This window comes from Corvus cornix, chromosome 1, assembly GCF_000738735.6.
Source record: "Corvus cornix cornix isolate S_Up_H32 chromosome 1, ASM73873v5, whole genome shotgun sequence".
Taxonomy (NCBI): Eukaryota; Metazoa; Chordata; class Aves; order Passeriformes; family Corvidae; genus Corvus; species Corvus cornix.
Window position 1 is genome coordinate 109,760,807 of NC_046332.1, and position 142,074 is coordinate 109,902,880.

The 142,074-nt window shown below is 40.6% G+C and overlaps 2 protein-coding genes and 1 long non-coding RNA gene across 10 annotated transcripts; 1 reads left to right on the forward strand and 2 right to left on the reverse strand.

Moving 5' to 3' along the window:
• Window positions 1-246: 246 nt before the first annotated feature.
• Window positions 247-11,677, reverse strand: LOC120410021. Its single transcript, XR_005601947.1, has 2 exons — window positions 11,497-11,677; window positions 247-3,712 (listed from the first exon to the last, which is right to left on the reverse strand). It is a non-coding gene; the product is annotated as an uncharacterized LOC120410021 (long non-coding RNA).
• A 10-nt stretch (window positions 11,678-11,687) lies between these two features.
• On the forward strand, window positions 11,688-95,651 carry SYTL5 (synaptotagmin like 5). Of its 6 annotated transcripts, XM_010394545.4 has the most exons (20): window positions 11,726-12,057; window positions 12,327-12,448; window positions 14,861-14,976; window positions 37,964-38,462; window positions 47,613-47,828; window positions 57,458-57,570; window positions 58,836-58,968; window positions 60,802-60,927; window positions 63,349-63,505; window positions 64,818-64,947; window positions 66,753-66,859; window positions 70,690-70,782; window positions 74,607-74,672; window positions 75,624-75,802; window positions 76,698-76,800; window positions 78,948-79,109; window positions 82,249-82,357; window positions 83,960-84,095; window positions 84,986-85,194; window positions 85,807-95,651. In XM_010394545.4, the coding sequence occupies exons 4-20, from the start codon at window positions 38,344-38,346 to the stop codon at window positions 85,947-85,949; spliced, it is 2,301 nt and encodes a 766-aa protein (XP_010392847.1). In that variant the 5' UTR covers window positions 11,726-12,057; window positions 12,327-12,448; window positions 14,861-14,976; window positions 37,964-38,343; the 3' UTR covers window positions 85,950-95,651. The 6 variants fall into 6 exon arrangements, with proteins under 6 accessions (XP_039408058.1, XP_010392847.1, XP_010392849.1 ...); XM_010394547.4 differs by lacking the exon at window positions 74,607-74,672; XM_010394549.4 differs by lacking the exons at window positions 70,690-70,782; window positions 74,607-74,672.
• Window positions 95,652-96,233: 582 nt separating this feature from the next.
• SRPX (sushi repeat containing protein X-linked) lies at window positions 96,234-117,625 on the reverse strand. Of its 3 annotated transcripts, XM_010394553.4 has the most exons (10): window positions 117,447-117,625; window positions 114,047-114,106; window positions 108,152-108,343; window positions 107,366-107,542; window positions 104,191-104,317; window positions 102,236-102,357; window positions 101,400-101,579; window positions 100,841-100,974; window positions 99,409-99,530; window positions 96,234-97,276 (listed from the first exon to the last, which is right to left on the reverse strand). In XM_010394553.4, exons 1-10 carry the CDS (start codon window positions 117,514-117,516, stop codon window positions 97,096-97,098), a joined length of 1,365 nt encoding a protein of 454 aa, XP_010392855.2. In that variant the 5' UTR covers window positions 117,517-117,625; the 3' UTR covers window positions 96,234-97,095. The 3 variants fall into 3 exon arrangements, with proteins under 3 accessions (XP_010392855.2, XP_010392853.2, XP_010392854.2); XM_010394551.4 differs by lacking the exon at window positions 114,047-114,106; XM_010394552.4 differs by lacking the exons at window positions 114,047-114,106; window positions 117,447-117,625 and adding an exon at window positions 113,844-114,011.
• Between the last annotated feature and the right edge of the window lie 24,449 nt (window positions 117,626-142,074).

Genomic DNA, 142,074 nt, shown 5'->3' on the forward strand with positions numbered 1-142,074 from the left:
GGGGGGGGGTCTTGAAATATTGTGTAGGTTTCTCTCCTGTGATCCGTCCTGCATTTTCTCCTGATTTCTCCTTTATTTCCAAACCAGATTAAACAAGAAACTAGAAACCAAGGCTTCTAGTTTCAGTATCAGTGGAATATGTTTGGACATACAGACACCTATTTTAGAAAAGAGTCTCTTGTTCAGTCTTAATTGGACATTCTTTGGAAAGAATGTGTTTGAAAAACATGAAAGTACAGGGGGAAGTAAAACTAAGCATTTTTTATTGTCCTGTTCTCAACATAGCTTTCATGTCCAGTATTTGCTAATGGCCATGGAAGGAGAAAACTGAAGACTAAACCTCTTCAAAAGCATATCTTTATGAACAAGTGCAGATGGATGTGGTCATAGGAAAACACATGAAAGAAAGTCTCCTGCAGTATAAAAGGTTTGGGGGTTTTTTTCTGTGATCTCTGCAGTATTTTTGTGAGCTAAGCTAGGGATGAAACTGCATGCTGGTTTTTAAAGAAATAAAAGCTAGTGGAAACATTTGTTGTATATGCATTGGCATCCTATAGACAAAGCTAACAGTGCTTAAATAACTTATCCTTGCATCCTGTGGCTTTTTTTGTCCTTTATATCTTTCAGAGATCTCACATCTTTACATTTGTATCTTTAGATGCAGTACAGTATCAAATGAAAATAGTTCCTAGGCTGTTTTTCTGTTCTGTTTAGAAATATTCAAAGAAAAATAAATTTTTGAAATATTGTCAATAATTTCATCACTGAATTACATGGAAAAGAAAGAGGCTTCCTGAATGACTGATGAATGTGTGTGTGTAGGTTCTAATGCAAAAAAATTGCTTATCCTTCCTCTCCAGCTACCCTTGGTAGATAAGAGAATAGCAGGAGGTCCAAGGAAATGCTGAGTCCATGAGGCTCAGCTCAGCATCCAGAGAGCCACTAGAAAAATAACAAAATGACAAAACTAAATTAACCCAGGAAGTTTTACAAATAAACACTCAGCATACCCATGAGCATCCAACACAGATGTGTCAAGAGTATATGTCAAATAACCTGATTTTATTCTTTGGTAGGACAGGTGGTTTAAAGGATGAAGAGGAAATGCAGAATAGGTGTGTTATTTTGTAGTAAATTTGTCTTTTTATGCCCCCCCCACATAAGAATGTATAATCTGGGGAAAAACTAAACAATCATTGCTAATAAAGATTTATGAAAGTAGAAGGAATAAATGCAAGAAGATGAGTGGGTTTTTGCTCTAAGGACTAATTAGTATTAGTCACAATAAGTTGAATAATGGAATAAAAAGAGTGCCTATAAAAGCTTGTTATTGACAGCATGTTGAAAGAAGTTGCAAGCACGCTGAATGACAGGATCAAAACTAAAAATACTGAATAGCTTGGAGAAAACAACAACAAGAGATTCCATAAAAATTATAAAGTACTGTCTGTAAAACCTGGACGTCAAATGCACAAGTACAAAATGGGGTCTAATTGTCTAGGCAGCAGTGCTGCAGAGAAAAATATGTAATTACAACAAATAGGAACCCAAGTATGACGTTATAAATAACTAATTAAATTGAAGGGTACCCTGAAAGGCACAGAAAGCAGTCATTTTGTTCTGCTTGGTGTTGATCAGGAATTGAATGTAACTCTGAGCCCAGTGTGATGGTGGGACAGAGAGAAGAGTAATTCTTCCTGAAGGCAGCACCAAAAGGAAGCTTAGAAAATGTGATTAGTGGAGGAACTGCATTTATTTTATCACCCTTGTCCAGACTTCTTTATAGACGTCTCTGACTGCACAGTGATTTACTGGAAAATGTAATTAATGAGCCAATGCATGATGAAAGGTAGGACCAGAAATAATGCCTTTAATTAGAATTCAAGGAGATTTATGTAAAATATTAAGAAAAAAAAATCAAAGGATAAGAATAAGCACTGAAGCACACCTGCTTTTGAAATCACCTTCTCTGGATCAATAACACATTGTTAACATCTGCCAAGCATCTAGGTAACCTTTAGAGAGGAGGAAGTATTAAATAATTCTTGAGCTAATTTTAGACAGATTTATTCAACTTTCACAACTATTGAGTGGTTACTTTCCTTTCTTTCCTAATAAAGTCACTATTTTTATCTAATATCAATAACATAAATCACCATTATTTTCCTTTTTTTTTTCTGAGGATGACTAATTCTATGACTGATTTCACAAGAGCAATACTAAATTGTAATAAGAAGCCAGCACACTTCTTTTCAGGAGGCGTTACCTGATAACATTGCTTAATTCTTTATTACACTACTGCAAATTGCAGACTGGAAAACGTAAATGGGTTGGCAGTATAATCAGTTCTGAGAATTGTGATAGGAGATGTGGAAAGTGCTGAAAGTGATGGCTCAGAAATACAACCCTAAATGTGAAAAAACTGAAGGCTTTCATCTTTCAAATGCAGAACAGGAGCTTTTAACAAGAAAGAGAACAAACAGTGAGGTTGAAATTACTTGTTGATTAAAAAGCAAATATTTGAAGAGGATTTGGTGCTCTGGAGAGGTGGCAGGCTGTGCAGATCCTACACTGCCTGAGCACAGCCAGGAAAAACTGTGAATACTAAAGCAGCTAAAATAGTCTACCTCCTGTCTTGATTTATCCTTTACATTGCTGTAAACATTTTAAACCTCCACATCCACATTAAACTGTGGAATACAGAATCAGTAGAATTCTGTTTAATTTTTCTGACTTAGTTCCTAAGCTACACGTGGCTGGGTGCTGGAGGAAGGATCACAGTGTGCTGCTCTTGTTCTTGCTCTCTTCCCACACACTCACTGCTCAGTACCACAGGGATTGAAACGGGATCAGATGGACTCTTGGGATAATCACTATGGCACCTCTTTTGCTGGCCAGATCAGGGATGCTTGACCCCAGCAGAAATTTTAATTATTTGATTATCTGAGATTTGGGGTTTTTTTTCTGAGAGTTGTTTTAATATTACTGCAGTGACTTGCTAGAAGTTCTTTGAAGAGCTGAATGGCCACTAAACAACTGTTTAAAAAAATTCTTTCTTCTAACACTGCAAGTCAGAAGCATTATTGATCCATAACATGGCTACTCAAACAGGAACCACTGAGCTGGAGGGGGAGCAGAGCACTGCCTCCTTCACTTCCTAAGCTTTGAAACCTGCTTTAGCAAGAAATGGACAGAGCAGTGTCTTGCCTTTGTGTCCAGGAAACTGTACAAACATACAGGGATGTAAAATATGTACAAATTCTTGGGAAAAAAAAACTGATTAACATTTTAAATTTCTACTTCATGGGAAATGCTGACATTTCAGAGCTTAGAGTTTCAGCAGAAATTTGAATGAAATGACGTTTGTGGGAACTGCTCACCTGCTCACCGAAGGCAAGATGTTTGTTGTGGCTTTCATGACAGGACAAAACAAACCATGATAAAAACAACTTGCACACTTTCACACTGCATGCACACATTCGAGTTAGAGCCACCTGCCAGCAGCAAGCAAATATTGCAATGAAGAACAAAAAGTTTTTGGTGAAGGTAGGACAAGATGTAGAAAGAAATTGTCTAAAGAACTGATTGCTACTGTACATGGCAGTGATTAATCAGTGCAATGAACTACCTCAGGAGAGGTTGTTACTTTTCCTTAAGGATGTTCTCAGGATTTTCATGTTCATATAAGCTTCCACCATCTCCAAAATTAAAGCTGGGGAGAAAAAAAAAGGGAAAGGATATGAAGAAGAGCTGTCCTGGGAACCAGCTCTTCATTATTTACCTTGGCACCAAACAGAAGAAAAGTTAGTGAAGTATCTAATTAATCTTTCCAGTTTTTAAATGTAGATGTTAGCCTCAAATAAAGAGATAGAGGGTCTTAGGCTTGTTGATACAATCAGTGGTGGTCCTTGAGGACAGTTCCCTCTGTTGCTTTTATGAAATAGGCGAACTCTTGCCTATGGAGAGAACAAGATACTTACGGCTTAACACAGGGATCTGATTTCCCACTTTGTTTCCTTCTGTGCTGACAGTGAGGTCCCAAATAATGGTACAAACCTTCTGTACTGAGTTTACATGGTGATGTGTTGGCTGTGGCTGGGGGGCTGCAGGGGTGATCTCTGTGACAAGACACCAGGAGCTGTCTCCATGTCAGGCACAGCTGGTTCCAGCTTCCTTAAAAATGGATCCAGCACTGCTCAAGGCTGGGCCCATGAGCCAAGCTCTGCCTCAGCCCAGCACACAGACAGACCACAGCCCCCTCTGCACATCACAGCTGAAAGCAGCACTTTTCTCCAAGCTGCTGGCTGTCAGCATCACTTTATTCAGCAATACTCAGCAATTAGAGACACAAAAAGGCAGCAGGATGGCAGGTATTACTTGAAGGCCTTTGAATATCAACTTTCTTAGAGCAGGAGAGGAAGATGCATTGTTTATTATTTGCTCCACTTCAGTCGTTTTCCTCATTATGTGATAAATACAGAACAGCAGGAACAGCTCAGGAGCAGAATGCTGAAGGAAAAGCCTAACACATGTAACAGGACTAGGTATTCTCCATCCTATAGTTTGGGGTTTTTTCAGAAAGACATGTCTTTATTCCGGGAAGATAAAACCAGTCAAAAGCAAGGGACATTGTATTTTGGATATATCACTAGCTTTTTACATCTGTGACAAAGGCATTATAGTGTACAACATTTTTTGGACCAATTATAGCTGTTACTTGGAATTCAAAAATTCAATGTATAATTGCATGTGTGAGTGGAAAATACATAATTTCCCAAGTAGATAAAATGAGCACTATAGAATATATTTTACTTTTCCAAAGCCACTAGCAAAGCAATGTGCAAAGTAATTTAGTGGTAATTTCTAGTGATCCAAATTTAAAAATAAATGCCTTAAAGCAAATAAATTCCATGAATTTATACACTTTTTTTTTTTTTTTAAAACAGAAATTGGCTGATTTCAACTGAGAATGGCTCCAGATCTATTTGTTCAAAATGTATTGAATTACTTCCTCCTACAAAACAAAATTTACCACAGATGGTTCAGGAACAATGTGTGATCTCTCTATTGCAATATCAATTTATTTGGTTTACTTAAATACAAGGGTAACCTCCCAAGTCAGAGAACCAGAAGTAAGTTAAGTCTTAGATAAGGCTATTTATATGACTATGAAGGCTCAGAAATTTGAGTGATTTCTGAGACAACTGTTTTATTTGTCAAGATTTCTGTAAATAGTCATGTGTGGTAAAGAAAATGACCTTCAATGACCTTATTGCACAAACATCAAAATGTACCAAGGCTGCCTATTCACATATTTGTAACTCTTCATTTGCTTCTGGAAAATAAGATTAGATAATATGTTAAAATACATGGAAATGGTGTTATTTTAAATGTTATTCAAGCAGACATCATAATGCTGTTGTAAGATTATAAATTTTAAGAGCTTGTGCCCAAATACTCCCCCAACATGTGTGTTTGAAGACGACAGATTTCATGATGTATAAACATTTAAGTGAAAATAAGAACTGTTTTTAAAAGGTTTTGTTTAAAAACACCCAGCCTGTGAATGTTGTTATAGTGTGCTGTGCATAAAAACATCTTAATTTCAGTCTTAACCTCAGTCTTTTATAATTTACAAATGCTTCAGTGTCAGCATTAAAAGCAGGCACACTGTTGTCCCTTTCTGGAATGCAAGACCTTAATTGCATGAAAGTTAAATAAAACTTGTGGCTCTTTACTATGACCAGTGCACTTATCTTTCACAGTATTATTTGCTTTACTGAGGTGAAAATAAGTGTTACAGGACTGGGATACATTCCTGATGTTTTCTTGCTGTGACCGATACAAATGCCACACCATTAGATGTTGAATTCTCTTTTTTTTTATTTTTTTTATTTTGTGGTTTGGAAAAACCCCCAAACACTTTTTTAAGGTGGAGCAAACACCACAAGACAGCTGAGCTGATGGGAAAGCTCAGTGCCAACAGACAGAGTGGTCCAGCCCCCATTCCCTGCCCTGTGCTGCTGGGGAGGGGAGGAGGTAGAGAAATTAGGAGTGAATTTAAGCCTGGCTAAAAGAGATCAAAGGGAGGAAGATGTCTTTAAGATCTGATTTTAGTTCTCATTATCCAACTCTGATTTGGTTGGAAATAAATTCATTTCCCCAGTTAGAGCTTGTTTTGCTTTTGACAGCAACGGATGAGTGATCTCCCTCTGTCCTCATCTTGACTCACAAGTCTTTCGTTATATTTACTCTCCCTGTCCAGCTGAGGAGGGGAGTGACAGAGAGATTTTCATGGGTACCTGGCATCCCCTACAAGTGTTCAAGGCAACACACTTGGACTGTAGTTATAAGTCACTTAAACCATGTTGGAGAAGCACTTGATTCAAGATCATAGAATCAAAGAATTTTAGAATGGTTTTGGTTGGGACGGGACCTTGGAGACCATTCAGTTCCAACCCCCTGTTGGGGACAGAGACACCTTCAGCTAGACCAGGTTGCTCAGAGCCCCTTGTGAGTTTACGGCTTTTCTCTTAGCAATAATCACCTCATAAGAGTGCAACTGTGAACAAGCGCATTTAGCAAAACATCATGCAAATGAAAGAAAAACAAATTAGAGACTTTTTCCATCTCATTGAGCTTTCTAAAGGGTGAAGAATTAGTTTATAAAAGAAATGGAAGTACTTTTTGCTGTGCAGATATAAGTTTGTCACCCTAGTTATTTTTCCAAACCCTGTTTTAAATGCAGAACGCAGCTTCTCAGTTCCCAAGCAGTGTTCCTTGTCAAGGACAAGTTGAACCAATTTGTTTGAGCTAATATATCCTTCCAGTTTCTGACCAGAATGAGAAGCATGAAGAATAAAGCCTGCCTTAAATGTTTCTTGCTGGTGTTAACAAGCACCTTTGCTTGCAGCAGGATAATTCCATAGAAAGACAAATTTGAGGATCAACAAGTTGGTACACCATGTTAATCCAGTAAAACCCTGCAGTTTTATAGACTCATTTTCTGGTTGGCTTATACAAAAGTATTGCAGTGAGTCAGGATGATGCAGTGAATATCTTGGTGAAATATCTTGGCTTTAGAGTAGTTCAGTGACAGCAGAGGAAAAAGAAGAGTTTTGCCTGAAAACCCAGAAATGTTTGCAATCCACGTATTATTGACAGGCTCTAAGGGTCTGTGTCTGCGTTTTCAGCAATGTAACTCTTGTAGAATTTTAGGGAGGTTTTATTAGAAGAAATACCATAACTCTTCACAGGTCCAGCAAAAATGTTGAGTTTAAGTGTAAAAAAGTAATTAAGGAGATAGGAGAAGACTGTTTCTCTTCCTTCTCTATTGTGTGGAATTTTAAGGGTGTTCTGGGGTTCTTTACTCTGCACCTTCTAAAAAGTCCTAAATCTTGTCAACTGACACAAGATAACTAACATTTAGGTGCCTTGAACTATATTCTTGATGAACCTTACAAATTTTATATATAGGAAATCAACTGGTTTCATCAAACATTTCTGAAGTTTGTAGAGGCCATTAAAATTATTTCAATAAAACATTTGTGAAAAATACAATTATTTTACTGATTAATTTGCTAATTAGTAAAATTGTAGCTAGCTATTTTGAAGTAAAATTGTAATTCTAAAAAAGTACTTAGGGTGAAATTATATGTTTGAGTGCCAGTCTGTGCTTTGCAGGAACATCATAAATGTTCAAGTTCATTCAATGGTTCCTTCTGTGTTGCCTGGAGAAATATTTTTCAACATGAAACACCAGGTACCTGGATATTAACTGAGCCCTTCTTTATGCAGCATTTCATTCTACAGCTCTGGCTCACTTTGCATAGTTCTTTCTTGTGCAGATAATGGCATAGCTGACACCAAAATAATTGTCTAAATAAATAGTACCCAGAGTAATGGGGTCTGTAAGAGCGTTCCCTTAGCTTGTATGAGTCCATTCTAGGCAGTAGTACAAATATTGGCTTCATACAGCACAGTGAGGCACCAATTAATGCCTTCTCTTTTTTTTTCTTTTAAGTGTACTAAAGAAAAGCAGGAGAAAGCAAATGGATTCCTCATTTTGTGATGTGAGAAAGGGAAGAACAAATATGTTGCTGCATTTGATATTTCTCTGAGTCTGCTTTTAACTTCTTTAAAAGGAACAGGAGATGCTGTAATTACTCTGAAGAGCTTTTTGTAAATACCTGCTTTTCTAAATCTTTTCAGTGTCTGTAACAGAAATGGCCTTGTTTCAGAATAGCTAATGTCATCAGTTCTCTGTTTTTCTTGTCTAAGTCTGTGACGTGATTTTTCTGTTGGTATAGTTACTAACATTAAGAAAAACCTCTTCAAAGTGTTATCCTCTTGTACAAGAGGCTTCATTCTTCTTCTATAACATTTCCTGCATCTTGGTTTTGACAATGCTTATTTAGTATGGAGAGGAAGAGAAGGCTGAGGTGACAGTGACTAACTGGGATGAAGCTTGAAAAATATCACTTTCCTCTCAGAGGGAAGCCTGGCTTTGTAATAAGAAAACCTCTTCTTGTCATGTAAGTAAAAACAGTGGATCAAGTAAGCTCAGGGACAAGAACCTCTGACTTTCAGCCCAATGCCATTGTTACAAAGTCCAGGTCCTAAGAAAAGCAGGTGGGTCTGGATTCCATGGCTACTTGGTTGCACTGATCTCATGAAAATTTATGATGTACACTGAAAAAAAGATTGTTGGGGCTATGTCAAATTCCAACAAACCCTGTATGTCACACACTCACCAAGCAGGAATTGTGAAGGAAGAGTCTCAAATGAAATTAAATGCATTTTAAATAAAATTAAAACAGCAGGCATAATAACATGGATTAAATTAAATTGGCTTTTTTCAAGAAGGAACTCTGAGTGAACTGATGAATGGTTTGAAGAAACACGGTGCTATTCCTCCTAAAGCAGTTAGTGTATTTTTCTTGAAATGTTATCTTGCCTTTTTATTCATTTGTGCATCGAACCTGGTATTTTTTCCAAACATAAATTTGATTTTTCCCCTTTTAGCTGGAAGTGGAAAGAAGCACATCAGTATCACAAGCCACATTAAAATTTTAACAGAGAGCCTTTTTACAGAAATGCCAAAAAGTCCTTAATTTAAAATGCAGAATATGCAAGATCTCAAATAGCTTAAAAAAAAAAAAAAAAAAAAAACCACAGAAAGAGGACACTTTCATTGAAATATCTTCCTTTTTGACTACTGAAAGGTACTTCTGAGGTCTCTATTTTTTATGAATACCTCCAGAAAACAATAGTTCAAAACCTTGAGCACAGAGTTGGCAAAATGTGCACTCCTCTCTCCATGACGACTGCAATTACACTTCTGGAAAATAGCCCAGGGAGTGCTCAACTGGACGATGAGAACTTGCATATCTCAGCTTCCTCAACAAAGGCTTTTTTTTTTTTTTAATTTTGTTTTCAAATTCTGCTCCTAGCACATGGAGAGAAATGTAAATAGCTATGCCAGAGAGCTCTTGCTGTTAACAGCTGCGGGTGTTTATTGAAAATCTCTTTTCTATTTCATGGCATATGATCTCTAACTCAAAACCTTGAAGTTTAGAAAATTGCATTGATAGCCTATTTTTCTGATATTTACTGGTAGATTAGATAAAGGTGAAGAGAAATAAAAGCTTGCAGAGCACTCAATGATACCTGAAATGGAAGCAAACTAGGTTATGTTCATTAATGTTATTGAACTGTCCTCTGTAATTTGCACAAGTTCTTCACATTTGGGAGAATTTGTTGCTGTGTGAACCAGGATACCAATAAATGGTGAAGTTCCTTGATTTCTGGTGCATGGAATTATAGCAGTTCTGTATCCAGAGAAGAAAACTGACTGCAAAACTGGTGTCCCAGAGGACAAGAGTGTTGTCGCAGCACTCTGGAAAAGGGCCAGGAGCACTGCAATTCATCCCTAATAAAGCAGCAGTCTGGGACCATAGCTGGCTACTTCTTTACAGCAGTGCAAGTGTTACTGATCTCATTGGAGCCACCAAAGAAATAACAACAGGAACACTCTACCTTTGTTCTAAATAGGCCACAGATTTCTGTAATCCTGATTTACAAATCCCTTGGTTCATGTGGTCTGTTATGGACCACAAAGGGTGATTAATAAGTATGGGCTGGTGTGGGCAGTACTACCTAATTTATATGGGGCCTCCAGCCTCTGTGAGTGGCTGCTTTCCAGTGCCTGTGGTTCCAGGAGAAACACAAAAGGTCTGTGATGTTTCTCAGAAATTCTCCTTGTACTCGGATATCTGGTTGGTAATGCTGTACCTGAGCTCTTGATGTGCAAATAAGTGTCAGCCCTTCCTTTCGCCAGCCCCCCAAACAACATTTATAAGATGAAACTGTAAAAAACCCCATGTAAATCTGGAGCTGTAGTTTTAATACTTTAAATTAAATCATGCATTACAGAATATATTCACTTGGGTATCTTTTTTGATAATGATTCACACTGTTCTAGAGAGCAGTGTGTTATTCTGGTAATTGCAGGCAGAGGATGTACCTGAGCATTTCATTTAGAGCAATAAATTCAATAGCTTTGCCTGAACAAGTCAAAAAACAATTTTGTAAGCATAGCATGTAGCAAACTCAAATTATCCTCCAAAGGTGTTGTATTTATATACTAGCCAAGTAAATATTGTACCTCCCAATAATAAAATTTTTCCAACACATCCATTATTTGGAATAACACAAACTCATCAATTTTTAAAAAATTGTTTGTGGGTAACGAGTAACGTTCCATTGCTATTGTGCATAAACAGCAAATTTTATGCTAAAATTTTTATGTGAAAGCTGAGCAGGAGATTTTGGTTGTGTGCATCAGACTTTTTTGGAAGTGATAAAATTTCACAGCTGTGAAAAAGAAAGGCTCAAGTATTTTCATGTGGCCTACCTCTGTTTATTGCTCCAATTTCAAAATGGTATTTTAACAAGTAAGGAAGTGCATGTAAGTGCTAAATGAGTTTCCTTATCTTTCTTAGGTGCCTGCTGTGTGAGCTCTTCAGGTACCTGAGGGTGAATGAATCAATCAATTCATCTGCATGGATTGAGATGCTGTTTTCGCTGTGTTATTTTTGGATTTTGGAATATTTTGTAATAGTTGTACGTGTTTGATAAATCCAGCTCACTTGAACCTTTGGAAGTGATGATCATAAACCTTAAGAAGCGTTGCCTATAGGTGTAAGGAGGGCAGCTATGACAAGTGCCTTTTATTACACTCTTAAATACAGTTTTACCTTTTGGACTCTACCCTAACCCGGTGCAGATACAGCTATTATTTATTAAAGGTTGAAAAACCATAAAACTGTAAAGTAAATACCGTGTTTTTTCCCTTTCCAAACCCTTTCTGAGAAATCACCGAATCGCCCCCTGAGCTGCCAGTTCCACACCACTAAAACCCCGCTGAAAACTAGGAGATGATACCAACGGGACGCGCACCCTTCCCAACCCCGTCGGAAGGATGGGGTGACTTACCCTGGCGAGTGGGTCCCCACCGGTCCCCCCTGCATGGGACGGCGGTGGCACCCCGGGGCGGGCAGCGAAAGGGGAGCGGGGAGAGAGAGGAGAGCAGGAGGAGAAGGGAGGAGAGGTGCCGCTGCGGGAGCGCTCCCGGCAGGTCGGGACGGCGGCCCCGGCTCCCGGCCCGGCTCCCGGCCGGCGAGAGGCGCTGCGGGAGCGCGGCCGCGGGGCCGGATCGGCAGCGGGAGAGGTGCGGGGGGCCGCGGTGGAGGCGGCTCCGCTCCCGGAAGGGACGGCTGGGCTGGAGCCACCGGCGGCAGCGGTGCCAGCTCGGCTGTCGGGGGCTGCACCTGCGGAGTCGCTGCGAGCCTGCCCGTGCCCCGTCCGAGCGCGGGGCTGTCCGTGCTCGGTGCGGGCTGTGCGCTCCGTGCCCGAGCCGGCAGCCGAGCCCGCGGGAGCGGGACCTCACCTCCCAGCCCCACCGGGCTGCGGAGTTCGCAGCAGCAGCAGCAGCCCTCGGCGGCGGCAGCGGTGCTGCTGCTGGTACGTGATTTCCCTCTCCTGCCGAGGTTCCTGGTGAGTCCGTCATTCTTAATAGCGACTTGTCTGGGGGATTGTTTTGGTTTTGTTCTCTTTTTTTCCCCTTTTCTTTACCCCCAGAGAAGGACCCGAGGAGGGAGCCTGCGGCATGGTCCCAGTGGAGACCCGCCCGCCGGAGCCCTGCCCGGAGCGGGGGCTGCGCTGGCCCGGCTCCCCCCACGGAGACCGGGTGCTTTTGGTGTTAATAACCTGATAGGGGATGCCTGCATATTTGGTTCGGTTTTATTTTTTAATGCCTTCTGCAGCGTGTTGCTGTGAAAATTCAGGGTGGTGGATCTCGCCGGTCACTGATGCCGTCTGGGGTTGTTGTGCCGTGAGAGGGATGGTAAAGAACGGGCTCTCAGTTGTTCTCCTCGCCACTGAACAGGTGAGCGGCTCTGTGGCGCCCAGGTGAAGATCGGCTCTTGCCGTGCGATGCCTGGATTTTTCTTCCATGTTTTTGCTCTAAAAATTATAGTTACTTATTCTTAAATACAGTAATGTATAGCTTTAATTTTATTTTATGACTGTACAAAGAAAAGAATAAATGATGGAGGCTGAGAACCCCTCACATAGTAGTTTCTGATGCTTGATAGCTACTGAATGCAGCTAACCACCACTCATTTCAGTATTCCAAGTGTGGAATGGGAACAGTCAGGGATTCTGCACCCCAGAGTTAGTGATTCTTGGAAAGCCTTAGCAGAAAAGATTTAATGTGACTGCCAGGGAAAAAGCCCTTTAAGTGAATTTGAGAGGATAGAGGAGCAGGTGGGACAATTACCTGTGAAATGCACGGGTGTTACTGTTTTGCTGTATGCACTTCAGCTGAGAGAGCTGCTCAAGGTGCAGCTCGTTAAGCATTTTAAAGCCCCTTGCAGTAAAGACGTCTGGAGCATACATTGTTTTCTGTGGATCCAAAAGAAAGAAGGAATTGGATCCTTGCCTAAAAAATTTGAGGTGAGGAATGGCCTCTTTACTCAAGAAAGGAAGAGTTTAAGGGCAGCCAGTGCTGGAAATTTGAAGTTGGATATCCTGAGGCTGGACAGAGGGTGCAGTTTTATAAATAAAAGCACTCATTAGATTAATAAGGTCTTAGTTTTTCGTCACTGAAAAAACTTTAAACCAGGGACTTTTTTTCTAAAGGCAGGTTTCTTTATAGCAGGACTTAGTATGGGGAAATCTTATGGGCTATATATAGGGGAGGCCAGAACAAGTGATCATAATGAACCCTTATTGCCTCAATTAGGTGCATAATCAGGAAAGCTGCATCATCTCTGAGAGCACATGTCATGCATTCTCTCTTTCCTTTGCTCCCCCAACCTCCTGGATGTAAAAGGGCTCAATAATATTGAGAGCAGCCCGGAGGAGAAGAACTTGGGGGTGTTGGTTGATGAGAAGCTCAGCATGACCTGGCCACGTGCCCTTGCATCCCACCAAGCCAAATGTGTCCTGGACTCCATCAACAGCAAAGTGGGCAGCAGGTCCAGGAAGGGGATTCTTCTCTGCTCTGGTGAGACCCCACCTGCAGTGCTGCATCCAGGTCTGGGGCCCCCAGCATGGGAAGGATGTGGACCTGCTGGAGTGAGTTCAGAGGACACCACAAAGATAATCAGTGGGCTGGATCACCTCTGATACAAGGACAGGCCGAGAGGATTGGAGTTGTTCAGACTGGAGAAGAGAAGGCTCTGGGCAGACTTTGTAGCATCTTCCAGTACTTAAAGGGGGCTAGAAGAAAGCTGGAGAGGGTCTTTTGACAAGGGTGTGCAGTGATAGGACAAGGGGTAATGGCTTTAAGCTGAAAGAGGGTAGATTTAGATTGAATATTAGGAAGAAATTCTTCACCATAAGGTTGGTGAGGTACTGGAACAGGTTGCCAGACAAACTGAATGACCCATTCCTGGAAGTGTTGAAGGCCAGGTTGGGTGGGGCTTTGAGCGACCTGATCCAGTGGAAGCTGTCTCTGCCCATGGCAGGAGGGGTGGAAGAAGGGGAAATTTAAGGTTCAACCCAAGCCATTCTGTGTTTCTGTGATACCAATGGTTAGACTTTCACTGTATATTTTTCTGTGTATCTTTAATATAAATTATTTCCCAAGTGCAATTAGATCCACGTGTCTCCCTATTTCTGTTTTCTATCTAAGCAATTACAGGGAAGTTCTGGAAGATGAGAGTTGCTATTCATAAATCTGAGTAAGGTTTGAGGAATGTGGTTTGTAAGGTTCAGGTGTGGGTACAATTCCCAGGCAATATCAAAGTGTTTAAACATTTGAAGTTATTTAACATGCTAACATTTCTAAGCAGCCTTCAGCACTATGTTTACCCTTAAGAAATACTTACTACCCTGTTTGACTTTTATACATTTCATGGTAGTTGAAGTGTTAAGTTCTTTAGGGATGGAAAAATGTTTATTGGACCAAAATTCTATGTGAATTTTGGGCTATAGCTGTTGTTCTTACAGTGGAAAGACAATAAGCATGAAGGATCTTATTAAACAATTTTCAATGTGACAGTGCAGTCACCCAGGTTTTTGCCTGCCTGCAAAACATATTCTTATTACATAATGTTCTAAATCTCTTTATCAAGACAGATAAATTTCATATCTGATGACTAACTACCATCTCTTAATAGGACATTTGGTCTTGTGGGGTGGAGGGAGGAAGGGAATGTGTTTGCTAGAAGAATGGCTGAGGACATCTGCAGTGCAGGACTGTGTTGTGACTGAGCACTGCTTCCCAGTGTTTTATTGCCTTTTGCCTTGCCTACATTTACTCTGCCTTCTAATCAAACTTCATTCATACCAGGGATGAGCACACTCGTGTTTGTTGTCCCAGAGCCTGGAAACACAGGAAAGCAGAATAGGCAAGCAGAGTGGGAAGAGTAGACCTTGAAGACCAGCATGGATTTGGTTCCAAGAGCGGTAGGTAGGGGGTAATTTGTGGTAGGAGCAGGAAGCTCTTATGTGTGTATTTCTTTGGATTTTGGAGCAAGTTTTCTCAATCCTTTATACTGAAGGAACATATAGACATGTACATACAATGTATAAAAATGAGGCTTTCTGCATTCTTTCTGTTCCAAACACCTTGGTTCTGCTGTGGGAAAAAAAAAAAAAAAACCAACAAAAAACCCCAAACCAAAACTGATATAAGCTCATCTCTTAGTCTGTCCAAGGTGTGACTGAGTGGCCCCATTTTGTGGGGCTTTCCATATGCTGGGGCACAGCTTCAGAACAGAATCAATTGCTTGAGAACTGAATTTGTCTGTTTTGGTTTTTTTTTTAATCTTTCTCTGCCTGAACTGATATTTCTTCATTATTCAATTACTCTAATCTATACCTTTTTATTTTCTTCGTAACTTCTCCCTGGGTATGCTTTTTGTATTGCTTAGAAACAGAAATGGAACCAGAAATGAAAGAAAATTCCATTGTGGTTTGAACTATATTCCACAAATGAGTGTTAACGGGAAGCTCCTTAAATGAGCATTTTATTTATTTTGAAGAGAGTTTCCCTGCATCTTCACTTAAAAGCATCTCTGGAATACTTAAATTATCTGTGGCATCCCTCATTGTTGGCATATAGCTTTTTTTCATGTGAGAGATTACCTTTCACCACAGCCTGTGCTTTTTAGGAGTGGTTGCATTATGTATGGGGATGACTTGTGATCTGCATGCAGCTGGACATAATCTTGTCTGCCCTGGGGGTCCAGTGACTTCTGGATCACTCTGCCACCTTTCACCTGTACCAGCTGTCCCTGGCAAGCTGAATAAGCAGCAGTGCATCCACAGATGAGAGGAAAACATGTTCACAGCATAAAGGTCTCCAAATTTTTATATAATTTATATAATACCTACAGAGATGGAGACAATGTAGGAATTGTATACAGCACCACTGTGCTTCCAGAGCTTGAACAGGAGAGTGGCACTTGAAGGAGATGTCTGGGTTTGGGGTTTTTTATGTGCATGATTCAAAAGTTACAGGTGCTATCTGAATAATGTGGAAGCAAATGTCCACAACCACTGGAACTTTGTTTCCAAAGATTCTGCTATTGAGTATCTGGGGAAAAGTGGTGTTTGAAAGCAAGCCATTTGTCACTTGGAGATTATATTTTTCATTTGCAGTTACTGCATGACAGAGCTGATGGCTTTTCGAGCAGTTGTATGTGCTTTGAATCTGAACTTGCCTTCTTGCTTCTGCAGCCATTGCAGAGCTCTAGAGAAGGTCAGTGTTGGGAAAAGTTCTACTTATTATTGGTTCTAAAACCTCATTCATTTTCCTGAATCTTTGCACAAAATCCCTGCTGCCTTGTGAATCAGGGAACAGAAAAATGGAGGAAATAAGGATCCAAATTCCCATTCTCACAATATTAAGAAAATAAATAGGTTAATAATGCCAAGATTAACAGGTGCTTAAACACACATGCAAATTTGGAAGGCTTCAGTTAAATAAATATCCAATTAAATAAAGATATGGTCTAGGAATTAGCATCCATTCACTGTAGGCATTAGTGCAGCAGTGGCACCAACTGCATCATGGAGTGTGTTAACATCCACAGCCAAGGACATGAGATTTGTGTGGGGAATGGAGAGTCTTAACCCTGTTTAAAGTAATTCAGAAGACTGAAATATGGGGACAGTCCTTGAAGCCTGTAGGTTTGAAACATATTTGAATTTTGCATTGAAGATTCATAGTAAAAAACAAAAACCCAACACAGCTGCCTGCAGGGAAATGTTGCCTTGCAGAAGCCACTTTTTCTAAGTGTTTTCTAAACTAGCTGTTGTTTCTGAAATGTTTTTTCACAGTTGCCAACCATAAAACAGCTTCCTTGACTCTAGTCATGCTCTGGAGTAGAAGTGCAAGTATATTTGTCTCTCAAGGAGCATTTCTAGCCCTTTTTCCTACAGATGCATTTTAAACCTTTTAAATATTTTAAAATTCAGGTGCTACAGTAGTGAAAGTGTCTTTTAACTGTTGGCATCTTTATCCACATTAGAGCTCTCTTTATTGTTACTACCAATATGAAGGTTTAGAGGGGAAAAAGTAGTGGGAATGTAGTTCTTAACTCTGTCTAGCTTTGAAACCCTCACTGTCAGAACAATATGGATGAGTAGGAAGCAGTTAGGAGGAGAATAGCGATTAATGCACTGAAGAACAACGATTTATTAGGTAAGACTGAAAATGAAGAAAGGAGAAGGCTGTACCTCCTTAGTATTTTGTCTTTACTGGGGAATTATGGCAGCAAAGAAAGGTGGAGAAATGTGAGCAACCTGTGCAAACACAAGCGTCGCCTGGTTGGTGCTGGGGCAAGTGAGGAGTGCCCTGGAAAGGGGTGGGAATTTTGTGTGTCATGGTGTGTTTGTAAACCCTGTGCTTCCATTAGGGAATGTTTGTCTGGCTTTGGCCTTCCTAGATGCAGATGCAGAACCCAAATGGAGTTTATTCATGCAAATTTAACTGTACATTCTCCCAGTATCTGGGTTGTCAGCATTGGGCACTAGAAATAATACTCCTTTGGATTTCCTGTTTTTCCTGAATGTCTTCAGGCAGTGGTTTGTTTTGGTTATGATTGTGAGACCTTTTAATGGAATTATTTAGATGGTATCATCCATGATAAGGTAGAAGTTCCTCTTGATCAAGTTTTTTTCTTACAAATTTTTTTTGAGACAACCTCTGATTTGATAGGAATTTGCTGTTTGCCATGAAATCATTTTAAACCATAACCTTGCCAATGACCTTTCACTTCTGCTGTGGAAGAAAGCAGAAACATGTCAAAATGATTTGTGGTGCAATAGTTTTGAAAGTGCAGTTTCTCAGTGAAGTGTCTAAATAATTAACATCATAGTCTTTATATCTGAATTGAAATTATGAGCTCACTTCTGATTAATTTTGTGAAAACATGTTAATGTTAGTTTGCCACTCCATGTTTCCAAACATGAAAAGGCTGTGTTTGGAAGTAAAAGCAATTAAGAATTCAGCTTCAGGCTTGATTCAGTCTTGGACCATTGATACCTGTAAAAGTCCTCTCTCTGAACAATTGCAGTCTGTCTTCTGTCCCATTCCTGTGCCCTCTGAGATCACGAAGGTTCTGGTTTCAGTCAATTGAACCTCTGCACTCTCATCTGCACTCATTCACATCTTGGTTTCTGATGGGGTTGATCTGAGCCAGTTCTTTTACTAAAGTCAGATTAATTTCATTAACTTCATTTTAAACCTACTGCAGATAGAGTCAGAGGCTCACTACATCTCTAATGGGCCACCTTGAAATGCATAGCAATATAACAAATAAAGCTTTTTTCTTCTGACCTTTCTTCCTTTAATTGAAAAAATAATGTTTAAACAGTAGTAACTGTTTCTGAACTTTAAATCTGGGCAATACCATAATTGATTTGATACCAAAACCAGCCATCAGACCATATAGCATGGATGATCGCAAGTTTGTTTGGGGTGTGTGCTAATGTGTATCACTAGCACACAAACAGCTGATCTTAACTATGAAAACCCCATGACTTAATGAAAAGTGAGGGCACTTTTGTTGCACAAGTGGGTTATGGTGGAACAGTTTATTGTACATGCTGTGTGTAGAACATGGTTTTTTGTTTGTCCAGGGCTCAAAAATTTAAAAGCAATCCCAGTGTTGTTTGACAGTCTTCTGACTTGATACAATTCTACTGATTCTGCCTGGCATTAGACCACAGCTCATGTACAAACCTACACTTTTTTCAAACTAAGTTTATTTTTGGCATTATCAAAAATGCCCTTTTTTTACTTCTGGCTTTTATTAATGGGGAGGGAATGAGACCAGGTTGAAGGTTTTCACTGTGACATTCAAGGAACAGAGTAATGGCAAGAGAGACAGGATAATGTATCACCATGTGGCAGCCTCACACAGATAGGAATGTAAGACTTTTGTTTTGGGATTTGTTGTTGTTGTTGTTTAATAGGTAATTGTAATGACAAAATAACCAGTAACAAGACAAGGAATAAGCAGGGGGCCAGGGACAATTAGCAAGCTGTGTTTGTGGTTTAGAAAGTTTCTTTGCTCCCAGTGGGTTTCTGTTTAATTGTGAAGGACCTCGTATACCTGAGTAGTTTGTGAGGTTTTTTTTAAAAGCGTAGCCAGAAACCTTCTCTTTTGGAAGAGATCTTAGTATAGCAGTGGAAAATACCTCTAATACTGAAGTGTGTTCCTTGTTGTTTGATGCTTTTTTGTTTACCAGAGACTATGGATAGTGCAGAAGGGAAACAGTTCAACTGCACAGCGCCCTAAAAATGAGAATCTTTCAATTGGTCAGTCTCAAGTCAAGCAAATGTTTTTGAATTAGCCAAATGTAATTTCTTTTTGTACTATAAAATGTTTGTGTGCTTGAATAAAGGGACTATGACTATATTCTTTGACTATTAATACAACTTTTCTGTTGTTATTTAAGGAATTCTACAACAGTGATGCACCCAACTTATTACTGCAGCATCTGCAGTTAATACCTGATGGGATCTGAGAATGTTGATTTGATAAATACACAGTATGGTACAGACTTCCCCCATTATCTTTTGAAACTCTGATGTAAAATGAAATGTAAATAGGAGGTCAGCCTAATCATGATGGTGTCATAATGAAACGTTGTGTGGTACTTGAGTTGTTTGGATTCTCTAGAAATAAGCAGAAATTCTACAAATTATGCTTTTTGGATGAAAAGGTGTCCAGTGATTCTACGAGAGGGAAGAGTATGCTTTAATGTGCTCAGGGGCTGTGCTGGTTTATTGCAGTTCCCTGGCTACCTGAGACCTTTTGATTTTTCTCTAACAGCTCTAACACAACATTGTATTAAAAGTATTGAGTTTGAGGGAAATGAAAAATGGAGCTGAACCCAACTGAACAATATAATGACAATCCACTTTCTTCAGCAGAGCTGTATCAGTTTGTATTACCAGAGGAGCTGGATCCCTGTATTTAAAGCAGTTCAAACTGGCCTCTTTGATCTCATGGAGAATTCTGTCTGGCATAATGGATGGGGAGAGCCCTTTTAGTGTCCTTCCAGACACAAACTGAAATGGTTCATTCCCTCACTCGTGGACACTCAGTTGTACGTGGGCAGCCCTGCACATCTGGAAATCTGCTGGAGGCTGGGAGCAGAACTGGAGGCTGGTGGTTCTCAATCTTTAATGTAAACTCAAAACTGAGATATGCATATTCATGGGGGTAGATTTTAATGTCAATCTTGAAAATCAAATTAGGCTTTCCAAGGTTTGTGGCAGTTCTGCATTGGAAAAACATCAAACTGGATTGGTTTGAGTAGGTTTTAGTCTAGAGTGAGTTTGAACAGAAGGATTCCTGCAGTCAAAATGGCTGAAACATGAAGGAAATAATAGCTTTGAGCTCTAGCGAAACCAGATAGTTTTCCACAGGTCTAATTATTTCACCCTTGGAGTCCCTTTTCCAGCCCCTGGTACAATTGCTCTTCAGTCTTTTATTCCTGTAGAGCACTAAGGACAGAGTGACTACTTTGCCAGAATACTGGTAAACCTTCCCCACGTTAAATAACTTTAATTATTTATGTGTCTAGAGACCTCAAGTAGGGTGGGAATGAGAGAAACTGTGACAAAATGGAAAAAAAAAAAAAGAAAAAAAGGAAGAGCAGTCAGCCAAGTGGAAAACAGCAAAATAGTATTTAAGGCTCACAACTATTAACTGTGATACATTGCAGTGATGTTTCATGACCTGTGCTAGTGCAGTTTTTCTTGCTCTCTGAGGCCAAAGCATGAGAGCATTCACATTATGCCAGAAAGTACAAAAGGAATGGAGAAAATACCAAGGAATACTCTCATTTTCTTCCCCACAATTCTCCATAAATCAAAAATTAAATGGAACTGGTGCCCTTGTGATTCCTTTGTTAAATTTGTGTCTGTTGCAATTAATAGACTTGAGAGTCTAAAACTGAAAGCCAGCTTTCCAAATTCTGTGAAACCTCCCCCATGGAGTTGCTTCTATACTGATGCCCCAGGGTGTTGGTCTTAGCTTTCAGTGCCTTGTTCTCTCAATCTATAGTTTAATTAACTTTTGCACCATTTATAGTATTAGTTTAGATGAGAAAGTCATCAAATGAATTATTTGTTTTGGTGTGTAGTGTTCCTTCTTTAAATTAAGCAAATAATTTCAGCTGTTCCAGAAGTTTCAATTTCTTTGTTTAAGGGATGACAAAGATGGTTACAGAAGTCTTGAAAGAACCTCCCTTCTGTTGAGAACAGAAGAACAGATGGAATTAGCTGCTTTGGATGCACTACAAGTGGCATAACCAGCAATTCTTATAGCAACTCTGGGCATAGGGCATCGACATGGGATACACATCATAAAGTCACCCCAAGACAATTATATTGCCCAACACATCTTGCACATCGTATATTTTTCATTTTGTATTTATTTTATTTTGTGGTTGTGGTTCATTTTTGTTTATTTGCTGGGGTTTTTTCCTTCACATTCTTCCAAAATTTCCCAAATTTGACCATTAGGAAATTTCTGTCTTCATGTACTTGGTAGCTTTTGCAAGTATTTATTGAACTTGTATGAGCTATACTTTCCTCCACAAGCTTAAAATATGGTTTTAACCAGACAAATTTTAACAGCATCTGCAAGAAAATATTCCCTGACAGAAAATGTTTCCTATCCTTTTAAGTCTGAAGTCTCTCTCCTACAACTTGTATATGAATTTGTGAAAATGGAATTGGTGTGCACCTAAGACAAAGTAAAGCCATGTGGTGGGGTTCACTTCCATGCTCTTTTCAGAATGTTCATCTAGAATATGTCCTAAACATCAGTGTGAATATTGCAAAAAAACTCAGTTTTGATAGGTAACATGGCAAAGTTATTAGGAAATTGGCCTTTTATAATGGAAAAAAAACCTGTTAGTTTTTAATGGAGAGGCTTCCTGGCCCACCTGCTGTTATATGCAAAGCCAGAAAGGAGGGATCCTATTTGCCACAGAAAATAAAAGGAGAATTTTAGCAATTTGATATAACGTGTGCATTTTAGTGAAATGTCTGGAATACCCATAATGTCAGTGAGCCTCGTGGCCCCTGATGTGTTTTTCCTTGGCATATCCTCTTGCAGCAAGAGATGAGGTTCTCTCTTTGCTGGCTGCAAGCAGAAGCACAGAGAAGCTGAGAGGTTTGCTGTGGTTTCCATGTGTTGGGTGGCAATGGTTTCTTCTTTGTACCAGCCTGCTGCTCCTGTTGGAGGGTTATCCCTTTCCATATTTTTGCATGGTTTTAGGAGTTCTCATGAGCAGTGGTGAACTGATAATTTGCATGACAATATATCACAGAACAAAAGCATTCAAGAGACTTTCCAAGAATCTGGAGATTTTATAATAACTTACATGAAAATTACTTATATAGATGGAACTTTTACTTTAGAAATCTCTGTAATAAATTACTGAGGAGACACAATCCAACTGAAGAGTTGGAGAGAGCCAAGTAATACTAAATCTGTCTTTAAATGCCTTTAAATGAATTGTAGTGAGCTTTGCCTGCTACTACAGCAGAAGTGAATACTTGAAAAGCAGATGAAAATTTCAGAGCTCAATACAAGTAAGATGTCAGAGCAGGTAAATTGGTGCATGGATTTTGAGAATAGTTTAATGTGCTATTATATACAAAAGAACATATAAGATGAAATATCATGTATTCCCCAGAATTCTGCTGAATCTGACAGTCTAAATCCTTCTTACCCAATTCTGTGGCAGCAGGAAAATGAGTAGTCTGAGTAATCTGTGTCAAAGTGGTCAGCTAATCTTCCTTCTCCAGGCTGGAGGGAACGTTCCAGTATCTAAAAGCATTCATATACTTCATGTTCAATCATATGTTCCCTTTGTCTCCACAGCAGGTCATGAGTAATCTTCTTGTCAACTGGTTTGTGACAGCAAAAAGGCTTGCACTTAGTACATCTAGGAGCAATGAATTTGTTCATTAAACCAATTTTAGTCCACACCTAGAGACCTGGAAATCTAATTGTGCCTCTCCTTTTGCCTTCATGGATAGGACTTCCCTGTTCCCAAACATTTGGGCTGTGTATAAATAATTAAGCTTTTTATAACTTTTTTTATTTAAACAGAATAATTTTGACTATCCTGGCTTACTCACTTCACAAACAATTGACAAGAACATCCCACATGTGAGATCATTTTGCATACAGCTCCTCAGTGATTAGACAGAGACAGCCTCTCTTTATCTGCCAAGAATACCAGGGAGATTCTAGTCTGGCCTGGTGAAACAAATCAGATTTTGTTCACGTGTGGGCAAGGTATCCTTGACCCACACCATCTCCAAACCTCTTGTTTCTCTTCCTCTGATGTACAGGCTTGTACCCCTTGCTGTGTTGTGGGAACCCTTCTGCCCTGAGCTGTGGGATGGGTGCTTCCTGTGCACTTCAGGTTGTTTGGAAGGGTTGGATCTGCACTGGGAAACTGCACCTGGGCATTGGGCTCCCTGGTGGGCTATGATCAGGGGAGATGTTAAGGTGTGGTGCCACAAAGCAGATTTTATCCTCCTCTCTTATCTCATCTGCAGATATGTGGTGAGCTGACCAGATGTGTTTGTTCACAAGTGGGCAAAGGCACTTGGGTTGCTGTGAGGGAGACTGAACAATAAAGGAGCTTAAGGTGGGAGTTGAGTGAACCTTATAGATGAGATTTGACAGCTCTGCATCTCTGATGGTAAAATTCTCCTTGAAAAAGGGAAAATTGAATGTTGAGAAATGAAGCAATTTCTATAAAGTGTCTGTTTATTAGTTTGCCAAATTCTATTGAGTAACTTAGCCAAAATATATCAAAGTTAATCTTGTCTTGGTTGGAAAACTCCATGTTCTAAAGATTGATCTTTTCCATAGAAAAGCACACTTCAACCTGAAACCCTTTCCCCCTGTTATGCACCAAAAAAAACCTGCTCAAGCTCTAATTTAATTCAAGGAAAGCTTAAAATTTTGTTGCTGTTGTTAATGGAGTGGTGCTCCCTGCTTGAACACCATGTTTCCTTATGGCAGGCACCTTAATGAGGATGCTGTGTGCAAACAACTCAGCATCCTGTGGTCTCTCTGTGGATGTCTGAGTTCATACTGTGTTTGACCTATGGGCTGGCACAGCTGCACTGCAGAATTGTGTCATCAAACAGGCTGCTAAACAATGCTGGGTTCAACCAGAAAGTTCTTCCATCTGCCATTCTGAATTGTTTTGTAATGTGCTGTGCTTCTCTTTTTAAGAGACTATGCAGTAATGCTACAGGTAGTTTATTTATAAATGTAAGAGATGAAGGAGTGGAGGGAGAGGCTGAGAATCTGAATCCATTTGCTAAAACGTGGCTTGGTGTTTCTAGGACTCATTATTTAAGAGATTTCTAAGGGTGATCTAACCTATTATTTCAGAAATATCTTGCCGTTTTCTCAGTAATGGATTAAAGTACTGAAAACAATGTTGTCTTCAGATATTATTTTGAACAAGTATTTAACCCTGAGTTACCCCTACATAGAGATTTTAGGTTGATAAAGGGATCAGGTTAGCCTCTGTTGTTTTGGGGTTGGTCTGTAGGCTTTTGAGTTAAGTTTGAAGCAGTAGAGAAACTTCAATGATTTGTTTCCCAGTACAGTCGTCTCACACTGGAGGAGGACATTTCATTCTTTTGATGTGCTTTTAATAGCCTGAGGTGTGTTCTTTACAAGGCTGTGCTTCTCATTCAATAAATCACGTGTGGCAAAGACAAAGCTATGTTGGTTATGTTTAGCTGGTTATACTTTCAACTTTCAAACAGCAGTTTCAAATTGTACTGTAGGCTTTACCTGGGTTTTACTGCTTCTTCTTGTGCATTATACAGTCTTGATAACATTCTCTCTAACTTAACTTCAACTTTTTTGATTGTTTTTTGCTTCTTTTTAAAATTTTACGTATTTCTATAAGCTTTTCTTATGTATCCCATAATGCCTTCTAAGAAGATGCTGTCTCACAGCTGGAAAGGACATTTAGCTTCTGTGACAGACTTCAGTGTCCCTTGCTATCCTTCTGTATCAAAATTATTAGCTTTGGAATAGTGCTGATGCTTTTAAAATAATGTTGCACAGAAGAGTTTTGGATTTTCTCTTGATTTCAGATGCTCTGTTGAATAGGAATTTAGAAACATAATCTTGTTACTTGTAGCTGGTTTTCCAGTTTAAAAGCTTTCCTTTGTCACTATCACTTTTTGTTAAACACAGTCATTGCTCTACAGTTCTGCACTGGTGTGTGTATGTGTGCATATATAAAAAATATGTAATGGATAAATATGGTGGTTTCCCCCATTAAAAAATCAAGTTTTGTGACTTTTTGGCAGGAGAAGCCTTTAAAAGGAAAAAAGAGGATGAGTGAAGGATTTCTGTTCCCTATAACAAGGTTGAAGAATTTTGTACTTCAGGGCCTGACACTCAAAGTTGCTGGGTGTCCATGAGTTTCTTAAAAATAATATGGGATTATGGATACTCACTAAAGTTGAAAAATCAGGCTGTCTGTAACTGAAGTGTCCAGCCATCAAGATATTTTGATTATCAAAGTGTTTCCCTTCCTGTCCTGTCATTAACTTATGGGATTTTGGTTTTCTAACTAAGAATTAATATATCAAAAATGCCATATATAGAGATCAGTGTAAGGTACTTAGATACATGCGTACAAGTATGATATAAAAGCTCAAGTTTTCTATTAATTCTGAATTCAGGAGTGAGAAAATGTGCCACTAATAAGACATGGGCTATATGCTGAATGGTGGAACTTGGAAGAAATTTTGGGCAGCTGCCTTGCCATTAGCTTTCCTGATTGTTGAATGGAACAGAAATCCTGTGGAAAACAAGATCTGTGGCTGTGTATTTTTAAAACCTTTTCATATTGCCAAGTGATCAGAATAAAAATTGACACATTTTTAAGGTGTTGAACAGTTGAAAGTCTGATGTAGTACAAAAAGCTGTGCCTAAGACTTCGTGATTTACAGGTTTTGTTTTGTTTCCTGAAGGATTTCAGAAACATCATTCACAATAAAGCAATAGTTGCTTAGCAGGATTGTGCACACACACACAAGATTAATTGCTGAGGGTTGGAATATTACTGATATTCACAGGTGGTAAAGGCAGGAGTTATTATAAAATATTAACTTGGGATGATCAGAAAGTGTTTTTGTTAAGACTTCTTTTTTAGTTGTGGTTATTTACTCTGGTTTCTTGATACATTCCTTTGGGGGCTTTAAATTAAAGACAAAAAGTGTGTTTGAGCTTGCTGGTTTGCAGTAATCACAAAGGAAAGAGTAAAGACGTAGATAGAGTCAAAACCATGGGCTTTTTTAAGACTGGGGAGGCTTATTCTTCTGTCATAAAGTAACAGATTTCTAGTCCTGACAGGTTTTTCCCCTGCAGTCTCTGAGGGCACCCAAATGATTGTCTGTCCCCAAAAGGCTGCATGTAGGAACACAGGGCAGTATCCACTGGGGAGTGGTGTTCCAAAACCAACAGACTGGAAACATCACTTGATCTGTTATTGGAATAAATCACCAAAAAATCAGTCTTTTTCTCTTCCTTAGCCATCTCAATTCATCATGTAAGGATGCAGTTTTTCCAGAGTATCTTGTGATATAAGGTAATCTGCTCCCAACAAGGTGCATTTATGAATCCTTTTGAGAGCGCCTGCTAGGCTGAGAGCATGAGCTGTGTGCAACAGCAAGCTGATTTACTGACTGGTGTGGGGAAAACATCAAAACCTACCTAAATCTCTGTGCTCTGAGTGAGTCAGTGATTGAATAGATAAATCTTATTAACCTTTCAATAGTCCCAAGCTAGAACTTGTGTCCTTATTGCTCCTGTGTACTCCCTGAAGGCATTTATTAAACTATAGCTGCTGCACATGATGTGTAAGGAGAAATGCTCAGCTGTGGAACATGGGCATCTAGCATTTGATCACTGGAAAAAATGTAGCTCTATTCACACCGAAAATTATTAACCAGATTTCCATAAATATATCCTTAGCTCTTAAAACCTGTACTGGTAAATGAGGAAGTTGGCTTTATAGTCAGGTTGTGATGGGATGACTGCTGTGGGGTAGCAAGAGGCACCAGCGGCAAGAGACACCACTGTTAGCAGCTCCTGACTGTGTCCCTGCCATCTTGGAGGTGTTCTTTCCAGGTGAGAACATGGGGCCAGCCTTTCGTCTGTGCTGGCAGACTTTGGCTGCCTTCTCTGTGTACACTGACCATCTCAGAGATGACTTGTTCTGTTCTGCAAGATTTTTCATAGATTCCCTACTGGAAGTGTGCATCCACTGTGCTTTCTATCTCATACTCTGACCGCTGAGTAGTTTGACCCCCCCCCATAATGATAAATTTTGGTATAATTTCAAGTGGCATAAGCTGTTTGTATTGCAAATGCAATGAAAAGGCTGGCACACTTACTATGCAGATAGCTGCAGTAAATCTTGGCCAAAAGGAGGCAGAAAGATGCTGCAGAAAGGTCAAGTTGTGATTAATATCCTTTGAATGCAGCTCTGTGCAGTCTTTCTCGTGAGTAATTTCTCTTTTGCTATTTCTACTAAAAGCTGGTGTCCCAGTAGAATGCTGCCTTTGTCCAGCAAATTGGAAGCCCAAAGATTTGGAAGAGTAGCCCTAGGATGGCAAACAGTATGGAATTTCACTTCCAGGTTCTTGAACTCTTTTGCTTCTGGTGCCACCAGAATTACACATCTAACTGCAAAGAGGGAGAAGTGTATGGGATGTATGGTATGGTAACAAAGGGAACCTGCAGTGAAGAGACATGATTAAGGGTGCATCTGTGCTGGAGTAGGAGCTGCTTCTTGAGAGCTTCTGTACCTTCCTGCTGTTTGTGCAGCACCCACTACTATTATATTATGGAATTACCTTGGCAGATCATGGCCTGAAGGGTAGATGAGAAAGCTTGTGATCCTTTTCTCATAGTTTTCAAAAACTATCATAGCATATTAGATGTCATTTATGTTTGCAAAATTCAGATTGCTGACAAGGATAGGTCGAGGCCTAAGGTCTCATAAGATATTTCTGCAATGGACATCTGGTATCTTCTGTCATGTTCTATAAAGTAATCTTTAGCAGTTGCATCCAGTTCCTTCTAGTGTGGAGCACTGCCCACACAGTGACCCCTTGTGCAGCTTTGAACTTCACTGCTCCAGCCCTGTCCCCGGCTGCTGCTCTCTGACCGCTGTTGGAGATTGGGCTGCCAAAGAGCTGCGATAGTAGACAGAAGCCAGACAGTCTGTGCAGCACTGGCAGCTTCAGCTGCATGCCCTTCCCTCAGGAAACATCCCTCTGAGGCACTGGATGGGCAATGCTGCAAGGGCAGAGTTTTAAAATGGCCATGAAAACCATCCCGGATGTTCCTCTGGTTTGATTAACAGTATTTTCAGAGGAATCTGCCACTTCTCTTTGTCACACAGTGTGTAAAAAAGGATGCTGATCTTGTGCATGCTGCTGGCAGACAGTCCATACAGGCTTTTACTGAAAGGGCTCATTGCATTCGTTGGGGTCCTAAGGAGATCCAACAGCAGAGCCCAGCTCTTTTCTCACTGATCGAACTCTACTCCTCAGTCATAAAAATGCATGACTGCTCCCCACAGACCATCTCCCATTACTTTGAGCTGTTCTGCATAGACATTATGTTATAAATCTCACCTTGGGAAGCAGAGAGAAGACTCCACATATTCCACTACTTCCTCTGCCCCACTGAAGGGGATCCTTAGGGCTCTGATAGCTGATGCACAACCCAGACTTCAGAAAGACAGCTCTGTGACCTGTGAGATTACATTTTCTAACTGGATTTTTGTGGGTTTTTTCCTGCCTGCCACAAGAATTTTGGAAACCGATATTCTTACATATGCAGACTTTCAAACCATGTTCATTTTGAGGCAGATACTCTGGAGCAACACACTGATGCATTTAATGGAAGATTTAACAGACCTGTTAGCTTTATTTGCTGCTTGTAGCAAAAAACATTTTACCATTGTATTTAATGGAAAACAAAACAAGGCAACACTCCAAGCTCATCCCACTCTCTGATTAAGCTGTTTATATCCTCTGGTAGCTTTCTTGTCCTTGTTCACAAGTGTCCTTGTGAACAGCCCATTTTATGCTGGAAATGAGAAGCAGGACACATTTGCTCACATATTTTGCGTGCCTGCCTTTGAGGTAGTCATGCTTCATCCCCTTCACAGTCAGTGGAGAGAAATGGATGCTACCAGACAAGGGCTCCTCTGACCTTTTAAAAATGTTCCTGTGAAGATGAGGTGAGTCATGCCCTGGAAATGCCTGTTTCTCTCTGTTGCTTATAGAGAGGGAATGGAATAGTTAGGGCAGAAGAGAAAAGAGAGGTCATAGAACAGAGCCATGGTTTGAATTAGAAGAGATCTTTAAAGATTACCTAGTCCAAAATCCACAAACCCTCCTGACCTCCACCCCTACCTTGTACAGGTCAATCTCTTAAAGACTTCTCACATCTCCATAAAGAGAAGTCATATAATGTATGATTAGATACCTTTGGTATGCATGGAGACCAAACTTAGCTCTTTTCATTATAATGAAAATCCAGTTGCTTTGTTAAATCAAATAGAAAGTCATTATCAAGAACAGTGGAAAATGAGTGTTGCTGCACCACACTGTTGTGGCAGAAAAGCAAACTTGGCATCAAACAAGCTGAAATAATGGAGGACTGGATTTCTCATCTCCTACAGACACCACATGCACCTTTCCTCATTCAGAGCACTCACACACCAGGTCTGTGTTCCCTTCTCCCCAAGCCCAGAGTGGGTTTCACTGGCTTGGTGGATGCCTTCCCAAATGGCTCCTTTTCTAGGTGCTACTTCCCTCTTCTCTGACTGCAGCAGTTCCTCAGCAGTCTTCCTGCAGCCCTCTTGCAGAGCTCAGAGAGAATTTCATTTTGGTTTGTTCATGAAGAAAGCAAAGTCAATGGCAGAATTTTTTCAAGTGGACTAAACCTCAGATGAGTCACGAGTTTTCCTGCAAAATGAAATGTTTGATGAAGTGAAGGCACTTCCTTTGGAGTACTCTTAGTTCAGCAAATTAGTGAAAACATTTGAATTTGAAGATACACATAGATTTCCATTGTGTGTTTGAAGAACCCTCATCCATTTCTGTGCAACGTATCTGCTGCTGGTTTTTTGGTGAGAAAATTCTGCTGGGAAAAAAAATCAAATAAACCTGCTGATATTTCAGTCAATCACTTGCTGGAGTTAAAAGAAACAGATACTTTTTTCCATGAGGGAGTTCTGTTAAGTAATGAAAATAGTCCAGTTGTTCTACCATGCATTTTCTACTTCATGTCAGATGAAGCTTCCTGTAACAGTGCTGCAGTACAGGCCACTGCCCCATGGATCTCGTAACACATGATGGTGGCTGCAGCCTCAAGTCCCAGGGAAGAGGAGACAGGGAACTTAAGGAGCATGAATAAAGGCCGTGACCATATCTGATGAGCCATGGACATCAGAGGGGCTTTTGGGTGTCCTGTGTGAGCTATTTCATTCCTGTGTATCCTGGTGTCAAATGCGATCATGTCATAGCACAATATGTGTCAATTTAAATTCTCCTAAACTGTAAATTTGATATTGTAAAGAAATGCTAATGGTTAGAAAGAAGAATTAGGAATCTTGCTGGTATTGTACTTGATTTCAATTTCTAAAAGAATTCAGTGCCAAGAGCTGAATTCTTGCTCCCAAAATGCCATGTCTATTTTAATGTGGGGACACGGTGCTACAAATTTTTAGAAGTAAAGAATTGATAAACTTTCTTCAATTTGTCTTAGTTAAATTTCATAACAGTGACTCATAGTTTATTCATAATTTATGCAGGCATTAAGCAAAACATGTTAGGTGGATACTAAAACTTGTTTTACAACTGTGTATAAATCCATTCTATTCAAGACCTCAGTTCACTGTTTCTCTTTCCATTTCATCACAGAAAGTATAGAGACACAGGGATGAACTTAAAATATATTAAGGTAAAGTTCAGTGCTGAATGAATTGCTGCCTTCATACACACTGTGACTAAGCAATAAGACTGAGATGACTCAAGCCCTAACTCATATTTTCATGGCTGATTTAACATTGCACAGATGCTATTTGCTTAAAAATAGCAGAAATATTTTTCCTTCAGTCATTCTTTGGTTCAGATCTGTTTGGTTTCTTTGATTTGGCAAACTGATGCATTAAATTTTCTTTCCATTCTTGCCCTGGGAAGTGTCTTCTTTTCTGGCTAAATGCTCAGCCAGGAAGGTAAACCATGTTTAGCCAGTGATGAGCAAAACAAAAGAAAAAAGGTTGCCACCCTATTGTGTCATTCTTCCCACTCCTTGCCTCCTGTTTGTAAATAAATTAGCTTAAGCATGACAGATTCCCCTGAATCTTCTCTTAGTATAGAAAAGATTGTAGATAATTGTTTATTCTCAAGTATCTCTGACAGAGTTAAATTCTTTCATTGTTTTGTAGGATCTCTAGGAAGCATGGGACGGTGTTCACAAGTGAACTGCCTGGTGTTCTCTCCACCTCTGGTCTGTTCTGCACCTAATGCCCTGCCTGAATGGCCGCTGCCTTTTTCCCAGTGTAGTGCACTTGAAAAATAAGCCAAGCTTGTTGGGGTGGCAGCCAGCAGTGTCTCTGTAGGGAGCTTTCTCTGGACAGTGCTGTTCCCTGTTCTTGAGGACTGTAACCTGACTGCACAGCTGCCTGAGCCTAAATTTCTACAGCAAGGAAGCAGAAAATGTAATTTATTTTTTTTAAAGTGCTTTTTTTGGTGTTACTTAATCCTTTTTATCAGGGCTGAAGAGCAAGAGGAGGGAGACCTGTAGAAGGAGCAATGTTTATTGAATGCTCAGGTTGTCACTGCTGAGCTTTGTCCTAGCTTTCTTATTTGTACAATTAGGCAAGTTAATTTACTGCTTTCTTACACAGCAAGGTCTGTTTCATAGACTTAATGAGCTCTAACATAATTGCTTTAGTCTTTAAACACTCATGATTTTGGGTTTGAAATATTATTATAGTAATTGTAGAAATTAGATATAGCTCACAGGCATTGACTGTGGTTGGAGAGAGATCTGCAGCCCTGTAGGTAGGTACACGACAGCTCTGCCAAGACTTTTCCAGACAGATGGAATTGTGCCCAGCCTGAAAAATGAACTGCTTCTGAATCCATTGGGTTTGTTTGATTAACAAATCGGAGTTTTTCTAATTACTCTGAAGTCAAACACACTCATGCTACACTAATTAGAAAGAAGTAGACTTAAGGAATCATATTTTCAGCTTTTCTCAGCCTCTATTCACTCCAGTGCACTGATACCAATTTGTATGTGCTTTAAACAACTCTTCAGTGTTGCTGTCACTCATATGTGATCCTTTCTTTGATGCAATACATAACTTCCCAGTCCATAAATCTTCTAGCTCTTACATCTAAAGGTCTTTGAAGGTTGTTCTTAACCAAAGAATCTGCTTATTATTTGCATTGTAATACTGATCAGAGCTCTCACTCAGTCTAATTCATGTGCAGTTAACTGAGATCACATTCAACAAGTGTGGTTTGGTTTTCCTTTTCTGCCACCTGACTTCAGGGTCTTGACTTGTTCCTTCTCACCTTACAAATTTGTTGATTTTGGCAAAAAGCATTTCCTGGTGCTTCAGTGCCTGCTGACACTTGGTTTGCTCACTTGGGCGTGTGCCCTCTGCAAACACATTGCTGGGAAGTGAAGCTGGTTTTTCTTGCTCCTGTTCATGGCATTCTGCAAGCAACATGCTTAAGTGAGAGCAGGAGGAGAAACCAAGCTGGCTCCTACAGTCTCAGCATGGTAAGCTTTACATTTGTACAGTTTTATGTCTTTCTGCCATTTTATTAAAATTGATGTGGGCAGCCCTTCCCCTCCTTCCTTCATCACTGGCTTGCATACTGAGCTGAGCTGTGGGCCTCAGTAAAGAGAAAAATGGCTGTGGATATGAACCATATTTTGGTGGCTATCTGCTGATGCCACCTTAGTTTTCAATTTTACCAAACCCTATGTGAATGAACTCCGCATACATAGGACTTGTGTGCTTTAAACAGCACATATGTGAAATGTGCCTCTTTTCATTTGAATGTCAAAGCTGTGTGCACTGGATTTAGATTCACCATGCTGTGATCTACACTGAGCTGGGAGGTGAAAACTGCAGCTTCCTGAAGCATGGGGAAGAGTCAGTAATGCCATTAATCCTGTTCCTGCAGATTTTCCAACTAGGCTGTTGTGCCTCATGCAGCTTTGGTTCAAGCAGTGGTTGGTGCCTTTTCAGGACATGATGTATCTCAGCTTCTCAAGTGGCAAAATTAATTACAGCCACCACACCATGCTGCATTTGGCTACTCCTATTAGGAATTTCCTTACCAGTATGAAAATACAGTTTATTCCTATCCTAAATACACCCACACTAGTAAATATGTGTAGTGCAAACAACATTCTCTGCTGGCAGAGAAGTAGGTGGAGGCTCTATCACTCAAGCAGTGTGAGGCAATGCTGTGGTTCCTGTACCAGTGCTGTCAGTGCACGTGGAAAATGTTGCCTCTGTTGCTGAGTCACTAAATTGTTCCATGTCCTGCTTCCAGCTAAGTAAACATAATGGTTCAGCTGTGAGAGAAATTTCTTGCATCAGGCAATTTGATGACACAGCCATTGAAGAAAAGAAGATAATTCCTCTCCCTTCATCTTGCTTCCTTTCAGCTTTGTCTCTACAGAGCAGGATGCTTCTCTTCCTACCCAGGAAGATGGGGGAGAGATGAAGCAAAAGTGTCTTGGAGTGCAGATGACTGTGGTCTTGCTGGGCTCAGGAGGATGCCCATGGGGGTCACTGTGCCTGTGACAACTGCAAACGTCACTGATTGCAGAGGATTCACCATAATTCCTGTGGCTCTGAACTAATGTCCCTCAGGGAGGTTCAGTTTTGGGGGTGCTGTAATTGTCACAAGAAGCTGTAGGGCTAGAATTAGCAAAAATAAATGGCATGTTCTTCCATACCGTAATGCTTTTGGGTTTTGCTGCTTTTTTGTTTTGTTGATGTTGTTTGTTTTTTAGACAATCCTTAATTAATTCTTTTGTCTTGGGAAGGTGAGCAAATGCTCTCTGGGTAGACATGGTACCTGTGTGCAGTAGATGCAGTTATATGCAGGATAAACTGCACCTTTTTATTAGTTTTTGTCTAATTTTGCTGTCCTGTGGTGATAAGTGCCTGTTATTTCTAATGTACCTTCCCTCAATAATAGCTTGAGAGAGGAAAACTCCACTCCAGAAATACATTTCTATGGGGGGTAAGAGAAGTGGGAAAAGCAGGGGGGATAGTCCCACTGAGCATTTTTTCTACCCTTCCCATGAGGCAAGGGAAAATAACCACCTACTTGAGAAGCTCACTTACATACAGCCTTGGGATAGTGTCACAGTGGAACAGGAATGAATGAAATGTCTCCTTCCTCCAGAAGGAGTATGATATCAGATCATACTTTACTCTGGCTTAAGAAATTAATGTTCTGTCTATATACTTAAAGTAGATTAGAACAAAGCCCATCCTTTTAGGGGAGGCTTGCATTTTTCCCAGTTTCCTAATTCACATTTTAGTGCTCCTCAAATGCTCTGTTTTGTGAAATCTTCACCCACTTTAGGATGAAAACAACTACATTTCCTAATCAGCCCCAGAGCTGCTTAATAAAACATCAAAAGTCTGTTAAAAGAAGCATTGTCATTTTCTAAAAGCTGGCTGGCTGGTTTTGTTTTTAAACCCTAGATTGATTAATGATTCAGGTCTTGTCAGCTAATTTATAATGGACCATTTAGAGACACAGCAAAAGTACCACAGGAAAGGACAAGAGCAAATTTTCCTATTAAGTCTTAATTTAAAATACAGGTCTCTAATAATGCGTTGTCTAAAGCAGGGAAGTCTTAAGTGGTAGATTATTAAAAACAGTATCTCTTTACTTATTAGTCTCCCTTCCTATGGAGCAACTGTCCCTGCAGGTTGTGCTGTCATTGTTCTCTTGTTTAACAACTACCTGTACCACAGAAGTGCCCAGCACTTACCACAAAGGGCAGGGGGCCAAACAAGGTGGGGTCCTGCTGTGAGGTGGGGGACGTTTTGGCACATCTTGTACCAGCACAAGGCAGAATGACAGCAGTGTCTTTAAAGTCTCAACACAGACTCTGTCTAATTGGAGTGATGTAGGATGCAGGACAAAGGATTTTTTTCTAGATCTGCATCCTGTGGGGTAATGATATCTGCAGAATCTTCAGTCCTAAAAGTTAGCCTGGCAAGGGTAACATTGTCTAAGAGCTATAAAAGAATTGGGAAAACCTGTTTTATGCAAAGTTAACTGCTGCCACTACTTCAGCTAGCCTGAGAATATCACCTAGGCAGAAATCATGAGTGTAACATGTTTAGAAGGAAGCCCATCTGAGCAAAGAGCAGCTTCTATTTGCTGAAGCTTCAGCAGGGAGGGAATATCTGGTTAGGAAATCTTATTTTTGAGTAGCAACTTTGGTAGTGCAGAAGAAAGTCTGGAAGGTGAGATGAGTCTGAATCTTAGTCAATTAGCTGGTAGGTGCACGCGTGCTGGACAGGGGGCAGACAGGAAAACTGGGCTGTTTCAGCATCAGGTCTGTTCCTGCAGCCTGGACACAAAGCCTGTACTGCTGCTGTGCTCAGTGTGCTGGAGCTGTTCCCCCACCAAAGCAATAAGATAATTGGAGAATGCTGCTTTTTAGACTCATGTTGGTGGGGTTTACGTCTTGCTAATATTGAGTATGAGATCATTAAACAGGCTGCCATCCTGGTTCTTTAGGAGAATACTGCTGCTAATTTACAATGTATTTTAATCTACATAGAGCTGGTTGAACATATAAGCAGGTGAAATTGTATTTCCTGACAGTTGCCAGATCCCTCTGTTAAGTGATAAGGACAGTTAAAATCCACAAGATTTTTGTAATTGATGGGACTGAAGGATAAATTTCGAGGAACGTTCAGTAGAAAATAGAAAGAGCCACACAAACCATTGTGAATAGAATTCAACTTCAGGTAATTATAGTAATTCTACAAGAATAGATTCTACTACAAGTATACTTCTGTTAATGTGGGTAACATGAATGTAAGTTACGTCTATCTGTCCATCTGGTGAACTTCATAATGCTCTGCAGTATTCTCTATATTGCAGACTCTGACATAGTTTCTGTTGTCTTTACAAACAAGACTGTAAGAATTTCTAGTCTAGATTCACATAGTTCCCCATAATTCAGTTGTCAGCATGAGATACCAGAATGTTTTTGAATAGACCACTGTGGTTTAGGATTTCTTGCCTGTAAGAAACTAAATGGAACAATTTTTCATCTGATTTATGTCTGCACAGGAGTGTGTAGCACTCTCTGAAATTTTGTCTGACTTATCTGACAGTTTGTGGTCTCATCACTCTTACTGGTGTTTAGTTCTGCTCTGGGGTCTGTGTATTTGACCCTCCAGGTGGCAAATGAAATAACCAGATTCCCAACTGTGGCTTTAGAAATTTTGGATGTCATATGTGCCTCCCTGCATTGAGAGAAAAATCTCCTAGGACATTCAAGGACCAGCAACACACCTAGTCAAAGGGAAAATTTGAGGATTTTGTATGTTCTGGTACGAGTACTAATCCCTTTAGAGTTAAAAGAAAAGCTGAGAAGAAATGGCCAGATGTCAAGTTAACCTTAGGAAGCAGTTTTTATCTTCCCTGAAATCCCAGTATCAGGATGTCTCACAAGGTAGAGTATTCTTGACATCCTGCTTGTCATACCACTGCACTGTGGTTCTGCAAGAGCCCTGCTTACCTGTACCACATCATCAAGACAATAATGGTGCTGTCAGAGACCATTTTAAACACTTTTGTTTTTCTAAATGTCTAGTTTTTTCATTCAATCTTTCCCCTTTGCCTCTTGGCTTTGCATTTCCAATAAAACCTGGTGGTTTTTTCCCGCTAAAAATACGAAATGCATGGGAGAATAATGTTTTGTGTCACCTGTGCTACCCTGGCAAGGCAATCTGCAAACAGAAATTTGGAGCACCTTGACCAGAAAAGCAATGACTCTGTGAGATCTGTGCTGATGCCCCATGCTCCCCAGTCTGCTGATGTTAGGATCTGCTTGGGTTGAAAGTACTGTTTTCACCAGGCATTTTTCTAGGCAGTTCAAGGAAGAACTTGACCTTCTTGATAGTAACAAAGAACAGTTCCCGTGTTGGATTTCTTCCTTTTGCTTACAAGTAACTCGATCTTATGGTATGAATAGAAACACCTTCCTCAAGAACTTAAGAACAAACTTAATGGTCCAGCATTGGGAGGTTTGTTGGGTTTGTTTTTTTTGGGGGAGGGGGGTGGTGTTTTGGTTTTTTTTCTATTAAAATAAATGCAGACAATAAAAATATATTTTTTTCCATGTGTGTTTTTATTACTTTGCTGTTGCATGTCTAAGGTAGCAATCTAACCAAAACCATAGTTATCTATGGTTTGCTTGTTTCCCAATTTTCAGTGATAAGAAGTTCATAGTTGGCAATCCTGACTTGTATTTCTGCCTTGAATTAACTTGTGTGCTTCAGTTTGTGTATCACCTTCCTGTCCCATTTCCTGATAAAAGTGACACTGAGAATTGGATCTGTATTGCAGAAACAATGAGATTTTTTACTCTTCTACTAGAAAAAACCACCAAACTTTATGCCAGTTGTGTATAAGCTGCCCCTGAGGTAACCTGGTAAGCCTGCAGGCCATTCTTCAGTGGCTTCCAAACCTTTACTAGATTTAGCCTTTGTCAAAGCAGACTCTGATGGTAATTTCAAAATCACCCAGACTTTTTTTTTTGACTTTCAGGGAGTTTGATATAAATATACCCAGAGATTTTGTGGCTCCAAACTACAATTATTCAGGAAGCTGATTCTGCAGCTGTGATGGATGCCATCTGAAGGCCTGCAGTGAGCATCAGCCAGGACCCAAGGGCATTCAATAACCAGGAAAATGACTGCCTTTCTCGAGGAAGAAACAAAGGACAAATGTTTATTTCTTGTGTAGCTGGAAGGAAAAGCAATACAATCTTGACACACAGTTAATTTAAAGAAGCATTTTTCAAAATACCTCTTGACTGCTTGGATCCTGTAACTCTGACACAAACGTGTCTTTGGACTTGTGCAAATAAATCATTGGAAGAATTGATTGGGTAAAGTGATCACTGGCAGAGTGACTGTTGAAGGATCATGACAAAGCACTTGGAGATCATCAATTTGTCATTTTTGTTGGAACATGAGAGGGAAACAATATTGGGAGTATTGAAGAGAGATGAGTACTTGAAAAAAGTTGAAGATAAAAGAATAAGGTAACTCTTTTTGTTATTGCTTTTAAAAATACAGCTGGTACATATATTTGTGGTACCCAGTGAGGGTTTTCTATATGCCTCACACGAGGATGAGTGTTGGGAGATAACACAGTTAATCATAAATTCAAGTGAAGTGTATTAAAAAGAAAATTGTTTGCTAGCGTGGTTCTCTGTAAACAAAAATCATGTCCATTGCTTCAAGACAAAAGCGTAAGGAAGATAACAAATGCAAAAATATGCAGCAGTCACTTTTAAATTTCAGATTCTGTAGATTTAGTCCAGTTTGGCTGAATCTCCCCCTGTGGATGGAAAGCTTTAGTAGGGCTCTTGAACTCTCTTCCTCTGGGAGGAGCTGCACACAGGGTCTGCCTTCAGAGCTGACTACAGGGGAGAAGTTTGGAAGGTGTCAGAGGGAAGGAGATTTGGTATCTGACTCTGTTCAGGACTCCCTACAGCATGGGACAAATGCAAGGTGGTGTCCTTCTTCTTTCTGTTGTGGTGCTTACAGATTAGGGAGGAGGGACTCTTCATTTTTCAAATGACTTAGATTTACTAATAAATAAAATTTAAAATCTCAGGTATTTTTCTCAAAAGTCGCTGTTTGGAGAAGTAGAGTCTCAGGGTATTAATAGAGTCCATGTGTTCTTTTTCTATTCAGAAAAGTAAAAACCAAAGTTCAATGTGTGGAGGCAGGCTGAGTCAGCAGTTTTAGAAGGCTCAGTTTGAGTTAGTTCAGCTAAGTATCAGCTCTGCAAAGGTTCCTGTGCTTTTCCAGGATGGTTTTGCTGTTTCCTTTCACTTCCCCCCACTGCCCTTTTAAACTGTCATACAGTTCTGGTTCTGAGAAAGAAGCTTGGTGTGGATGGATGCAGCACTCGGTGTTGGCGAGGCTGCTGAGTATAATGGATGATAGAGGGAAAATTTCCTGTCCTTGCTGGTTTCTGTCCATGAATTCCAATGCCAGACTGCATTGTTCTTCCCTTGGATTTTCTAAAAACATTTTAGACATTGCTCAAAGACATTGTAGACATTGCAAAGATGTATGTTCAGCACCTGCTGAGGCTTCTACTGTGCAAAACTATTATTTGGAAATCTATGCAGAATTAGCCACAGGTTTTGGAAGCTTTTTGCCTTCAACTGAAGCAAGTCTAAGTGCAATGTTGGTGTGCAGCCCATTTACCTGAGGGAACACAGTGGCTCATCTGAAAGGAGGAGGTGAAAACTGGCTGCTTCTGCTGCTGCCAGACTGGAAGGAAAGGAGTTTCTTTAAGGTGGTGTGGGCAAATGAATCATTTTGCCTTCTTAGTGGTTTGTGAGATGAAGAAGAAAACAGATGGAGCACTGTTTGTTCCAGGCACTCGGCTCTATTTAGTAATAAGATTAAAATTTTTAATTAAGTATTTTGATTTTCTGAGGTGGTGGCCTTGGAAATGTGTGATGTGCCAATAGTCACCTGTCAAAGTCATCAGTATGGAGCGTATCAGATCACTGGCTTCCTAAAGCCCCAGAAGGCTTTCCTTTCTACTATTGTCATTTCTCAGTCTCAAATGCAAAGTTGAAACTCCTGAGGTTTTGTGGGGTTTTGTTTGTTTGTTTGTGGGTTTTTTTGTTGTTGTTTTTTTGGTTTTTTGGTTTTTGTTTGGTTAGTTTGGGGGTTTTTTTGTTGCTGTTTTTTATTAACATGATGTCTTAACCCCCAAAATTTTCTGCTTTTTATGGCATTGCTGGAATTCACTCTGCCAAACCTGCTGAGTCTGGGAACTTGAGGCACTTCTGGAGGGTACAGTTCAGTGAAGTCACAGGTGGTATTGGCTTATCAGTATTTTGGTAAAAATGTAAGAAGCACCCTAAGAAGATGCTCAAAATCAAGTTAATCTGAAATACAATGCTGACTAGAATAACTAATTATGAACTATGGCGCTTATGCATACTTCTAGCACCGTGTATGAACCAATTGGCTTCAAATTTATTGTCACTAGACCATACTTTGCCTGATAGCAGTGGAATGAAAGATTTCCAGGATATAAAAAATATAAAGAATTGGATGGTTAACTGCTTCCTAGGAGACTTTTAAATTTTTCTTTCTCAGTACAACTTGTCAAGGATCTGCAATCATGGCTTATAAGCATACTCCAGAGGAACATGTGTTGTCTTCAAAATTCCTTTTGGTACAATCTGTTATGTACTTTATTGAAGCACTTTGCAAAAGAGCAAGTCCTTTTGTATTTATTTTCAAGGCATTTTCCACTCTGGGAAGATGTTTACTTGTACATTCTACTGAAGAATTTTTATTATCCTGTTCTACTCTTTCTGAATCTATCTTCGTAATTGTTTTTTTTTTCTCTTCCTATTAGTTTTCAAAAGCCATTTTAACTTAAAGAGGCCTTTCTATTCATTGTGAAGGTAATGGTAAATCTAGGAGGATGTTCTAATAACGAAATTGTTAAGGTTGTTTTTAATATCACTGCTCATACTCGTGTTCTGGAGTGCAGGTGGCTCTTCTTGTATTTTTGTTTAATGCACAATTATTTCACCCACATGAGAGAGAAACAGAGGGCAGCAAGTTCTTTTTCTGGAGTCTGGTTTTGGTAATGCAAACAATCAACCTCCTTCGTAAAGATTGTTGTTTATGTTCTTAACTCTAAGTGTGCATCTAGCATGACTGGAAGTTTCAATTGAATATTGATTTGAAGTTGTTAATAGATTACTTGTGCAAATAACCTACAGGGTTCTAAACATTGCTTTATGATGCTTTTGATGTCAGTTGAATTACCATCAGGATTTATTCAATTTCTAAGAATATTTGAGTAAAATCATTAATTCTTACCTTAACTATTTTCTTAAGTTTAAAAATACAAAGTTCCTTTCCATTCTTTATGGAGCAAAGCTATGAATGCCATGCTTTTAGAGGAGACATCAGAGTAATAATTGCTGTACTGAGAAAGCACAGAATGAACTTGCCAGTTTTGTCCAAGGAAAAGGCTTTAATGGGTTGCTTGAACCTCTCCCTCAGCATTTAGGTTGCCAGAAGTTGTGTAAGAATTTCACCAGCCCCAGATCTGTATTGATGAGGAAAGTTAGGATTCCTGTCTTTTCATCTGACTAAAATGGCATCTCCTTACCAGTCCAAAGAGATCCATGGAAGCAATTCAGGGTATTAATACAGGAGAAATTGTTTGCGTGGATACCACCATGTGGTAGCTACAGGCAAGTGCTTTAGAAAAAAAGACGGACTTTGAGGACTGGGAATGGGAACTGACTCCTCTGCTGAATATACATTTGGCCAAATTTATAAGCACAATGGTTGTAGGATAACATACATAGTTTGGTGCATGGTCTGTGTTTTTGCAAAACTGCCTATAAATATTTGAAGGAGAGAGCCCTCGTGTTAAAGCGCATTGGCCATCTGTACCTGTATGGGAAGTTGCCAAGTTCCTGTCTGGCAGCTCAGCCATTTGTGAGGCGTATTTAACACAGTTTAACACCTTGTTATTCTTTGAATCGGAGACTATTCCACCAAGAGTAGTTACTGTTGCCAGCACTCTAAGGGTAGAGGTGCCTGTTTTGTTGTCTTGTGTTCTTTGAGAGCCATGATCCTCCGGTGGTGAAAGAACTTCTGATGGTGACTAATTCTCATATGCTGAGTGCAGTCTATTTTATTGAAGACTAGTAAGAAACCAACAGGGGATTTGTTTCGGATTTTTTTTGGTCCCTTTTTTTGTTTGTTTTTTTTTAAATCTTAGTAACCATTTTTGAGAGGATGAGTGAATGAGTTACCCAGAAAAAGTTTCATCTATGGAAGTTCATCATCATTATGATATCCAGTATAATTTCAGTTCCCATGCCTCCTTTCCTTTTTTTCACTGGGCTCTATTCTGCTATTCCTTATGCCAGATCTCTTTTTCTTTGCAACTGCATTCTTTGCTTGTTTCCTTGCATTGTCACCAATGTAACTCCATACCTGGCTGTTCTTAACACAGTTTTTATCAGGTTGATCTGTTACATTAACAAAATATGAAAACCCGTGCTTATTAAAAATACTTCAGGTACTTAGATTTTACAATGCAAGGAGATCTCAATGGAAGCTGGTAATTTCACAATTCTTTTTGTGAATTCTCAACAATATTTACTATTTTTTTCTGCATACTGTGCCAGACAGTGAAGGCAATCTGTCTGAATTTGGAGAAGGTACTGAGAATCAGTCTGGAAAGGAACTTGCCTTTCTCCTATTCCAGAAGTAAGTTGATACCAGTTCCTGCACAGAAAAAATCTCTAGTATGTGAGTTAATGGCTGCACAGATTCAGCAGAAGAATGTTTCTATGAATCTCTGCAAGAGTAACTTTTTTTTTTCTGCTAAATTCTTTAATTTTAGTTGATTGAGGGAGTGGGAGGATTGCCCTTTTTTATTTTTAATTCAATTTTTTATGATTCTTTGAACTCTGGCAATTTAGAATGGCAAAATAAAATTAGGTATCCTTGGATTATGCTGCTCTACATCTTCAGAGGAAAACAGGTTTTGAAATGGGGAGGAAGAAGATCCAGGAGAAATTTGAAAATCAAACTCAGGAATTATGTATGCTATTACATTCAACAGTTTTGGGGTTTTTTTTAATGGAGAGAAGATGAGGTAGAAAAAATTTCAAAATAAAAAGTTTTCTAAAATCCTACTGAATTGGAAAAAAGCATCCAAACCAGTCAGTTTGGTATTAAAAGAAAAAGTTACCTAAATTAAAGCAAGTGGATAATGGCTACAGAGTTAAAGGAAATAATGGCATTCATTTAAGTGAATGGCTTGGGTAGTGAATGTCTTGCCTCTTGCAGCAGAATAGCCATTTTACTTTTGGGGAATAAATGTTCTCTGGGGTAAAGTTTACTTTTAATAAAAAATGGATCTTTTAAGGCTTCTCATTGCTTCCTCCTTGCAGCATTATAGGGGTTTGAGAATATTTCATCTCTGGAGGCTGCATTGTGCAGCACTTTTGCCTCATAGCTCTTCATCTGTAGGGAAGAACCTGACTTTTTTAGGGATTCCTGTGCCTTTGGTAGCTGATGGGCAACTGTGCCAAGAGCTATGAATTCTGGAGTTGGTTTATTTGGTCGGGGGGTTTTGGTTTTTTTCCTTCTGTGATATTTTACATGGACCTTTTAGGCCACCTTTGGGAGGACTCAGGTTAATTGGCTCAGTGTTACCTGGAATACTGGTTACAACAGAACTCTTCCCCAATGTGCTTAACATATTTTCTCAGACAGTAGAGGGCTCTCAATATAAATTCATAGTTTAGAAAAATGGCTACGTATTCTATTAGCCTTGGCAGAATCAAATTTATTTTTAATAGCTATCTTTTATCAAACAGCCCTTGTAATAGAAGGTTTAGAAACTTCAGAGAATTATAGGATTCTTTTTCTCCAAAAGCCTATTAAATTGGATTCTGCTGAGTTTTATTTTCTCTTTCATATTACTAGGAGAAGATTGATAAAGATTAATTCTTGTTTAATGTTTACGATTAAGCATATCTAACTCAGTCTTTAAATGTATTGCTTTAAAATTATGGAGAGTGCAAATGTTAGACTTGCAAAAGGATGTTTATAATTGGTATAAGGGTATTTATAATCCAGCTGGTTCCTGCCTTGGGAAATAAATGTAGTGGTAAGTCAGTGCAGCTACAGGCTGTACCTGTTACCCCTTTTCAGTACAGTGTAACCAGTGCAGCTCAGCTGTGCTTGTTTAGGGACTGCTACAATGATGGATTTTTTCTGATAACTCACCCACCTCCTCCTGATCTTCCTAGCCCTTGAGACACCTAATTTTTTATTTTCTTAAGATATGAATATATTTGTTGCAGTCAATCAGTAGTTCAGCTCAACAAATAATATAGGGGATCTCTAATGAAGGTTCATATCCAGTGTATCTGTCCATGTACTCTTTGCTTGCTTTTTAATTTTTCTCTTTTATTTGTTTAATTGAGTGGATAAACAGTGGGTTGATATATTTTCTCTCGGTTCCCTGGAAGTCATCAAAAGCAATTTGTATTCAAAAATAAGAAAACAAACACTTCTCGGAATTTACACTGTTAGCAGATCAGCTATCACCTGATAAGAATTTTGGATTGTGTATCGCATAAGCAGTGGGAAATGCTGTTGCAATCACCACTACTGGATAGTGGGAATAATGCCTTTTTAATGTCAAAAGAATATTGATAAGCTTTTCAAAATGTGGATCTCTAAGCAAGTTGGTTTTTTTTAAATGTTTCTTGGTTTGGACTGATAGAGATTTCCTAATTTTAAATTGGAACTATTTAAAACAGATTTTGTGCCCAATAATACTTCTAACTAAGCACAAAATGGCCTAAAAGTTACGGTGGGGATGGGGAGAAGGATGGAGCAGAAGAAGTTCAGTGGAAGTTATGTTTCACCATTGGACACCTGGATGCAGTCCGCAGGGCACAGTGGTAATTGCCAAAAAGATGGCAACTGCCAATCTGCCAATAACTGCCTGTCAAGTTCCTGAAATGCAATGGGTCATGATTGATTTAAATTTTTCAAGTAAAAATAAGCCACTGGAAATAAATTTGTTATGAAAAAATGAGCCTTTGCTAGTGCATAGTATTCTAACCATTGTGAGATTTGAAGTTTAACAATATTCAGCTTCTGAGTTACCCTGACATTTAGGCAAGGATCAGGTGTTTGGTTTGCATGCAGACACTCAAGTGCCAAAAGAAACTGGAAATGAATTATTTGTGCCTCTTTACTTTTTTAGTATGTGATTGACCAAATCTTTTCAAACCTGAATAAAAAATGAAAGTACGATTGTCTCCCAAAGACTCTCTGTTGAACATTCATTGGCAGTTCTGCTGTATAAAAAGTCACAGTTTTGACAGGAGGCCATGAAAAACATGAGGTAGAGAGAGAATGACCAGTGATCAAGTAAAGAAGTGGTGCTCCAGTTTGGCCATCAAATTAGGTGAGATTGACAGGAGAACATTGTAATTGGGAAAATGGAGGCTAAAGGAAGGCTAGGAAAGGTGTGGACCTGCTGCTGGATAGAAGAGAGGACCTAGTGACAAAGCATGTGGAAAAGGCCAATGTGCACAACACCTTCTTGGCCTCAGTCCTTACAGGTCAGACAGGTCCTCAGGAATCCCAGCTCCTGAGATCATTGTGAAAGTGCAGGGCAAGGTGAATCGGACTTTCCTTTCGAAGATTGAAAGTGCTGCAATCCCTCTCACTGTGTGAAAGCACAATCAATCTTAACAAATGTCCCTAATGTCAGCTGGTACTTGAAGTGGCCCTGTAGCACAGCACTTTATCTCTGACAAATTCCCATTGCTGGTGGGGTGACAGTAAATCATCAAGCATTTGTGAGTGTTTGATGTTTGGTGAGATGTGAGTGACCATAAACACCGTGGTAATTAGATGTCTTTACAAGGACCTAAAGGTGTATTTGTTATTCAAGTGGATAGATGTCGTGTCTCTTTTGAAAATTGTGTGAACTAGACCATTCTGGTGGTGGGGTTGCCTCTGGTTCTCAGTCCAGAAGAAGCAGATGAGTTCTCTTTTAATGTTTGAAGGCAGACTTGCTTGGAAGGGAGATCCAAGGCAAAAATAGAGATCATCTCCCTTCCCTGTGCCCAGTGGCAACACCCAGCACTGCTGGCAGTGTTCACAGCGCATTTAGAGCTGGCTGACTCACAGAAGGAAATGGACACGTGCCTGGAACAAAAAGCATCTCTGCAGGAAGCAGGGAGATGTAAGATGCAATCAATAAACTGCAAGAACAGTTAGCAAAGTACCAAGAAAGCTTGTGAAGCCTGGACAGACTTTTGAAGGCCCGGGCATGAGAGAAAGGTTTTTTGGATTGGATGTGAGAGAAGGGCCTAAGGCTGGATGAAGAACTCACTTTTGGATAGAGGCCAGCAGAGGAAAACCCTTGACTGGGATTTGAAGATGCTGCCTGGAGGTGTTGGACATGCCCTTTTTCTAAAGCTGTCAGAGGCTGAGCATCCACAGGTCAGGTGGCTGCAGAGCAGCTGCTGTTCATGGCATCCCAGTGGGAAGCAAAAGGCTGGCCAACCTTTTAGCAAGGCAGTGTATCCATAAATAACCTAATTCTGTCAGAGCTGACTCCCTGGTGGCCCAAGCAGTGTTTCTGGTCTCCTTTACTGGGCTGCAACCTGCAATCATTTATTTGTTTTATCTTCCATGTGTTATTCTTCTGACACGTTTTTACTGATCTTTAGGTGAAGGTGGCAGCAGGTTTTTTAAATCCACCTTAAAGCATCTATGTGTGTGCAGAGATTATGATTTCAGTGAGCTGGAGTGCTTCATGACTGAGGGACTTTGGGGGCTCCTGGCTGATGGTGGGCATGAAAGACAGCATAGGGAAGGGTGGGTAATGGAGACCCAGGCATGTAAATCTTGAAGAACTTGTAAACATGTAAATCTTGAGCAGCCACTGAGCTTAGTTACATCTCACGGTTATTTTCTTGTTAAGGACCCAACTCATGTGCCATTGAAACTGCAGACTTCAAAATTACGTATTAAACACAAGTATTTTTATTCTGTAGAGTCAGTGGTAGAACTGGTAAGGTCTGCAAGTCACACTATTTAAACTGGCATTCTCCTTTTTTACTTTGATTGAGGCATCACAGCATGACACCATTACCTATTTAGATATTTTGGTTTGGGCTCTTTTAAGGCTTTGAATAACTGGTGCAGAATTGCATATGTACTCCTAACTAACTCTGCACTGGCATATTATTAAATGCACACTAATTGCAGGAAAGATTTTCTTCTTTTCCTTCTGTGGATGTGCTGATAGTTCTGAGTTGCTGTTAAGCTGGGCTCACCATGACTAGAATTATTGATGAGGGACAAGCAAAGATTGTTTATCAATTGTCCAGAACTGCTCAGCATCTGCAGTTTCTTATAGTGATCTACCAGATTTTCCTCTTGACTGCATGTCTGACAGCTGGAGGATAGATTTATTCTGTGTCGTGTGTGTGTAAAGAAATACAGCAAATACAACAACAACAAAAAAGTACTCACTCATATCTTGTATTTTTAGCACAAAATCTTAATCTGTTAAAAGTTTCTTACAAATCATCGAGTTGAATCTCCAAATTAAAAGACTTTATTTTTTTTACTTCTAGGAAATTGAAAAATGAGCTTCTGGAAGTGAGAAGGAAAGGTGGAAACAGCCACTCTCAACAGGACAACAGCAGGGTCTGTTTTCGCTGCCAGAAAAGCCTGGGCTTGATCTTTGACAGGGGAGACCTGTGCCAGACCTGCAAACTCCGGGTCTGCAGCACGTGTCGCGTGGTGGGCGCTGACGGGCACTGGAGGTGCTCGGTGTGTGCCAAGATTGCGTAAGTTGGGCAGTTTCCACAACCACTTCTGGAGGTTACAGCTGTGTCAGGGATTCTGGGCTGCTGCTACCATTGTACATCCCCTCAGCACAAAAGTGCAGGCATAGAATATACAAGGGGAGAAGCTTGTCTGGGGGTTTTATTTCACAATTCCAAGCCAGTTTCAACTAGCTTGTTTCCCAAAGACTTGGTGTATACTTGGAAAAATAATTCACCTGATTAGTTTGGTAATATGGGATTTTTTTAGCTTGACTTGGTGAGATAACCAGGAAGGAAGGGAGGAATGTGTTGGGCAGCAAAACTCAGTTATGTATCCTGATGCAAGGATTGGATGATACAAGAAAGATGATAAAAATATAATTGAAGGGATATTTTTTTTTACAGACCATCAAACTAATGAGATCAGAAAGGGAAGGCTTTTTGTAAATTGTTTCAGGGAGTGAACCCAAATTGCTAGCTATGTCAAGCCTTTGGCTACCTAGACAGTGAAAAATTAATACAGCAAAAAATTAATACAGCAGGACATAAATTTTAGGGTTTGTGTCTTCTATCTTTACCTTTAGAAGTCTGCATCAATTTTTAAGTAGATGTCTTAACCTCTTCTGCAGGCACATCCAAAGGACAGTGTCTCACCTCTTCAGAGGAAAATGTTCAAGTGTTTGATTTGTGAAATGATTTTTATTTGGTGAGGGCCTGGCTAAGCTCCTTATATTTTGCCTCAGGCGGTTCCTGAGATGATGTCAGTATTGTGCCTTTCAGAAGTGATGGGGTGCAGGTGAGATGACAGCACTGAGAACAGCAAACACAATCCTACACTTTAAAAATGAAGAAAAGAACAAGAGGTTTGTTGACCCTGCCACACTACCTCTAATTTCTCTAAAAACATTGAAACAAATGATAGCTGTGTTGTTTGAAAGCCGAGACAAGGTGACAGGATGATGAGTAAGAGCAGGCTCAAGAACAAATAATGTCAAAACCAATTTAATTTCCATCTTTGATAGGGTGACAGAGGAGGACTTGTTGATGTCTTATAACTTGGCTGAAGCTAACCTTTTGATACTTTCTCTTGTTCCATATTAATAGGCTGACAAATCAGGGTAGCTGTGCCCTGGAATAAATTCTGCCAGTGTGATTGCAGACCTGCCTGGAAAATTATAAAGCCCTGTTTTCAGTGAGGTTGCAGACATTTCACTGTTGAAAAATCTCAAGAAAAGGAAGCCAAAAAAACCCCCAAACAAACAAACAAACCCAAAAAAGCACCACATGTACAAACAATAAAAAACTTTTAAAAAACCCCAGCGATATAGAGCAGAGTATTTCCTGGCTTATTACTGTTAAATATTTTAGTTAAGGGCCTTGATGCAACAGATGAGTTTGCCAGTTACACCTGCAGGAGACAAAAAAAACTGAGAGGAGCTCCAGGCATGCTGAAGGACAGGATTAGGTTTCAAAGGGATGATTAGAATTTAGAGAAGTGGTTTAAAGGTAAAGCAAGTGATGGCTCCCTATGGGCATGTGGAAGTACTGCATTTGGGAAAAAAAAGCAGCTGCAGAAACATAAAATGAGGATAAAGCCAGCTTATGCAGCTGTTCCTTAGGAAAGGATCTGGGTATTGTACTGCATAAAAGCTGAACATGAATCAACAGAATTTTCCACTGCAGAAAAATTGAGCATCACACAATGAGGTACAAGCCAAATTATGGCCTGCAAAATACATGCTAAAATCCTATTTTATGTAGAGTACCTGCCCATTTCCGTGTATCACAATTCATATCAGCCACCTGGAGAAAGTTCAGCAGAAAATAATGAAGTTTAGCACACAGGATGTCCAGAGCAATGGAAGGAGTCACAAGTGTTTGGCCTAGGCAAGAGAAACTGAAAACACCTGAGCTTTAAATCTACAGAAAGCCACTTACAGGCTGCTCTATGACCTCTCTTTGGGTAAGAGAAGTAATGTGATACTTAAATTGCAGTGAAAGGATATAGGTTAGATAGTATGAACACTGACATAACTTGGAAGGGTTGCAGAATGTTGGTTTAAAACAGGTTGGATCAACCTCTCTTGGGGATGATGACATCAATAAAGATGGTCCTGGGGCTGAAAGATGGGTGAGGCAAATTCTCAAAACATGGTCTCTGCTTCTCCTGATTGTGCTGCAATTCTGTGTGCCAAGCAGTGGTCTTAGCAAACACCTTGACAATTCATTCTGGTTGAAACTCGCCTTTAGGTTGTTACAAACCATGGTGTAATTTGCTTGCAAAGTGCTAAACCTTGCAAGTGCTGAAGTTCTGCCCGTGTTGAGTATCTTTATGAAATTGAAAGCTCTCTCTCTCCTTTCTTTTTGTTCATATGCAATGTTTCTGCAAGACTATATGACAGTTAATGACATGTGAAATGTCTTTCACATTGCTGTGAGTACACCAAGAGATGATCTCCTGTGTGGGCAGTATGGAGATGGAAGTTTGGGAAAGGCATTTCAGTTACATCATTTTGCATAGTTCTCCTTTAAATTATTTCAGTTCAGCTTTTCTCCCAAGTGAGAAATGCAGGGGGAATCAGGATTTTTAGGCTTTTTTTGAATTACAGTTGATGGAGGAGCTGATTAAGTTAATGCAAATAGGGCCTTTGACAAGATGAAAAGGCAAAAGGCAAGGAAAAGAAAATAATCCAGTGTTAAGAGATATTTATGCTTTACAAATAGCAAACAAAAGGCAGGAGGAGTGGAAAAATCTTTTAGCTCTGTGGCACTGATCTGCATACAGTGTTTGTGTCTGTCAAATTGGACTGTTTTACCATGATACTGGCTTTCCAAAGAGTGTTGGAAAACTTTAATGTTTGTCCCTCTTTTTGCAGCCTTGATTATGTTGATATCTGTGTAGACTCTAGCCCCTGCTGAGCTGTTCCATTGGCAGGACAGGGTTATACTGTTCTTATGATGTGTATGTCTGTTGTCATACAGACTGTGGCACCCTTAAAAGTCAGGGAGAAATGTTTATGGCCTTTGTGAACTCTTAACAGTTTTGCTGCTGTACTAGTTCATGGCTGTGCTCCCCAAATTGTACTCAAGAGTGTCTTTTAAGTGCTATTTAAGGTGATGGTCATAGTGTACAAGCCCTCTTACATAGCCAGGAGTTACATCTGCAGGAATATGTCCAGAAGTTCTTCAGGACTGTTGGAAAACCTAATTGGTACATCTGATGTCAGAGGAGAAGGTCTGGTACTGGGTGGGGAGTGTGTTCATTCAAAGAGAAAAATACTGCAGAAATTACTGCAGAAATCCCTTGAATTACACAGATAATCCAAAATGGTTGCTGAAACAACTTGTGTCAATAAAAAGAATTTAGGTAATATCAGTCAGCTTCTGCCTGTTGCTTCATTTAATACATTTTGACCTTTCTTTCCCTCTGAGATTTTGAGTCCTGCCTATCCAGTCCTGACACTGGAGTTTGGGATACCTGTAGTACAGTGAAAGAGCATTTTGTTGCTTTAACATTTACGGTGGATTTATGTCCAGCTACCAAGTTTAAAAAAAAAAAAAAGAGACAGCAAACTGCAAGCATGCTGACTTTTGTTTGATAAACAGTAATTTTAAGGTGCTAGTTTTATAAATATATGGTAAAGCACAATATTATTATCTGAATAAATTAAAATAAACCCCAAACACAACATAGTAACATGGTGGTGGCTGTAGGGGTGAGATGCCAGTTCATTTAATAATAGAGTCTCTTTGTTCATCTGTCAATCAGAACATCATCTGGCAACAAGAGAATATGACTTCTATAAAATAATAGTTAGAGCATTTCATCTGCCATTTCTCCAGAGACAGACTTACCTGAAAAACAGCTTATGATGATGGGGAAGCTCATGACAATACATTAATTACATTCTGAAAGGCTTTCAAAAAATGAGATTTAGTGAAGTTGAGGAAAGACTTCTGAATGTGAATAGTGAGAGAGGCTCATCAGTATTTTTAACTATAACAAACAGGTTTCTATGTAAGTTGTCTTACAATTTACAGTTACTGTCAAAGGATATCTCCCTTGAATGTCCCTAAAGAGAAAATTACTCAGTTGGATTTTGCCCTACATGGGTGTTATTACCAGCTGAAATACAAAGTCTTCAGATAAAGCATTTACAGGTCAAGAAGGATTAGAGCTAAGTCTTCAGCCAAATTCTTAGTTCTACAGCTAAGGTCAGAGAACAGGACAGTCCTTATCCATGTGATTGTGTTTGATAGTTGTGTTGTTGCACCATTTAATGAGATAAATCAAGCCTGTATGTAGTGATGCACTCGAAGGAGGAAGCTTTCTGCTCCATTCCCTGCATACAAGGAACAGAGGTCATCAGGAGTTTTCAAACATGGGTGTTAAAAGAGAAACTTTCCATTAAAATCTCTTTTTTTCCTCCTGCATCTTCCTAAATTATGATCAGTTTGTGTTTTAAATTTGGCAGACAAAATGATCAATAGATTGAGGGAAATAAAGTTCTTCCCGCAGTCCTCTGATGGGCATGTTTCACACCTTGATATTGTCTGTATTTCTTATTGCAAGTGTGTCTAGGTATCTGAGAGCACTGCCTTTGATATATCAAGTGCCTAGGTAGCCCAAGCTATTACAGCAGAAAAAAATAGTAATGGGAAGTTTGTCTTCATCTTTGAAATAATTATGCTGTCTTAACATGTCATGAAAATTCATCAGTATCTCTTAGTAACATTTATTCCCATTAGGAGCCTAAAAATAGAGGCATTTCCAATGTTTTAGTATGCAAATGCTTTTCAAATTTCTTATAATTTTATTTTAGTAACTTCTAGGCAAATTTGCCTTCTTTTCACCGGGTCAAAAATTTGTGTTTGATAGCCTCACAGCATGATAAAACTTAGAGTGGAATTAATTTATATTACAGAAACTACTCTCCAGAACTGAATACATACAAAGATGAGGGTATATGCTTTGGTATGTTCAAACATGGGCTGCATTTTAGCCAACCTTTGGTTTTGCCATTTTTTCCCACATTTTCTTCTTGATGATGAAGTAAAATAACTTGATGAAGAGGGGATGGAAAGGAAGGAAGGCTGAATCTCCTGCCTCTGCTGTGGATGTAAGTTAGACAGGATGATCAAATGGAGATGAAACTGTTTTACCAATGTGGGGCTTTGCCCTAAAGAAATAATTGAAAGTGAAAATTGGGACTTTCCATCTTAAATGGATTTTTTTATTATTAATTGAGCATTTAACTGTGAAGTGCCTTGCAAAGGTGAGAGTGGAAAATCTGACTTTTTGCCAGGGGCAGGCCATAGGTTATGTTGTGTTTTTAAACTGAGCAGCAGGTCATTAAAGTTAATTTGTTTAGTAGGAGATCACAGAGGGGGAAGAAGCACAGGACCAAAGCCTGCTCCCTCTCACATGATGGTGTGAGGTGGATCAGTAATTAACGTAGAAGGACTTTAGCAGATACCTAAAGTATTTGGTACTAAACTGCTTGAATGTGAATTTTCCGAGCTGTTCTGAGCATAGGAAAGAGCAATCATGCAAAAATTGCTGTGATAATTTTTAACACTGTTTTCCTTCTTTTTAAAGCTACTGACTTCAGCATCTGTTGAACATCTTGGAAGTCCAGTTTAAATGCTGTTTTGGTAGAAATTATACATATTAACATTATGAACAACATCAAACTGAGAAAGTAAAGAAAATGCATGCATTTATCATGATATGCAGTCAGTATGGACCTTGGGCCCATTTTGCAAACAACAAAACAACAAAAACAAACCTGCAAGCACTGACTCAGTGTACTGTTGAGTAAAACCCTTGTTTCTTTTCACCTGAAACAGTTATTTAGACAGAAAGGGTTCATTTAAATCCTGTGTCTGAAATAGTGAATTTTTCTTCTATCTCAGTAGGAAAGAGACTCCCCTTGTCATAATTGCGTGAAAATAACATTATTATTAAAAGGCTGTTTAGGTCTTGCTCTTCATTTTTTGATTCAGAATGTCAAATGCAATTATGAAATTCAAACTTCAAGTCAGAGACTTAGGCAATCATTTGATCTGAAGTAATTTCTATTTATGTGTAGAACAAAAATTATCTTAATAGGTACTCCTGACATGTATGAGTGATTAAGATAACATGAACACTAGTCTTTGTGTGAGTTGTTCAGTATACATGAAAAAAACACCCAAGAGTAATGCACTAGAAATTCAAAGCTGCAAATCTTGGGGGTGTTCACCTTATTTCATTAGAAAGTGATATTTTTGTAGAAATGATCTATTGGGTAAGGCCATTTCTGCAAAAAAAAGGTCTGCCAGCTGAAGTCAGGATCTCAAGACAGGCAGTAACACTGAGGAAAATAAGGATGAAGGTCTGAAGTGAGGGTTGAGGCCTCTTGTTTCATGCAGCACTCACAATGGCTGGATGTCAGTGCCTGTTGCTTTTTCCCTTTCACTGTGGACAAACAGAGCTGGCCAGAAAGGTGAAGCACCTGAATAAAGCAAGGCAATACTCCCTCTCTTTGCCATGCTTTGTGCCTCAGTTGAGGGAGTTGTCTGTGTTTTACCTCAGACCTCATCCTTCTGGTGAAGGCAGAGCAGAATGGGTGTGAGCATCTCCAAAGCAGCCCTGCTGAGGAGTTGGCACCTCACTGATAATGCAGATATTAATAATATTAGTCTAATGAGGAAGGTGGGCAGTTCAGTTTGTCATCATTACCTGAACGGGCACACAGTTCAGCTCTGTCAGTGTAGTGACTGTCACAGTCCTTTGCCTGCCCAGCCCTGAAGAAGGGATTTGCACCCTCCTCTTTCCTCGGGGTCCAATTTGTGTTTGCCAGCAATGTCCTGGAACTTCCTCAGCTGAGCAAGAGGGCACAAGCTGTGTGATTTGGGGCTGTTTGATTGTGGTAGGTTACAGGTGGCAGAGAGAAATTAGTAAGAGAAGTAGATTGCTTAGTTATCCTTTGTCAGAAGATAAAGGGATCAAATGTTTTTGCCCAAATAAACTAATCTATCCCTTCCCTGCACAGCTGATGTGTGAAGAAGATGAGTATCAGGTCAGTACAGGGATGGCAAGAGGAAGGGAAAGAGCTTCTGCACAGCACTCCTTCCTCACTCCCAGCCTGGTGCCAGCCTTTCCCATCTTGTAGGCTGCTCTAGTACCAGAGGGAGGAGTAGCAGAGGTTGTTCAGATGGCATGGGATGGAGTGGGGACACAGAGAGGGAGACTGATGGTGAGCTCTAAGGCTGCAGGTTACCCATACCACAGTGGAATGGGGGAGAGGAAGGCCCCCTCCCAGGGCTGGATGCTGAGGGAGGGCCTCCCTCCACCAACAACACCACTGCTGATCTCTCCTTGCAGTGCCCAGAAGTCCTGCATCTGCTTCTTTCCCAGTCTCCTTCCACAGCTGTCCCATCTATCCTTCCCTTGTCTTCAGCTCCTTCAGTCTCTCCAGCCCCCATGACCCTCCCTGACCCCTTGGTCCTGCTATTGCAGGGCCAAATATCCAGATCAGACCATAAAACTTATATATGTTGAAACAAGCAGACACACTGGTCTCAGCCACCCTTCCACCCAGGCTGAAGGCCCCTGGGAGCCTGTGATACAGGAGGCACCAGAGAGGATTTCTCTCCCTCATCACTGTTAACATTCTGTTACCAGAAAATGTAGAGGATGGTTCTCCAGGGGCCCCGTGGCAAAGAGCTGCCCCTCCATGAACCACAGAAACCCATGGGGGTGTCATCATGAGGGCTGTGTGTGGAAATAATTGCAAGGTGTGATTGTAAAAGCCTGGAGCTTTGTGTGAGGCAGCCTTCAGCTCTCCTGAAACCCTGGGTGAAGGTCACACCTCCTTTAGGTTCTCTGAGATTGGAGAAGGGTGAAGATGCTTCTCTGGATAAGGATGTGGGCAGTGTTCTTTCTGACCTTGATCAAGTTAAGTATTTCTGGTGAGATATCAGGGACGGGTGAAATCTCCATCCAAGGGGAAAACAGCACTTGTGGAGTTTAATGGTAAAACTTGGTAGTAACTGAGGAAAAAAATGAATGAACTATGCAGATAATACTGCAATGTGACATGTCATTCACTTTGCAATGGAATTTGATGGTGTAGTGAAAGGTCTGGAAGGTTTATGGTTTGATATAAAACATTAGATATGCCGTAAATCTTGGTATAAAATAACTGCACAGAGAAGTATGTGCAGCAAGGGAGTTGTAAAAATATACATTCAGAGAAAAAACATTTTTCACACCAGCCAAGTCAGGCATAGTTTCTAATGAAGTGAATCCTTTTCAGTGTTTGGAATCAACAGAAGTAATTTAAACATTCCTGGTAGAAGCATAAGGATTTTATTTAATACCTTTCATAATGACTGAGTGATCGTGATGATGAATTATGGAGGGTTTTTTCACTAGGAGTCTGCAACAAGAAGATAAGGCAATAATCTGTTTCTGTGCTTGTGGACATGTGTTTGGGATTTGGATTTTTCAAACTTTTTTTTTAGTGAGTCATGCAAAGATGCATGCTTCATTAACAGGTTAGGATGAACTGATAATATTAAGGTCTTTTCACCAGTGTCAGGATGTTATTTTGTAATTTTTAGTATTTTCTCAAGTGAGACTCCTTTCAGGCATGACTCAGAAATAATTTAATAGGGAAGATATTGATCAGTGCTCTAAATCCATCTGTAGTAATTTTCATGCCCAAGAGACTGGATGATTTCTTTTCCAGTAGTGGTTTGAAAGTATGCTTTCTTACTGAACAGTAAGCAGGAACATGTCTGGAGCTAAATCAGTTTTTAATGTTTGGGGTTTATGAGTTAGTTTATTTGCTTTTTATTAGAGTATTCATGATTAGTAGCTTTTTGCCATCCATTGTGCATAGTGAGGCAACAGAAATGGTGATGCTGTGCCATAATGAAACTATTTCAGGAAAAGGTTAACAAACAGCATTAAAATATACCCAGCAAAAATCCAGCAATGCCAGTACAGGTTTTCTTAATTGCTAGCAAAGGTAAAAGAATTTGAAGCCATAAGAAGCAGCACTATCCAGAACAGCAGCAAAGACAGATTTTCATTGCTCTGGACCTCTGACACACAGCTATTTCATAGCAGCACTGCTATGTGGAGAAACTGCACATAGTGTCAGCATATAAAACTAGAAATTGGAAATATATATGGACTGGCAGCAATCTGTCCATAACCACGTAGGGTCCATGAACTGCTGACTCATCAAGGATTGATGGGGGATTTTCTCCCTTAATCCACTGTTGTTTTTTCTGTGTCTCTTGTCATTTTGGAGATATTGAAAACTGTGACACTGAGTAGTTCACAAAAGACTAGGATGACAGTATGTAATGTGTCTTTTACAGAAATCTTGTAAATGTGGTTGAAACACTTTTTTTGCCAAGTAAATTTCCATCTACTAAAAATTCCTTTCCATTCGCAGAGTAAGGTAATATTTTTCTGCTGTGTCCTATTATCCCGAGCTCTACAACCAATCACTTTATACTTTATTTTGAACTGTGCAAATGTTATCCAGAATTTGTGAGCATGGCAGTTGATTGATGAACTGCAGTAGCTCTGGTTTGCCAAGCTTGTTAATGGGTATGTGTCTCTGGCTTTTTAAACTTTCCTCATACAGAGAGCTACGGATAGTGACAGGAGAATGGTTCTTTGAAGAGAGAGCAAAGCGCTTCAAACAATCGAATCTTGGAACAGATGTTGTCAGACAGTCTATCCTACACAAATTCCCAGGTAGGGACCTCATGAGGAGGATTCTCTTGTGCTTAATATGTTCAAAACCTTGTTTCTTGAGTGTATGGCTTGTATTTTCTTCCTGACTGTGGAAATTGTAAGTATAATCAGAATTTTAATTCTTTATTTGTGCCTTACTATACAGTGATTTATGAATGATTTATATTCAGGAAAGGTAAGGCCTATATGAAAGAAGTATCTCTGTGGAGATAGGAGCTGCTGAAAAACTCACTGTCCAAACAGGTAGACAGTGTTATTTACCTGCAAAGCCCAGCAGTAGATACTCTGAAAGATAATTCTCAGCTCCTGCCAGGAGGTTTGGCTGTATGGAGAGATTTAAAGACAGTCGTTTTTTGCCTTTGGCTCTCTTATTTGTGATAGTGGTGTGTAAAAATCACTCAGATTTTCTTTTTCAACTCTCAAGAAGAAAGGTAAATGGGAGCTCCTGTGCTGCCTGCTGGAGCAGGGGCTACGTGGTATTCAGACCTTCCTTTTGCCCAGGTATCTCCAACAAGCTGCACCTGCACTTTTAGGTGCAGTAAATAGTCTGTCTGTTTTGGCCAAACACAGCACCGTGTGTGAGAGCTGCTCTGGTACCTTGCAGGGTACCACAGGACCACTGGTGTAAGAAACAGGAGGTTTTCCTGAAGGCTGATGGTCTGTACTCACTTAACTCCTTCACTCTGCACAGAAGCTGTTTGTTAGGTAGTCTATTTTGGGTGTAGCATTTATCCCTAGTTTTATCCCCTCGTTCTTAAGGAGAGGAAGTGGTTTACTGCCACTGGAAAAAATACGTGGTGCAAACCCAATCCTTGGAAAATACACACCTGCAATATCCCTGTGCTTCAGAAGCTGTAAAACTGGCAAATGTGTAAGTTCTTGATATCATGTCAGTGGTCAGATTGGGTATTTCATGATTTGTTACTTGATACATATATTGAAAAATACCTTTAAGCCATTTTTCCCATACCTTAGTCCTAGTTGAACAAATATTTTAATTGAAAACATTCTTTCATTCAAACAGAAGATACTGTACACCTCAAAATTAAATTGCAGGTCCTTTCATTATTAAATATTGTCACTGATATTTTTGGAAGCGTAGATCAAGACCAGAGCTGATAATGAGGAACATCTCAAGCTAAAGTTTTATTTTATTAAGAGGAGCCCCCAAGGCTTTTTCACTATCTGGTTTTGCAGGTTGTTGGACATGTGCTGTGGTTTTTGTGCAAAGTTCACTTTTTAATTTCTTTCCCCATCCACTGCAGACAGAGCTTCCAATGCAGACGAAGAAAGAACATTCAAAGATCAACCCCAAGAAAGTGAAGAAAAAAAGCCAGATGTACCAGTCTCCTCCACAAATGGGCACAAATCTGTCTTTAGTAGACCTAGAAAAATTGGGTAAATCCTTTGGTTTTGTTGTTGTTGGTTTTTGTTTTGGTTTCTGTGTTTTTTTGAAAACTGATTAATCTGAAAACAGCTGTATATGGTTGGATAGATTTTCTTTTGAGTTTTTCCAGTCTTCCACATGAGCCTCAAACTTCCTGGGGTAAGAAACAGCCTTCATTTAAAGGCATACTTACTATAATTAGACTGCTGTTTCCTAGGAAATACAGCAGTAATTATTCTTCATCTATGAAGGTAGCAGAAATAAGAGTCAATTTTACTCCTGGATTTTTCTTGTTTCTACTCAGAAGTAACAGTGTCCTTAAATGCAGGCTTGCTGAAGAAGCAAATGCAAAAAATAGTATTTGTAGGACCTGGTTTTTATGTATATTGGTCAGTTTGGCTCACAAGACAAGTTTTCCTTTAGCTTCCAGCTGTGCAAGTGCAGCCTAAGAGTGTGTGTGAGACAGTGAATAAACAGAGCTGCTGCTGGTCATTTTGCAGGGTTTAGCCCCAGTTTGGCTGTGCCCTTTGAGGTGCACTCACTCTCAGGGGACACAGACAGATTCACTGACTCTGTGGTTACACAAATGGTGTCTGGACCTAACTGGAGGTTTTGGATAAATGGGAAGAAAACCTGGATGGAAGTTCATATCATGGCTGGAGCCTCCATGGTAGTTGGAAAACTTTGTTTCTGTTGAAAGGAAGAACACATTTTTATTAGGGATCCTAAAGATAGGGCAGGTGGATGCCTTCCACGGGTTTTTTACTGCTGAGAAGAGATGAGTATGGAATTCCCTGCTCCAGCCACTCCAGAAATTAACACAAGTGTTTTATCTCTCTTTAATATAAGGGTAAGGAGCATCAGAATGCCTCTGGCCTCTCAAATTATGGTGAGGAAAGAACCACCTTAGGGAATCCTCTATAACAGACCTAGACTTTTTCTCTGAGTCATGCTAAGTGGTATAAGGCATGCCATAGTAGGAGTGCATTAAAGTTTCCTTTTCTAATTCTCCTTCCATTTAAATCCTTTAAGCAAACCAATTAGTCATATTCCCTTACAAGAAACAATTGGTTTTCTCATTGTCATTTATTTTAGTGGTGCTTTTTCCATTTGTGGACAGATGTGTTTCTGGTGGTGACATTCCCCATAACAAAAATTTAATCCTACAAAAACTGGGCTTGCTTTTCCTAGTGTGTATGGTGGCCTCTTTCAGAAATATTTCATTATTGTTCCTCTTCCTTGCTTGCTTCTTCCTGCCTCAGGTTCCACATCCGTGTATCTCGTAAGTGGATTAGTTTTAGCAAAGCTCTTTTGGGGCCAGCTGCTACTGACAGGGTAAAGGGATGACTTATCAGTCTACTGTGGTTTGTAAGGTCATGAGGAATACTATTAATTTTTGAAATTTCACTTCATTAATTTCTTTCCATTCGGCCATGTTTTGCAGGGTAAGTGGGTGATGCCATGTTTTTTAGAAATGGCATGTTTGGGGCATTTGATGCATATAATTCTAGAAATATCTATAAGAGAAAATACATATAGCATAATTTTCTAGGGGAAGATACACATACTTAGTCAAAAATACTTTGTTAACTATAAAGTCCTAAAAACATAGAGATGAATTTTCACAAAAGGCCCATCTGAATAGAAGGAATATTTAATGTTTTGGTGTCTTAAAATGCAGTTTGTAGTAAATATGATGTTTCTCCCCCCAGAAACCAGTTCCATAACCAGATTTGGTGCTCTCTTCACCCTTACATCCAGAGCTGTCCATAGGTTAGCCAGATGAAATTAATGGACTGTGCACATAGCAACTTTAAAAATCTTTTATTCCCTGTTTTCAACAGGAAGGTTATCAGGGCAGTTACCAAAGGAGAAATTACATATGGAAAAGATGAAGGTGAAAGGAACACAGGTTCAGAGGCTGAAATCTCAAGTGTGCGTGGTGGCAAGTCAGCACTGTGCTCTGAGAGGTGAGCAGGAATCTGGGACAGCTCCTGCTGGGACTGACCTGGGGGCGTGTGCCAGTGCCCTGGGCTGCTTTGTGTCTTGGGATGCTCAGCATAAATGCTGTCTGAGAATCAGAGTTTATGTTCATAAAACAAACAAAAAACACCCAATAAACCTAAAAATTATCTCCACTAATCTTATTTTACTCTCCTGGTGTTCAGCTGGTGACTGATGTCAGTATGTTGTTTCTTGTTTTCTGGCTTTTAATTGGTGAGTTGTGTTCTTGTTACAGAACTGAAGCTCTTTGTTTTTCTTTAGTAATGGCATGTTTATTGATTATAATTTATGTTTTCTTCTTCAAAGGTTGTTTGTTCTTCTCTTTTCATGATTATTGTCACAGTTATTTCTGGTAGGATTCCATTTATCGTTATTCTGGGCCTAAGAGATCTCTACTATTATAATGCCTCTGATGGCATTATAAAATGCCAACAGCAACATTCCTGTCATGTCCTACCTTCAAAATGAAGCCAAAGAGCAGCTCACTTTTTCCTTGTTCAGTTGGATAATCTACACTGGATAGAGACCCACATTCTTTGCTCAGGTGCACACACCCAGAAATTTTACAATTTGAATTGAAAAAATAATAATAATTTGCTGTAAGTTTCAATAGAAATTTCTATCCCTAAACTATTGTTTCTGGGAGACTTCAAAGAGATATGCAGGAAAAAAAGATAACAGGTAAAAGGAACATCGTAGAGTTTAGTACATCCTCAGATAAACCTTCTTGTTTAAGCAAGAACTTGCTTCTCTTTTTTACCTACAATTCAAATCCATTTGCTAGATGTTCCGCAAGATGTTTAAAGCTGATGGTGACAACCTTCTTGAAAGTTGATAGTCTGATTTTTTTTCACTGGATGCTGCAGAACTTACCAGCCAATTCAGCTTTCGAGCTAGTTTTCTTTTTTAATCCATACAAAGTTCTTTTTTTTTTTTTTGACTAAGCTTATTAGGCCTTCTGTATCTAACCAGATTCACAACTGACTTCTCTCAGACCAGAAGCAGATTTTTTGCTGGTTTTCTGCATTTGTTTTGCTTTTCACTGAATGAAGTAGAGATGAGTGAAGGATCTAAGAGACAACCTCAGTAATCTGGAGTCTGTGCTGCTTAATACTGAGGTTATGCAATATTGGTAGCTTTCTCTGAGAGTTTACCAGGATAAGGACAAAGGGAATCTTGTGAGAGGTCTATGTGGTTGTTTTTATGTGCCAAACTACAAGAAAGTTATCATGCAGTTAACCATAAATGAAGCAAAATCATTTTATTTGGGTGCTGGATTTCAGCGCCTGATAAACTCTCTGTACAGACTTAGAAGGAGTGAAGCAGTCTGTAAAGACAGATTTTATGTTTGATTGCCTTGCTTCACTTTACATAAATCATCAATTTTTAGCTGTTTCCCAGAACACAGAATGTTTTAAATTAGGGGTATTGAGTCATTATGGCTTCTCCTCTACTTGTCATCTCATTCTCTCCTGGTGAAACTGCTGTCCCGTGCCAAAGTGCAGAGTAATGTTGTCAAAATTGGTAGTATTTCACCTACTGGCAGGGAAACCAAGAGAGAATTTTTATTCTTTTTAAACATTTCTGTTTAAGAGAAGATGTAATGATGAGCTGGGAACAGGGACACATTTTAAAATAATTTTCTTTGCTTAAAAAGGTTAAAAAAGAGCAACAGATTACCCTTTCTAACCCTCAGTGTTCACATGGGTTTACCAGTATTTTCTAACAAAATGTCCCATGGAAAAACTTGTGATTATTGTGATGTTAGACAGCAGCTGGGGTCTGGTGCACTGGTCACAGATGATTTTTTGTCACTTTTGCTGACGTGAAATCTCCAAGAAGACCTGTCCACATTGGTTGAAAGAATCAATCATTTTGGGTCAAGTGACATTATTGCAACATAAACAGGACAGTGAACAAGTTGGTGTTTTTCTGGAGATGCTGTAGACAGACACACAAGGATTTTAGAATTTCTGGAGATAGCGCTGGCATTAAATTGGCTGTAGAAGTGTCCAGAACTGTCATGGTACTGTAGTTTCCCTTTACACCAATGGAGCAGCCTGATAGGAAGGGTTGCACGAGTTGTCCCACCTCCTGCTGGAAGTGACGGCAGTGTGAATCAAACAGGGACAATGCAGCTTCTGCAGCCTGGATAAGAGCTGCCCATTTGGGCCATTTGCAGTTCTGGTAGAAGTGCTGACAATATTTGTATGACTTGTATGTGTGATTCATCTTTTTTTTTAATTTCCAGGTGATCCCACAGTCCATCAGGGCACAGTTATTCTCGTAACCTGTTAGCACAGCACATTTCTTGCTGCAGTTTGCAAAATGAGCTGCCTTGGCTTGCTCAGAGCAATAACCCTTCCCTCCTCCTCTCTCCACCGCAGAGGGAGCACGCTTTCCCTGACCAGCAGCGGTGCAGGGGCTGCTGCAGGACATCCAAGAGGAGCCCTGGGCCCTGCGAGCCGAGGCAGCGCTTCCAAGCCTTCCCTGCCGCGCTCTCCGGCGCTCAGCGCACGCAGCATGACCGCAGATTACAGCGGGGTAAGGGCAGGACTGGCTCCAGGGACAGCTGGCACCAAAAGAGGTGGCTGGGCTGGCATCTGCCCTGTTAGATGGATCTGCAGCACAGCAAGGACAAGCCTGACAGAGAAAATCGGATTTCTTCCTCAGTTCTGCTGGGGCCTGCGGAGATCTCTGCTGGAGCAGAGTTTGTCATGCTCTTATCAGTGATGTGGTTTTTGGTTTGGCAGGCGTTTCTCTTTTGTCTAAAAATTGCTGTTGATGTCCAGCATTAGATAATGAGTTACAGATTCTGAACTGGGAGGCACAAGGGATGGGAATGAGCATTTCTTGGCACTTTAGAGCCTTGAGTAAGTGCTGTGAAATAAGTATGTGGCTTTCAAGCATGCACAACCCAGCATTCTCCCACTGACTTCTAAGGGAAACTTTGCAAGTCCAGCACTTGCAGAAAATCAGGCCAAACTGATTTTAGTTTCTTCTGGGCTTGGATGCTGGGCTCTGCACAAATTATGCCATAGCACAAAATGTGTGATAAACACATTGTCAGAATAATTCCTCTCACATGCTGTTAGGCTTCTTGGGATGTATGTACCATTAATGTTTGGAAAAAAGGTAGATATGTGTTTAGATCAGAGCCCTATTGAAGGCATCAATTTTCTTTCTAACTTCCAGATACTTGGTCTAATATGTTGTCTTTCCTAATAAAAAATAAGTTAGTGTATATGAAGGGCAGTTTTGGGAGCTGTAAATAAATGAATAGTTGTTTTATTTATATTCTTGTTGGCACAGAGACTGACTTGTTTTCAAGTGCATTAGATTTGTTTGAAAAATCCATTTAATTTAAATGGAGTTATTAGCTTTTCTTTTTCAGGCAGGCAAAAGGTCATAATGATATCAAGCATATTGGCTTTATTTAAGGGATTATACTGGCATAATTTAATTATTTCAAGTGCTTTTGTTTTTGCCCTGGCTGAAATCATGATGCTAGTACAAAACCAATAGGTTTTGTCTTTTCTTTCTTTTTTTTTTTTTTGTGATTTCTGAGCTGAGTGGACTTCTAATAGATTTGAGTGTTTCTCTTCCCTGATACTTTGCTGTGATTCTTCAGCTGCAAACTCAGAATCTAAGCAAGAATTGCATCTTTGTGCAATTTTTATGCACAATTAGTGCTAAGCAAAGCAGATTGGACTAGAATCTAAATATATTCAACATAGACTAGATGTTCAAGGAGCTTTGGAGTTCTGGAATCTAATAGAAATAATGATTTTGTAAATTAACAGTGAATAAAATTGGGCTTTGTATTTATGGCATGTGCATTTTTCTTATTGGGCAGGACACTGGCTTGGAAAATGGCATGATTATTCCAGCAAGTGAAAGTGTACCTGAAGATTTAGTAAAGAAGCACTGCAGGAAAGCATCTGGAACACCTTCCATTGCAGTTTCTAGGGTGTCTTTGTCATCAGGCAAGTATTAAATCTTTTCCTTCTTTCTGCCAGCCTTTACTATCAGAGGATTATTCCTAGTCTTGTGACTTTTCTCCTTCTGTTTTTAAAACACATTGAAAGACCAGATGCAAGTTTCATAAATTTGTTCATATTCATTCTGAAAATGCTTTCCTTTCACTAACCAAATTCATACCACTTCACGAGTTCCACATGAAAAAATGGTAATTCTAACCCCAGAAGCATTGGTACAATGTTAGTGTTTGGTAAATCACACGTTCTTAGAACTGTTACAAGATTTCATTCACAACTGCATGTTGTTCAATCATCCTCTGTGTGCTCCCCTCTATGAAATGCTACCTGTGTATCATAATACTCTGCTGCTCCCATTACATTTCACACCCACTTTGCCCAGAAGCAAATTTGGGAAACAATGAGTGGTCAGAGAACAAGTCCCTTACAGATTTCTTGTCTTTTCATTTTTATATGTGATTCACTGAACCAGTCAATCCATCTGTAATTTACCTCGTTTCATTGGAGGCTGGTAGGTAAAAAGGGCTCACACAGGAAGGTGCTGTCACAGCCACTTTGCAGTAGTGGATGGAGATCCTTTTTTCCTCTGAAATAGGAGGCAGGAGCATCCTGCACTCTTCTGCTTCTCCCAGGCACTCAGTCAGCTTCCTGCAGGGTTAATGGAGTGGGTTTGGGTTTACAGGCTTCTCTCTGAAGCACAGCAGGACACACTTTATTGTAGCTGGATTTAGCCCAAAGCAGAAACCAAGCAGTGTATCCCACAGAGCTAACCCAAAGAGGGAATGTTTTTTACCTCAGACATTTCAGTCTTGAAAGCATCAGAGTTTCCTTGAGAATATTGTTCAGTGCAAGTCCAGGCAGAGGTGTTACAGATGGCTATTTATTTAGGAAGTAAAAATTCTCCTATTCCTGTTACCTTACAAAAGAAAGGCTTTCCTGGTAGATAAGAACTGGCCTCATGCTACCAAAGCATACGGATGCTGAGCAAACCTATAGGCTACTTGGGAATGGGCCTCAGACTCTGCATTTTCTCCCAGGCAGATCTCAAAGGGCATTAAGCTCAGAAGAGTGACCTTTCCTGTCCCATCAGCTGTAGACCAGGTAGAAGATGAACAGTTAAAAACCTTTCAGATTGCTATCTGCAGTATCTAAAAGTACTCTTTCCCCCCTCTATTGAAACAGTCACACAAAAGATTTATACAGGGAGGACTAAAATCCCTTGCAGAAAGATTTTCCATGTCTTATGCTATAGAGTGGATGAGAGACCTGTAGGACTGAGAGAAACTCTGGAGCTCTTGAGACTTATTTGTTTCCTCCTAAATTCTGCACAAGGAACACTGTTAAGGACAGAAGTACTTTCTACGTGCATCTGTATCCCCAGCTGCTTAATTCTGATGCAGATGCTGGGGAGAGTTTGGTGGTGGTGGTAGATATGATGATCACTGTGAACACTTGGACAGAGAGTTTTACAACATTCCAAGCTGACAGGCATTCCAGGGAAAGTCAAAATCTTGATCTATGGTATCATCCACAGAAGACAATCACAGCAGATAAATAAAGAGTATAGGGGTAAAATTATTGCCCAGAAGGCTGAACAGCATCAGAACACATATTTCTCCGTTTATCATAATGATGTTCAGTTGCCATAATTTCTGACAGATAACTAAAGTGTTGTTTTGATTTTTTTTTTTTGTTAAAAAACCATTGGGGTTGTGATAATACTTGTATGGAAGATGAAATGGAATATTTCTGTGGAAACTATAGAAAACATTTAAATTGCTTTTGTTTTCCAGACCGTAGCCGATCTGAGATAGATTTGAGTGAATCTTTCTCTGAAGGAAATGAAGATACCCTGAGCATAAGAAGCAAATCTGTACCTAGTGCCTTAGATCAGGAATTGGTGAGTTGTAAATATGTAAATGTTCATCTGGTGGAAATTCTGTTTGTTTGGACCAATGAAATCAGGACTGTATGTGTATCTATATAAAATATGGGTAAGGCAGAAGATTCTTTAAGGGATATTTAATGAGTTTTAAAACAACATCATCTTCTGAGTATGTTTGTCTTAGAGTCATTTCAATGAATAGTCATGGTACCAGTTTGTTGTGAATTTGCTGGGTGCTTGAGTTCACAGATGAAAGAAACCTAGCCTGAAAATAAATTTCAGGCACTAAATTACACATGCTCCAAAATTCTGCTAGTTCATATTTTCATAAGTTTTAATTTCAATGCTGAGAAATTCCATACTTTAAAGGCTTTAACCTTTGTCTTGTTTGGTTTTTACCATTATCTGTATTTTTAGAAAAGCAAGACCCAGCTTTCTGTTCTGGCAATGTTGCTTGCCTCTTCTTCCTCTTGATTCTTCCATACATGTCCATGCCTTGTTGTGTATATTCTATGGACCGCTTTCCCTGAAGTGATTCACAACTTTCCTCTCCTCTTACGCACATATCCAAGACAGGCAATTTGCAGATGTGCATCAATGTTATAAAAGAGCATCCAACATTATTAAATATGCATGAGGGGATAAAAAGTTATTTAAATAGTTCTTTATCTAATTAGAGTTTGTACTAAAGTTTCCAAATGTGTGCTTGCAGCTTTTGAATTTTGCCTGTTGTCAGAGTCCTTCCCTTCCATCTGCTCTTCCCAGAAGAGCATTGGCCAGGGCAGATGTCTCCCCTTCTTGTAGTGTAGAAATTTGAGTCTTGGTGGAAAAAAATATGTTGGAATTTCCATCTTTTCTGGTATTAGTAGCAGTCAGATAATGTGCCTGCAGCATTGCTTTGGGTTAATCTTTGACTAATTAACAAAAGGCATTCCTGTGTGTCAGATGTTGGTGGAAGAAAAACTGTTGGTGGAAAATATTGCAGAAGAAAAGCACAAAATAAAAAATGCAGATTTTATATTTCTTTGTATCTGTTCTCTGCTCTAATTGACAGTTACAACTTATATATTTCTCTGAGGCAGCTGCCAGAGATGACAAATCCAGGAAGGTTTTTTGTTCTTTCATTTTTGTTTTCTTAATCAGAGTTTTTATTTTATATTTCTTTCTTGCTGACTCTGAATGAAATTTCAGATTGCATCTCTGCAACTCTGTAGCTTCTTTGCTAGCACAGGAAACCTCTCTTGTGGCATAACCTTGATTGAGCTGCTCTGGAGTGTGTGACAGTGCTAATTCCCCTTTAAAATTCATTCATAACAGGAGTCACAGATCTCTGATTCTACCCATATCCTCGCTTTTCCTGGCTTATGAAATGAATTGATTGCACTCATCAGCTTTTGTGTTACCATATTTATCTAGGGTAGTTTGTCTCACAGGAGTCCTTCAGAGTCTTGTCCCGTGTTCATTATGGATGCAGTAGTTTGAGATAAAAGCTGTATTCCTGCTGGAATTTACTTTATTTGATGCTTGCATGTAAGAGACAAAAAGAAAGGTATCTAATGAAGGTAACAACAGCTCCTGCAGCCTGAGAAAAGCTGGAGTTTTACCTCTGTTTCTTCCAGCTGAGATCCTCCAGGCTCTTACTCCTGGGTGATGGGAGCTGCCAGCAGTGGGAGATGCCACACATCAATAGGATATGCAGATTGCTGGAATTTATCAGCTGAAAGGATGGGAAAAGGCTTTTAGCTACTTTGCTCCCACCTTTATCAGGGAAACCCTTTACACATGCAGAGAAATCAGGTGGAAAGTTGAATGGATATTTTGCTTCCCTAATTTAGTATTGCTTTTGATAGTGAAAAGGGACAAGCCCCAAAACCCACATGCTGTGGTACAGATTCATCAAGGAACATGGGGAACCAGCTAAATCCAGTGTTGTGCTCAAGTGTGAGCACCTTATGTAGAGATTTGTGTTGAATTCCTGACCAAGTAGTGTTCATTACCTGCTCAGCTGCTTTTTAAGGAGAAATTGGATGATTGGCATTTTATAGACCACACTGGAGACCATGAGATTAATAACCTACTAGCTCTAACTCTAATAAGCTAATAACACCAACCAATTATGTAGCTGCAGTTCTGTAACACCTCCTGAGAAATATAATCATCATGGTGCAAAATAAATTAAGAGCAGAAGTTAAATGTTAACCTTTTTTTTAAGTTTTAGATACCTGCTTGCAGACAAAAATTGGTATTCAGCAGTTGTTAGGACTCTGTGAAGCACTGTTAGCATTTGAGTGTCTAGACCTGAAACACCCCAATCTGAAGATGTTGCCTTACTTTTTTCCCCCCCTGTATTTAATTATTTAGCAGTAAAAATGTAGCATTGTTTATTTCCATGTTCACTGGTATGCAAACAACCGTGTAAAGGAAAGCATGTATTACTAGAATTGCTTCTTCCTGTTCCATGGCAAGTGAGAAAACTGTGTATTCTTGTTCCAAGTTTAAAACCAGACTACATCACCTGACATCTGAACTCAATAAGGGGAGTAGAAATGATGAGTGGAGGTCTTTTTTGGTTTTATTTCAGGTTTTTGGGAGGTTTTACTTTTGAATGATTCAGCTGCCTGTCTCCCTGAAATAGTTTGCTCTGTTGTGCCTAGGTCTCCAAGGATATTTCCTTTTATTTAGTATAAAATATCTATTAGTTCTTCTTTGTTTTTTGGTTTGGTGGGGTGGTAACAGTGCCTTCGATAGATTAGAACCATAAGAGACCAGCAGAGAAAGCTCATGGTTAGAAGATGAAGCTAAGTGTTTTCTTCAGTATGTGAATTTTGGTGATAGCTTGTTCTGAATTCTCTTTACTCAATATTAAATATGCAGTTACAGTTGAAAAGCAGTAATAAAAAATCACTTTTAGGTGGTTTCATATCAGTTCAGTCACTGAGCAAAGGAGAAGAGATGTAACAGCCAGTTTTATGTAAACTAAGGCAAATATGCTGCAGATTTCTTTATGTAAACTGTGAATTGAACGCTCCAGCAGCATTTTTTCCCCACTCTGTTTTTGCTGATTAGCACAGAAGTCTTTGAGACTTTTGAATCTGAATACAGTGTTTCTCTGCTTAGTTTCAAAACAGTGAGAGCAACTAAGCAATAGAGAATGAGGTAGTTCCAAGGGTGAGGTTTTTGTAGCTGCAAAGCAGATATAAGGAAGCTGAACATTTGACTCTCATTAAAACTAAAAGCAAAGTCTTTCAAAATATCCCTGCTATATGGCTTAGGGAAATACTGAGATTTCCACGCTGTACCTAATGTGACAATAATTGTCTGCTGGTGTTTTTTCATGTTATTTTAAGTAAAAGTTAAGAGTCCCATTAGGACCATCAATCAGATCTAAAGATTCAGTTTAGGTTTTACTTTATTGCTGTGTTTAAACAATGAATTTTTTACTGTATATAGGTTAAAGATGCTAAACTTCAGTCTTGCTTATTAAAACTCAAGCACATATATGAAGTTGCGCAATTACTGATTTTCCACCTTTTTATTATTAGTACAATCAGAAATTTAATTTTTTTTAATGCTTATAAACTGGCTTGTTAAGACATGAAGTGTATATGTGAAGATTTTCAGTTCTTAAACAATTGATCCTGAAACCACAGCTGTCTCTTCCCCTTATGCTCTGTGTCTGTGTAAAGATGTGGAAAATGGAAATCAGAATTCCTCTACAGAATAGAATTTGAATGCATCCAGCACCATCTTCCTAAAGTGGAACATTCATGAAACAAAATTAAGTGGCAGAGGCTGACCAAATACATAGCAGAACACGACAACTAAAATACCTGTTTGTCATTTAGGGCTATCTGGATGAAACAGAAGAAGATATTGATGACATAGTGGCCTCTCGTTATCCAAGAAAACATGAACATATGACAAGTGGATTATCAACAGTAAGATCTTGAGTAGAAAACATGCACTGTCCTTCCACAAAAGACTGTATTTCCTCCAGAAAGGAATTTAACTTCATATCACTTATCACATTCATCTTCCATCCTACGCTTGAGAAACATCTTTTAACATTCAGAAAGATTTTCTATTACATTATTAATGCTGTTCAAAGCTAAAATGCTGTTCTCTGCAGGGCATGGAAAGAAAACTATTTTGCATATTCATTAGCAGGTTTCCTCATATGCTTGGGTTATTACCAAGCTCACACGTGGAGAAGGCAAACCAGAGGTGTTTGCAGTGTGTGACTGCTCAGCTTTGCAGAGGAGCACTTGATCTTAACTAAACTGAAACAAAGAGAACAAGGCTGTGGGGGAGACTTTCCTCCTCAAACTGCTTTATGATTTTTTAGGTTCTGGGGACACAAACATTTGTCTGTGTGTTTGCATACATCCCACTTCCATGGAATCATTGTCCATCGCCCAACTCAGCTTCTCTCATTCTTCATGGCATGATTGCTAACCCACCCACATCTGGAAAGTATTTTCCTTTAGTGCAGGACAGATGTACTTGGGAATTTGGGTTGGCAACAACAAAGGGATAGCTGCACCTGATGGTAGCAACCAAATTGGTGTAAGAAGCCTTCTGCTGTTCATTGTGCAGTCTGCTATTCACTGGGAAACAAAATAGATGATAAAAGCAGCCTTAACTTGTCTAGGTTATTACTATCTGCTGTGTACCTCCTTTTTGGGATCTGTGGGCAACTGATAATATCTTCAGAGAGTCCTCTCTGGCCACTCCTCTTTACAACTTGTGTCTAATAGCTCTGGACTGCACAAAGCTGCAACAAACTCTATGTAGAGTGGGTTAGTGCCAAAGAGGATGAAGGATGATGAGTCTGAATACTAAAAAGGGAGAGAAAATTTGGTCCATGAAAATAACCAAGGAATTGTCCTTTCTAGACTGTACCCCCATTAGTCCTCATGCAAGCAAGGCCATGGGAATCCCCAATGAAGCTCTTTATCCCAAAGAAAAGGAGTTGGCTGAATCAAACTTGGCTTACAAGGGGAGGAGAAAGGGCTGAGAATATTAAGACCACAGAGCATTTTGATGTCTTAGATCTGGCCATGTCAGATGATTTTTCCCTCCGATTTTTGTAGTTCACAGAAACAGACACAGAGAGTGCAGCTCTTCTCACCAAATCACACTTGAGCACCTGCAGCCTGTTGACACTGGACTAATTACATCCACTTAGCCAAGGCTGACAACGACTCACAGCCTCCAATGCTTGCTGGTCCCAGGGATTTTATGCACAGAATAATTTTCATTTCCTCTGAATATTGATAGGAGGGCTGCAGGGGTTTAAGTGCTTTCTCTGTTAGGCCACTATTTAAGGAACTGCATTTAGAGATCCTTCCCTCTGTGCTTAAGGCAGCATTCTGTCCATGTGTTGAGTTCTGTCCTTTGCTGTAGATTTCCCTCTGACCTTTCTCTTAAGCAAAGTGCAGCTTTTCCAGTGCTCACATCTCACATCTCAATGCTCCTGTTTCTCCTTATTCACCATGACATGATTTTTAATGTCACTGCACGCAATGTTAATGGCAAAGTTGTGAATGGCCAGCTGCTTCTCCCTGCAAGAGCAGGTCAATTTTAAAGGTTCATTTCTTTATTCCCCTTAAGTGTGTTGCTAACATTTCCCCATCATATTTTTACCTTCACTTTGATTGTTTTAAGCCTTTGAGCCTTCTTGCACAGTATGTTTTTTTATCATGTGCTATCTTGTCAAACGACTGCTAGCTATTAAGTCACATTGAAATAATATTATTAATGAACAGTAGACTCTAACTATGTTTTTCTCTTTATTTTTTTTTTTGAATCTGAGAATTTAAAATAAGTATGGCTAGTCTTACAATGAATATTTGAGGAAAAGAAAGAAACATCACAAAGAGTAAAAGATACTCGAAATCTACCTGCAACATGAGTGAGCAAAAACAGAAGTGGAAATAGGGATTGAAGAGAAACTGTATCTCAGTGTTACTGTTTTATTTTGTTTTCCCAATGCTAATGCATGAATTGTGAATTTAGTTTTCCCTTCATCCTTCATCCTCCACATATTTATGTGGTGCTGTCAAGACCCACCACATCAGTGAAACTAAAATGTTCCAGTGCTCTACTGCAGCGATAAGATATGATGCAAAACAAACATAATTCTTTGTGAGGTATCAAAATGAGACTCTGCATCCTTCATATGTTTTTTGCTACTTATAAAACAGGAATATGAGTATGTTTCTTTGGGATTTTACATTTAGTGTATGCAATGTCCAGTGTAAATGCTACAGAACAGAGTCTGGGGGTGGGGGCAAAAAGTGAAGTATATCAAATTCTACTAAATTAGTATGATTTTCTTTGTGGTTTGTAAGAAATTCAGAAATTGTATTTGCATAAATTTAAGGGTCAGGGGCCATCTATTTGTTTAGGACCTTCTGTAAAGGGTTTTTTTCCCTCTGCCATTTATCCCTCACAATAACTGAGGATTATTTCCTCAATCTTACATAAAGATTGAGGAAAAAAAGTATTTGGATTAGAGGAAGAAGTGTTTGGAGTAGAAAACCACTCATCTACCTCCTTGTATTGGTATAACCTTGGTGTTTTTTTCTGAAGTGGGCATACAAATTGTTACAGGGATAATTGAGGCATTTTTTGGCACACACTGGACTGGTTAAGTTCCCTAACAATATCCAAGGGTATTTTCACATATTTGAGAGGTGGAAATGTATAAATGGTAAAGGCTGAAATTTAGCTCAAGGCATGTTAGGAACTGGAGGAAATACAACACATTGGTTGGTGTGTGTTGATAATTCTCCAGTAATTTTAATCAGTCAGTTAGAGAAATTTCAGACAATTATAAAAAGGATTAAAAGGACAAGCATTTTTCTTTCTTTTTTTTTTTTTTTCTTAATTAAGGATAAAGAAAGCCAGCAGAAATACTGCTTTTTTTTTTCTGTTTATTTTTCCTACATGTGGTATAAAATTAAGTTTATGGATAATAATTGCTTATATAAAAAACACTTTTTCCTGTCTGTTGTTGTTTACCACTTTGACATAGAACTGTTTATCCCTTGAGCCTTCTGTGCTGCAGGGCCCTTGGGAAGGGTGCTTGGAGAGTTGGGTTTTGTCACAAACCAATTCTTTCTGTGTGGTCCTCTCCCTGGACTGTGCTCTTCCCTGCAGCTGGCAAGGAAGGAGATGGATCAAGATACAGATGGTGAGATCCTGCTCTAGCAAGCAGAGGAGGGAAAATGTGTCCCCAAAAATCAACTACTGCATTTTTTTTCCCAGAGAGTGGCATATTTCAACATTTTAGTGCAATTGTCATCTATTCTTGTTAACTCGACAGAGAAACTGCCATTTCTTACAAAGGCACTGATGCTGCAAATAGAGGAATATTTAGCTTTTGACTGGCTTCAGGGAGGATTGAGATGGACATGGACATGTAAATGAGAACAAATCCAAATGTATTCCAATATTAATCCAAACCTGTTGAGCTGCTGTTCTAAAATATAACTTGGTTTTTTTTGATACAGAGGTTATCTCATTTCTATTTAATTACCTTGAACCACTCATCCTTCAGTATTTGAAGTGTATGGAAAACACAGCATTTCTCTGATTTGGTGATACCTTTTTCTTACTTTCTTTCTCACTATGGCTTTGCAATACAAACTTCCTTTACCTTTCTATATAGATAAAGATTTCTCACTGCACTTATTCTTTCTTATTGCAGCAATCTAATGCTCTTTTCTCTTGATCTTTTGCACTGCCTTACTTAAAGAACTCCCCAGAAGGCTCTGACAGAAAATGGACATATTTAAATGTGCCTGAAACAGATGGTGATACTGTGAGTTCTCCTGAATTCTCTGCTCTAGTTTACTTTCAAGGTTTCTCTCTCCTTTCTCCCTTTTTGTTGACAGCTGTACCTGTGTGTCTTGCAAGATTCCTATGTGTCAGAATTCAGGTGGTGATACATGTTTTTGAGCAACCTTGTTCAAGGACTCAGAAGGAAATATGCACTAGATTTCTAAATGTTTTTTGTTCTGGCAGTGCACATATTTCTCTAGTTTTCTTTAAAAAATATTCAGTTCTTTCCTAATTGTAAACTTTTGGAAGAGGGAATCCTCATAGCAGTACTGTGCATTTTATGAGTGTGAAGGAAAAGGGATTGAGAGGTGATATATTATGTTGTAGTGGAAAAAATTGTTGTATTATTGCTAAAATTTTTGGACTTTACAAAATTTGCAGAAATGGGGTGGGGGTTGCATTTTGCTCCTTCTTTTAGAATTGTTAATGAGAGACAGGTGTCACTTTAAATAAATATGGTTTTATACTATCTCCATTAGGGGAAGCATCCTTGTAAGTTTTCCTAAGGGCTCTGTCAGCAGTTGTCTTATGAGACTCAGTAAAAATTAGGTGACCAGCTGAGCCAGAGAAGTGATTATTTTTTTGGGTTTTTTTTCCTGCTTGGAACTTACATGAGCTTACAATTTATGTAGCCTGTCTGCTCCTCAGTTCATACATTAATTAAAAGGTAATTTAGATTTAGTCATGTTTATAAATAGGTTTGAGTCTTGCATGGAAAAATCATGTCTAGACATTTAAACTACTATTAACTACAGTTCTTATTCTCTTTATATCAAATCATGGCAATTCTATTCTATGATATATCTGTTTCCATAGCAAGTCCTAACAAGTAGGACAATATTGCAAGACTGTAGCTTTATGAAAAAAAAAGCAGATTTTGGAAAAGAGTAATGTGTTTCAGCCTCTGAGCCCTTTTTCTGTTCCTCTCCAGACAAGCATTAACAGCATGATGAGTGTATATAGTGAAACTGGTGACTATGGCAACGTGAAGGTCAGTGGTGAAATCCTCCTCAGTATCAACTACATCTACAAAACAGGTGCCCTCAACATCCTGGTGAAGAGCTGCAGAAACCTGGCCATTGCAGATGAGAGGAAGCAAAGGACCGATCCGTAAGCACAGAGAAGAATTTCCTGCAGCTCTGCTAGGGGTGTCCCCTCCCCACATCCCACCCTGACTGCAACCAGGGGTTGGGATATGAGCCTGGGAATTCACAGGATCAGTTGCTACAAGCAGCATTTTGGTGATGGTTGGGTTTGGGTTCCCTGTGGGAAGAGCATTTTCTGTGTGCTTCTTCGGGCAACATGTGCCTGTTCTGGGAAAACAATAAGATTATTTAAATTACCAACCTGTTTGATAGTAAAAGGGCAAAAAAAAAATGAAGGAATAGGCAGGCAGCATCATGGGTTTTTTTACTTCTATAATCAAAACTGAAGTATATGAGAGGAGTGATATCTTGGAGGCAGGGATTGATGGAGATGACTTTGCTTCCAAGTATCCACAGACTCACTTTGCAAGTACCATGTTTTCTGAGTTTCTCATCATAGTTTTCAGTATAACATGTATACTCCCTCATCAGAAAGTACCAATTAGTGTCTCTAATCGTGATTAATCTATGGTACATAAATTATGCAGTTTTTCATTCTCTTGTATTTTTAGTGTATATTTTATCATACGTAACCAGTCGGTAATCATATATAGCAAAAGGGAAATTGTTAGGAAAGCTTGTTGCCTTTCTGAGGATAAGTAAATTAATTTACTTATATATACTTAATATACTTAAAAAGCTCTGCCTTTTGTTACTCTGATCTTATCTGACTAACACCACTATGTTTGTAGGTAAAGGCCATACCTCTCCATGTTCTGTATATTCTCTGTTACATGTTTACACTCTTCATACTGCAAAAATTAATTTCCTTGTATGTGTTGCTGATGCAGCAATGTCAGGTCTTTGCTCAAATTGGTCATTGTCTATTCCTTGCTAATAATTTTCTCTTTGCCCTGCAGATATGTCAAGGCCTACCTTCTGCCTGATAAGTCCCGCCAAAGTAAGCGCAAGACCAAAATTAAAAGTAACAGCACCAACCCGGAATTTAATGAGACACTGAAGGTGAGAACAGTCTCTCTCTCAAGCTGTGATGAATGTTTCACTTGTGCTCACAGGTATTTTCTATGTGTGTTCCAATACAGGGAGTAGAACTTGGAAGAGATGCCTCAAAAGGGAAGGTGTTTAAGCAAAAGCATCTAGTAAACCTATGAGTTGCAATTTCTGGCTTTCAGCATTAAGGAAGTGGTTTTATTTGGTTCTGCCCTTTACAGTTAAAAATTCTATTAGTTGCCATAGAGCTCTTTTAAAACTGTTGATGTTCCCATCTAGCCTGAGCTTAGAGTTGTTAAAAGCACCTTAAAGATTTTATATGCCTGATGCTGAAGTAAAGCTAGATTAAAACCTCCCGTCAAACTAATTTTGAGGAGAAAGTAATATTTTGCAGTAAGATCTGAATTCTTCTGGAAGGTTTAACTTATTTCTAAAGCAGAAATAACTTTGATAAGAAAATGCCAACAACTGCTTCTGTATTTGTCTCCTTGAAAAGCTGTGGTTAATTTCATTTTCTGTTGCAATGGACTTGATGCACTTGAGGACACAGTGCCCTTTATCCACCCCCTTGCCCTTTACCCATCCCCAGTAGAGAGACTGAACTCTTCTGAGCTCCTCACAAGCTGCTTATTCACTTCCCTGACTCTGTGGTGCAGGTGGGAATGGTGGAGTTGCTGCCCCTTCATGGCCTCTCTGGCATCTTGACCTCAAGGCTCCTGGTGATTCCCTTTCCTACCAATTGAAGGCAGTTATCCAGCAGGCTGCCAAGAGGCCAGAAACTCTCTAGTTAATCCTGATTTTTTTGTTTGGTTGGATTTTTTTTAAAATTTCAGTTAGGTTTTGAGTAAGTTTCCTATAATGGAGGCAAATAGATGTTCCCCGGCCAGTGCATTTGGCTTAGCCTGGCTACAAAACCATTTTGCAGGCACACACACTCAGTCTGGCCAGACTGCTTGCCAAGGGAGAGTCTTTTTATAGCCTCATTTTTAAATGGTATAGAGTAAAATTAAGTCTTTCCTGGAACTGGAAAAAAATAAGGTGTTAGACTTTATTTATCAAGTAAAATAGGACTAAACATGTTTACTGGGTGAGGATAGGACCTAGAAGTTTCTCAAAACCACAAATTGTAACAAAAGGGGCTTACTTGAAATGTGGGTAGGTAAGGAAGAGTTGTTCACCACAACTGAAAACCCTCTTTAAAAAGAAAAATAATTAAATCTAATTAAATCTGTCTTTTATCTTTCCTCTTTGACTTTTACCCCATTGTCGCAGAATATGAGGTTTCTCACAGTGGAGCAGTTGGCATCTAGGATTAAGCATTATAGATATATCTGTACATAATTAGCAAACTGACTTGACTGTTTCAGCTTTTGGAGAGTATTTGTCCATGTACAGATATTGTTCCTGATGCAAAAATAAGACATCTGGGTCTCTTCAGCTACCACTAGAAGGGTGAATGTCAGGGAAATAATGGGCTTTTTGCTAAATGTAGAGTGTGCAGAGCCGGAATTCCAGATGTTTATAATTTTATGTGTATTTGCTAGACTACAATGCTAGTTTTTTTAATAGCTTTGATACATTAATAGCTGTAGATGAGTTTTTCAATAGCTTTCAAACCCAACAATGGTTTCTGATTCACTCAGTGCATGCCTTACAAATGCTGTTGTACGTGTTTAAAGAACAAATTTTCGCAGGCTACAAAGACAACATTGGAAATGAGAAGATGCTTTCTGGAAAGCAGTGTTCAGCAGACTTCCTTTAGGGATGAAAGAATCAGTGGGATTCTTCTTTTCATCAACCTAGATGTTGATCTGCTTCTTTTACATAAACTTGTAGGGAATTAACAGAATCATATTTTTAAGCATCATCATTTACTTTATAGCCAAAAATACCCAGTAAATAATACCAAAAAAAAGCCACAATACTGGTAATAACATAAATTATCACTGGATGCATACAGCACAGGAAGATTTCACATTAAAATTATGAGCTTTCTGGCTAGATCAATCTTTTTTGCAAGGAAAACAAATCTCTCTTTCATGCTTCATTTGTTAGCTGCTGCGGGCTTGGTGAAACTGAGCTAGAGCTGTAAAAGGCTCAGTGGAAAATATTATTTCTGCTTATTCTGAGAGTTTCTTTTTCTCCCTTTCTGTTGGTAGTATGTCATCAGTCACTCACAGCTGGAAACCAGGACCCTTCAGCTTTCTGTCTGGCACTATGACAGGTTTGGACGCAACAGCTTCCTTGGGGAAGTGGAAATTCCATTTGATTCCTGGAACTTTGAAAATCAGGGCGATCAGTGGTTTGTGCTCCAGCCCAAGGTAAGGGTTTCCAGGACTGCTGAAAGGGCTGTCAAGCAAATTTAGCAAGACTTAGTTATTTTTTTCCTTTGGAACTTATTTATAAAGCAGGACTTTATAAGTGTCTAATATGACAATAAAAAATAATATTTACTTGTTCTTAATTCAGTAAAAGCTTACTGGTTTTGAATTCTTCATGAAAATTTCACATGTGATTGGGTACTTAAAAACAGTAGCAAAAAAAATGTTTTTAAATAAACCATAAGTTCATCCCGTAATAAACTCCAATAGAAAAATTACCTAGTAAATATACATTAATTCTTTTAAATAGCACATAAATCAAAGAACTTTCCTACCATTCCGCCTACCCAATCCTTAACAGGTTATTAAAGAAACCAGCTTTTTTTTTTTTTCAGTTCAAAGTGGTTTACACCTTTCAGACGTGACAAAGTGACTTCTTAATCTCTCATTCACCTTAACTAGAAAGGCACAAGATAGGGCTTCTAAAACAGCAAATTAATTGGTCTGTGAAATTGGTCTGTACAGGGTGTGCCCTGTATCTAGTGAAGGATAGGGTGACTTCTGTGCCCAGGGCACCCCTGCTTTGGCAAAGGTGTTTATTTTTGGAAGAGATTCAAAGAGCTGTTGTAAACTAGAGGATTAAAGGTTTCTGCCTTGTTTGCTCCCGCAGCAGCCATAATCCCCAGGAATTCCAGGGGTTTAGACTGCCATTTAAGAAAGTGTATTTTTCTAGTTGCAAGAAAATATGAGGTGTGCAGCAAACACTGTCAAGATTAACTAGATGACTTGGTTTTTCTATGTTCATTACATTTAAGGAAATTGTATTATATTTGGGGTTTCAGGAGAGTGTGTTTGATTTTTGCCTTTCTAACAGGTGGGAGATGGATCTGATTGCTGTGTAATTAATTCATAGGTAATTTCTTTTAATCCTAACGGGAAAATAACCAAAAAACTCATGAAGCTCTTCTGCTCAGGAAAATAAGTAATGAGGCACTAAGCACTTCAGTCAGTCCAGCTGGAAGGTGTTATCTGATTATTTCCAAACCCATTAAAAGGATTTTTAAATTACTTCTTTTATGTCAAAGAAAGCAAGCACAGAATTGGTCTTGTCTGCCTCCTAAATTGTTACAAAGAATGTTTCTAAACTTAAAACACTGCTAAGGTTTTTGATCAGCAAGGATAATATTGAAGAAAAAATCAATTATTGTTGTTTCAATTAACAAAAAAACCTCACTGGTTAATACCCACACAAAAATACATGCTATTTTCCTATGTGGACTGCCTGATAGAGACAGGAATGGAGGAATGGCAATCAAACATTTTCTGGGTTTCATTACAGTGGTTGGTTTGTTTTATCATGAATCATTTAGCTGCTTTAGTGAAAAGATTGGAGACTCAAAGACGTGTTTTTTCTATGAGCATTGAGAGATCTGTTTTCAACAGGAGTGTGGCTAAGTCAGAAAAAGTAGAGAAAATAGTTCTGTGGCTGAAGAGGGGACAGAGTATAGAGTCATGTTACATGTGGGTTTGGGGGAGAGGCTGACAAATCTTTTCTGACATTAGAACTTTACACCATTGCTTATCCACTAGTAGAACTAAATAAAAAATAACTTTTGATGCCTTTATGGGAAACTTGATCCTAAACTTGCTTAGTTTAGACCACAATGAGCTGCCTGACTGGCAAAATGTAGATGTGCAAATGATTCCACAGCCGTTTACTACCGGTTTTCTTTAGTCCTTTGTTGTAGCAGCTGGCACTGGACACTGGTGTGAGACAGGACTGTTTTCCTCAGTCAGCACAGCAGTGCCTGTGTTGCTGTAAAAATGCTTCAAAGTCACAAAGGGGCCGTGTTGCTATCACTAAAATTGCTTTGTTCTCTGTGCCATCCTTGGGTGCAGACTTAGCCCCAGTGAATGGTCAGTGCCTCAGCCTGGAGTCGGTGAGGTGAAGGCAATGCTGACTCTCTGCATACACCTTATGGATTTCTGGTGGGGGTTTTTTTGCTTGTTTTCTCTTGGTAATAGAATTTTGACCTTTGTGGGGTGTCAGGAAACAAGCTGAATGCATATCAGAGAAATACATTCACAGGTCAGATCTTCATCTACAAACAGTTCTTCAAAGGCTTATGTGGTGCCTCGGTGTGTGTCTTGCTGTGCTGGAGGATCCTCTCCCTTTATCCATGTCCTTTGTCCCTCCAAAGAGATCAGGAAGATTTGTTCATTTGTACCAAAATCTAAGCACTGAAGCATGTACAGAAATCATATCACAGAACCACAGAATGGTTTGGGTTGGAAGGGACTTCAAAAATCATCAAGTTCCATGGGCAGGGACACCTTTCACTGGACCAGGTTGCTGAGCATCTGAGTAGTGCCACCTCCATCAGTGAAGTTAGATCTCTCTGTGTTACATCCAACGTTTTTAAAACTTAAGTTTCCAATTTCTTGCAATGTGAATGGAAGTTCAGCACCCTGCCAGTGAAGGCCTAATATTATTTTAACAAGATGGTCTGAAGAGCACCGATTGCATTCTTCTGGGTAAGAGTCAAACATTTATAAAAAAATATGTAGAAATGCAGAAATAGTAGCTGTGTGGAAAAGGACACTGGGAATAACAGTTTTTAAGAAGTTTTTCTGTTTCAAAGCTGCACTCTGATCTCCTTCACCTTCATTCCCCACACATCTATGCAAAGAGTGACTCAGGAGTGACTCCTCTAAAATACAAGAAAATAATTACATTTTAAATCCTGACTGAATTTAAATAAGGGCTATCAGCTTAAATCAGTTACAGTTTATATGCTCAGAAATAAGTTGGAAGGGTTTTTTTGTTGTTGATTTGCTTCACTGACTCATGCTAGATAACTCTCTCCTCTGTGTGTTCACTGAACAGTTTAATTCCACTTGGGTTTATTTTTCTGAGAGCTTGCATTCCCTAGCTCAGAAAGTTTTCTAAAATGTGATTGCCTCCAATTTGGAATGTCTAATTATCTGAAAGTGAGCTGGTGAATCTTGATGTGTTTAAGTGTTTAAAACACTTATTGATGTACTGATATATTTCAACAGAATTAAAATCAAAAAGAGAATGTGAATGATTAACCTTGACTGGATTTCTGTTTTGTTTGTTTGTTTGTTTTCTCCTCAGGTGGAGGTTGTGACAGATTTTGGGCTTCAATACAAAGGAGAACTGACAGTGGTTTTACGTTATATTCCCCCAGACAGAAACCTAATGCTTCCTCTGGGGCAGTTTCAAGGTAAAACAAACATTAATGATGATGATTTAAAAAATCATGTGATGATGATGTATTAAAAATCCTCACTTAGGGTGAAGATTGAAATCACACTTAAATATGCTCGTTCATAGAATCACAGAATGTTAAGGGGTTGGAATGGACCTGAAAGACCATCTAGTCCCAAGCCCCCTGCCATGGGCAAGGACACCTCCCAGTAGACCAAGTTGCTCAAGGCCTTATCCAACCTGGCTTCCACAGTTGTGTTTATCTGTGAAAATTCTGAACCATGTGTATGTTTCTTTTGCTCCATCCTTTTCTCTTACACTGAACTTAAGGAGAGAGAAAGGAAGAGGAATATGCAGTCAATGGTTGATGCATGACTCTGACTTAATTTAAAAAAAAAATCCAGACATTAGGTAACATGATCAAGGGCAGCCACAGAGAAAAAAACTGTCCGCATTGTAGGCTGAGAGTTCTTTGTTCGGCTAGTTAGATACAGTGTTTAGCTGATCAAGTAATAGACTTCACTTAGTTCTTCATGCTTAATTTGCCTTAAGCTGCCTCCTCATTTTCACCCTTTTTTTCACACTCCTTTTCCTCTGCTCAGTCTTAGTGTATTACTGCTGCAGTTTAGTCCTGTAAAAGCTTATTTGAGTTCTTTAGGGTGAGCCATGATTTTCATCAGCAATGAACAAGGGAAAAGAGTTACTATCTCTTTGCATTGTAGTAGCATGAGGAACAGCAATCCTTTGAAGTGAGAGCAATCACTGGGTAGCACCTGAGTGCACATGGCTATACCAGACACACATATATCACCATCTTAGTGACAGTATTGCTTGTTAGCATTTGCATTTGGTAGATTAGATTTCTTTCTTTTCCTTTCTTTTTTTTTATGACAGATGATATTCCCCCTGCTAGCAGTACCGTTCTCTAAAGGTTTGTTCTCTTAAAAGCTAATTGTTATCAGCTCAGTCCAGATACGCTGTCTGCATTTTTTAAAATTAGTACATTTTAACATCACTCCTGATTTTCTTTCCCGGATGTTTTCAGCCTGAATCAGTCTGCACAATCTCTGCTGATAAAAGCTCCTTAGAACCTGCAGCAGCAAGTGCCCATGTCCTTGTGCTGCTGTTTGAATGCAGCAGCATGTCAGGAAGCACCATGCCCTCTGCCATGGTCTCTGGGGAGCAGTGCATCCCACACACAGGATACAGTTGGCTTATTTCTGGACTTTAAGCTTTGGGACAGAGGTTTTATAGCTTCCTTTGTGGCCCAGGGCTGCCTTAACATCAGCACTGGAAGTGGACTCTGAAAAGAGGGCAGGATTTACTGGGCAGGCAATTTTTTGTGTTCAGCACAGCAGTCCACAAATACTTACAATGGAACAGGACTTCAGATAGGGCATGTTGTTGTGTCCTTCAAGGACAAGCTAGTTAGTCCTTGGTCAAGTTCTTTATCAAATATGGAGTGACTTTTCTGCCCCTGCCTTAATGAGGAATGCTTTAGTCCCATTGCAATATATTACTTTTAAAAATCTAGCCAAGACAATTTACATTTTCAAATCAGTCTTACAGTGTATATATAATTTCTGATTGTAATTTTGCAACTTTGTTCTATGCTTAGGAAAGAGAGGCTTCAAAAAAGGAAAAAAAGGAGATTCTCATCTGCCATCTGGAGGCATATTAGAAGTCCTCATCAAAGAAGCAAAGAATTTAACAGCAGTGAAATCAGGAGGCACATCTGATACTTTTGTGAAAGGGTTTGTGGGGGTTTTTTCTCCCCCTTTTTAATGACTGCACTGGATCTAATTTAAGATTTGTGTAACATATCTATAAGCACGTGGGTACACAAAAAATTTACATAGTATGACAATATATGCATGTTTTTAGTAGATAGGCAGTGTTTTATGTTGGACATTCAAAATCCAAATTACACAGAATGCTTGTGTTCGAAAAAAATGAAAATAATCCTGCATATCTCAGTATAATGGATTTCTCATAAATGTAGGTTATGCATTATAAATGTTACATTTAGGAAGTAATAGATACATTATTACAACATTTTTCTTTCCCAGTTTTTGCTCTCAATGCTAGTTTTCAGGCTTGCTGATTTCTAGATATCTTTGAGTTCATAGTAATGGCTTGAATGTTGTTACTAAATGGGGACAACAGGAAACATCCTGTCTTTAATTCCCTGGTGGAGCTTAGAATTTATCTTGATCTTCTGTTGTGCTTAAAACTATCACTCAGCTCATACATTTCAAGTAGAAAAAGTAATTTTCATTTTTTTCTGGATGATCTCTTCTTGTGGTTTGAGATGGACACTGGACAAGATGACTCCAGAGAGGCCCCTTCTAGCTAAAGTTTTTATGACTCTGTCTATATTTAGCCTCACTGAAACAAGAAGTTTGTGGTTGAGGCTTGGGGCAAGGAGACCTAATTCCAGTTTCTGTTTGTGGTAACTGACACTGTAGCAATGAGAACAAATGGAGCACAAATGCAAAATAAGCAATTCAGGCACATGCTTAACTTCATACCAGTGGGGAGATGGGGTCCTGATCCCATTTGAGTCCCTACATAATTGTCATTTATTGTGACTGTTATGTGACAAACCATTTCCATATTCATTTTCCTTTTCTTTCTCTCCCAGATACCTGCTCCCAGATGACAGCAAAGCTACAAAACACAAAACTCCCATAGTGAAAAAGAGTGTGAACCCCCAGTGGAATCACACCTTTGCTTTCAGTGGCTTGAATTCAAGGGACATACAGAATGTCTGCCTGGAACTGACTGTGTGGGACAAGGAGTCTCTTTCCAGTAATATTTTCCTGGGAGGTGTCCGTTTGAGCACTGGAAATGGTAAGATCCCATCTGACTCACGTTGCTTTTCTTATTCTGCTCTCCTCTTTCTTTACCCACGTGATTCATGTGTATGAAGGACAGAAGTGTTACTGAGTGTTTTGAAAATGTATGGGAAGCTGTGGAATTTGAAAATGGAGAAAAGGCAACATGTACATAATCTGTAGATGATTTAGTTCTTTCCTCCACTGAGTGAGACACAAAAACTTTGTGCCCATCTATACTTCTGCATGGTCTAAAACAACTCTGAATACCTTGGGAAGTATTCCTTAGCATCCCAGTGAGAAGGAGTCAACTACTTCTGTCCAGCAGCAGCCTTTCTGCTGATGATGGTGTCACCTGGAAGAGGTGTGAATCCATTCCTTCTGTGTTGGGAAGAAGTTGCTTGTGGTGCAACGTGTGGAGGTTTATGAGCCTCTGCCCACGCACCTGAAGGAGTTCAATGACAAACTGGTGCTCTCCAGGAGCTGCCTGTTTTCAGTGTAACTCCCTGTACAGGTGAAGTGTAAAGTGCTTGTCATTTCTCTTGTACACTGTTGTAGTAAACGAGCAGCGATGTTACCCAACTGCTTCCTAAAATGGCAAAATGCCTCATGTTTTTACAATTGTCAGGTGTAAGCAATGGCAAGGAGGTTGACTGGATGGACTCTCAAGGGGAAGAGCAGCACCTCTGGCAGAAGATGATTGACAGTCCGGGAGCTGCAGTGGAAGGGGTGTTAATGCTGAGATCCAGCATGAGGAAACGCAGACTCTGAAAGACTTGAACTGCTGGGGGGTGCCACAAGGAATCCTGGCTTCAGTGGTGTCCAGGCTCGTGTCACTTTGCCCATTCGAATGTGAGAAGGGTTGTACTCTTTGCCTTGGATATTAAGGCTGTGAGTGAGATTTTAATGCATTCTGCACTTTCATGTACATGTTTTTTACCCAAGCTTCTTGTGTGAATTGTTTCTTCTGAAGCCAGTGAGAACTGGACCTTGTACAGAGATCAGACTGGCTCCCTCTGTCCCTTCTGGCAGCTGGTGTGCAGCTGATGAACACTTGGTCTGAGGGCTGCTCAGAGTGAGCAAATTCTCTTGCTGGTCATTTAGTGAGTAATGCCACATTTATGAATCTCCTTCTGGCTCAGAGATGGCCTAGAAGGCAGCAGTGGCACAGTACAAGCAGATTCAGAGCGAGTCTGTGCTTTGGTGTTTGTAGTCAAGAAGCCATAATGTTCTGAAGGATAACAAACAGTGTTTCTTTATCATGTTTGCTTGTTGGCCTGTGCAGTGGTGCAGCACGACAGGCTTGGGACCAAAACCCCAGTGAAGGAGGGCCAATACTTGGTTCAGTGAAATCAAAAAGCCTCTTATGAAAATAAATCATAACAAATCCTCAAACAGTGTCCAGAACTACGTGATGCTACTGTGGTTTGGATTCAGTTGACAGCTCTAGCCGAGACCTTCTGACGTCATTGAACAGAGGGAATATGTCCACATGCCAGTCCCCATCTGATGTGTTGCTGAGATGAGACACACACCAGGCTTGGACAGAGTTAGCTAAGACTTGATTCAACAGATTGTGTAGAACAGAATGAGATTACAGCATGTGCCAAAATGATTTGCATAACTGTAAAATGTTCTCTCAGTGGGCTGGGGACCCATTCAGGCCCATGCACATTAATTATAACCCGAGTAGGACTTTCATTCTCCTAAACATCCCCCAGTAGATTTAACGATGAATGGGTCTTGGCCAAGTCAATCATTAATCTTATTAACCATGACAATTGTTCGACAGTAATTTTGTGATTCCTCAAGGTATAAGACAAAGGAAGATCAGGAAACGGAGTGAACAACATTTCTTCTGAATTTTCCACAATTAGAACACAACTTTCTATTTGCACTGGTAAATTAATCTATAGCCACTCCTTCATGTTTTTTTGCCCCCAAAGTTTATTGCAAGAAATCTAGATTGAACAACAGAATATGAACATAGCTAAGCAACTACAGCTGGAGATTTTGATATCAGTAGCTGTCCTACTGTACAATTAAGTACATGTATTTAGAGCTGAATTCAAAACTTTAAGATGTAAATTATTTTCCTTTTAAGGTATTTTATGCTGGTTTTTGTTGGAGTGGCTGGAAACTGCAGAGAAGTTTACAATCAGTCTTCTAAAATCCTAATATTATTGGATAAAAAAGTATTTATTTGTGTTAAAAATAGCAGTTTTAATAAAATTATTTGTTTCATTATGCATAAGTTATTTCAAAGTTCTGATATGACTTTCAAAAGTCACTGGAGGTACTTCTTGCCCAGTTGGAGACTCACCATTTTCAGGAATTAGCGAGTCATCTTTGAAAATGAAAATTCTCCTACAGACTCTCACATTGGGAACTGAAAGTCAGTGGTTACTCAAGAAAACTGATTTCATTTTCCTTCTTCATCTTTTCTTCATTTTATTCTGAAGTTCAGCTCAAATTGGGCAGTGAGGGAAGTCTAGTTTGGTTTTAGCTGACTTTTAATTTTTGCAACCTAAATGATTCTGTCGTTCTACAATTCTGTGCTGCAGATGCTGTGAGCTGATAAATTAGAGCACAAATATCAAGCATGTAACATTTTATGACCTTGTTCTTATCACAATAGTCTGTCTTTAAGTATTAGATTATTTTTTATCACTATCTTCCAAAGTGAAACTAAACCTAACTTTTGACACCTAAACTACCTCTCTCTTTAACAGAACTGCTTTGAATTGTCTTGGTTGTTCGTACTACAAACCTGAATTTATTTTGGGAATAATGATATTACATTGACATGTAGGCACGAACTTGATTTTTGCTTTTGCTAGAAGTTGTTTCAAACAGCTAAAGCTGTTGAATCTAAAGAAAATGGTTCTTCGAGGTAAAATTCCAGCTGGAGTTTTAGAGGAACATTGTGCTGTTGAATGGTTTGCTTTGATTCATTTTGATGGTGAAAATGCCAAAAATAATAACACAAAACCTCCTCCCAGTTGGACCTTAGAATGGGCATCTTTTCATTTGCCAAACTGAAAAACTTAAAATGATGTTAAGTCGAATTTATTTTTGCATGGAGCACAAGTGTTTGCCTGATTTTTGAATGGCACTTCCTAACCTTCTAAGCATTAGCATTTCAGCTAAATCATGTTTTCCTTTGAAACAAAAAAAGTTTGTATTTTACTGCTTCAACTTCTGCCCATTTTGGTCTTAAGGCAGAGTTTGTGATGAATGGTCTCATCTGGGAAGTGCCACCCAGCACATACACGGGCTTTAAGCTCTGCCTTTCCTTGCAAAGGGTCAAAATGTTGTTCTGAGCCCACACCTGAAATTACAGGCTGGGCTGTGAACAGGCTGAAGTTCAGCATGTGGAGGGAACAGTTTCACCTGGAAGTAATTCTGGCCAAGGTGGTGGTGTTTGCCATTGATGGGCTTTGGAGTAGAACAGTGAAATTACCTCCTGCCTTAGCAGGGACAGTGCTGCAGCAGGCTGTCAACATAAAAGGTGTCACACCCACCAGAGCCTCGCGGAGATGACGAGCATCAGATAAACACTGGAGCAACTTGGAAAGTTTTGCTGTTCTCTGATGTTACCAGCTCATTTGTAGGAATCATCTGACTTACGGGAAATGTCACATTTAATTATGTCTCTCACCTCTTTGTTCTCTTCTTCTGTAAAGATGGTTTATGGTTTGGAAAAAGCACAAGATGATTAACTGCAGATTTGATTTCTTGTTTCCCAGATATTTGAATTAATTGCCCATAATTGTGCGTCATCACGTGCTGTGTGTTACCAGGCTGAACAGAAAGACAGAAAGCCAGGAATTAGACCAAAGCCTTCCTTTTCTATGTGTGTTTATGGTATTGAAGGTGCATTAATGGTTTATTCAAAGTTAATTTTTAGGAGGAAATAGCCACAATTTTAACACTGATTCATAAACTCCTGCCCTGAGTAGATAAATACAGTAGAGCTGACGTTTCTGAAGTTGTTTTCTACACAGACCTGAACAACTAAAGCTGCATCAGTGGAGAAGAAATCAGCTCTATGGTGGGTTTGGAAAATGTGTTACAAACCACATTTTACACTGATACATATTTTTCTAGCAAGGTTTGTGATTAAATTTTGAGGGTTTGACCCATTAAAGAAGAATAAAAGTACAACTTTTGCTGTAAAAAGTCAAGTGGGGCCAGTAAATACACCAATAGACAGTGCCAGTATCTATCAAAAAGAGCTGATGCCATGGGCTTTCCAAGCCCTGCCAACAGACTTTGGTACCCAGCCCTGCACTCTGGTGGTTTTCTCTACCAGCTATATGGGGACTTTAGGCTTCCAAACCTGCTTGCATGTTGAGAAACCTAAAGCAGGATAAAACAGGTTTGAAATGTCCTCCCCATCTCCTCTACCTCCACCACATTACACAAATGAGATGAGAGGAAAGCTGCAAAGATTGAGGGATGATGTTGCCATCTTCCTGTGCTAATCCAAGTGCCACTGCCCTCCTTGGATGCCTTTAAGAAGCCACATTTTTTCATCTTTCTTTCCCAGCTGGAATGGTTTAGGAGAGAAAGCATTGGGATGGCAAGCATGTTTTGATCATTGTGCATTAGACTGGAAGCTTTTCCTTCTGTTCCTCTTCTAATACAGATTATGCTGAGGTAGCATGAATGAAGCATTTTTATACATTAATCTTTGATTTTTCTTTTCCTGACTGGTTAAGCCCTGCTAAATGCAATTATTCTAAGTTGTATTCTGCAAAATATCAACTCAGCTATAACAACAGAGCAGCCTTTGAGCATCCACTGGTCCTAATTGATAAGGAGAAGGAACGGGAGGGTTGCATTTAGTCTGGCGTAATTTTGACTTCTTGGTGGGTCTGCTCATTTCCCAGCTTCAGGAATGTAAAGTTTGCAGTTTGCTCTGTAGCATCAATGAAGAAAAAGGCTGCTTAGATCTCTTACACCTCTGGAGAAGAGATGAGAGTCCTATTTGCACAGCTGTCTGGTTTGTGGGCTCACACAAGGTAATAAGAGTTGTACCTGAGTCTTTGCAAGGGTCTCTTCCTTCATCCCTCCCTTCAGTTCAGCAGCCCTGACCACAAGGTTCTCCCTGGACACTGATCCCCAGTGTCTGGGAGGCAGCAGCATGCAGAAGTGAAGGGAGAGCCCCACTTATTTTCTTCTCTATGAGGTTAAGACTGGAATTTTCCTTTGCTAACACACAGTATTGATTTTCAGCACTTTGCCACCATGACAGAAATCAGCATCTCCTGAGACCTGGCCCATGCACTTTATAAACTATTTTTTAAAAGTAATTTAAAAAATATGGGTTTTTTAAATTTATTTTTTACCCCCAGAAATGTTAACACCTGAGAACCCTAGAGAAATGGTGGTGAATTCCAGAACAGGATGCAGACATCTATTTGCAGTGATGGCCTTTACCATAGCTCAGGAGGAGATGCTGAGAAGCACGCTAGCAGAACCTTACCACTGTGCCCATGAACTTCCTACCCAGTGATTTCATGTTTGCAAATGCTGTTTAATAAGTGATAATAATACAGTGTTACTTATACTGTGTATATTGACACTGGAAACTGAATCTCAGCTTGCTTTTTAGGTGGTTTTTTTAGGTTTTCTCTTTAGATTATTTATTTCAACAGTTCTACTTTGTGGCAATAACATGTATATGGCTGTGTGCTACTGCTCCTGACAGCTCTGTGTAGATTCCCAAGGATAGTTCTAATTGTTGAGGTTTGCCTAAAGCCAAGCATAGTCATTTGCTGCAGCAATTAGAGAATGTCACATATCCCTCGTGCTGCCTTTGTTCTGCTTAAAATCTGTTGCTAGCAATGTGTTTAATTATTCTTCTGGACATGAATGGTAGTAGCAGTAAATGGCATTGCAGTATGTTAAGTTCTGCCCAAATTAAGACAAAGCAAAGTTTTCTGCTGAGAACATTTTTGTACTGTGCATTGTACATTGTTTTGTGGACAAAGGTGGCTGTTTTCAGCTGTTGTCAAGATTTCTGTTATGTCTTTTAAATTAAAATACTGAAATGTTGCTGTGTCTTTGTCTCTCCTAAAATGAATTACAGCAAACTATTTCTCCTGGGAACATCCTGTATTATCTCATTGAAATGATGACTAATGCAAGAGGCCTACCATGTCTTCAGAGGTGGGACTCCATTGATGGTGCTTGGGTTTTTTTGGTCTTAAAAGCACTTAAAAGTATAGAAATTCAGCTATTTTTTGTTTCAGAAGCATTAGATCTGATTTTTTTTATATATTCTAAGAAATAGGGAAGTGCACTGTTCTCTTCCTTCTTGCTACAAAATTATTTTACACGTGCTTTAACTCTGCCTGTTCACCAGGACCTTCTCTCCATCCCTGAATCTCCTGCTTCTTCCCTAGTTCAAGGTCCTGCCTACCTGAAAATCCAGGTATGTTCAAAATGCATCTTTTCTGTAATTGCTAGTTCTGATTTCTTTTTTATAATTATTATAAGAAAAAACAAGCATTCGACCCCTCAATTTACACTTTCAGCACAGTCATGTTCATTTCAACTTACCTCAGAGCTGAGGGCCCTCTTGCACCTTGTGGTTCTCTAGTTCCCTGGGCTTTTGTGTCTTGCTGTGGCTTCCCCAGTGAGAAAGGAGGCAAACCCTGCTCCTGGTCTGGGCTTGTGCTGCCTCTGCTCACTTTGGAGCAGTTCCAAAGTCTGGCTCAGTTCTGGTGCCCACGTTACGGGGAGATCACCTCAGCATGGCTCAGGGGTCTCTTGGTGTGGTTTGGGCACAGGCTCTTTTGCCCTCACACCACCCTTGTCTAGCTCGTCCCTGTGCTGGTTCTGGCCTTTATGGGCAGGTCAGACACCCAAAAACTGGAAGCAGCTGCAGGTAGGGAAGAGCCTTCCTGCCATTTCTCTGCCCTTTGTACCTTTGCTCAAGACTGTACTTAAGGACTTGCTTTGGGGTCTGGAAGACCCTCTGACCCCCTCTGTCACTCCTACACAACTGAACTGCAGTCCCTCCTCCCCTTCTCTTGGAGGTGATAGATGACAAATTCTCCTTGTAAATTGGAATTATGGGCCATCCTAATCACTGAAATTCAGGTCTTGGTACTTTCTGGCTGCGTGGGTGGCAGTGGGAGATTATGCTGCTCACTAGATAAGACACCAGCACATTCTGCATGGACACTGGCATTCCCATTTGTTTCCTCTGTGTTTCACAGAGCATGAAGCAGCTGGATCACTGCTTGAAAGTGGCCAGAGAAAACATGCATGAGCTCTCCTCAGCTGCCCATGTCCTCACTGGCTCCTGTAGCCCAGGCAGCCTTGCTGCTACTCTCTGCCTTCCAGCATCTGCAGATGGTTTCCCACTTTTCCCTTCAGCAAGCTGCCATAAAAATCTCTTCCAGACACAAATGGGGAGAGAGAAATGGGCAGCCGCACATGGCCAAGAGGAGCTGGGCCACCTCCTGATGGTGTGGAGCACTCACTCCCTTTTCCCTCTCTGTGGATGTACAGCCAGAGCAGAGACTGGTGAGTGGCTGGAAGCGATCAAGCACTGAGATTGCACAGCCTGAGCTCTATTATTCCCCCACCACAATTTAAAAAGTGGGTTGTGATCGTAAGAGGATTTAAATATACTCCAGGTTACTCTTTAGCCTCTGCATTTTCATTAATTATGTGATGCAGTCTGACTCATGCTCTTATGTAAGCACTGAGCTGTAATGAAGCCCCATGTTGTGGTTGTTTAGTGCAGAAATGTAAAGGATCATTGGTGTTTTCATTAAAATGCAACACTTGCTGTCCCAGAGGGCTTTGAACTTCAAGAACAGGGATGTGAAACTTCAAATTCTGCCTCTCCTCTGCAGCTGTAGAGGAGGTATGTGACAGCAGGGGTTGTTCTCATCTAATTAGGTAGATTACTGGGTAGAATCTGGGGAAAATCAGGCCATTTACAAAATTGTTTTTTGCTGAGAAATTGCTGCCTCCCACAATTTATCGCAATAGTTTTGTTTGTAAAAGATACTGGATGTCAGGAACAGTAATTCTTTTCTCATCTGAAACAACTGAAGTCTTCTGGTTCTTACTCAGAACTCCAGACTGAAGTAGGAACCTCCAGCCCTTGACTGTATCCACACTGTGATGTGTCACATCTCCTGCAATGAACAGCCTGGAGGTGGGATGGAAAGGACAAGACTTATGGCAGGTCTAATATTCGTGTTCTAAATCAGATTTGCATTTTGACTGCAGTGGTAGGATTAGAGCTATGGCACGAAGAGCTGTGTTGGTAGCACTAGAGAGACTCCAGCCAGTGTAACTTTGAGGGAGGGGAATTTTCTGCTAAACCTTCAGTAAAAAAAGTGCTCTGGTGTAGATACTGAACCTTGCTTATGCCACGTTATTTTTCTGGAATCAAAAGTGTACAGGATGAATTACTGGAATATATTTGCATATATAAATGTTGGGCTAAAGCCAGAAATACTAAATCCCTTGTTCAAACACTCCTTTCCCAAAAGGCCATTCTACCAAATCCCTGCATACCATACATGCAGGCTGATTTAACTCCAAAAGAGACTGCACATGGTATTTTTCACTGTTCCCCACAAAAATGTACAACAGAAAATGCCAGAAACCTTGTATTACTAATCAAGAACAGCTTTTCTTAATCACAGGATTTTAATAGATGTTCTGTGCAGAATATACCTAGTAATCCAATCACTCATGCACTCTCCTCCACTTAATTCAATTTCCTGTAACAGCCTAGTGATTGCAATCACTTTACTGATTGTAGCAATTGTAAAGCCCTGCTCCTGTTCACCCAGTCGTGAAAGATGACTGGATGCACTGACTCTGTACCTAAATCAAAATGGAACAGCAGCAGACTGGAATTGCAGCAATACAGGAGAAAAATCAGACCCATTTGAAGCTTTTTTTTAATAGGTTTTAAATCACTGGAAATCAGTTGCTCTGCTTTTTCAGTGAGGAAAGTGAGGAGAAAAAAACCACTAAACCTGTCCACCTGTGATTCATGCTATAAGCATGTGCATGCTGAAGAACCTGAGCCAGAGAACTGGGGCAGCAGCAGTCTGTGTATGGATGTGTCCTTGGGCTCAATCACAGAATCCCAGAATGGTTTGGCTTGGAAGGGACCTTAAAGATCATCTCGTTTCAACCTGCCTGCTGTGGGCAGGGGATCTTCCACTAGGCATGCTGCTGAGAGCCCCACCCCACCTGGCCCTGAACACCTTCAGATTCCAGTGCCTCACCACCCTCACAGTGAAGAATTTCTTACTAACATCTAATCTAAACCTGTCCTCCTTCAGCTTAAGGCTTTTTCTATCACTTCATGTCTTTCTGAAAGTCCCTTTCCAGCTCTCTTGTAGCCCTCTTTAGGCTGCTCTAAGGCATCCCCAGAGCCTTCTCTTCTCCAGGCTGAACAGCCCTGATGCCCTCAGCCTGTCTTGGTAGGAGAGGTGCTCCAGCCCCTGGACCACCTTAGTGGCTCTTCTCTGGGCTCCTCCCAGAGGTCCATGTCCTTGGTGTGCCCAGCCCTGATTTCCTAAACCACTGACTCTCTTAGGCAGCAGAGGGAAGGCAGCTTGGGGTACAGCTGCGTCCACCACCCCACGGGCTCTTACCCTCCTTGCTCCTTTACAGTGGGCTGCAGACTGACTTTATCTTTGGTTTGGTCAGGTCTGGAAGAGAAATGGTATTTCTGTGATTTTTGTTACCAATCCTGTCCTAAGAGCAACACTTGGAATGGCTCAAGGCTTCTTTGCCCCTCAGTTGCCCATCTGGCAAAGTTGGCACCACCACCTGCAGAGCTCAGGGTGTATCCTGATCTTGACCTTTGGCATCAGCACTGGAGGGCCAAGCCATAGCTGCTCTTGGGTGTTCAGCAACACTCTCCTAACACTGGGAAGCAGATCATCCTGTTCAGAAGAAATGGCTCACCCCCATACACCTCCTCCTTGGTGCTGTCACACTTCAGGCCACAAATTAGCTTTTGTTAGCTGGTGTCAAGGCTGACACACCTCTCTTCACATCCACTCCCTCATTGACTCACTTGCAGGACCAATCTTATTAAAAGAATTTTTTTTTTTTTACTTTTTTGTTTTCTTTTTTTTGTAATTTCAGAAGATGTGAGAGACCAAATTCTGGTAAGGATTACTTTAAAGATGCTGGTAAAACTGTTCTGCTGACAGCAGTGTAAAATTTAAAACTCTTACCTTATGGTCAAACAAGCATTTGGCTGAAAAAAGACTGTGCTCTTGAGGGGCAGCACAGATGCTGGAGTGCAGCTTTTCAGACATGTCAAATTATGCATCAAACCCTGTGAACAGGCATCCAAAGCTGTAACTCTCAGTTTTCACTCCTCTGATACTTGTATTCTTCTTGCATGATGTGTATTCTTTGCAGTGGATTGTCAAGATTGTGGGCTATAATAAAACAAATGAAAATTTTTTCCTGTTTTGACTGCCTCCTAGTATTTTTTATTAAACAGGGAACTTTTTTGGTAATTTGAAAGTGATGACTTGGAAACAAGTATTTTCACAGCTCTGGAAGTGACATATCCTTGATGAAGTTTCCCTGGAGTAATGTTTCCCTGCCATTGAAGCAAGAGCCTGGTCTAAGATGAAGAGGAGAAAAAAAATCTGCTACTCCAAGACTGTTGGACATTAAAAGCCAGAAGCAGAATCTGTGTCTATTAAGCACTGCAGTACAAGGGCTTTAGTAATTACTGCCCATTCCCTACACTGATCACTGTTCCTTCATCATATTCCCTGTGGCAATGACTTCCATGCTCCTGCTATCACCAATTTCCTCCTTGCTGCTGCTGAAAATCGATGCTTGCATTGCCTTTGGATTATTCTTTTTGTCTGTGATTGACCATATTTTTAGGGGAACTAAAAAGTACCAGTGGGTTGCTTGTACACTTTCAATGTGAGGCTAACGCCCGTTATAATGGTTTGCAGAAAGATATTTTGAACCAACTTTTGTATAAATCGACCAACTTTAAACCCCAAGAGGAATTTCAGACAACTCTCTGTTTGCAAAACAATATTTTATTAATAAAAAGAATTATAAACAGTAAGAAAGAACCCCCAACTTTACACTGAATGAAAAATCCATAATAAACTCCCAGAAACGTGCCTCAGTTCTTCACTCTCTGTACAAGAAATTCCATTAGGTAGTAAATCCTACATCCACATTCATCCAGCTGTGGGGTCCCCAGCAGGAGGAAGGACATCCACCTGTCAGAGCAAGTCCAGAGAAGGCCACCAAGGCGATCATAGGGATGGAGCACCTCTCCTGTGAGGAAAGGCTGAGAGAATGGGGGTTGTTCAGCCTGGAAAAGAGAAGGCTTAGGGGTGACCTAATTGTGGCCATTCCAGGTCCTGAACAGAGCCTACAGGAAAGATGGAGAGGGATTTTTTACAAGAGCCTGGAGTGACAGACAAGGGGGAATGGGTTCAACTTGTAAGAGAACAGGTTCAGATTAGATGTTAGGGAAAAATTCTTCACTGGGAGGGTGGTGAGGCACTGGCACAGGTTGCCCAGAGAAGTTGTGGATGCCCCATCCCTGGCAGTGCTCAAGGCCAGGCTGGATGGGGCTCTGAGCAACCTGGTCTAGTGCAAGATGTCCCTGTCCATGGCAGCAAGGTTTGAACTAGATGATCTTTGAGGTCACTTCTAACCCAAGCCATTCTGTGATCTAAAGATGACTGAAAGTACAAAAGAGCATTGTGCACACTTCTATGCAGAGCAGCTACATGGCTGGACACATTTACCAATACACAAAAAATCACATGAGTGATTAAAAAAGCCATGCTTTGTGTAGCACCAAGGGGAGAATTATGAGGATTAAAAACAATTCACTGACAACTGTAGGCCCTGAAATGCTGAATTAGGGACATGACTGACCAATTTCTGCTTGCAGTTTCATCTCATCTTTTCTCAAGGGAAATTTGTCAATAAGGGCAAAGAGCTCAGCTGGTGTTGCTGGGAAAGGGTAGCGTTCCTTGTCCATGCCGTGCTTGTCCATCACCACGATGTTGAAATTGTAATGGGGGATCCTCAGCAGCAGCCTGCAAAGCAAGGAACTGGTTTTGTTAAAGGGCAGCACCAGCCTCTTGAGCCTGAGCAGAGGAAGGTGAGGATGGTCACAGGGGCTACACAGAGTCCACTTGGTTTCAGCATTAACAAGGAGCCAGATAAAGAGCAGGTGCCTGCATGTGCTGCATGTGTCAAGGTAACTGCACCCAGCTCTGTTCTCTGCCATTACCCACTGCTGTCACAAGAATGAAAAAAGGTCAGACAAAAAAGGTAGTATGAACAGTACCTAAAGAAAACCCGTGTGATGAAGCTCGAGTTATAAATAAGACTATTCCCTTTCCTGGCTTCCATTTCTTGGCTTTCCTTGGTATAAAAGCTCACAGTAAGAAAAGCAGGACAAAAATTTTTGGAGTCTGCTTTCATGGCTACCTAATAATAACAATCATGTGGGACTCTAATTTTAGAGGAACAAAAGCCAGCGCTAATCATGGAGGAGTCCTTTTCTTCCAAAGTGGTGGAACTGGTCATTTAAGCTCCTCTGAAGGTATAAAAATAAGAAAAGTTTATCTCTGGTGCTCTTTTCATCTTTTGCATGAAGGACTAATGTACTAGAAGATCCTTAGATACACAGTCAGTCAACATCATTAGCGTGGGGTAAATAAATTCAGGCAGCCCTGAGAGAATGGTGAAAGAAGAATGCCACGAAGAAGAGTCTGGAGGGATGTTGGAAAGGTGTGAAGCACCAAAATTGGCCTTCCACAGCCTCCTACCAAGTCTGAGTGCTCTTGGCATAGTCTTGTTGCCATCAGGGAGCTTGGCCATTAAATTCAAACTAAAATAAAGATTAAAGCTAAGCAACAGGGATAGAAAACTACATTCATCTTGTGCCTTATGTCACCTAGGAAAAAATTCTTCTAAAAATCCAAATGCTAAACTTCTGTGCTTTCCAAAGTTTTAAATGGGGTACCTGTGCTCATCAGCTTACTGAAATGCCAATTCTGGATGACATATTTATTCAAGATGTTTAAGAGTGCATTTCATATTGATTTGAGCACCTTGCAGAACTGAAAAGCTGTAATTCACACACTAAGCAACAACAAAGGAAAAAATCAATGGAAAACTAACTTTCACTGAGTGAAGGGCAGGTCATACCATACCAATTTCTGAAATGTAGCTTCATTAAAGGTTGCATGGGAGCAGGCAATGAGGTGTTAAGAGAGCTTATTATTTTCTCCAGAGCCACAAGAAAATAATTTCAACTTTAGTAGAAGTATCTTTATTCAAAAAAGAAAAAGAGAGTGTTGTGCTCTCCTTTTTCTTTTATTGAGAACAAATTTTTTTAATAATTTGAAAAAAATCCCCTCTCTGCTGTGCCAGCAATTTTCATTGTCTTCAATTAAAACTTACTCCCCTTCCTCAGGCCTATCATAGAATATGTTGCCTAAAATGCTCCTTGACTTTTTTCTAAACAACTCTTCCTGCCAATGAGGCCTTCACTTTTGGCTTTTGTTGTTTTCCTGTCCCTAGGAAATGCTGGCACTTGAATGCTGGCACCCTTTCAAGTGAAAACCAATCCTCTGCCAGTCTAAACCCAAGTCAAAACAGTTTAGGCACCTCAGTAAAACTGCTGATGCTGCAGTCAGGGTGGGGAGGCTGAGATAATTTCCTCTTTGAAATACTGCCCATCTCATTCCTACATGTGGGACTTCAAAGAGTTTCCCCTTTCACTGCCTCCTCCCCTTTGGGCCTGGCCACAACCACCACCAGCCCTGGTGCAGAGGATGAGCTGTCGCTGCCATTTGGGGCTGCCCTGGCAGCTGCTCCAGGGCTGTCCTTGCAAAGGAGCAACTCCAACACAAATACAGACAGACTCTGAAGTGTTTTCAGTGGCAGCACCCAAAAATACAAACTCACATCCCTATGATCATAGGCATATTAAATATGTAATAAATTAAATAAATTTTTGTTATTTTTAGATTTGCTGTAGCTATTACACAGAGAGCGAATTAACCCTAAAGTGTGCTCATCAATATCTACTTTCCAGTGTCTAGCTATGTACATTGGAGTAGAATACATGTATTTGGAGAGTAGGATGCAGGGAATCAAAAGCAATGCAACTTGTAGGATAAGGTGCAAACACAACAGCAGTGAGAGCTTCCTTTACCTGAGCTGCAGGGCAAGTGATGGGGGCAGCAGCTTCACTCCTATTCTTCCTATCTGTGCTGGGAAGACACCAACCAACTCCACCACGGTGACATGTCGGAGGTCTAACCCACACTGTGCCGGCTGCAAGGGTTAAAAGGAGAAAGAGGGGTATTAGTCATCCCTGAGAGAACAGGGGAGTGTTTTGAGTATGCAGCAAGTGTTCATAGAGTCCCCTCTCCTTAAGTTAGTTAAATGTTTTAAACTGAATTGAGAGCACATTTTGCAAACACTCAAATTCTCACAGCAAAGAACTGGAGCTTCATGACTCCAGGGGAGGTTAAGTAACAGATTCTCAGCTACTCTAAGAAAACCAACACACAGGGATCACCTAGGAGAAATATCAACTTGTCTCTGTAGTCATATGAAAAGGTGCCAGGATATTAAGCATTGTACTAGTAATCTAATTTGGCAATCAAAGCAAATTATGTGAAACAGAAGTTGACTGCAGGAAGTTATCTTCCATGCCAACTCATCTGCCCACTGTCAAGAAGTGGAAAATGTACTATAGCCATTAAATTCAGGTTGATCAATATATTGAATTTTCTTGCCAAGTTTATCTAATAGGGAAAAAGCCCTGCTTTGTTTTTTTTTCTTAAATACAACTGTAATTTAAGACAGCAGTTAAAAGCATCATCACATTCATATCTCAATGATTATTTATACTCCATTTTGTTACAAGTTGTGAGAAGAAAAAAACAAGATAAAAGCACTTGTAGCTGTGAAAGAATACAGGTTCCTTTCCTTCCTTTCCCTGAGGACACAGATACATTTTGGAGACACATCCCTAAGTCTAGCAAGAAGCCAACAAGGGCATCACATTTACAACACACAAGAAGGAAAATTACCAGAAGTTTTGGGTTTTTTGGAACAAAACACCCCACAGTGTTATCTCCAGCACTCTGGATGATTTCTCTCCTGTGTCTCTGGTCCTTTGTTTGCACTTTGTATTTCTGAAGCTGTTCATACTTCCTTGCATTGTAGTTGCAAATTCTGTTAAGCCTGGTCTGCACGAGCTGCTTAAGTGTTGGAGGTTAGGTTTGGGTTTTTTTTCAATTTCTTTAGCAGCTGAGATAGGGAATTATTACTGAACACAAATTATTATAATTAATTTGGGGAGGATGGAAGGGCCAGAACAGCCTGGGATTCAGTGACTGGTCAGTCAGAGGCAGCACAATCCGGAATGGAGCTGAATTAGAGACTGGGGAGATATTTCAACTCAAACCCCTGTGAAAAGGATCAATCCGGGACCATGACTGTTTCAGCCAGATCTTTCAGTGGCTACAATATAACAGCTGAAGTTTGTATATTTTTATCAAACAGTGGAGCTTGTCCTCTTGTGTCTTTCTTTAAAGAAAAAAAATAGCTGCACATCCCCCTTAAATGTGTTTTACCTGCAGCATTCCCAGCTGCATCCTGTAGAAGAAGTTGGCTGCAGTAGGAGTTGAAATAATTAGCAGTCTCCGCTTCTCATAAAATTGATCCAGAAGTGCAGCTGCAGTCCTCACATTCACATTAATATTCATGGCTAGAATTAAAATTAAAACAAAAGTTATGGAGCATACTGAAAACAGATCTATTTCTAGAGGCAGAGTTAGACAGCAGAACCACAAGAACAAGAAACAATAATAAAGAAGACATGGGTGAAATGCTGGCCTCATTGAAGCCAACAATTTTACTGCAGACTGCTCTAGCTTGCACACTGGATTGACTCCAGAACATCAGATTTTGTAGAAAGTTTTGAGCTAAGACAAACTTGAGGAAAGAGAAGTCAGAGGTGGCAAAGGCTTCAACTGTAAGTGCAAACTGGCAGGGGAGACAAAGATGGTAAGTTTCTTACCTCCGGTACACTGCAGCTGTATTCCACCCCACACCCCCTTCCCAAACTCTCACTGCCCTAAGATTCTCACTGCACTGGATTCCTCCTGGTAAGGTGGTGAAATACTCACTTACGTGCACAGGTTGGCTCCACTCCTGACCAACCCAAATTGTACTGGCAGACTCGAGCTGGGCTTCCTTGCAGCTCATAGCCACCAATGCAGGAGAATTCACAGGTAGCACCATAGTTATTTCCATCACCTGAGCACTTGATGTAGCCATTATCTGGGGCATTTAATTTCACACAGCGCCTGACTTTGAGCAAGAGAAAAAAAACCCAACAAAATAAGGCACAACATGAATCACCATTTGTTATTAAGGTAGCATGGGTCAGGGGACTACCAGTACCAAAGACATTTTTCTGTTTGCTTTCTGTAGCATTAGTCATGCACTTAAAAACACCAACCAACCAGCTTGAACTCCCCCACCCTCACTCTCACGTAAAATGAAAAGGTGTGTAGGTGTATGCATGTGACAAAAGGTCATGGAGCACAAAGAGCTGAAGCCAAAACCTACAGGTATCATCTCTGTATATTCAACTCCAGATGTTAAGATCTGGACTTGTGAAAGGGCAGCCCTGCTTGACAGACCTGAGCCTCAGCCGAAAAAATGTCTTCACCTCCTTGTTTCAGCACCTCACAAGCCTTAAGTATCAGGAAGGAGATGGCAGAAGGGAAGGGGCGTGGAGCTGGAGGCAGGGCTGATCAAAGAAGCTCTTCCTGGACATGCAGGAATGCTGCAGACCTGGCCCCAGGGTCTTCAGCAAGACTGTCCTCCCTTTCAGCATCATCACAGGAGTTTATATACACAGAAATATGCAGATAAACACAGAAATGAGGATATTTTCAAATTGCCTACCAAGCCAGATGCAAATCAGTGTCTGTATTTACAGGGTAAAGCACCATTCTTACCTCTGACTTTAACAAGAAATTTGCAAGTGCCTTTGTTTTCAGCTCTGTCATACACAGTATATTGGATTTTGTGGTCTCCTTCTGGAAAATGTGACCCTGGTGGCAGGCCTTTCAAAATAACACTAAAACAGGAAACAAAACAGGACAGATGTTCAGAAATTCACCCGTATTTATTTACTGACAATGCTGTAAAAGCCTGAAGAGGGATGTTTGTGGTATGCTAGCACTGCAGGACTGAAGACTTGAGCGTAAGCAAAGGAAGAAGTTGGGAAGCAGCAACCAGAGTATTTAAATTAGCTACATACAGCCCACCCTGCTGAGACAAGGAGGTGAGAGTGGGCAAGGTCTGCTCCCTTCCTATAAAACAATCCATAGTGTAGCCAAGCCCATCATGCCCAGAGGAACTCAAGCTTCCTTTTCCTTACATAAGAAAAAACCAACATTAAGAAAGAAAACTTCCAGCCTCTCACAATGGGCATGTACTCCCATCTGGCTCTTCTGAACTGCTCCTGTGATTGTCATTTGTGACTGTTAATATGTACAGAAATGGAACAGAAAGGGAGATTCAGTGTCACAGCAGAAGGGTGTGCTGATCCACAGCAGCATTTTCACCTGGAACTTGCCCCTGTCCTGCAAACAAGGTGGGAGAATTTAGACATGTTAAACATATCCTCAGTACTGAAGCAGAGGGTAACCAAAGAGCTTTCCATGTAATGGAAAAGCTTTTGTACTCCTGAAACTGAAGGACTCTGTGCATTTAAGAAAAGCACTGCATAGTCCATGAAACAGCACAGTTTAGCAACATTTTATAAAAACAGAGATGTGGTTTCTGGAAAAACTTTCACTGAATTGAGAGCTTGGCTCTTTTGAGCTGACAACAGTTATTCATATGACAAAGTCTACAAGGGATATTCCCCATTGTTTTTGCCTATCAGACATCCCTTTGTCAAAAAGACTTAGGAATTTCTTTATTCTGACATTTTCCAAGTTTTTACTTTACCAGGTGTAACTTTTAATGTTGATAATTGTCACCAAATTGTTACATCAGACCTTAACGGCAATTAAGTTTTTAATTATGCAATGAATTCTTCTTTATGAAATTATTAATTTATAGCAATAAAAGGGCAATATCATTGTGTCTTTCAACAGGTTTTTTTTTTTGTATTCACATGAAATTGTACACATCTTCAAGCTCAACTGTGAGCTTGAAGCTTAAGCTTAACCAGTCCACTAATGTAATGATGTAACTTGCTTACTGAAAAAGCAGATTTTCTAAACTCCTATCATTATAATAACCCAGACAGATTGACCTAAGTCCTGCATGATAAAAATGGGAAAATCAGTGACAGTACACAAGTACACCTTGTTCTTCTGGAAAATGTGTCTGTGAAACCACACAAACTGGCAAAGAAATTTTGAAGTGTAATGTCTAAATCCAATGTTTAAATCCATCAAGGCTACAAACACGAAATGTTACTTCAAAGGTAACTGCCGAATCCAGGGACATCAGTAGCCAGCACTACTTCAGGAAGAAGCCTAAAGATGACAGCAGATGATTTTGTGACACACCTTGGTTTTTTTAAGACAGTCACACTTACCTCTTCTGTCACCTCCAATGCACTAGTCTGTTTTCATTGTTATGCACAAAAGGTAACTTGCTGTAAGAAAACTTGTTGACTACGAGACCGTAAAGAAGCTCTGGAAAATGCAGTCAAAATGCTGTTGTTTATTCTACCAGCTCTAAATAACCACAAGTGGCTAACCAGTTTCTGAACGATTCACCTCCGAACTGCCAGCTTTTCCAGTTAAACATGCAATTCTTTACAGGTCAGCGACATGTGACAGCTATAAGAAAGCATCTTGGATGAATTAAGGGAAAAAGGTTCCTGGCCTGCCAAATTGCTAACAAAAGAGTAAGAAGGAGAAAATGCAAACATGAAGAGATGTTCACCTACTCTGTCAGAATCCCATCTGCAGTGTCCCGTCCCTCCGGGGTGTCCCAGAACACTCTGGCTGTCAACTTGTTGGGCTCCGCGGTTTTCTCCTTCACGCTCGGGCACTGGATCCTTGGAGGTTCAGTATCTGTTGAAAGAAATGCCACAGAAAAGGGCACTGGAGCATCTGCTAGAGCTGTGCATTTTCTTCACAGCTCCTTGCCTGCTGTCAGGGTAACCCAGGACCACCTCCAGCTGGCCTCCTCGGCACTGGATTCATCCCAGTGAAGGCACATGAGCTGACAATGATCAGCCCTTTACAATGCGAAAAACCCAACTAAAAGTAGTTACTGTAAATTTCTTTACACAGTTCAGCTAAAAAGTAATGTCGACAAATGGATGGCTTTGAACTCCAAGGAGGGATGTCCAAGATCCTACCCAAGGATGTTCTGTTTCTCTGCATTCTTTCCTTTGTCCATCTGTACAGTAGATAATGTGACTAAGAGCATTTTTAAAGCACACTGAAAATCAATCTCTCTCTGCATGGTAACGTTGCATGTTACTCTTAATATGCTGGTTATTTTTCCTGCAATAATGGCAAAATGAGAAACAACAGAAGACCGGCACAATTACCATTTTGTGGAGAATCAATGCTGCATTTGATTTTTTCCTAGTAACTCTTATAATAACATCTTACCTCAGTAGTCAGCACTACTAGGACAAGCATCCTATCAATACAGCCTCAAGATGTGACAAAAGGATGACTTAGCTTGGTGACAGCCATTTACCATAACCTCTGTTATACAACCAGCAGGAAAAGGCAATCTTTCCAGAAGAAAAGACTGACATTTTTCAATCTTCTACAGGAAAGTATCTATTTTAATATATGTCACAGTGCGTTACAGATATAATAGAAATATTATTCAAGTGAGTATTGGCATTTTTAGCTAACTGATAACCAAAACCAGCTGTACATTGATTTTTCTTTCCATCAAAACTATTTCAGGACATGAGGGATATCCTTCCTCTTACAGGGTGGGGACAGGAGACAGTCTGCTTTGTTAGGACAGAATACTCACTAACTATAAGGACTTCTGTAAGTGACTGCTAGAATATACCTAATTTTAAAAATGTGTCTTTTTTACCCCTTTTAATGCATACCTGCTTCACTACTGAAAGGCCTTTTGCCTTTCCTACATGGATCTTCACTGCTGCACTGAGAAGCCCACATAATTTAGTGCAAAAATGCTAAGCAGTGCAACTGCAGTGTAAAGGGGTAGAGGAAAGCCCCTTGTTTTTAAGAGCACTTTAAGTTCAGGTCTGAAGTAATTTTAGCCATACTCAATGCCCAAAGCTGTGGAATACCCAGGCCACTTCCATGACATGAAGTTTACCAGCCCATGCCCTGATCACAAGTAACATCCCTACTGTGCACAGTGCAACTAATTGTTTGCATATCAAAGGAAGAAATTAGACAGCCTTTTTGCCTTTGTATTTCATTGCTGCCTTCACCTTAATTTCACTCCTCAGCTGAAAGTGAGCTGTTCAGCCAGTCCTCTCCTGGCCACTGTGTAGGCTGCAGTTCCGCAACTTCTGAATTACACTAAGGAACAAGTGTTCAATTGCAAACTTCATTATACTGTTAGAATTATGTCTGGTCATAATTATGTCTGTGACGTCTGGTCACAAAAAACTCTCTATCCTACCTATCAAGATGTCAAAATACATATACCTTATTGAACAGTCTGCTAACAGCAGATCTCACTATGTGCATATAGGAACTATGTGCACACAAGGTTTGAAGGAGCCTTCTCTGAACTATGTGGTATTACCATAACTTAAATCTTAGTATTACTTTTACTGGGTTACTTAGGACTTGTAATCCTAGGCAACAATTGGGACTTGATATCCTATGCAACAATTACTCTGCATTTTTGGAATAAAAAGAAGTGTTACTGCTAACTTAGCCTCTTTTCTTTGCAGCTTAAGGTACTTGCTTACTTTACTCCACAAGACAGCATCCTCTGTAATAAGCACACCATCTCTGCAAACAGATGAGCTGCTGAAAGTGCCAGGAAATACAGAGGACAGTATTTTATCATTTCCAAACTTAAAAGGTTTGTTTTTCTTCCTCTGCTCACACCACTGAGAAGAACAAAGCTTGTTTTTGCATATAAAAACAAGCGACACCACAAACAGTCTAGACCTAAGCAGCTCATGTCTACATTTGTACAACACCAAATAACAGGAAACCTGAAAAACATTTTATGAACATCAGGCCACTGTGGAGAGGCTCCAAAGCCACTTGCCAACCTAGACTGAGCCACAGGCATTCTGAGGAAAACCAAGTTATCATACACACAAAACACTAAGCACAAACATTCTACCACCCACATGCTTTAAATTACTGGTAGCCATTTCAGATGGCCAAAAAATACTTTCCTTTGTGGGTGGCTGCTGAAGCTTTTATCGGAGGCTTCCCAGAATCAAGGGCAGCAGGCTGAGACTTCACTATGTGCTGAAATTCCATTAGTAGTCAGGAAAGTTAAATGTCAGTATTTGTTTATCTCTCTTTTGGTTTTATGTATATAGAAACACCTCTTCCAGTGAGGTTCCCAGGAGACCACTGACTATGTAATGAAAATTGCTGGCATAACTAGAGCGAACTAGGATGAAATTTAAATTAGCTCACTGCAACCATACTGGTAACTACAATCCATTCGCATTCTCTGGATGTATTTGAAGACCACAATCCCAAGGAAGAAAAACAGTTCAGACAACAGGTTTACTTTTAAACCTGTTTTTAATCACTAAGCAGAAGAGAGTGTGACAGACTCCAGCACACAGAACATGCTGGAAGAGCAGCACAGACTACCAAGGAGTTACTCAGGAGTCAGCAAAGGCTGTTACAAGCTTTGTAAAGTGCTGGCCATTTACACCAGACTCATCTTTAATTAAGTGGTAATGCTTGGAGCTCCTGTGTAAGAAAGATACTCACTTTGGACTGAAAGTACCGAGTAACAGAACATTGCACCCTTGGAAAACTGTTCTCTGCTTCCTTAAGAGGGACAGTTGCTTTTTCACCTTATAAACTGGATAAAAAAGGCCTTTTGGAATTTATCCATGCAGAACTTGGGCACTGGCAGGTACCTCTGGATGTAGACCTCCTGGGATGCAGACCCAACACCCCACTTACCAACGCAGGCCGCTGGCCGGCCACTCCAGACTTTGTTGTCCATGCAGGTGACGATGCGGTCCCCCTTCAGCTGGTAGCCTGGGGAGCAGTAGTACTCACACCTCGAGCCAAAGTAGGCACCATCCAAACACTTGAAGCCCCCGTTGGTCGGCATGGACAGGGTAGGGCAACGCTTTTCTGGAAAAGCAAAGACAGACTTCTGGAAACCTGTTAACCTCCCTTTAGAGTAATGTAAATGTGGGGTATTACACAGAAATAAAGACACAGCTGGCAAACAAGTGGGAGGAAGTCTTGTTCCACGTGAGGTTTTTCCATACTGTTCTTATTAGCTGCATTTCAAATTTAACTCTACATAAGCATTAGTGGCCTGATACAATATTTATATGAGAAAAGGGATGACAAGTAGCTATTCCTCTCTTCTCAGAAAATGTTTTACTCCAAGAGCCCATTTAGACACCTGATACAAATTGTGTTAACTTAGAAAGTCTAAGATGGGCGATATTTTAAAACAGCTTTATGGCTCTGTCATGAAACTATTCCCACAAATCAAAATCCCACATTCACAGAATATTCCCTCTCTGCCAAGAGTGTTTGTACCACTCAGATGCATATCACGACAGGCACCCCTGTGAGATCCTCAACAAACTAATCTACGTATCCAAGCATACTGCCAACCTTTAAAACAACAGTAACAATCCAAAGAGCAGTTTCAAAGGCAAACAAGAATTTACTGTCTGCTGAACCTGGAGCACAAGTCACACACACAGAGATTTTGTAGCCACTTACGTTTGCACAGCACCTTCCCAGACCAGCGTTTGCTTGACTGACAAATTAGCTGGTGAGGGCCATGCAGTTCGTAGCCTTTTTGACAGCGAATATCACATCTTGTGCCCAATACATTCTTGTAATATTCCCCTTGAGGTGTCCTGCAGTTGGCATAACCATGTTTCACTTTAATGGGGGAGCACCACGGTGTTTCTGGCACAGAGAAGAAAAAAACCCCACACACAGCAATTACAAAAACGTTAAAGTTGATACACAAATATAAAACCACTTTGCTTAATCAAGGTCACACAGAAGAAAAGGAAATAAACCTCTTATTTAAAAAGCTGCCAATCCTCTAAGTGGAGAACACTGCAGAGGTGCACTTACACACGAGGAGGTCAGCCCTTAAAAGACTGGCAGCTCTGGTTTTTTATGACAAGCATTAAAGATTGTAGCCATTAGATTGAAGGGGTTGGGAGGGCAGGTGGGTTTTTACTATGCTTTTTGTCCATGGAATAAGTGTGCCACCATGTGGGCAGTTTGATGACAACTGGGCCGTTTTCCCCTCATTTTTAAGCAGACCCATCGAATTGCTCTTTGGTAAGAGAAGTTTGCATTAGGAACACCTTGGTTTGGCTGCAGTTGTCAACTTTCCACATGAAGCTCTCTTAGTGCCATTAAAAAAATTAATTTCTCCTTCCTTAATAATCTGTGCCTTGCAAAACTCAGTGATGGTTCAAGCTCTCCCACAGTTATAAGGTATCACTAACACAAATCATATTGCCAATATATAAAGTTGAACCTGCTCAAACTGAACCTTTATTAACTGGCCAGGGCTACACTGTAAAATATTCAGGATATGGGTACCCCCACCTTGTGAGAATTTACCACCACAGTGTGGTGCTGATGGGCACAGCATCAAGTAGAGAGTTCTGTTCCCAGCCAAAGTTTCACGTACTTTGTTTAGCTTTGACAATAGGGTGCACACCAAGAAAACGGGCAGCTTCTCAATAGGAGTTTCCTTCACAAGGAGTGACTAAGCCTGCTGCTTTCTCAGCTCCAAGATTTGAAAAGGACATATTGGGAGAAGAGAGAGGGAAAAAGGGAGGGACTGCAAAGTAAAAAGAGAAAGATGACAAGTCCTGAAATCCTTTGTGACAGTGTGTTACGTAAGGGAGGGGCATGAAAAAACTTTTTAATTTTGCAAGAAGGACGGAAAAAAAACCCTAAACAAACAAAACACGAGTTTTAGCCTTCATACTCACAAAGTCACAAACAACAATAAAAAAAAAATTCTAGATCATCTTTGGCAGATGTTCACTTCTAGCTCTTAATGCCCATAGTTATTAAGTACATTTTCCCATACTAGCTGGATCAGCTCCACGCATAAATAAACAAAAATCAATACAGCATTTCTCATACATGGGATATTTATATACAGTGTACTGTGTCTCTAGGACATATTTACACTTTTCCAATGGAAACTACACTTTACATCTGTATTTTGCAGTGCTGGTCCTGAGTCAACACAATAGCATCTGCAAACTAAAATCAGACTAATTATCAATCTTTTGCCTAGACCAAGGGCGCATTTCCTCTACACTAGTCCGTTTCTGAAGCAGTAGTACTGTGATATGCTTATATTTGTCTTCCACCACTACAAGAGATAACCCTTTACAAAGATGTGTAAGTGACATTATTCCCAGTGTCAGCAAATACACAGTAACTGAGGCACAGGACACAAGCAGGCCAGTCTAACAGCACCCCTCAGGTTAAGGGTAGACTACAGTTCAGCTTTTCGGCTCAGCCATACAATCATCCCAGCTCTGTTTCTTCCCACCTAAAAGCCTGTTTGCTGAATGTCACGTACATCCTCCGCTATTTACCTTACAATCATGCAAAGTGTTTTGGTGGAAAGTGGGTTTTGGTTTGGGGTTTGATTTTTTTAGAACTATTTCCTGTCCTTCACCCTAATCTCGATCCCACAGCTCTCAAAAGACATTTAAAAAATCTCCACATCCACCGACTTGGGCCATTTTGTTGAGGGGCTGTACCACAGTGGCTCCCATTTTTCATGCTTGCTGTGCACCAAATTAAAACTCAGACAACAGATGAGGAGTGTGAGCTAATGGGAACAGAAGTCAACCAGCTACTGCTGAATTAATGAGTGATTCCAGCAGCCAGCTCTGCCTCCTTAACTGCTACCCCAGGGCTGCTGGTGCAGTCTCAGGCACCACCTCCAACCACTCTCTGGGGGAAGCCACACATCTTGATTCCCAGCCTCTGCCTCATTCACCTCCTGGAGGAATCCTCCTACTCTTGAGCTTTCCCATAATCTCCTCTTCAGTGGTCTCATGCCCAGACTTTCCAGCTTTTCTGTCCCACTTTCTCTTCCCATGCCCTGAGATCTTAAACTTCAATTTATTTACATGCCCAAGCTTGTAAGACCTCCTTAACTAAGAATGAGGCCTTGGTTTTTCTGCAGAAGGGCTCAAACCTGAAGTTACTAAGACAACACTGACTGAAAGGGCAGGACTGGGGGGATGAAAACTCATTTGGGCTGAGCTTTCACCCCGGCCAGTTACATAATCCTTCGGCAAATCAGCTCAAGATATTTATGCCTCGGCTTTTCCACATGTATAAACTCCAAATGCACATCGCTGACTTCCTTTGTAAAGGGTGTTAAGACAAACATGCTTTACAACATGATCAAGAGGCTAATAATAATAAAATAGAGGGCAAAGAAGCTGTTTCAGGTATTGCAAATTGCCTGAGCTTTTGTGCAAATTTTTGTGGTTTTACAATCACACTTAAGATAAGAGCTGCCCATATATTTAAAAAAAAAAGTGGCTAACAGCTAAGAAATGCAGATTAATGCACAAGCACAATACTGAAAAAGCCTTTCCTGTAGTGTCAATGCAGCTACAGTGGTTTACAGAGAGAAACAAAGCAAGCTGCTAGACAGGGGAAAAATGCATCTTACTGGACCAAATGATTCTGCCAGAAAGAAGAACAAAAGCAAACATGCTTTTGGATGCAGATAACTTGAAGAGCTTTTTGATTTAAATCTTTTTGATTTAAAACATTATAATGCTTACTCTAGAACTGATCATGATTACAAGAAAATGGGTGAAGCAGGGTTTACAAGCTATTTACAAATATCAGGGTTTAAACCAACTGATACTACTGGGAAAAAACCCAGCTAACTTGAAAAGCACATCAAACTATACAAAAAAGATTTAGATCAAAGTTTGTTTATTTTTAAGTGAAGACACATACTGGTTTTCAAAGGCAAAGCAGCTACATGGAGCACTTGAGGAATATTAGGTTTGTGTGAGGCCTCAAGGGGTTACACAAGCTGTTCCCTACCTCAAGGCCGGATCAGCCATGTTCCTGAAGGCTTTGGGGATTACAAAACCTAGAGGTTTTCTAGACACCTTTTTTGCAACTTCACCATCTATACCAGGCTCTGTTCACCCAAATGAAATTTAAGTTTTAGGTACCCAGACCTATATACTGTTTTTTTTGTTTAATAGAAAGTTTGTACCTCAGCGCAAACTTGAAAGAACTGGAAAGTCCCTCAGCAATATAACAGCCTGAATTACCACTTGTGAGTAGAACATTCAAGAGACTCAATCCTGTGTTTGAAACCACGGGAAAACAGGCAGCAAACAGACATGGCTGAAGGCCCTATTTGCCTTTAGAGCTGAGGCTCCTGTTTGGTCATTACAGTATCTGAGAGAACATATTAGGAATGAGGATCACCAGAGCAGTGTCAATGGAGCTGTGATGAACACAGGAACTGCTGTATTCAGGAAACCCTCCTTCATGAAATATGATCAGAGATGCCAAGTGGCAGGAAGGAAAGCACTTTCTAGAGTGTTGGGGAAGATGAAACAGGAAAGCCTTGGAAATACGATTGCCCGGCCGTCCCGACTGGACCCCAGAACCCCCGAAACCTACACTAGAGCATCATCTCCCCCAGCCCCTAGGTCCTGTTTAAACACCAGCCTCAGCTGAGCCCTTCCTTCACAAGCAGCATGTAAAGTGACCAGCTGTACTGCTGCTTGCTGCTACACCGGCCAACAGAGCTGAAGGTTCACCAGGGAGGAAGGGAAAAACTCCTTAAAAATGTTGTAGGCACAGAAAATCTTGGCAATGTTTCTCTGGAAAGCTAAGCAAGTGGGAAAACATCCAGATGAAGACAGAAGGGTTTAGTAGGAGGTCGATTTTCACCCCTCCCAGTAAACTGCAATTCTTTGTTTGCAGATGTCATAGAGGATGAATCTGTGTGCTCACTTGCACATGTGTGCAAAGAAAAAAAACCAATGCTGCTTACATAATGTGAACATCAATTACGAAAATCCTTTTAATTCCTGTTACTGGCAAATTTTATTTGCTAAGCAATGGGCCACACCCAAAATGCTGGACTGCACATCTGAGAAGAAGCTCTGAAGATTGCTACACAGCCCCTTTTTCCTTGCTTTGTCTTTTTCATCCCCTTCCCCCCAAAAACAACATAAAGAAGTATGCTAATGAAGAGTCAGCCTTTTCTGTTCCAATGCTTTATACTCTTAGATTCACATTGTCTGTTCCTCAGCATTTGGCAGTAGTGCTTCCAAAGTTGGGGCAGTTTTTAATATCTGTGTGAACAAGCCATTATGTTTCACTTACCCTGATGACATTTTGGCTGACATGAGTATAATCCATTTTGGATCACCATACAAAAGGAATTTATATAGAACCCATATTTTAACTGCTTGCCTGCCCTGGCATGAATTGGCATTGATTTATCTTCATGATCTCTGAATGCTTTTTCTATGTGTCTGCAGAGGGTCACATGTTAAAAGGCAAAGAAAAATGAGTTAACCTAAATAAAGCTTTAGAGAACTATTTGTGCACGTGTTTGAAAGCAAAATTTTATACTGGAGTATTTTACTGGGATGAAGATGAGACACTTATGAAAACAGCAACATAGCCATAAAAGCTGTGCTTTCCCTTTGGCTGTTCATAAATGTCTGAATTATTTTATGACTTACCTCTCATATGGCCCATTGATTCTTTGCAGAGAATCAATAATGTACAACAAGACACCAATGGCCAGTATTTTCAAGTAATCAAAATGAAGACAACTCTAGCATATCCATAGACTAATTTACTAAAAAGAAACACAGTTACCATTTAATGAAATGACAAATGAAATGCCAGGTCTCTTTAATGTCCAGGTTTCTGAGGATTTGTGGCAGAGGAGAGCGATATTGAAACAGAAGCAGACTTTTTAGAAAATGGACACAGCAAATGGAAGATTTACTGGTAATGGCAAAACACTTCTCACTCTTGCTGAATAGTGAAGTCTTCCAGAATAGGGAAGAAAACCTGAATTTACGTTATAGACGTGCCAGTCCATTCACTCATCCAGCTATGTAATTTGGTTTTGAAATGTACCCATTCATTCATTAAACACACTTCACTTGGCACTTCAGGTAGCAGGTTAACCTGAAACGCAATCAACTTTATGGAAAGAAAAAAGTAATGAAAATCAAGTTCTCTTGCATGTACTTCTATACATTACCATCAGTAAGCGCAGGTTTTGAGGCAGCTTATCATTGATGGTTTTGTTAGCATGTATGGAAAAGAAAGAGAAGCTCTTTCTGATTTTCACAATTCAACAACCAGATCTCCCAGAAGCAAAGGCAGTGCAAAAGTTACTTACTCAGGTGCATGAAAGAGTTGTGATCAGCACTTGGTCTAATTTCCATTGTTAAAAACAGCAGAAATTAAATCTTGATCTAAATATCCATGAGAAAAACCATGGAGCTGGATCACCAAGATTTTATAATCCATAAAAAGAAAAAAGAATGAAGCTTTCTGTCAGCAAGCAGTTGATCCTCTTTAGCACATAAGCAAAGCATTCACCTTTGTATCTATTGCGTGCATAAACATCCTCATCATCTTCAAGGGGTGAATATCCCGATCCTACAATAGAAAATAAGAGAAAAAACACTGCAGCAAGAAAGGAAATATAAATTAAAAATAAAAGAAAGCTTTGAGAAAAGACATGCAAGATTAGGATGCAATAATCTATGCAATGTCATCAGCATGGGCTTCTCTGAAGCTCAGTCATAGCAGACCCACTTTATAGTGAATTTGGAAGGGGCAAATTGATTTGACAATCAAGTGAAATAGTAAATTTCTCTCAGTGCTCCTAGAGTAGTGTTGTGCAATGTTAAGTTGCACATGCCAAGTCACAGCTCCTCTGTTATGGAGAGCCCACCTACAATGTAGTTGATCTACTGAGCAGAGAGAGCAGAGCAGGTACAGGTGAAGGGGCACATCAGAGGTTTCACTATAAAGTGGTTCCACAGTGTCAGTGGCTGTTAACAGCCATCAGGCCAAGTAGCAAAAGTAAAATGTAAATAACTCAAGTACAACCCTCCTTAATGACCTGTAACATCCTCACACCAAGAACAAGACATCAAGGTGCATTACCTGCAAACACAAGTTCAAATCAAAAACACAGTTTGGCTTCAAGCATTCTTCTGGAATTGTTCAAATAAAGAGACAGTAAAGCTCTATACTTTTAAACCCCTGAGCAATGGCCAAAAACTTAAAATAAAGGTAAAACATGCTTTCTAAAAACCAGAAACCATTTGGAGCACTGCTACTCAAATAATCCATCAACAAAACAGAGCAGTTGGCAAGAAAGCCTTCAAACTATCCCTAAACAACATTTAGTTAAAATTTGCAACTTCAGAGCATGAAGTCTAGTCTAAATTCTAGATAAACTTTTTCTACAAAGAAGGGCTCATACAAATTCCCCCTTGAAACATTCTTTTAAAAACCTTGCATGCGATAGGCAGATACTCAGGGGCTACAGGAGCTTCTCACATGGGATCTCAAGTTGCAGCATTTGGGGTTATTTCATTGACATTTGTTGACATTTGGGACTATGGTCTGTACAAGCTGCTACTTAAAGTTACGTAAAATTACATAATTCAGCACCTTAATAAACTACTGATTCCATGTGTAAAGCATACAACTGTTCAGCAGAAATTAAACCCAAGAGTTTCATTTCTGTCAACATCTGTCAACAGACTCCATTTCTTATTAAAAAACCCCATAATAATCTGCCCAGAAAATGGTGAAATTTGATTTCTTACTCTACCAGACTCAAGAAAACCCAGCCCAAGTATCTCCAGCTGCTCCACAGTACCTTCCACAGCACCAGCCCCAGCACTGGATCACTGGGAATCCCTCCACCAGTTTGAGCTGGGACCTGAAGAAGCAAATTTCCAAACAACTTCTCCTCTGAAATGGTAGGATTTATATACAACAAAGTCTTTTTATTACTTAGAATCATTTCTCTGGATTTTTTACATTTATTGTTGAGGTTCAGTTTTGATGCCTAAACACTGACATCTGAGAGACTTCTGAACATAAAAACAAACTTCAAACTTTCTTGCACTTGAAGTCTGACTGCATAGCAAAAAGAGCAAGCTGTGAACCCCAAGGGCATCAGGAAGACCTTGATATGTAAATGAATACCTCTCTAAGCATCAAAGTATCTAAGTAAGTATCTAAGTATCAGTATTAGCCAGAAATTGGGATACTCTTAGCTAATTACTCACTTTGAGGGTTATAAAACTGTTACCTCAATGTAATCACTAATAACTGTCCAAATTTTAGTGTGCAGTGACTTTAGCATCTAAAATTAGTAAATCTTAGAACTATGTGAGCTCTTACGTATTTGCCTTTCCTTAGACAAAAAACAATTAAGTGTTTTTGAGAGGTTTCTAAGAAAAACTAGCCTTAAATAGTTATTCCCTAGTTTTGCCCTAAAACAAGGCTCTCTTGATGGAGCTCAGCATCTCCCTTTACAGCTCATTTTCTAGCTCAAAATGAAAAGCGAGTCAGGTCTCCTTCCTAACAAGCAATGTTTTATTAATAACCACAATGGGCTTGGCTTGGGGAGCCACGGGAGCAGTGTGGCCATTTCATCTCCATTTTCTCAGCCACAAATCAAAGTGTTTCTGCTTCACATGCATTCAAAATTGGCTACCAAGCCATGTAAGGACAAAGCATTGTTCTGTGTCGGAAGCGCTAAAAATATCACAGTTCAGAGTATAGCACATTCCTGCAAAAGAACACTTGTGGACTTTGTTCTGGCAGATGTCAATCAAAATGCACAAAATAACACTTTCATTTTAAGATTAACCTATGGACTTATATGATTCTGTTTGTGTCAGGAAAAAAGATATCTTCATTTACAAAATAGAATTCTGTCCCCACTGCATAGGTTCACTTGTGCAGGTCTGATGGCAAGATCAGGGCACAAGAGCATAGTGCCAAGCCACGCACTGCATACACGGGTGTGTACATGAACAACACTTCACATGCTATTGTGCTATAAATCCTTTATAACTGAGAAAAAGAAGGAATGTGACTTGTAAGACACAGAACAGCTATGCACACATGCTTTCCCAGGACTCACATAAGAATTATTTAATTCTTTGAGTTTGATCAATTTAAAGTAAGCTATAGACAACAACAGTATAGTTCATTAAACCAACCTGAAACTTTTCAGTTTACTGCCCTGAAGCAGGACAAGTTCTGGAACACAAGTTCTATAAGGAGTTGCTGAGGAGCTGGGGTTGTTAAGCCTGGAGAAAAGGAGGCTCATCACTCTCTAAGTCTCTGAGAGGACACTGTATCCAGGCGGGGTTGGTCTGTTCTCCCAGGTAATAATTAATAGGATGAGAGAGAGGAAACAGCGTCAGGCTTAAAATAGCTATTAGGAAAAATTTCTTCACTGAAAGGGCTATCAAAAGCCTTGGAACAGACTGCCCAGAGAATTGGTTGAGTCAGTATCCCTATTTAGAAGATACCAAGATGTGGCACTTAGAGACATGGTTTAGTGGAGTATTAAAAAGAGACATTTTGGAAAATCATCTTACAACAATCATTTTTTTGCGGTATAAGCCCATATCTTCAGCTTCTGTAAACTGACCTTACCCCAAAGAGCACTTGAGAATGTGTATTTTTTATGCTGCTAAACTAATGGATAATTTGCCTTCTAATATTCCTGATAAAAGCCTTGAAGGGAGATTCTGAGAAAGTATGACCTAGTGCCACTTCAAAGTTCTGGCAGAGAAAACGGCGGTGAACACGACTCGTGGGGAAAGCAGAGCTCAGTGCTATCACTTGTACACTGCAAATCAGTGCAGCGCTCCCGGCCCGGCCCCGCTCCCCGGCCCGGCTCTGCCCCGGCCCCGCCGCCCCTTCCTCCCCTGCCCTGCCCTGCCCTGCCCTGCCCTACCCTCGTACTCCAGGCTGGCCCGGGCGCCCAGGGCGAGCAGCGCGGCGAGGCGCAGCCAGCAGCTCCCCATGCTCCACACGGCGGCTCGGCGCGGCAAAGGGGCAGGAGCAGGAGGAGCAGGAGGGGCAGGAGGAGGAGTGGGACGGGGACATTCTCCGAGCGGCTCCCGGGCGCCGCCGGAGTCTCCTCCTCCCGCTGCCCGGCCCCGCCTCGCCTCCCGGCAAGGCGCTCCCGGGCTGGTTGGGGTCCGCCGGGGCTGCGGTGCCGCCTGTTCCACGCGTTGTCCCCCGAGGGGCTCCTGCCGCCCGCTGCCCTCCGACGCGGCCTCCGGGAGTCGCCCGGTGGTGCCCTGGCCCGGAGAGGTGTGTGGGGTCCCCGGACTTGCTGCGCCGGGCCCTCCTCAGCCAGGGCACCGAGCAGGCCAGGTCAGTGTGTCTGTCCAGATGTCTGCTCATAGGATCCCACTAAGTTGGAAAAGTCCTCTGAGATCATCGAGTCCAACCTGTGACCATCAAGTCACCTTATACCATGGCACCGAGTGCCACGTCCAGTCTTTCCTTAAACATCTTCAAGGATAGCAGCTTCATTACCTCACTGGGCAGGGCATTCCAACATCTAATCACCCTTTCTGTGAAAAAAAATTCTTCCTAATGTCCCTGCCCTGGTGCAGCTTAAGACCAGGTCCTCTCATCCTATTGCTTGTTGCCTGGTGGAAGAGACCAACCCTCACTTTGCTACACCCTCCTTTCAGGGAGTTGTAGAGAGCAATAAGGTCCCCACTGAGCCTCCTTTATTCCAAGCTAACCCCAACTCCCTCAGCCACTCCTCACAAGACTTGTACTCCAGAGCCTTCCCAGCTCAGTCCCTCTTCTCTGGACTCACTCCAGTCGCTCACTGTCCTTCCTGAACTGAGGGGCTCAGAACTGGACACAGCATCCGAGGTGTGGCCTCACCAGTGCCCAGTACAGGGGGACAGTCACTGCCCTGGTCCTGCTGGCCACACTACTGCTGATACTGGCCAGGTGCTATTGGCCTCCTTGGCTACCTGAGCACACCTGAGCTCATGTTCAGCCGCTGCTGACCAGCACCTCCAGGTGCTTTTCCTCCGGGCACCTTTCCAGCTACTCTGCGACTAGCCTGTAGTGCAAAGATCACCACATTTCCAACTTTTGAACACTGCTGGGAAATGGACAACAGAAAAAAACCTAAAAATACAGCAGTAATAACCAATTTCAACTGCATGGCAGATTTCACAGAATAACAAAAAGAAGAGAACAAAATTAAAAACAAAAAAACAAAACCCACCTCAAAACTACAATGACGCAGTGTCTTGTGCTCACAGAAACAACATGAATTAAAAGAATCTAGGCGGCATCTTCTGTAGCCTGTGGGCACTGGCTACTCGATATTGGGATGAAAGAGAAAGCTCCTTTCACATTTAACCTATCCTTCAAAACAGAGGAAAAGTGCTTGGGAATTCCTCTCATATTCAAAAAGTTCATATTCAAAATTTTAAGCATATGTAAGAAGAGAATAACCAGTTTCCACCAGTAAGTGCAACATCTGGATTTACTTCCTCCAATGTTTTGCCTCCGAGTTTTACATTCCACAGTACCTGAAGACATATCAAATATGTGAATTTAAAACTTTAGCTCTACTGCAGCAAACTGAAGAGCTTCTTGGGAGTATTGCAGGGCTAAGGTCACTCTAAGACCTCAGAAGTCTGGAAGAAGCACATGAGGGGGCAGAAAAGGCACAAAATGGTCATGATGCTCACATTTTGTGCGTAAAAATACTTGCACTCATTTTATGATGGTATTAAAAATGGAAAGCTGGGTTTTTCATCTCATTCTTTACTGGCTGAACATTACATCCCAGAAGTCTGCAAAGATCATGTTTAAAAACCATTTGCTTTGGTGCAATCTCAGTATTTTTTTTAAAAACTGCATGCATAGTTAGGTGGTTTTTTGCATCTGGTCTGTGAAGTTAAAAAAAAAATATATATGTACACACATTTTGTTTTGTTATAGAAATCCTACAATCATAGAATGGTTTGGGTTGGAATGGACCTTAAAGTACTGTAACACAACCATTCAGCAAGAGTTATGCTCAACTGAGAAGCAGAGGATATCAAAACAATCATGGCATGTTCCTGAATGCCAACGAAGTTAATAATCCTATGTGCAATTTAGTAACCCAAATTACCAAATTATTAACTTCCAGAGATGTTTAGGAATGTCTCTGCTCATATTTATGGAAATACACAGGTGTATAGCACAGATTTGAGTTTCCATGACAGCCACAAGCTCCAGTCCACTGTTGTTCTTCTATTCCTTGCAGGTGTACAGTCTTTCAGGCACAGAAAGTAATCCTATACCAAGAAGATCCCCTCAGGGCTGTACACAGATTAATTCACTGTGTCTCACCATTGATTAAGATGCAAACACCGTGTTTTAACACACAGGTTTTAACTTGCTTCAAGAGAGATGCCTCATACAAGATCCCATCAAAGAACTGTTCTTTCAAAGTCACAATCAAAGCCCAACTGAAAAGCAGAACAGAAAACTTCACAATTATCAAGCTCAAAAGAGGTCAGAGATGCCTGAAGTTTGCATGCCAGCAGTAGCTTATGCTTTGTGAAATAAAACCACCCAATTACACAGAAATCATGAATCTGATTAGGAAAATGCAGGCATGAGTTCTTTTCCCAAAAGATAATCTCCTTCCTCCTCCCTTGCCATCTGTGACCCAGTGTGACTATGACGAAACACTGCAGCTGACACCAAGCAGTGAAGGTGTTTGCAAACAGATTAATTACATGTTGAGAAAACTATTGCTTTGCACAGAAGGCAGCTAACAAAATAAAACTCGTTTCACATGTTGGCAAATATTGTGCAACAAAAAAAAGCACTACTCCTGGCTCAAGGAGTTTCCTTCACTTCCATGAGGTCCCATATCCAGAAGCAGGTAGCCATGCCCATGCAGTTTACTCTCAGAAAAATCAGCAGTGGGATGGAAACTGCATGGATACACAAGTTAGTGCTAGTCCAGAAAAGCTCTGTAAAATACAACTGAACTCTTCTTCCTTTTATGGACACACATAGCTATCTTAGATACAGCAAAACCTAATCAAAACACTTTCCACCACAGATTTTGGTTTATTTTTCCCACTCCAGACTGGCAATAAAAAGTGGAAGTGGCTCAAGTGGCTCTGACTCGATGCAGGCAGAAGTCCTGTAACACAGCTGCAGTCAAGGGAAAGCTGGCAGACCTAACAAGAAACTACAAACCCCTTTGCCAACACATCCAAATGATCCAGGAACCTTAGTGCAGTCCCAGGCTGCTCCTGGATACCTTGCTCCACTGCAAATGCATTTACTTTTACTATAATCATGTGTTTAGTGATAGAATGAGCAGTATGTTGAAATGCTGCTTGCAGTTTACACACTTAAATGACCAAAGGTCTTGGCCACTTGTTTTTTAAATACTATTCACCTGAAGCTGTAAAAAAAAAAAAAAAATACCCTTCATGAAAATGGTGTCCTTATATTCAATGTAGAATACTAATTACAGAAATTCTAAAGAAGCCTTGCATTGTTCTTGTGATGTGACATTTTGGGTGATTCAATGGAAAGTGAGGATTTAATTTCATTTCAAGTTATCAAATGTACATACATCTACATATTGGGTTTTCAACAGAAAGTTAAAGAAAATCTAGACCAAAAAAAAAAGTGAACTATATGGATGAAAGGCCTCTGCTATTGAAATAAAGTGTTTATTACTGTGGGGAAAAAACAAGAAGCTCAACAGGCCAATAAAGATACACTTGGGAGCTGACACTGGTACAACTTCAAGAGAAGTATCAGTCCTCTGCTGTCTTGTTCCATATTTCCCACATAAGCCATGTTCCCTTGGTTGCTGAGCAGTATGAGCCACAATGGTGACACAATGATTCATCAGGAAGCTGGGAGCTTGGCTCAAAGGGAAAAAATTTGACCATTACATACATTAATAGGGCCCTCAAGTCATACTGATTTTCAGCCTGACCATGAGTTGATTTTTGTTTGTTTTGGCTCATTGCCCAATCAAAGTTCTAAATAATGAGGTACAAAGAAAATGGAAGAGGTTAGCTTCCACGATTTTTTTTAAGCTGTCAAGAGAAGGCCGAAAAGCTTCTTTCCTCCCTTTTAAAGGGCTCCACCTGAATAAGGATCTTTCAATAAAGTGAAATACAGCAAAACAAAATAAAAACTCCAAAAAGACAGGCAAACAAAAGAAGTCGCTGATCATTTGCAAAGGCACTTACTTATGCCAGCAGAAAACTAACAGGGAGGAAGCTGGAGAAAAATGTTTCCTTTGTTCAGGCCATGAAGAATTCAAAGTTTGATTTTTGCTTAAGGCACTCCTCAATAAATAATGCTAAAAAAAAATTAGTGGCAGCATCTCTCTTGATGGTCAGAAACTGTCACAGGCTGTTACTAGAGAAAGGACAAAAAGTGTCGTGAACACTAAAATGCAAATCAATTCAGCTGAACAAAATGTACATCCTTTAATCGACAGGTTTAAGGAAGGTGAGCACTGTATTAAATCTACACAAAACACAGCTAAGTGCTGCATACTGCGAAATATATTTGTTATCCTGAACACAGATGTGTCTGTGCTTTCCTGCTCTGCTTGAACTCTGGCTAAGCCTTCAGTAGGTACAGCAACTCAGGGGTTGTCCATGGATATAAAAGAATGTCTTCTATAGAAGACTTTGCACTCCGTGTGTGACAAACTACAAGAGGCTCTGCAAAGGCTGTTTTCTGCAGTGGCCTTGAGGGGACAGAGCCTGGAGTAGTGTGGGCATGTCTCGGTTGTTATTCCATACCACACATGCCATCACTGAGATCAGGAGTAAGGGACTCTCACTTCTGGGAAGAAGGGAGTGACTTTGGGCAGAAAAAAGATAAATAATTCCTGTGAACACACTTCTATATGGGTTTTTTTCCCTTATATTAAGATAGAGTCTTTAACGTAGGTCTACATTTTAGGAGCACATTGAAAAGACAGAAAACCAGAAAGTCACCTATAGAAGACCAATAAGGGACAGAAAAGAGGTAGAACTACTAGTAACTGTTTAATTAAATAAAGACCATTTAAGCTGACAGTCTCCCTGACAAGTTCCAGTGGACTTTGGGATAACTTTCCAAAGGAGGAGATTGAAAACTAATCCTGATCTATTCTGAACTGGTGGCAGATGGAAGAAATTTTTTTCCTTTTTTTTTAATGCTGACACTGGAAACTGGCACATCTCAGTTTCTAACTTTTAATACTACAGTACCAGATACACTGGGGTTTTTATGCCTGAGACACATGTTATTTCTGAAGCTCTGCCACTTTTAAAGGGTTTTTCAGATTTTATGAGGAGACTAAAAGAAAGGCTCCCTAAGAAAAAAATCCCAGCTTCAAGTGTCAGACACTACACCAACACTTGAAAACTTGCACGAGGAGCTGCCTGTAATCCACAGGAAACTCTCCAACAAGTTCCTAGAAAACAGAAGGGAAGTGGGAAAATGTGATGTTACTGTGATCTCCTCCTGCTCTTTAGCAAATGGAGTCAGAGTGTGTCAGAAGCAACACTGAAATACTACAAACCCTAAGCTGGCAGCGAGCACCCTTCTTTGAAGAAAACAGGGACTTTAAGGACTCTAGGACTACTCTTGCTTTACTACTGCTTTGCATGGGTAGCATAAAGGAGAAAAAGCAGGCATTACACCAGTGAGGAACAGCTGAAGAAACAACTGTGAGGCATGCAGGGCAATAAACAGGTCAAAAACTGAGCAAAGACTACAGAAAAACACATGGAAGCCAAAATCCAAAATAAGATGTAAAGGAACTTCATATTAAATAGTAAACTAATAATTGAAGGAAAAAGTAAGCAACTGCTGTCAAGACTCAGGAGATAGGAATTTAATTTATTTAAAAAGAATAGTATTAAAAACAGCCTCATGACAAACAATATTTAATATAGCCAAAAGCAGAGAAGTTGTATAAACCAATTTATGAGAAGTGGCTTGCTCGTTTTGTTCAAAATAATCAATGTTAATCATATCCTAAGGTAGAGTCAAAAGTTATTTCATAGAGCCAGCATGAAATAATGCTGATTAGATTTTAAAGGAACATTTGAGACAGTCCCTCCAAACCCTTGCTCTTTTTTTCATTAATATTCATGTCAGTGGCAAATCCCCATCAGAACAATGTCTTCACTTCCATCAAAATCAATAGGGTAAACAAATTTCCTTCTGAAAGAGCAGTTACCAAGGTCTTTTGAGCGGATATTGGCTTAGAAGATCCAGTTTCACTAATGATACACACTGTTTGGGGCACCACAACATAAAAAAGATATAAAGCTATTACAGAGTGTCCAAAGGAGGCTACAAAGATGGAGAAGGGCCTTGAGGAGAAGCCGTGTGAGGAGCAGCTGAGGGCACTTGGTCTGTTCAGCCTGGAGCAGACTGAGGGGAGACCTCAGTGCAGTCACAAGTTCCTCATGAGGGGCAGAGGAAGGGCAGGCACTGATCTCTGCTCTGTGGTGGCAGTGACAGGACCTGAAGGAACAGCCTGAAGTTGTGTCAGGGGAGGTTTAGGTTGGATGTTAGGAAAAGGCTCTTCCCCCAGAGGGTGGTTGGGCACTGGAACAAGCTCCCCAGGGCAGTGGTCACTGCACCAGCCTGATGGAGCTCAGGAAGTGTTTGGTCCATGCTCTCAAGTGTAATTCTTTAGGCTGTCCTGTGCAGAGCCTGGAGTTGAACTTTGATGATCCTAGTGGGTCCTTTCCAATTCAGGATATTCTATGAGTCTTTATATATATATATTATATATATTATATATTATATATATATATATATACACACAAAGCCATAGTGCCAAAAAAAATGCTCAGAAACTTCAAATGCCCCAAACTAGAAAGTAAGTAAATAAAAAGAAATCAAAATAATATTCAATTTCCTCCTCCTTTGGAACCCTAACTGCTGGTCTAAGGCAAAAGGAGACCTGGCAATACCAATATAACTTAATGACTTAAGGATGGCCACAGTCTAGGTCCCTTTTGTTAAGGGCAGGCTGATATGTAGGGACTGATGAACAACACCTGGCAGGAACAACCAGCTGCAGCAAGCAAAGCTGGCAGACAGCTTCAAATTATCCAGGGCAGGGTTCACTTAACATATTTAGGATATTATCCTTTAATAGCCTGTTCTATGAATTTTAGTTGTCCACAAAATCAGTTTAGTACTGAAAAAATGCTCAGGTTTCATAAACATCCTGAAGATGATAACTAAAGGCTGTCAGAAAAAACCAAAACAAAACAAGAGAAACTTGTAGCAGAATAGATGTTTTTAAATAACAGATGTATAGACTTGTTGGTATTCTTGTTACACCAGTTTCTTCTGAGTATAAAAATATAACTGAGTGTCAAAGACACTGAAGACATCCACCAAAGATCAGTTGTTTGTCTCATAATGGCAGGATTGGGATGCCATTGTACTTCTCACTGTTTCCTCCTCACAGAAGCATCAAAGTCTGAGAAATTGACTTGTGAGGTTTCAGGGCTTGCCATTAAAAGCAGACTGACAACCTGCAAATCTGCCATGTGGACCAGAGATATGGATGTAAAAAGGGAGCATGTCAAACACACTGGGGAAAAAAAAAAATCCACAGAAAAGGTACAAAGCTAGGAATAGTTCTCACGGAAAAATGAAACCACTGCCTAAATTGTTACTGAGAGTTAATACACTGTAAATAATGTGGAATTTTACCCAAACATGTGAGACGTATCACTACCCATAACATTCACACCAGCTCCAGCCCTGACAGGGGCTTGGCCTCGAGGTGCCCCTTTCTGTGCAGCTGGAGCTGATCCCTGCCCTCCTCTGGGTTACTGGGAGAGATCCCTGTCTCACTACCAGCCCTCACAGAACCAGCACAGACCTAACCCTTAAGTCTTCTGGGTAGAAATGGGAAATCTGAATTCCAACCCCCCGCTTTTTTTTTTTAATAACTGAAAAATATAAGTTATGCAGTTTCCTACATATCTCAACCAGGTGCCACATTTCATAGAAAAATAACCTCTTCAGCTGAGGAACCTACATAGGTTTTGCAAAAAGCCATAATGATTTGGAGCATGCAGACACAAACATAAAATCAAGTGCTCGCGTTCCTGGATATAATGCTCTTAACCTTCCCTTTGCAAATCTGATCCCATGTCATTAAAAATTTTCAAAGATTTGACATGGATTTCCATTGCAGACAGACCAAATAATAACCGAAGGATACACACAGTTCCTACCTAAAAGTGCGCTTCTGAGTTGATTCCTTTCCATGATTTAAAGTTTCCCTTCTTATGGAACTTTACTATAACACATAAAAAAATTAGAAACATACTGTATAGTCAGTTCCACAGTGTGGTGTGTCTTGTGTGCAAAAGACAATCAGCATCACTCCCTTGCTCTTATCACAGACCTGTACTGGCCTCATTACATCGAGGAAAATGGGATGTTCTGTTGAGCAGGAAGTCCTGGCAGAAGGCCAGGGTCAGAAGGGGTCAGACAAGCTGTACACGGCAGCTCCTCAGTCACTTGCCTCTTGCCACTCTGCCCCTCTGCAGTCACAGGCTCTTATTGTAAGGATTCAACAGCAACATGAGACAAAATCAACATTTGCCAGTAAGAAGACAGGCCAAGGGCAACCTCCAGCAACACCTGACAGTAACCCAGCTCACTATGGGAACAGGAAACATTTTCTGGGAAAAAGCAGATATAGTAGGGCTTGTTTCAACCATCCCTCGACAATCTGCCAGCTTGGCAAGGAGCTGTCTGCAGGAGCAGTCCATCAGCCAGCTGCCTGATGTGAGCTTGCTCCAGCTGTCAGAATTTTTCAGGAGCCTCTTACAGGGCTGGAGCACTCTCATTGCAGGTGTCTGACAAGTTAAAGCCCAAAAGAGCTGCAATCCTGTCTGAACATGTGAGCTGCTGTGCACTGTGGTGCCTGCCAAACTTTCCCCTTCCCCTGCTCAAACACACAGACAAAAAGTACCTCACTGTGATGGCAGGGATTCCTCACAGCACTTTCCACAGTGGAAATTAGAGGTGACCTGGAACTGAATAGCATGGTTTTAAAATAACTATTTATAATACAAAATACAAGTTGCTGCATCAGCTCTGCAAAGGCCTTGGGAAGAGGGAAGGAGTTTGTTGAATGTAACTGATGCCAGTTGAACTTTATTTAAATTACTCATCTTTGCACCCATGAGGTCTTACTTATGTTTTCCCTTTGTGCACTTCTGTTGCCATTTGTCAGTCCCACTTACCATGGTGCCTTCATACAAGAAAGTCCAAGAACATTTTGGAAAGCATGGCTTCTGTGAACTGGAACCCTGAGCACCATCAGGCTCCACACTACAAAATCCATTATTAATACTTTAGTTTATTCTCATGTGTCACATACTACAAGCTTGATTTTTTTCTGTTCCCTGTCCCGCCTTGTCATGGTCTTTGTGCAGTAAGAGAAGCTTTGTCAATGGCAGAAGAGTAAAGAGAGACCAGGACTGTGCTTTAGAGATGACATTCACCCACTGCAAATAAATCTAACCCCATTTTCCTTGTGATGGGCTTATAAATAGGGAAGTATTTTCTAACTCAGATGGAGCACTTACTTTCAATTCTTTTGGACTGATCTGTTTTGGCAAACCTGTTTACTCTTCTGATAGGGCAGTGAGCTATAAATCAATATTATCTTTCTGATGAGTTAAAAGTTGCCTTTTATTACACATAAAATATTTATGGCTTTTAATGCATATTACTGCTAAAATGTCTGAGTGATTTTATAAGTATGACACATATTAACAATTTGCCTACAATATGGCAGACAAAAATATTGCAGAAGAATGGTTTTGGATAAGAATAAAACAAAATAATTTAAAGGGCTGCAGTGCATGTCTTGTGCTGTTACTGGTATCCAAGAGGTATGAAATGCCTTGGAGACATCTAAAAGCACAGTTTAATATTCTTGGTTTTGACATGCAGTTGGAGAGAGGTACAGAATCCCCAATCAGAAACACTTCTCCTAAAAACAGAGCCAAAACACAATTCAGGTGTTCTAATTTCCAAAAAGATGACAAGCTGTCAGACAGTCAAACACTGCAAGCTTCCAGAGTGCTGGTGAAACAAAGAGGTATCAGTGATACACCAACAGCACTGCTGGCATTCCTATAAAAGCTGCCCTCTCTTATTACAGAACCCCTCAGGATTTGATGTATTTGACTGGAAATTTCCTTAAACTCTAAGTCAAAGCAAGTTTCCAGTTATGGTTATCTCCCATTTGTCCCAGACATGTATCTCCTATCTCATTATAACAAATGTTAAGTATCAGCAAGAAACTCAAAATATGGTTCTCAATACCCACTGAAAGGGATGCACATGCAGAAGCTTTAGCTGAGGCAGTAAGGAGAGCAATGGAAAGACAAGCCAGAAGAGCACACAGGAATGCCCAGAGCCACAACCATGTCCAGGTCACCCCTTTTGAGCTCCAAAGAGACACAAAAGCCACCTGTAGAATTTCCATAACAAAATACACACGGTGTTACTTGATATGGTGCAGTGCACGTGCAATGGCAGTAACTGCAGCTGATGCACAAATGAATGTCTTCAGTCAAAGCTCTCTGCACAAACCATATTACAAAGGGGATGGACACAGGCCAACCAGCTGCCTTAACGTGACAAAAAAATAATTCAGTGGTACAAAGCTGAAGCAAACTATCAGTCAGATGCCTTCACAAGAAATACCTTTTTTTCTTACTACACTAATAGGAAAGGTACCTGCTTTCAGCACAGGGCACTCACATCCACCTCTTTCCCAGAAAAGTATGGGAAAGACCTTTATATTATTTGTTGGGTTGGTTTTCTTATTTACCCATTTCACTACGACTGTAACGTAGTGCCAGGTGTACTGTTTCTGATATCTGTCCCCAGGCAGTTTAGAACAGGAAATGTCTGCAAGCCAACATGATTGTAATCTTCAGGAAGAGCTGTACAGAGGCATGTTAATTTTGGGCTCTTTTACTTACAAGTCACACAGTATAACTAGAAAGCCACAATGGATGAACTCAAGACAGCAGACTCAAACCGAGTAATTATATTTTAGTGCATTGCCCTGAAGCTGACAACTCCTAAGAAAACTCTAACAGGCACAGGCTCATAATTTAACTGAGGCAGGAGTTGGAAGCAGCATCTTGCCCAGTCTGGCCAGTCAGCATCAAGAAGCCTGACAAAAGACCTCTGAGGGACACCAGGATGCACCACAGACCCTGGCAGGTTTAAACTCTCATGATACAGCCTAAAAGAAGACAGACTTTGCTGAGTGATTCATGTTGCCAGCCCACAGTGGTTAAGTGTAGGCTTTGGGTAAACCATGCAGCACAAGGCATGGCTGCAGAAGCCTGAAGACAGGACTACTTTCAAATTGCAACGCTATTCTTAGTGAATGTATGTGCAACACATCTAAATCCAGTACCCTAAATAACAATGGCATTTCCTCAAAAGAACAAGAAGAAGGCGAGAATTCGGGAAGGAAAAGATCAGATGTCTTCAGTCACACTGCTCAAATTATAAGAAAATGTGTCTATTTAGAGTTTTGACGAATTTTTAATTTTATACAACAGGAAAGAAAGGGTTTCCTTCTATAGCAACACCACAGTAATTTCAGAATCTTCAAAACAAGATTGACTTATAAAACTTCTGAATCATCCAAACTGCACGTGTGCAGTACTCTCACACATGCATATTTTTATCCACTGCAAGATCTGAAGCAAGTGATAGCACTAACATAAAATTTAATGCTATACATCTTACTGCAAAGCTGCAGAAGTTTTTCTGTGTCTTCCTGAAGGACACAGCTGCACATCACAAATCAAAGACTATACAAATCAAAGATGTATACACCCATATGGACTCACCAGTTTTAAATAAATTAATGCAATCAAGAATCTTTATGATACACATCCTGCATGTTTCAGTTGTGGGTCTTCTTTTCTTTCTTCGAAAACAGCTCATAATGACGTGCTAGTGTCCCACAAGAACAACCCAAAATATGCATAATTTCAAGCATTCTCCTTTCTTTTTCGGGTCTATGCATCAGGAGGCAAAACTTGGTCTTTTAGAGCAGCCTACCTGAGCCCCATAGACGTCATCTGCCCTCAGCTGAAAACATATTTTCACTGAACAAGCAAAAAGCCTGAAGTTATACAAACTCTGTCTGCTCAAATGGCAAAAACCTTTGCAAAAATGTCCGGCCACCCCCAGCTTGAGCAGACTGGCAGAAGCTCAGCACCCTGACATGGCTGGAGGTGTTTCCCTCTCCCAGCCTGTAATTTGCCCTGCATGCTGCCAGGAGGGGACAGCAGCTCTTCCCAAATACTGAGCCAGTGCTCGACAGCCAAAACCATGGTAGTGAAGATGTGCAGAAGCCCAGCTGGAAGAGACAGCATCATCCAGAGCAGCAAGATGGGTTCCACTCTCAGTGCTTATTTCACATTGAATAGTCCAAGAGGGCACAGGAGAACACCCTAGAAAAATTTACAGGCATCATGTCCTGATTTGGCCTCACTAGCAGGCTTCCCTCTCCCCAGAGGTTTGTGATCCCATGGAAACCACCACAACACTCACACACAGGGAGCCAGGGATGCTCACCCAGGGGAAAGCAGGACAGCTGGACAGCCCACCTCACAGTCCAGGGGTTGAGTTAAAATACACAAGCAGGAGAGCAGCAAAGAGCTGAAAACTGCTGCCCAGGTGAGAGAAGAGGGGATGTTTCCAGCAGTGCAAAATAGTTTTGGGAGAAAGCTATTTTGGAAATCCTCCCCACACTGCAGACATGGCTGGGAGCCCTGGTCAGGGTCTGGACCTGGGCCATGTAGTCTCAGTACCTGAACAGAGACTGAGGCAAAGGATCCTGCCCAAGGTCTTGTATGCCAGGAAAGAGGCAGCAGGGATGGGTAGGAGGAGGCCCAGGACAGCCATGGGGACAATACAGAGTCCACCAGGATCAGCAACAGGCCACAGCTGCCTAATGTTTCCTGGAGGGAATGCACAACTCCCAAAAGCAATCAAATTGAGAGATACTGTTGAGAAGAATGACAGGATGAAGGAAAGCAAAGTAGCTGCTTTTTCAAGTAGCATCTGCTAAGTGCCAGAGGAAAAGCACAAGAACAGTACTAAAATTAAAATCAAGAACATTGATAAGGGCCAGCCAGCCAGTCCAGTAACTTCCATTTAGGAAACAAGCAAAAACTCACCAGCAACAGTTTCTCCCCAAACAAGCCTTTCAGCAGAAGGGTTTCATTTTAACAGTAGTCCAGCACCGGGGTATTTGGACAGACTCACTTTTGCAGGCTGGTAGCAGGCTCTTAACGTGCTCCCATGCTAAATGCATTCTCCCTCCATCTTCAGAGAAATGAAGGAGTGTAATTTTAGACATTTCTCTCAGGGAAAATCCCTGCAGCTGCCAAGAAATAAAGCTGCCAAGAGGTAATGGTGGGCTGGGGAGGGATTTCTTATCATCCTGATGCTGCATTTGACAGAGCTTTACTCTCTATGTAACTACTCCTTCCACATTTCTGTGTGTAATATACATGCCAAAGACACCATTTATTTCCTCAGGCACAACAAAATCTCGTCAAGATTGTTCAGGCAGTTCAAAGAAAAATATTGGCAAAGCTGTGCTTGCAATATGTATTAACTTGGAGAAACATCTTTTTTTCCTTGGGTCTCTCATATACAAAACCAGAAAGCTCTTTTCACATGAAGATATGCCAAATGACAAGTCAAAGTGATTTCAAACTCAGGCAGAGATCTTAAGTGGCTATTTCAAGTTACAGGAAAGATCAAAATAGTTAATTTAAAACCTATAATTTGGAGCCATTTTCAAGGTACTGCAGCACAAATTTTCAGTTTGAATAAACTTAACAGTGCCCTTTAAATACAATCAATAGTTAGAAACAGTGGCAGAGAAGTGCCAGACATGTCCTGTAGGCTCAGATGTTCATTTACCGTGTTAAAAAAATTTAAGTTAATGCCTCCTGAAATGGGTGATAAACACACACACTGTAATTTTTAACATATAACATAACTTGAAACAGCAAATTCAAAGAAAAAAACTCAAACCAATCAAAACAGCCATTTTAGAAGCAGAAAAAATTAGTCAAGTATTTCGAGAAACATGTAACTTGTTATCCCAGTTAGGGAAAAACGTGTACTCTCAGAGGTTTTACAGAAGTACCAAGAAAGACACAATAATTGCCAATATTAAATTGCAGTCTGTATTACAGTGCACTGTATATTAGAATTTTATGAAGTATTAGATTACTGATATGCTTTTTGGACAACAAGTTAGTAGTGTGATGGGGGTGCAGGGAGGGAGGGATGGGTGGGTTTTGGTTGCCTCTTCACTGCTTTTCACTCCAATCACAGTGCTGGACTGGGGACCTGTGCCTTGGGAACAGTCTCTCCCAACAAAGATACTCCTATTTATCAACATTGCATCAAAACATCTCAGTGTGGGCTTAACCCCATGCCCATCTCCAAACTCTGCAAAGTCTAAGCAGCTTGCCTAAGGCTATACGTAAAATGTGTATGGAGTGTGAATTTTCAAATCAGTGGCTTATTCAACTGAATGCCAACACAAGAACTTGCCAAATCTTGTTCCCTGCACCTTCATCAGCCACAAATTTGACCAATCAACACCCATTCCATTCATAGCTCTAGAGTGAAAGAATAAAATCATATTTCACTAATGTTCCTTTCTAACTACTCAATTCAACTGTCAGAGAGACAAGGAGACAAAAGTAAAACAACATTTCCAAATTACTTTTAGAATAATTTTTGATAATCCAAATTATAAGCACATTCATATTTTTCACAGAAAGAACCCCACACATACTGATGGCTATCTCAAGTGCAAGCTTTTATAAACACAGTATTTCCACATTGTAGATGTTTGGGAAGCCCATGTCACATCTGCCAACACTTACTACTGCAGCGGACCAAGAAGATAAGGGGTACAGCAGCTTGCAGGCACGAAAAAAACCTGTCACTGATGGTTCTATTGCACCTCCTGTACCACCTCCAATGCTTCCCCAGATTTAACTACCCAAGCCATTAAATGCAGTTAGTTTGTCTGTGCTTTCTGGCAAGGTGTATTCCACTGTGAGAGAAAGGGCAGTTCAACAACTCATTGAAATATCCTTAATTTCACTCTGTTTATGTGATCTCACCCTGGAGATTGCACTGAAGACCCCAGGCGCTGCTGAAGAGCGAGCAGGCCGAGCACAGAGGATGCAATGACCTGATTATTTAAGGACCACTCAGACAGAAATGTAGTGCTTTGATAATGCTAAAAAGCCACAAGGAGTTTTCAGTAGGGAATTACCACAGCTCATGAAAATGGTCCACTTCACACAGGAATACATGAAAGCAGTGTCAGGAGATGAATTAACATTGATTGATATAAACATGACTTATCTGTTATGCCTGAGGTCACCTGAGAATGTCATTTCTATTAGACTTCTCTGCGGCTGGAAGTCTTATTCATATGCAACTATCCAGGTTAACTGGAGCTTGTTTAGACAGAGCCAGCCTGTCCAAAGCACAACAGTGGGTAAAGCTGTGCCTTAGAACACACTTACCTGCTTGTATTCAGAACATCACAGAATCACAGAATGCCTTGGATTGGAAGAGACCTTAGAGCTCATCTAGTTCCAACTCCCTGCTGTGGACAGGAGCACCTTTCCTTAGAGTATTCACCTGCTGAGTTTTGTGCTGTATTTGGCCAGCACGGGTCATGAGCGGCACCCGCTGCTCCCCACGTGGATCCCGTACATACAAATTGTCACCCAGGACTGACAGGCAGCCAGCAAGCTGCGTTTAAAAGAAAAACACAACAGAAGAACTCTCAGCTGACACAACAGGCCCCACCCTTGGCACTGCAGAGCACCCAGCTGCTCAGGGCTCTGGAGATTGCCTCTTGACCATTCTGCAGCTTGATCTGATGGCGAGGAGCTACCAGTAGAAATCAAATTATTGTGATATTTTTTAAGTCTGTCATTTGACCTTAAGAAATCTTAAATACTTTCTTCCTTCAGTTTTGTCTTCCTATCCTTTGTCTATTTATGGTATAAACTACTGGGCAAGGACTGCCTCTCTCTGAACAGCTGAAGCACTCAGAGAAATCTCACCCACAGCTGCACCCTTGATCAAGAACACAGCTTTGAGAAGAGCTACCCTTTTCGCAGTCTGACTTCCATCTGCTCATATTTAATCCATAATATACATGGTTATAAGCATACTACACACACATATATATATATTGTTTTCTTTGAATTAAATCCCATACAGCTTTTGAAAACAGTTCCATAATATTACATGGTCTTCAAGTGATTTTAATGACATCTCTCTCAAGGTTCATGGCCCCTTCACACCAATACCCTGTTCCAATGCACAGTTCACATTCATTCTCTCATAGATAAGCTTTTCTTTTCATCTACCAAAAGTGTAAGACAAATACCAGCGCCTTACATCATACAGTGTCATTTGATTTCACCTTCACATACCCAAAGTACTGAACAAGTGATCTCCATGTGTACATACGGGCAGCTGTACCCTCCTCAACACCACAGAGAGTCACTGAAGAGCTCAAAGATCACATCTCCCTCTTCAGTCCTTAGGAAAAGGGTTTTATGCTTGTTTTAACTTCCAAAAGGTGCATCTCTAAACTATTCTTGAAGAGAAAACAGACTTTCCTCTGAGTAGTGCCACCAGAGAGATTCTGTCAGTACCTCATTAGCTTTGAACGTACCAATGTGAGAATATCACAGCATCCTTTATAAATTTGAAAATACAGTTACAGTTAAAACAGCTGCTGCTTCAAAGGCTTTGAAGTATTTTAAGAATTTTAATTACTTGGATATTTTTCAGTTTTTCTCCTTATGCCAAGCAGATAATTAGTTCAATTACATTTTCACAGGTGGAATACTGGCTTGATTCCTACTTGCCTGCCATCAAAAAATTGGTAGCAGAACTCTTAGTGCATGGAAATTATACCGATTTGGTGTGGTGTTTAACATAGTCTTTGGATTGTGGAGCACAAGTGTCCTACACCAAAAATTTCAGTGTTACCAAATTATGAATTCAAGAGCAGATTAGACTACTTCTGATATTTAAAGAACAATCTACTATTGAATACAAGCATTTTGCATCAGTCCAAAACAGCCTGCTTGGCTTTGTCTACAAAGTAGTCCAGTGCCAACATCTTGGTAAGCATTAAATAAGCTTGTGCCTGTATAATCAAGAGGCCCCCAAACACACATGCTGTAGAGATTTTTTTTTTTTGAGTCTATTTTAGTTTACTTAATGGCATTCTGTACCTAATGTGCACTGTTACATACCAACACAGTACCATTAGAGAAAATATCTATTTACAGTTTCCCTAGATTTCTTACTGGGAATAAAGATCTGAAAGAATATCACATTTCTCTACTAAAAACAAACAGAAGAAAAGTAACTGGAAACATTAACTTTATATTAGGGTTTACAATTACAGCTGCTGATGATTTAAGCTCTTTGGAGCCTTTGACACTAAGCATAAGGGGGAAATTGGACTTTCAAATGAGTGAAAGACGTAACAAGCAGGCTTTTGTGCAGCCTACTTGAAGATTACACGCAAAAATTAGACTTTGGAGATTAGAGAGGTTACATTTGGCCTTTTAGGAAAACAGAGGATAGGATATTAGCATCCTCTGTAAACTACTTGAACACTAACATTCACATGAACCGCAAACTAAAGCATTTACTCATCTTCTTAAGAAAATAAAGAGAATTTGGCAGTACAATAATCCTCAGAGAAATGCCAGGACAGAAACTTCTGTTTCCTTTGTTGATTTAGCAACTGATGTGTCCAATACCTTAGTGTTTGGTAAAGAAAGAGCATAAACGTGTGTTCCAACACTTTTCCTGTTGGAACGAAGCCACTTGGAGCCCGCCAATGAAAATAAGGAAAGCTAAACCTCAACTCACAAATACCACCATTATGCCATTTTACACCCCTCCATGGACAGAACTATGTTTTAAGTAGGGACAGCTCCAGGAAACAAAAAATGGGTATCACCAACACACAGCTGAGTTGTATTAGACACCTTTCTCTCCTTTTCACTGCTGCTCTTCCCTTTCAACCCACAGTAACACACCTCAATTTGAAGCCATACCCACTTATTTGGAAGGCTCTGTTCTGACCACAGATTCTCACAGACTACACCTGTTAAACCACCACCAGGGCATGACAGTTTACACTGCTTTGCTTGCAATGTCTGCCAAATCAGACGTGTTTAATCGGACAAGATGCAGCTGCTTTAGAACAGGCAAACCCACGTACCCCCTTTCCTTTTGCATGGAAATGGAACATAAATTTGAGCTCATTTCAATTTTGCTACAGGAAATGCAAACAATTAGAAGTGAAATAGCATCAGCATACTTTTTTTTTTTTTAATTTACTAGACGCCTCAGAACCCAGCCAATTCACCCATTCATTTTTCACGCTGAAAACTGAGATTAGCTTGCTGCATGCACAGTCTCACCTGGGCACCAAAAACTGGTGAAAGGCTCCGAAGTGCCAGGGTCCAAGGGGCAGGGCTGGCCCATCGGACTTACCCTCACCGCTCCTTTACAACTAAGGACAGCACAGAACCTCTCTTCTCCTTCAGCAGCTTTGAGCGGGTGTCACCTCCTCTCTCCCAGTGCCAAGGTGGCGGCACGGAGGTGCAGAGGTGACACCCGGTGAGGGAACGCGCAGGGCTGCCACCAGCAGCGCTTAAACCCGGCACGGGGGGAAGTTTTAATCGAACCCACTCCAGTAATAACCCGGCACTCCCCACCCAGGATGCGGCTTCATCCCCGGGACGAGCCGCAGGCTGGACCAGACACAGAGCGAGGCACAAAGCGCTGCGGGCGGGGAGCGAGCGAGCAGGACGGGCCCCCGGCCCCTCGGGCTGCCGCGGCCACCGCGGCGCTCCCGCCACCGCTCCCGGCCCGGCCCCGCTCCCCGGCCCGGCTCTGCCCCGGCCCCGCCGCCCCTTCCTCCCCTGCCCTGCCCTGCCCTGCCCTACCCTCGTACTCCAGGCTGGCCCGGGCGCCCAGGGCGAGCAGCGCGGCGAGGCGCAGCCAGCAGCTCCCCATGCTCCACACGGCGGCTCGGCGCGGCAAAGGGGCAGGAGCAGGAGGAGCAGGAGGGGCAGGAGGAGGAGTGGGACGGGGACATTCTCCGAGCGGCTCCCGGGCGCCGCCGGAGTCTCCTCCTCCCGCTGCCCGGCCCCGCCTCGCCTCCCGGCAAGGCGCTCCCGGGCTGGTTGGGGTCCGCCGGGGCTGCGGTGCCGCCTGTTCCACGCGTTGTCCCCCGAGGGGCTCCTGCCGCCCGCTGCCCTCCGACGCGGCCTCCGGGAGTCGCCCGGTGGTGCCCTGGCCCGGAGAGAGATCACAGAATCAGAATGATTTGGATTGGAAGGGGCCATAAAGATCACCTGGTTCCGCACCCGCTGCCTCCTCTGGACTCGCTCCAGCAGGTCCATGTCCTTCCTGCGCTGGGGTCCCCAGAGCTGCATGCGCTGTTCAAGGTGGGGTCTCACCAACGCAGAGCAGAGGGGCAGAATCCCCTCCCTGGACCTGCTGCCCACGCTGCTGTTGTTGCAGCCCAGGTGTGGGGTCCCTGCTCGGTGCTATGAGCCCCGACCTCAACCAGGGCACTGAGCTGGCTGGGACAGTGTGTCTGTCACCGGTGTCCTCCCATCTGTCCCTCCAAGGCAGGGAGGGAGGCAGGGAGGCTCACAGTGAACAAGGGCAGGATGGGGAGGATGAGCCCTTCGTGCTCCCTCCAGGAACTTTTCTGGCGAGGTGGGACCTCTGTGGGGACACCTTCTGCTGACAGCCCCCATCCCATCCCATCCCATCCCATCCCATCCCATCCCATCCCATCCCATCCCAGGTGGCCACGCCTGCCACGCAGGCCTGGAGTTTTGCAGGCAGTGATGCAAGGAAACAGACTGCACTTCTCAAGATGAACTGCTCTGGTTGCTCAGCAGTTTGCAGATGGCCAGCTTTAAATGTTAAAAAAAGAATCCCTAAGTCATGAGAGTAAGAAAAAAAAAGGTTGGAGTCATCACATTTCTCATTAACTTTTTGAGCTGCCAGAGTGTTGTGGGGTTACATTTTCAGGCTTTGTTCCATAACCACAAAGACTCTAGTCTTTGTCTAGGCTTTTTTCCTGCCTTTCACATGAAAGCAATTTCCCCAGTCACTCCAAGCCTATGGAAGTGGAGGCTTCAGGCAGAGCATCATATGTTCCAATGCTCTTAAGTTTGACATCTGTCAACCCTGCAGCTTGACTACAGGTAGATTTGGGGTTTATGTCTTTTTGCACTTCCTACCATGAGCATTTAATGTGCAATCTAAACTGGTGAAAGTGTGAGAAAAGCCCTGGCCGCAGCCAGAGTTTGTGTGCTGGGGTAGTACAGGGGAGCGAGCCCAGGGAGTTCTGAGGGTCCCTCCCACATTCTGTGCTGTTTCCTGGACAAATAGGGAAATACCACCTAGTCAGGAAAGGAATACTTCTTTAAAAATAAGGGACATGAAATTGCAGAGGGGAGAGAGTAATCTCAAGGGGAAATGTTAGTCTGGAAACAGAAGAAGGTGCCAATTCTGCCACATTTTGAGGTTGGCTATACCAAAGTGGCCTAAGTGTGATCTTGCTGGCAACTAGAATAAAAATCTGTGTGGGTGCTGTGTTGGGAGCTTTCTTCAAAGCATTTTTTTCTCATCTGAATTTCCCTTTGGATCAGGAGTACCCCCAGATACCTCCCCACTCGGATTCACTACTTTGCTGTCTGAGACTGAAATGTGCACAGGAGTGCATCTCCTACATCCCCAGGGCCAGGCTAGAGCTCCTTCTGAGTAAAATACTTGATGGGTTTGGGTGGGTGCTGGGGCCTCAGCACAAACTGTTCTCCAAGTTGCTGTGCCCACTGCAGGTACAGTCTGAGTATGCTTGGGTTCAATAATCTGTTTTGACCACCTTGTTTGCCAAAAAATGAAGAAAGAGATAATAAGAAAAACAATGGCAGTTTCATCAGAGCAACTGCAGTTTAACAGCCTAAGGAATCCTTAGATTTCCACATGTGAAGAGATTAAATACTGACATTACTCTGTTTAAAGTAGAACATCAGGAAAAGGATTGCTTTAATCTGATATTATTGGCATAGAAAAGATAAAGTAAAATGTTAGAAATCCATAATAAATTGTGATGATCTCTGCAGTTTTTCTGTGCTGCAAGGCTTTGGTAAGAGTTCAGCATTCCAATGTACTGGAACAATAAAGGTACCTGAAGCAGATCTTCATGGGTCAGGTATCTCTTGCTTCCCCTTTGTGTATTGTCCTTGTAGCTGCCCATTTCCAAAACACTGGCCTTCATTTGGGTATTTCTTTGAGTATAAGGACTGTACTACTATGAGAGCATTGTACAAGAGGCCACTGCCAGCAGAAGTGTGAATGCAGCTGCAGCTTCTCCATCAGCTGTCCCATCACCACCCTGCCCATAGGTAACAGCCTCTCTCCTGGGCAGCCTTTTTGAGCCATTTCAAGCTTCATGGGACAGTGCAGAAATTTGGTGATTGTGGTGACAAATCCTCCTTGCTTCATTGTCTCGTCAGCGTGAGAGGTGAAGGTGTCAGTAATAGGTGCCATCGGTGACTGCAGCTGTGGTGTCCGAGTTAGTACAGGCAAGAATCCTATTTGATTGCCTGGAATCAGTGAGAACTCAGACTGCTTTCCTGTTGCTCCTGATTGTGCGTGTGCAATTCCCTCTGTTCAAACAACATAACCACTGGTGTTTGCAGGATTTTTACTCTGTCTTGGCTGTCCACTGCATGGGGTTCTTGCTGTGGGCACTGTGAGCAGGTGTGCCTGCGATGCTGCTTTTCATCTGACATCCAACTCCTGGAGTGTCCTAACTGCCCTGAGAAAGGCAAGAGACTTAAGAGCTAACACAGTCTGCAACTTACAGCTCAAATTTAGACACAAGTGCAAGCATAAGGAGCAGTGGGAATGCATCCTTTGTGGACTGTTTGAATTGAGCCTTGGAAAAACGCAGAGCCAGGGTGTGCATTCATCCAGACTCCAATTTGCTCTGGAGTTTCTCTGTGCAATGGAACGCTCATTCTTCGTGTTTGATGGGATGACAGCGATGTGAAATCACCCAAAAGACTGTGGCTTGAAAGGCAAATTCAAGGCAACTTTAAAAAGATTTGAATTCCAAATGCAAATTAGATTTTTGTAGTTTTCTTAAGGGACATTTTAATAGGAAGAAGTATGTGGAGCTATGAATGAATTAAACAAATGTCACATATATTGAATTTGAAGGCACAGTCCTTTTTTTCCTCCCAGTTCAGCTGTCAATTTTCCTAAAAAAAATTCCAACTCTAAGCTTGTGGTTATTTGGAGTTTCTGGCACTCCTGGCATCACACAAGATTTAAGCAGTCTGCTTTTCACGGGAAATTCAGGTTTTGACTGTTCAGAGGTAAAGGAAAATTTTCATGACTGAAGTCAAGCAACAGTAGAGGACTGAAATGTGTGGAAATGTCTTGGTTGAATAAAAAAATAAGACCCAAAGCAAAGTTAAGAGCTCTTGGAGACTTAAAAAAATTCTTGTTATGTCAAAGAGTTAATATAAGGACATAATTTTTGTTTCCTGCTTTTTTCAATAGCAGTTTAGAAGTATAATTTTATTACTCTGTACCAGAACAGCTGTAACAACTGCAGTTACAGTGATAATAAAAATACAGCTTTTGATGGAGAGAAGTTAATTAAAATCAAATTTTAATAATGTTTAGCAATCTGATAACTTTTCTCCAAATAGCAAAAGAATTATATGGAAATAAAAACAATACCCAGACAACCCAGCTGTGTGTAATGAAGTTTTGGAATCCCCAACTAAGGTCTGATTAGTCATGCAAGGATGACAAATAGGACCCCAATCCAAACCAGTGAATTGCCTGACTGAATGCAAATGCTCTGATACTTAGAATTACTCTTGTAAATATCTGTAGAACTAGTCTTAAAATAAAATAATAATCATAATAATGCATTTCTTCTGTAGAATTCCTAGAACTCTTGGAGCTTATTATTACTTTTTCATGATGTTTAGTGGCAGCAACACTTAGAAATACTAATTTGTAACTCAACATTTGCTGTTATTAGACCCTCCTTCCAGCTTCTGGTCACTGCCAGCTTCTGTGACCAAATTTTTCCTTCTGGATGTCAGCCAGTTGCACATGATCTGTGCTCGGACACTGGTCCCTTTAGGATCCCACTCAGGGCCATTCTGGGTGCTTGCTGTGGGGCTGTGGGGCGCGCTCCAGTGCTGGGACATTTCAGAAGCTCTGCCAGAGTCTGGGAGAGGGAGGCTGAAATGGAAGCAAAGATTGGGGTTGACATGTGGAGCTAACAGGCAGGAAGAACAGATCTTCCAGAGGTGCTGCTGTGGTGAAGGCATCAAGAGGAAAAAAGGCAGAAATATTCAGAGGAAGGCATGGGCAGAAAGACACAGATGAATGAGTGTCATGTAGGGTGCTCTCTGGGGAATGATGGACAAAATTCCTCACACACCGTGCTGCTGCTGTCAGCAAATGACTGTGGAACCCCAGTGCTAGCCCATGAAAACCCAGCACTAGCCCATGAAACACCACTGCTAGCCAGGAAACCCCAGTACTAGCCCAAGACCATGTCTTCACGCAGAGTGGATACTTCACCCTGTGCAGTTTTCAAAAGGCATCTCCCCTGCACATGGCATGCCTGTCAAAGGCACTTGGCTCATTTTGCATTTTTAAGTGATATATCCGTGTTTGTTAGTAGAAAGCTGCTTTTCCTAAAATGACAGACGGGAAAGAAACACTAGAGGCCAGCCTACAAGAGGACAGCATTGGCTGAAACGTCAGGAAGATGTACACCAATGGAAATTCTTGTTCTAGAAGCATAAATAACAGAGATGATGATCACACATTTTCTTGTGTGAAATAATAAACTGAAGTTATATCCTAATAACTTTCTTTCCTAGGTCACACCTAAACCTCAATGGCACACTCCTTGTCAAAAATATAAAAGAAGATACTGCCCTGACTGTAAAAATAGTGTATTTGAGGGAAATGAAATGTTCTTCAGAGCACTCTCTGGCTGAGTGTCCCACCTCTTAGGCAGCACTTACCTGCTCCCTACGCCTTGGCTCTTCCCAGTTAAAGGTGGCCTCATGCCGTTTCTCCCAGCAATGGCACAAAGGAGATGGTGAGAGTAACTTTCTCTCAATTTCCCCAGTACCAAAACCCTTGCAGTGGAAAATTTCAACATGAAAGTCTGGGTCAGGCACACAGGAAGCACATACATGGTGTACATATGTAGCAAGTCTTGGAGAACACCAGTTGCCCTTTTCCATTCCATCTGGCAGGGGCTGTGTGTCTTAGGCAGCCAGCAAAACAGAGAATTTGGGGGAGAAGACAATATTGCA

Coding starts and splice junctions, on each gene's coding strand:
- SYTL5 (XM_010394545.4), top strand. CDS start 38,344: ATGACAAAGCACTTGGAGATCATCAATTTGTCATTTTTGTTGGAACAT. Junction 47,829..57,457: donor TCGGTGTGTGCCAAGATTGC/GTAAGTTGGGCA, acceptor TTCCTCATACAG/AGAGCTACGGATAGTGACAG. Junction 82,358..83,959: donor TCCTCTGGGGCAGTTTCAAG/GTAAAACAAACA, acceptor TTCTATGCTTAG/GAAAGAGAGGCTTCAAAAAA.
- SRPX (XM_010394553.4), bottom strand. CDS start 117,516: ATGGGGAGCTGCTGGCTGCGCCTCGCCGCGCTGCTCGCCCTGGGCGCC. Junction 102,358..104,190: donor GCAGATGGGATTCTGACAGA/GTAGGTGAACAT, acceptor TTCCTGTTTTAG/TGTTATTTTGAAAGGCCTGC. Junction 97,277..99,408: donor TCACTTGCCCTGCAGCTCAG/GTAAAGGAAGCT, acceptor CTTGCTTTGCAG/GCTGCTGCTGAGGATCCCCC.